This window comes from Fusarium verticillioides, chromosome 8 (assembly GCF_000149555.1).
Source record: "Fusarium verticillioides 7600 chromosome 8, whole genome shotgun sequence".
Lineage (NCBI taxonomy): Eukaryota > Fungi > Ascomycota > Sordariomycetes > Hypocreales > Nectriaceae > Fusarium > Fusarium verticillioides.
In genome coordinates, this window is record NC_031682.1 from 1149062 (window position 1) to 1273387 (window position 124326).

General features: G+C 49.5%; 42 protein-coding genes across 72 annotated transcripts in view; 20 read left to right on the forward strand and 22 right to left on the reverse strand.

Moving 5' to 3' along the window:
- The window catches only part of FVEG_16082 (hypothetical protein), a gene marked incomplete at both ends in the record, with an annotated part of 3850 nt that extends 514 nt beyond the window's left edge, over positions 1-3336 (reverse strand). The window contains 5 exons of the mRNA XM_018905323.1: positions 1-2011; positions 2092-2317; positions 2380-2508; positions 2570-3137; positions 3215-3336. The exon at positions 1-2011 is cut by the window's left edge and continues 514 nt beyond it. Coding sequence (XP_018753389.1) covers positions 1-2011; positions 2092-2317; positions 2380-2508; positions 2570-3137; positions 3215-3336 — 3056 coding nt within the window. The remainder of the gene's footprint in view (positions 2012-2091; positions 2318-2379; positions 2509-2569; positions 3138-3214) is intronic.
- A 776-nt stretch (positions 3337-4112) lies between these two features.
- FVEG_07377 (hypothetical protein) lies at positions 4113-5809 on the reverse strand (the record flags this gene model as incomplete). Its single annotated transcript, XM_018896014.1, has 5 exons — positions 4113-4535; positions 4618-5018; positions 5089-5280; positions 5359-5620; positions 5675-5809. 5 exons carry the CDS (start codon positions 5807-5809, stop codon positions 4113-4115), a joined length of 1413 nt encoding a protein of 470 aa, XP_018753388.1.
- A 739-nt stretch (positions 5810-6548) lies between these two features.
- On the reverse strand, positions 6549-11484 carry FVEG_07376 (hypothetical protein). Its single transcript, XM_018896013.1, has 3 exons — positions 10084-11484; positions 9316-9962; positions 6549-8648 (listed from the first exon to the last, which is right to left on the reverse strand). Exons 2-3 carry the CDS (start codon positions 9830-9832, stop codon positions 7249-7251), a joined length of 1917 nt encoding a protein of 638 aa, XP_018753387.1. The 5' UTR covers positions 9833-9962; positions 10084-11484; the 3' UTR covers positions 6549-7248.
- Positions 11485-16380: 4896 nt separating this feature from the next.
- FVEG_07375 (hypothetical protein) lies at positions 16381-21564 on the forward strand. 11 transcript variants are annotated; one of them, XM_018896007.1, is made up of 3 exons: positions 16381-17396; positions 17467-18586; positions 18664-21564. In XM_018896007.1, exon 1 carries the CDS (start codon positions 16595-16597, stop codon positions 16949-16951), a length of 357 nt encoding a protein of 118 aa, XP_018753380.1. In that variant the 5' UTR covers positions 16381-16594; the 3' UTR covers positions 16952-17396; positions 17467-18586; positions 18664-21564. The 11 variants fall into 11 exon arrangements, with proteins under 11 accessions (XP_018753380.1, XP_018753384.1, XP_018753385.1 ...); XM_018896011.1 differs by having other exon boundaries at positions 17467-17773; positions 18241-21564; XM_018896012.1 differs by having other exon boundaries at positions 16381-17057; positions 17175-17773; positions 18241-21564.
- A 117-nt stretch (positions 21565-21681) lies between these two features.
- Positions 21682-22762, forward strand: FVEG_16081 (hypothetical protein). Its single transcript, XM_018905322.1, has 2 exons — positions 21682-22233; positions 22298-22762. The coding sequence occupies exon 1, from the start codon at positions 21796-21798 to the stop codon at positions 22114-22116; it is 321 nt and encodes a 106-aa protein (XP_018753375.1). The 5' UTR covers positions 21682-21795; the 3' UTR covers positions 22117-22233; positions 22298-22762.
- Positions 22763-23429: 667 nt separating this feature from the next.
- On the reverse strand, positions 23430-24609 carry FVEG_07374 (hypothetical protein). The gene is made up of 3 exons (XM_018896001.1): positions 24233-24609; positions 23864-24178; positions 23430-23792 (listed from the first exon to the last, which is right to left on the reverse strand). The coding sequence occupies exons 1-3, from the start codon at positions 24503-24505 to the stop codon at positions 23616-23618; spliced, it is 765 nt and encodes a 254-aa protein (XP_018753374.1). The 5' UTR covers positions 24506-24609; the 3' UTR covers positions 23430-23615.
- Positions 23644-28055, forward strand: FVEG_07373 (E3 ubiquitin-protein ligase synoviolin). The gene is made up of 4 exons (XM_018896000.1): positions 23644-24994; positions 25081-25185; positions 25255-25948; positions 25998-28055. The coding sequence occupies exons 1-4, from the start codon at positions 24962-24964 to the stop codon at positions 27683-27685; spliced, it is 2520 nt and encodes an 839-aa protein (XP_018753373.1). The 5' UTR covers positions 23644-24961; the 3' UTR covers positions 27686-28055.
- On the reverse strand, positions 27764-31875 carry FVEG_16080 (hypothetical protein). 2 transcript variants are annotated; one of them, XM_018905321.1, is made up of 7 exons: positions 31199-31875; positions 31116-31143; positions 30957-31063; positions 30311-30895; positions 29815-30257; positions 28985-29753; positions 27764-28909 (listed from the first exon to the last, which is right to left on the reverse strand). In XM_018905321.1, exons 1-7 carry the CDS (start codon positions 31235-31237, stop codon positions 28508-28510), a joined length of 2373 nt encoding a protein of 790 aa, XP_018753372.1. In that variant the 5' UTR covers positions 31238-31875; the 3' UTR covers positions 27764-28507. The 2 variants fall into 2 exon arrangements, with proteins under 2 accessions (XP_018753372.1, XP_018753371.1); XM_018905320.1 differs by having other exon boundaries at positions 27764-29753.
- Positions 31876-33018: 1143 nt separating this feature from the next.
- On the reverse strand, positions 33019-35864 carry FVEG_07370 (hypothetical protein). Of its 5 annotated transcripts, none has more exons than XM_018895999.1 (3): positions 35361-35864; positions 35020-35120; positions 33019-34956 (listed from the first exon to the last, which is right to left on the reverse strand). In XM_018895999.1, exon 3 carries the CDS (start codon positions 34897-34899, stop codon positions 34012-34014), a length of 888 nt encoding a protein of 295 aa, XP_018753370.1. In that variant the 5' UTR covers positions 34900-34956; positions 35020-35120; positions 35361-35864; the 3' UTR covers positions 33019-34011. The 5 variants fall into 5 exon arrangements, with proteins under 5 accessions (XP_018753370.1, XP_018753369.1, XP_018753366.1 ...); XM_018895997.1 differs by having other exon boundaries at positions 33057-34956; positions 35020-35360; positions 35421-35814; XM_018895998.1 differs by having other exon boundaries at positions 33019-35120.
- Positions 35865-35902: 38 nt separating this feature from the next.
- On the reverse strand, positions 35903-37310 carry FVEG_07369 (hypothetical protein). Its single transcript, XM_018895994.1, has 2 exons — positions 37092-37310; positions 35903-37035 (listed from the first exon to the last, which is right to left on the reverse strand). The coding sequence occupies exons 1-2, from the start codon at positions 37155-37157 to the stop codon at positions 36202-36204; spliced, it is 900 nt and encodes a 299-aa protein (XP_018753365.1). The 5' UTR covers positions 37158-37310; the 3' UTR covers positions 35903-36201.
- Positions 37311-37497: 187 nt separating this feature from the next.
- On the reverse strand, positions 37498-40717 carry FVEG_07368 (ABC transporter ATP-binding protein). Its single transcript, XM_018895993.1, has one exon. The coding sequence runs from the start codon at positions 40399-40401 to the stop codon at positions 38005-38007; it is 2397 nt and encodes a 798-aa protein (XP_018753364.1). The 5' UTR covers positions 40402-40717; the 3' UTR covers positions 37498-38004.
- A 143-nt stretch (positions 40718-40860) lies between these two features.
- Positions 40861-42909, reverse strand: FVEG_07367 (hypothetical protein). The gene is made up of 4 exons (XM_018895992.1): positions 42470-42909; positions 42329-42420; positions 42080-42280; positions 40861-42030 (listed from the first exon to the last, which is right to left on the reverse strand). The coding sequence occupies exons 1-4, from the start codon at positions 42565-42567 to the stop codon at positions 41195-41197; spliced, it is 1227 nt and encodes a 408-aa protein (XP_018753363.1). The 5' UTR covers positions 42568-42909; the 3' UTR covers positions 40861-41194.
- Positions 42910-43057: 148 nt separating this feature from the next.
- FVEG_07366 (hypothetical protein) lies at positions 43058-44429 on the forward strand. The gene is made up of 3 exons (XM_018895991.1): positions 43058-43291; positions 43344-43558; positions 43612-44429. Exons 1-3 carry the CDS (start codon positions 43249-43251, stop codon positions 44068-44070), a joined length of 717 nt encoding a protein of 238 aa, XP_018753362.1. The 5' UTR covers positions 43058-43248; the 3' UTR covers positions 44071-44429.
- Positions 44393-44856, reverse strand: FVEG_07365 (hypothetical protein; the record flags this gene model as incomplete). Its single annotated transcript, XM_018895990.1, has 4 exons — positions 44393-44451; positions 44516-44576; positions 44634-44718; positions 44852-44856. The coding sequence occupies 4 exons, from the start codon at positions 44854-44856 to the stop codon at positions 44393-44395; spliced, it is 210 nt and encodes a 69-aa protein (XP_018753361.1).
- Positions 44857-44984: 128 nt separating this feature from the next.
- Positions 44985-47810, forward strand: FVEG_07364 (hypothetical protein). The gene has a single exon (XM_018895989.1). The coding sequence runs from the start codon at positions 45237-45239 to the stop codon at positions 47781-47783; it is 2547 nt and encodes an 848-aa protein (XP_018753360.1). The 5' UTR covers positions 44985-45236; the 3' UTR covers positions 47784-47810.
- On the reverse strand, positions 45137-49349 carry FVEG_07363 (syntaxin 16). The gene is made up of 3 exons (XM_018895988.1): positions 49118-49349; positions 48478-49025; positions 45137-48425 (listed from the first exon to the last, which is right to left on the reverse strand). The coding sequence occupies exons 1-3, from the start codon at positions 49138-49140 to the stop codon at positions 47962-47964; spliced, it is 1035 nt and encodes a 344-aa protein (XP_018753359.1). The 5' UTR covers positions 49141-49349; the 3' UTR covers positions 45137-47961.
- Positions 49350-49670: 321 nt separating this feature from the next.
- FVEG_07362 (calmodulin) lies at positions 49671-51962 on the forward strand. The gene is made up of 6 exons (XM_018895987.1): positions 49671-50077; positions 50261-50317; positions 50393-50408; positions 50565-50690; positions 50747-50959; positions 51018-51962. Exons 1-6 carry the CDS (start codon positions 49862-49864, stop codon positions 51050-51052), a joined length of 663 nt encoding a protein of 220 aa, XP_018753358.1. The 5' UTR covers positions 49671-49861; the 3' UTR covers positions 51053-51962.
- A 991-nt stretch (positions 51963-52953) lies between these two features.
- Positions 52954-54871, forward strand: FVEG_07361 (mannosyl-oligosaccharide alpha-1,2-mannosidase; the record flags this gene model as incomplete). The annotated part of the gene is made up of 2 exons (XM_018895986.1): positions 52954-53648; positions 53702-54871. The coding sequence occupies 2 exons, from the start codon at positions 52954-52956 to the stop codon at positions 54840-54842; spliced, it is 1836 nt and encodes a 611-aa protein (XP_018753357.1). The 3' UTR covers positions 54843-54871.
- A 30-nt stretch (positions 54872-54901) lies between these two features.
- On the forward strand, positions 54902-56745 carry FVEG_16079 (hypothetical protein; the record flags this gene model as incomplete). Its single annotated transcript, XM_018905319.1, has 4 exons — positions 54902-54914; positions 55555-55678; positions 55729-55917; positions 55977-56745. 4 exons carry the CDS (start codon positions 54902-54904, stop codon positions 56743-56745), a joined length of 1095 nt encoding a protein of 364 aa, XP_018753356.1.
- Positions 56746-56870: 125 nt separating this feature from the next.
- FVEG_16078 (hypothetical protein) lies at positions 56871-58190 on the forward strand (the record flags this gene model as incomplete). The annotated part of the gene is made up of 2 exons (XM_018905318.1): positions 56871-58046; positions 58104-58190. The coding sequence occupies 2 exons, from the start codon at positions 56871-56873 to the stop codon at positions 58188-58190; spliced, it is 1263 nt and encodes a 420-aa protein (XP_018753355.1).
- A 296-nt stretch (positions 58191-58486) lies between these two features.
- Positions 58487-59776, forward strand: FVEG_16077 (hypothetical protein). The gene is made up of 3 exons (XM_018905317.1): positions 58487-58745; positions 58803-58892; positions 58958-59776. The coding sequence occupies exons 1-3, from the start codon at positions 58584-58586 to the stop codon at positions 59633-59635; spliced, it is 930 nt and encodes a 309-aa protein (XP_018753354.1). The 5' UTR covers positions 58487-58583; the 3' UTR covers positions 59636-59776.
- On the reverse strand, positions 59663-61437 carry FVEG_07359 (hypothetical protein). Its single transcript, XM_018895985.1, has 2 exons — positions 61111-61437; positions 59663-61056 (listed from the first exon to the last, which is right to left on the reverse strand). Exons 1-2 carry the CDS (start codon positions 61192-61194, stop codon positions 59923-59925), a joined length of 1218 nt encoding a protein of 405 aa, XP_018753353.1. The 5' UTR covers positions 61195-61437; the 3' UTR covers positions 59663-59922.
- A 1041-nt stretch (positions 61438-62478) lies between these two features.
- Positions 62479-64344, forward strand: FVEG_07358 (DNA polymerase IV; the record flags this gene model as incomplete). The annotated part of the gene is made up of 3 exons (XM_018895984.1): positions 62479-63307; positions 63359-63538; positions 63590-64344. 3 exons carry the CDS (start codon positions 62479-62481, stop codon positions 64333-64335), a joined length of 1755 nt encoding a protein of 584 aa, XP_018753352.1. The 3' UTR covers positions 64336-64344.
- An 801-nt stretch (positions 64345-65145) lies between these two features.
- Positions 65146-65781, forward strand: FVEG_07356 (glutathione S-transferase; the record flags this gene model as incomplete). The annotated part of the gene is made up of 4 exons (XM_018895982.1): positions 65146-65180; positions 65244-65401; positions 65461-65632; positions 65697-65781. The coding sequence occupies 4 exons, from the start codon at positions 65146-65148 to the stop codon at positions 65779-65781; spliced, it is 450 nt and encodes a 149-aa protein (XP_018753351.1).
- Positions 65782-65799: 18 nt separating this feature from the next.
- On the reverse strand, positions 65800-67899 carry FVEG_07357 (hypothetical protein). The gene has a single exon (XM_018895983.1). The coding sequence runs from the start codon at positions 67119-67121 to the stop codon at positions 66051-66053; it is 1071 nt and encodes a 356-aa protein (XP_018753350.1). The 5' UTR covers positions 67122-67899; the 3' UTR covers positions 65800-66050.
- A 1495-nt stretch (positions 67900-69394) lies between these two features.
- Positions 69395-74455, forward strand: FVEG_07355 (hypothetical protein). Its single transcript, XM_018895981.1, has 2 exons — positions 69395-70104; positions 70171-74455. The coding sequence occupies exons 1-2, from the start codon at positions 69705-69707 to the stop codon at positions 73989-73991; spliced, it is 4221 nt and encodes a 1406-aa protein (XP_018753349.1). The 5' UTR covers positions 69395-69704; the 3' UTR covers positions 73992-74455.
- A 55-nt stretch (positions 74456-74510) lies between these two features.
- Positions 74511-76495, reverse strand: FVEG_07354 (signal recognition particle subunit SRP72; the record flags this gene model as incomplete). The annotated part of the gene is made up of 2 exons (XM_018895980.1): positions 74511-75705; positions 75756-76495. The coding sequence occupies 2 exons, from the start codon at positions 76493-76495 to the stop codon at positions 74511-74513; spliced, it is 1935 nt and encodes a 644-aa protein (XP_018753348.1).
- Positions 76496-77367: 872 nt separating this feature from the next.
- FVEG_07353 (hypothetical protein) lies at positions 77368-78077 on the reverse strand (the record flags this gene model as incomplete). The annotated part of the gene is made up of 3 exons (XM_018895979.1): positions 77368-77502; positions 77576-77790; positions 77864-78077. 3 exons carry the CDS (start codon positions 78075-78077, stop codon positions 77368-77370), a joined length of 564 nt encoding a protein of 187 aa, XP_018753347.1.
- A 952-nt stretch (positions 78078-79029) lies between these two features.
- On the forward strand, positions 79030-83328 carry FVEG_07352 (hypothetical protein). Its single transcript, XM_018895978.1, has one exon. The coding sequence runs from the start codon at positions 80661-80663 to the stop codon at positions 82083-82085; it is 1425 nt and encodes a 474-aa protein (XP_018753346.1). The 5' UTR covers positions 79030-80660; the 3' UTR covers positions 82086-83328.
- FVEG_07351 (transcription initiation factor TFIIE subunit alpha) lies at positions 82260-83669 on the reverse strand. Of its 2 annotated transcripts, XM_018895977.1 has the most exons (4): positions 83543-83644; positions 83381-83476; positions 83199-83326; positions 82260-83144 (listed from the first exon to the last, which is right to left on the reverse strand). In XM_018895977.1, exons 1-4 carry the CDS (start codon positions 83635-83637, stop codon positions 82384-82386), a joined length of 1080 nt encoding a protein of 359 aa, XP_018753345.1. In that variant the 5' UTR covers positions 83638-83644; the 3' UTR covers positions 82260-82383. The 2 variants fall into 2 exon arrangements, with proteins under 2 accessions (XP_018753345.1, XP_018753344.1); XM_018895976.1 differs by having other exon boundaries at positions 82260-83326; positions 83543-83669.
- A 73-nt stretch (positions 83670-83742) lies between these two features.
- Positions 83743-88737, reverse strand: FVEG_07350 (structural maintenance-chromosome 1). The gene is made up of 5 exons (XM_018895975.1): positions 88306-88737; positions 88147-88240; positions 85154-88097; positions 84420-85097; positions 83743-84367 (listed from the first exon to the last, which is right to left on the reverse strand). The coding sequence occupies exons 1-5, from the start codon at positions 88334-88336 to the stop codon at positions 84350-84352; spliced, it is 3765 nt and encodes a 1254-aa protein (XP_018753343.1). The 5' UTR covers positions 88337-88737; the 3' UTR covers positions 83743-84349.
- A 1129-nt stretch (positions 88738-89866) lies between these two features.
- Positions 89867-92629, forward strand: FVEG_07349 (hypothetical protein). Of its 4 annotated transcripts, none has more exons than XM_018895972.1 (3): positions 89867-89892; positions 89951-90445; positions 90501-92629. In XM_018895972.1, exon 3 carries the CDS (start codon positions 90561-90563, stop codon positions 92259-92261), a length of 1701 nt encoding a protein of 566 aa, XP_018753340.1. In that variant the 5' UTR covers positions 89867-89892; positions 89951-90445; positions 90501-90560; the 3' UTR covers positions 92262-92629. The 4 variants fall into 4 exon arrangements, with proteins under 4 accessions (XP_018753340.1, XP_018753341.1, XP_018753342.1 ...); XM_018895973.1 differs by having other exon boundaries at positions 89951-90423; XM_018895974.1 differs by having other exon boundaries at positions 89951-90423; positions 90508-92629.
- FVEG_07348 (cell division cycle 20-like protein 1, cofactor-APC complex) lies at positions 92507-95562 on the reverse strand. 4 transcript variants are annotated; one of them, XM_018895968.1, is made up of 4 exons: positions 95371-95533; positions 94715-95319; positions 94538-94665; positions 92564-94484 (listed from the first exon to the last, which is right to left on the reverse strand). In XM_018895968.1, the coding sequence occupies exons 2-4, from the start codon at positions 95044-95046 to the stop codon at positions 93115-93117; spliced, it is 1830 nt and encodes a 609-aa protein (XP_018753336.1). In that variant the 5' UTR covers positions 95047-95319; positions 95371-95533; the 3' UTR covers positions 92564-93114. The 4 variants fall into 4 exon arrangements, with proteins under 4 accessions (XP_018753335.1, XP_018753338.1, XP_018753337.1 ...); XM_018895967.1 differs by having other exon boundaries at positions 92507-94484; positions 94715-95562; XM_018895970.1 differs by having other exon boundaries at positions 92535-94484; positions 94743-95547.
- A 1804-nt stretch (positions 95563-97366) lies between these two features.
- On the reverse strand, positions 97367-99566 carry FVEG_07347 (hypothetical protein). Its single transcript, XM_018895966.1, has 2 exons — positions 98430-99566; positions 97367-98375 (listed from the first exon to the last, which is right to left on the reverse strand). Exons 1-2 carry the CDS (start codon positions 99053-99055, stop codon positions 97871-97873), a joined length of 1131 nt encoding a protein of 376 aa, XP_018753334.1. The 5' UTR covers positions 99056-99566; the 3' UTR covers positions 97367-97870.
- A 239-nt stretch (positions 99567-99805) lies between these two features.
- FVEG_07346 (acetyltransferase) lies at positions 99806-102045 on the forward strand. Of its 5 annotated transcripts, none has more exons than XM_018895964.1 (3): positions 99806-100188; positions 100253-100723; positions 100779-102045. In XM_018895964.1, exons 1-2 carry the CDS (start codon positions 100131-100133, stop codon positions 100654-100656), a joined length of 462 nt encoding a protein of 153 aa, XP_018753331.1. In that variant the 5' UTR covers positions 99806-100130; the 3' UTR covers positions 100657-100723; positions 100779-102045. The 5 variants fall into 5 exon arrangements, with proteins under 5 accessions (XP_018753331.1, XP_018753330.1, XP_018753329.1 ...); XM_018895962.1 differs by having other exon boundaries at positions 99841-100193; XM_018895965.1 differs by having other exon boundaries at positions 99858-100188; positions 100253-100667.
- On the reverse strand, positions 100597-101795 carry FVEG_07345 (oxidoreductase). Its single transcript, XM_018895960.1, has 2 exons — positions 101133-101795; positions 100597-101079 (listed from the first exon to the last, which is right to left on the reverse strand). Exons 1-2 carry the CDS (start codon positions 101575-101577, stop codon positions 100769-100771), a joined length of 756 nt encoding a protein of 251 aa, XP_018753333.1. The 5' UTR covers positions 101578-101795; the 3' UTR covers positions 100597-100768.
- A 114-nt stretch (positions 102046-102159) lies between the features above and the next one.
- FVEG_07344 (hypothetical protein) lies at positions 102160-105620 on the forward strand. Of its 3 annotated transcripts, none has more exons than XM_018895958.1 (6): positions 102160-102867; positions 103052-103160; positions 103218-103564; positions 103614-104132; positions 104185-104732; positions 104804-105618. In XM_018895958.1, the coding sequence occupies exons 1-5, from the start codon at positions 102816-102818 to the stop codon at positions 104208-104210; spliced, it is 1053 nt and encodes a 350-aa protein (XP_018753326.1). In that variant the 5' UTR covers positions 102160-102815; the 3' UTR covers positions 104211-104732; positions 104804-105618. The 3 variants fall into 3 exon arrangements, with proteins under 3 accessions (XP_018753326.1, XP_018753325.1, XP_018753327.1); XM_018895959.1 differs by having other exon boundaries at positions 102461-102867; positions 104792-105617; XM_018895957.1 differs by having other exon boundaries at positions 104185-105620.
- FVEG_07343 (hypothetical protein) lies at positions 105099-108793 on the reverse strand. The gene is made up of 3 exons (XM_018895956.1): positions 107146-108793; positions 106934-107093; positions 105099-106882 (listed from the first exon to the last, which is right to left on the reverse strand). Exons 1-3 carry the CDS (start codon positions 108662-108664, stop codon positions 105796-105798), a joined length of 2766 nt encoding a protein of 921 aa, XP_018753324.1. The 5' UTR covers positions 108665-108793; the 3' UTR covers positions 105099-105795.
- Positions 108794-109001: 208 nt separating this feature from the next.
- On the forward strand, positions 109002-109874 carry FVEG_07342 (NADH dehydrogenase (ubiquinone) Fe-S protein 5). The gene is made up of 3 exons (XM_018895955.1): positions 109002-109169; positions 109246-109385; positions 109457-109874. The coding sequence occupies exons 1-3, from the start codon at positions 109142-109144 to the stop codon at positions 109601-109603; spliced, it is 315 nt and encodes a 104-aa protein (XP_018753323.1). The 5' UTR covers positions 109002-109141; the 3' UTR covers positions 109604-109874.
- A 364-nt stretch (positions 109875-110238) lies between these two features.
- Positions 110239-111765, forward strand: FVEG_16076 (hypothetical protein; the record flags this gene model as incomplete). The annotated part of the gene is made up of 3 exons (XM_018905316.1): positions 110239-110458; positions 110513-110876; positions 110928-111765. 3 exons carry the CDS (start codon positions 110239-110241, stop codon positions 111763-111765), a joined length of 1422 nt encoding a protein of 473 aa, XP_018753322.1.
- A 501-nt stretch (positions 111766-112266) lies between these two features.
- FVEG_07341 (hypothetical protein) lies at positions 112267-113712 on the forward strand (the record flags this gene model as incomplete). Its single annotated transcript, XM_018895954.1, has 3 exons — positions 112267-112960; positions 113016-113078; positions 113144-113712. The coding sequence occupies 3 exons, from the start codon at positions 112267-112269 to the stop codon at positions 113710-113712; spliced, it is 1326 nt and encodes a 441-aa protein (XP_018753321.1).
- A 4641-nt stretch (positions 113713-118353) lies between these two features.
- Positions 118354-120286, reverse strand: FVEG_07340 (hypothetical protein). Of its 3 annotated transcripts, XM_018895952.1 has the most exons (3): positions 120071-120286; positions 119887-119990; positions 118354-119838 (listed from the first exon to the last, which is right to left on the reverse strand). In XM_018895952.1, the coding sequence occupies exons 1-3, from the start codon at positions 120136-120138 to the stop codon at positions 119765-119767; spliced, it is 246 nt and encodes an 81-aa protein (XP_018753319.1). In that variant the 5' UTR covers positions 120139-120286; the 3' UTR covers positions 118354-119764. The 3 variants fall into 3 exon arrangements, with proteins under 3 accessions (XP_018753319.1, XP_018753318.1, XP_018753320.1); XM_018895951.1 differs by having other exon boundaries at positions 118354-119990; XM_018895953.1 differs by having other exon boundaries at positions 119887-120286.
- Between the last annotated feature and the right edge of the window lie 4040 nt (positions 120287-124326).

Sequence of the window (124326 nt, forward strand, 5' to 3'; positions counted from 1 at the left end):
CGTTTAATGATGGGCATACAGCCGTGACTGGCGGCCAGGCATAGGAGCTCGTTACCCCATCTTTCCCGGATTAAGATGTCAGAGATATCGTTGATAACGTCAAATGCAGCATCCCAGTCCTGGCTGTTATTTATGCTTGGAGAGCGCCACCATTCGATGATACGACGAAAGAAGCCAATATTCTGAAGATGGCAACCAGTTCCGCGTCCATGAAACAGCATTCCAAGTCTGCGTAAGTCGGCCCATTGTAGGACCTGCTCAACAGCGATCATAGCTGTGTTGGGTAAGAATTTGGGAGACTCCAAGTCAGATGTTTCAAGCATCTTGAGCAGCACCACTTCCGATCCGTAGAGCGACGTGATGCTCAAGGGGTCGTACAAGCTGCCGTCAAACTCAAATCTTGCCTGGACTACGCAGTCCGGCCGACTATTTTGGCTGGTCCAATTCAGTAATCGAGTCGAGTTGGGCTGGCACAGCCTTTCAATGCTACTAAGATCAGGGAGAGGCTCTTTGGTAACAAAGGTGAAATGATGTATCCAGTTGCAAGAGGCATAGACGAAGAACTCGCCGAATCCTCGGTCAGCTGGGTCGTAGCGAATCATGCCATCCTCCCAGTTCTCCCACGAGCAATCCATAGTGAAGCTGGGGGATGCAGTGACATCACTAAAGATATCCGCGTCTTGTGGTAGTTCCTCCATAGCCGTCTGCTCATCGGAAAGAATGGAAGCCTCGTCGATCTCGTCGAGAAGCAGGTATCGAATACATATGTTCAAGATGACATTCTCCAACCTTGTAGGGTTTTCCGAATTGTTATGTCCAGGCCGGGTTGCACCGAGGTCGCTCAATATAAATTCTTTGACCGATTGGTGAGCAACAATAACCTGCCGTCTCTTGACATCATCGAAATCGACGCCAGCAACAAATGGTTGGATGAGGGCCATAACGCCTTGATAGTCGACCAGTTCAGCAACCCCTGCGACAGTGGTAATATCTCCATCAACTGTCCCCGTTGCGACAGCCCAAGCAAGTTCTAGGATGCTCAACCGTCTTCTGGCCGCACCCAGAACTTCCAAGGCTGTAGCTGCCATAATTTGGGCCTCTGGCTCCTTGCCCGCGCATCGGATGAACAGATCGGTGTATAGTTTTGACAGGTCCCGTGGTTGTGGCATCTCTTCCAGAAACTTGTTCATGCGGCCACGTGCCATGATCTTCTTCGCAGCAATGGCTTCGACAGTCATCTTGGTCCATATGGCACTTCCTCTTGCAAGACTAGACAGCCTCTCGATAATGAGCTCTTGGAGACGTGCGTCAAGGTATCCTAATCTTGTTTTGACGGTCTTTTCAGCGATGACTTTATCTCTGCCTGGATCAGCACAAATATCGACCCTCAGAGATCCCTCTAGTTGATCCAGTATTCCCCCCCAGGGTCGAGAAGACAGCACAACTTTTAGCCCCGAGATCTTCTGAGACAAGCTGCGTAGTGACTGAAGAAGCATGTGGAGGGAGCCTGCGTCGCACTCGTCTAGACCGTCAACTATCAGGAAAAGAGGTCGATTGAGCCTTAGGACAGTTTGTTCGAAAATTTCAATCAACATGTGGGCATTTGTCGCGGGTTCGAAATTTCCACTGAGCAGATCTTGCTTATACCAGTCGAAGAAGGCTCTCTTCAGCCCAACACGCTGTTGAAGAAGTGACAGAATCAAGGAAGAGAAGATACACAACACATGCCCGGTTTCATCATTCTGGCAATAGTGGTATAGAACCATGGGCTTTTCGAGCTGGTGCTCGGCTCTCCGACGTAGCTCCTGAATAAGAAAGCTCATTATCACACTCTTGCCACTTCCCATATCTCCAATAATAACCAGCTGTTGATAGTCGGGTGCTCGGTACCAAGTTTTGAACTCGGGCTGTTCTAGCACGAAGTTGCAAGCTGCGTCATCTCGAAGGTGATTGAAATCGCCATGATGGCGGCTCTGCTGACTCTGCTTGTCACGGCCCAGCCATTGTGAGACTATTTGGGTCAGTATTGTGAGGGCACTTGAAGTTGCGAGAGGGCGACTGGCAGTCAACAAAGGCGTAGCGTAGGCATACCTTTCTCATCACACATCATAGTCTTGATGTCCTGGGCGATATCGAGAGTGGCTTTCTCAACAACCTTGCGGAGGTTTTCGACTTCTTTCGAAATGTCCTGGACCAGAGTCGGTAGAGTACCAGTGTCTGATACAACGGCCAATACCAACTTAGCCCTTCTCTTGGACAGAAACTGATAAGCAGCTGCATAGAACTCGATGAGTTTCCGATAGACCGACACGAGTGCCTGCATGTGGTCAGAATACATTCTTGGCTGAGTTTTTGTACTGGAAATAAAGGAAGCCGTACTTTGTGAATATCAACTCTGTCTTCCCTCTGGCCGATGATATCGCAATCGCTAATATACGAAATCTGCCTCAGCATTTCCACGATCTTTTTGGCAAACTCGAAATCTGCAGTAGCAACACTTATGGCGAGCTGCGTATAATACTATCAGCCTTGACGCGCGTCCTGGTTGAATCTCTGCAGCAATACTAACCGCTGTAACACCTCTCATAACCCCAAATACGGCAGAGGTTGTGGGCTCAAGCGCTGTGAGAGGCGCCGATATGTCCAAAACCATCTTGATTCGGTCCAGCGGGGCCTGTATTGAGTTGAGGTATCGGACTCCTCGCAGGAAAGTGGACTCGTCTGTCGCGTCCTTATCAACTGTCTCGAGCTCTTTGAATAGCTGGGCGATGCTCTCCCCCTTGAGGATAGTAACATCCACTTCTTCGCCCATGCTCTCTACTGCTTCTCGGTAGGCCTTACTCCAATGATCCGCAGGCGCAACCGCGGCCACGTCAGTGTCTGTGTCTGTGTCAGTTTCAGGAGCTGGTGCCGCCTCATGAGTAGAAGTTGGAGGAGAGGTAGTCAAGCGTCCGTTGGCTGCTGTGCCAGAGACAGCGGCGGGGGGAGAGGCATCATCGGATGGCAAACGGTCTATAATGACCGTAGCGGTTTCAAGAGACCTGCTGGGTTGGTCAAGGGGGATGACTGTCTCGCTCCTCAGAGTGACTCCCGCCGTATTTTCTGTTGGGAGGGCTTGGGTGGTAGGTTCGCCTGGACTAGGTGTATCAAATATGGAGGTCAGTCGACTAGGTAGCCACTAGAGGTTCATAGCAGTAGCTGAAGAAAACCTTACCTCTCTACGACAGCAACACGGCCAGTTGGAGAATTATGACCTCGCCTCTGAATGAGTCCATTCAGCCGCTGGCGTAGTCTGAACCGTGAGCCTTCTTCTCGTGGTTGATTAGCAGCTGACATGCTGTATGAAAGGAGAGAGACATGGTACGAAATTCCAAGTCAATGAACTTGAGCAGCTCTCTACACATTTGTTTAGGAGATGCATTGTTCATGACCTCAGAAGAAGAGAGCCCACGCAATGAGCCGACACGCTCACCAATGGTTATGTAGCATTAGCCGCGGCATGGCATGGAGTGGCCCAATCCTTGCTACTCTCTGCCTGCGACTTCATGGGTTGCTACTGAAAGCACGGGGTAGCTATCCATATTAACAGATACCATATCTATGTATGTATGACAGCTAAGCCAAGGTATCGGCCATAGATCTCCAGCCAGTGAGTGTTATCGTCAAACAGATGAGGTCGGCTGCCATTGAGCGGGGATTGCTGTTGTACAAGCAAGTGGTAGGCCGGGATGCTGCACTAGCTGATCATTAATTGTAAGGAATTAAATGGATTACGAGTCTCAGGTAATCAGTCAATTTCTAGAATCGGCAGCTCGCCATTTTTGTTTGTTTGTTGGTTGGTTGGTTGTTTCTCTTTAGTCAATCAACCGACTAATGAATGCAACGGGGGAGGCAGGCAACTCTGGCAAATCACCTTAGACTTGGGAATACCATCCCACAATCGCTATTAACTATACCCCCACCACTTGTCTCCATCGTCAGCCATACTCGCGGTCGTGTATCCCTGACACCCCCAGATATGTACCCGGGGCACGGCGCTTTAGCCGAACCCCCCAACTGTCGCATCCAAGCTTCACTTCAGTTGTCGATCGCGGTCGTTATAGATGCTGCTTTCAGACAGAGTTGGAATTGTCAGCACACGAAAAGGCTGCCGATCCTCCTGACGCCTTGTAAGAGTCAACAACGCCGACAACAGATCCATATGTTCCAGCAATCATCAGAAATGTTCCAGAGAGAATCACAAAACTACTCCATACAACCATAAGAACCCACTTTAGGGGTCTCTCCTGCTTTCCTGCGCTCCAGTTATCGTACAACCAGAAGCAACCATATGGCTGAAACGTTTGCAGAGTACCTAGGAGAGCTCCTACAAGAGACACGAGACTTCCAAAGACAGGAATTGCACTCGCTATGATGTAGGCTAACAAAGCTGCAGAAAAGGTCAGGCCTAGCCATGTAGCCCAGTGAGTGAGGGTGTTGGCTGTGAGATGCCTTGAGCCTCGAAGGACTCGAACGAAGACGTATTTTCCGGTGACCTAGGTATAGAGATTTTGTATCAGTACTCATCTTGTTTCAAGGCTGCTGAATTCTAATCATATCCAGCAGGTAAGTACTTACATGAGCATTGATGGTTGCACCAACAATCAGACCCGGCAAAGCGAGGCCGTAAGCAACTTGCTTAATAGTCTTGCCAGCCGAACCCAGAGCGGGCGAGGCAACATAGGAGCCACAGTAGTAGTAGATGATAACTCCCACAATGATATATGTCGCTGTCGCAACGGACTGGCAGAGCAGCATCGCTTTGGTATAATGGCGAGGGTCGCGCATCTCTGCAGCAATAGGGAAAAACAGGGGTGTGCCAGCATAGGCAAAGACCATTGTCGAGAGAGCCGACATTGCTTCCTTGAAGCTCGGCTTTCCATACAGCTGATAGTCGGACTTCCATTCGTGTTGGAGATTTATCTTTGGAGCTGCTGAGGGCCGGTCTTGGATGCTGACGGCTATGGTAACGACATAGACTGATTCTTCCGTCAGTATGAATGACAACGACAATGACAACCAACTGTGAGTGGTAGATATTCAACGTACCGCCTGCCAGGAGAGAGATTACTCCCACCCATGCAAGCCAACTTATGCGACTCAGGGTGCGGATGCTAGCACATAGAAAGACGATTATTGCGGCCACTGCGACAAAAGTAGCTGTGCATGTCCCATGCGTCGACAAAGCATTGAAACTGATGGAGATGCCCAATATTCCCGATGCAGAAGTAAAAATGGTAACTAGGTTGTACAGACAGTCATGGTCAGCAGTGAGCTCAACTCGGAGCGTCCGTCATCACTTCACTTCACTTCACTTACACAAAGAAAAGCTGATCCCAAGCAACTCTCGTCCGAAGCGTCCAAACAAGATACCGCCTGCATCGTCAATACCGTATACCTCGCGGTGGTTAAGCTTGAATATCCCAATAATATAGTCAGACCAAGTGGTGATGCCTCCAATGACGAGCAGACATATGAGGCCGGGGACGAGTCCCAGAGTGTGGAACGCCGATGGGATCGAGAGGATGCCGAGTCCGATTTGGGTCTTCATCATGAGTGCAGAAGTGCCTAGCCAACCAACCTGTTGGCGTCAGTAACTATTTGGTACTGCAGAGGACCTGTGGGAAGCACGTACATCGCGGTAGTTGGGTCCATCTTCTGTGATATCGCCAAAGACCTCGTCGTGAGCTACGGTTGGGCGAGCGTCGTCTTGATTCGGACCTGGGTCCAATGCCCCAGACTCTCGATTTTTGGCGTGTATGATACCCATGTTGCTCTTTATTCAGGAGAAAAATGACAAGAATGAAAGCTGCCAAGATCAAAAAGCTAGCTGACCGTATGTATATATCCTTTCAACATTCATCTCTCCTCACGTATTCGGCCCGCCAGAATTTTACTCGAAGGACACTGGACGCTCATTGCTCCCCCATAAACTTTCTTAATGCTCACATGACATTTCGTGTTTCGATGATGAAGTGGTTCTACCGTATCAGAGCATCTCTCTCATCTTGAATATTCCCCTCGGGCATTCATATCACCTCTAAGCCTACCGGGACGGAATGCAGAAGTACTGTTTCTCAATGAATTCATTCTCACGCGCCCCTATGGTCCTCAAGGTTGGCCAGTTTCCATCATCTAATTGCTTTGCCGTTGGGGGGGGACGACTGCATAAAGTTCGTGGCTGTATCGTAATGATGTACTCGTATTATCTCAACTGGCCCTTTGGCCTTTAGCATCTTGGTAGAGTGTTTGGGTTTTCGTTTCTACCTATCAAGACATGCAATAGAAGGTCATGCGTCTTGATTATAGTCTGCAATAGAAATCTTATTAGATTAAGTTTAGATAACTTTAGATTATTTTAGGGCTTGCTGATCCTAGGTTGTTGATCACCTTATCAACCTTTTTTCCACGTTCTTACTAGGCAACCAACTGTAACCAGAGGCACCAAGCTATTCTACACTCTAAGATAAGCTACCATGCCGAGTAAGATGCGATCTATTAAGCAAGGCCTGGACGTGGACATGTTCGTGCTTGATGCGGTGCAGCAAGAAACGCAAATGATGTCCAAGGTAGTTAGTTATGGATCATCACAAGTCTAGTAACATGTCAGATCGGGGTATTATCATCTTAGTGCTCATATTATATGTACATCCTTTTTTCAGCTACTAACGCCGTCAAAAACTCCCATATCCTGAAACATATGCGCAAGCCGATTCCAGTCCAAATATATTGTACACTAACTTCAGCAGACACTCAAGGAAAAACACCAATCACCACAAGCAAACAGTGCTTGAACAATATGCAGATTAGGACAGAGTCCTCAAATAAGTATTGCTGTCAAGATAGTCCATTATTGTCATTAAGCCATCAATGGGTGAGGTACCAGTCCAAATCCCAGATAAAACAACAGTAAAAACATGGGTATCGATATGTCAACTCCATGGCGCAAATCAGTTCCCTTTCCGTTCCTTTCCTTTGCTTCGAAACTCTCGACCTATGCCTCTTCATAAGCGGATGTGTCCTGTTTCCCAAATCCAAGCCTAAACCCAGCCATAAAATAGTATCCGAAATACCCGGGTGTTCCCTTTTTCTAATACAGTCCCGCTTACGCCGCGCCTATTATGCTTTTTTTCGGTGTGTTTCTGTTCGTATACTTTGAGGGGTTGTAGTTGGTGATCGTTGGTGTGTGTGGTCGATGACATCGAGTCGTTATAAAGTGGTGGTGGTGGTGAGCATTTGCTGCATCTCCTTGAGCTGCTCAGCGGTAGGGTCATCGGAGATCCAAGGACCCTTCTCTTCATCAGTGGCGCCGTGGAAGCCAGCGGCTCGCTTAAGAGTTTGAACGTCGAGGTCGGTGACATAAGACTTGCCATCAGATAGCTTGATACGGACCTCATGATCGGTGGAGAGCATCATGTCATCCTTGGCAAGACGACGAGGACCATCAAAGACGGCCATAACACGCTTCTTCATGGTCATCTGGCCCTTATCAAAGCCCCACGACGATGGGTAGTCGCGGCGGTTCTTGCGGCTGCGAGTCTTGGTTCCCAAGGGAACACCACCGCGGGAGTGAGTGACACCGCGAGACTTCTGGACACCATTGACTGGATTGCCCTTCTTTCTTGTGGCGGGGGAGGAGTTGCTTCGAGGAGAGCTATCATCATCATCGTCACCACTGTCGGCATCTTCATCGCCGTGGTTTGCCATGGCCGTGTCTGTGGTAGTGGGTAGGTTGTTCTTCTCTAGAGTCTGGTGCACATCCTTATCGTTCTCAACCTCAGCAAGGCGCTTGGCGTTGATGGCCTCGGCAGGGTCTTCTTGCTGAACAATGCGCAACACACAGTCGTCAAGATGCTCGTAGAAGTCCTGTGCATTGGAGAAGGTCTGTGAGCAAGTGCTACACTTGCCAGTAGCATCAGAAGCATAGCCAGTCAGCTTCTTGTTCGAGTTGGCACCTGCAGAAGACTTCTTTCTGCTGTTTGGTGGAGTCTGCTCAACACCATGAACTGCAGTCAAGTGGCGCTTGAAGACGTCGGCACGATTGAAGGACTTCTCCGCAGCCGAGCCGGAGCCTGGGCAGAAGCCGCAGACCATTGTGCCTTTGTAATGTGTGAGGGTGTGACGGTTCTTGTCATACTTGCGAGCAAAGCCCTTTGTGTGGTACTCGCAGGTCTGAATGGGGCACTTCTCAGGCCGCTCAGTCTGGTGAGTGAGCATGTGAGCCTTGAGGTCCTTGAAGGTCTTGCCGCAGTCGGGATAGGTGCATCTTTGCTTCTCCTTGGACTCGTCGCTGCTATACTCGCCTGGTGTAGGTGGAACGAACTGGGTGACGCTTGGGGCACGGATATGGTTATGGTTCTGAGTTTGACTGTGATTATCCATTGGTGCACCGTAAGGGCTGCTGGGAAAAGTGGATTGAAAGTTTGTGGTTTGGAGAAAAGGTGAAGAGCTATTGGTCCTCATCATGTGAGGTTGAGGCGAAGAGGAAGAGGCAGAAGGAGAAGTGGGATATGTGTGATTGGGATTGGCATTGGTTTGCTGGAAGTGACTGTCATAGGGAGGGATCCCCATGGGAGGGCGAGTAAGTTCTGGATGAATCAGAGATGGGTCTGTCATGATAGAGAAACCTGGTTAGCGATCTACTACGGTTAACAGTACAGAGACAGAACAGGCAGTTCAGTGCTGGCTGCTCAGGAACGGAACGGAGAGTGGTGGAGTTGGGGATGGACGCGGATGATAGAGATTGCAACGTCAAGTCAGCTGAGCTAGGCCCAAGATGGGTTTCCAGCTGGCCACTGCCGATAAAAAGCAAGCAAGATCCCCAATCGTTTGACAGCGGAGAGGTGACATTGAGCGCCGATTGGGTTAACGTCGTGTGTAATGTCTCAGTTGACAACGAAAGAGCCCACGGGTTAAATCGTTGTTTAAAAGAGAAAGGCAGACATGAACGTGTGATGGGAAGTGGGACGTGGTTGCGAGGGATAAACTCTAAGAGGAAGCAGAGAGAAGGACAAGATGATGATCGGCCATCTTCAACTCGGCTCAAGCTGAACTCAATGAGCCAAGAGAGCCGACGACCTGGTAGAAACAGGCGCAATCCGACACATCGTTTTGTCATATTCAAAGCAACGAACCGAGCAGGGGTTCAGAGGCACTAAGCATCTGGTGGTGGGGAAGAGGCCTCAGACTGGGTCTATCTTTCTACCAATACCCTTGCGAGGCAGGGGGAAAGGGATCGCCGAACTCGAAGCGAGTAAGAAATAGCTCTGAACTTACCAACAAAAGCCTTTGCTGCCGGGAAATCAAAGCTGAGCTCTTCCATTCCGGAGCTAGGAAACGACGCAAAATCGGATCCGATGTAGTCACTGCCCACAATTGCAGGCTGGAGCCCGAGGCCTTGGGTAGCCCACTCGGGCATTGCACCCATTTGGCCATGGTTTGATTGGGGAGATCCAATTGCCGAAGACGTTGTTGACGCTGCCGAGGCTGTGGAAAGGCTTGATGAAGGGAGTCTCATGTCAGAAGATTCATCTGTGTACATGCTGGGTGATGCGCGGCTGTTGAGCACGTAGTTGGGAGCCTCGGCGTATAATGAGGGCTCGACAAATCCCATGGACGAAGCAAATACATCTTGACTGCCGCTCTGCTGTTGGAAGCCAAAGGCATCGGCAGGGATGCTCACGTCCATGGGCCCCGAAGTGAAGATGACGTTTGAGTCCGTATATCGGGCAAATTCCTCGGCGTCGGAGTGGTGAGGGAACATTGCGAATGATGGTTCTGTCAAGGCTGTCATGATGTCTGTGGAAGAAGGGCGGAAGACAGGGTTTTGAATGTCGGTAAGGTGAAGATGGGAGTTGTGTTGGTCAAGGTGAGGACGGGCTTGAAGTAGTTGTAACTCAAGCTCGGTTTGCAATCACCTTTATCTATAATCGCAACCCACAATGTCAGGTTCAGAGCTCCAAGTCAAGGGCAAGAGTGGCAGAAGCGGGGACTTTTCTCAATGTCGAGACAAAGAATGAGTGGATGTAACCCGGAGAAACTTACCTGCACTTCGCATTCCAGAAAACGGAGTGAGGCTTGAGGTGAGTCGAAGTCTCGAGGGTCTGAGATGTTTCTGGTGGATGTGGGTTTAGACGCGGCAAACAATCTTCTTCAGGTTGATTTCCCGGAACTCGTGTGCTGTTGATGAACTTCTCTGTGTTTCGAGAAGAAGGAGTGTTGCCAGGGTCTAATCAAGAATGCCCAGTTCACCAAGATGTGTTTGAGAAGAGTTGTCTCAAAGTGTTCGTGGTGAAGATGAAGCTGGAGATGAGGGTAATGTTAGTGCTCGGTGGATGGTGAGAGGGGCACTATAGGTCGAAGGATTCAAAGACCAGTTGATATACTGTCTTGTCGTCTTGGAAAGGACAGACAATGGTCTTTAAAAGAAACACTGTCGTGGTAGATTGACCCTTTAAGGTTGTCGTTGTCGAGTAGCAAGCTCTTGCAAGACCCAGCGAGAGGGTTGGGGGCTACCAACGTAGATATAGTCAAGGAACCACTGCACCTGCATTCGGGCCCCGTCCGCGATGGATCGGCTCTCTCCAGTTGACAGACAAGTTGAGAGGAAGCTGCTGGGGTAGAGAGTGTCCCAGAGGTGGAAGCCATGTACGATACATCGGCCGGTACATTGGTAGGGCCTAGCTCTCTCTAACCTCAAGCCTCTAGGGCCCAGCAACTGAAGCCAGTCCAGGGGAGGGAACCAGGGGGGGAGGGTGAGCCCACCACCCCATCACCAGCCAGCCAGCTCAAGCCCAAGCCCAGTCGACCAGGCCCAAAAAAGACGAGGAGGGTGTGTGTGTACATGACGGACAGCACAGCACAGCACAGCACATCAAGCAAGCAAGCAAGCACAGCCGCGGGGAGGTCTAAAACAAAAGGTGAGAAGGAAAAAACAAGTCCAACTCCATAAAATGGCAGAGACAGAAACAGAGACAGAGGCACGCCAGCGGCCCAGCGCCATGCAGCGCCAAATAGCGCCAGCCTGCCTCAGAGTGTAAGGATCAGGGAGACAAGAGAGACGGCACATTGATGCATTCGTTCATTGAGTTACTCAACTGAAATGTACCTGCCGTAGAGTATGGTCGATGTGTGTATGGATGTACTGTACAATACAGTCCTGGACTGTGTAGACAATTCCAGGCTTTGATATTCAAAGACATGTTGCATCCATGTCTTGGGGGGCCTGGATTTCGGGAGGATCATTATCATTGAGGGGAGCAGAGACAATGATTGAGGCGAGCGATACGCCTCCCGCCTTTTCTCACTGCGAGATACGGGGAAGAATATCTCCTCGAAGAAAATGGTCCGCCATGTATCACCGCCCTCGATAATAACCTAGAGTTGCAGCTTTGTCTGCTCTTGATATCCAAAAGGCGGAGGTTACAGAGCAGAGTACCGTTTTGGTACGGAAACATGGGGTGAACCAAAGACCCGAACGAGGCGTGTGCGTGAGAAACAAATTGATCTACGAAGACGTCAATAAAAGGAACTTGCGTCGCATGTAGCAGTACAAAGAAGAAGGCCTCCTAGGTGGACAGGGTTGCTATTTGGCAGTGTGACGGGGCGATTCCAAGGGTTGACAGAGGAATCTCTCAGGCAGGGGGGGCTCTGCTTCAAGTTCCGGTACGCGGAGGATGTAGCTTCCGGTACGTACTGCCAACCCTGGCACACCTCACATCTCCAGTCTCAAGGACACTCCGGCGACCGCAGTTGATGGGTCCATCGTCGCCTTTCCCATCTTCAGGGGTCTCCCAAGGCTGTCCCACGTCACGACCCTCTGTACTTACCTACCTAGCCAGTGCCGTACCGTACCGCTTCCCCTCGGAATATCAAGTAATCCATAGCATGTTGATACATACGGGCTGGGTGTCACCAGGTTGCTATTCGTGGTCAGCCAATTGTGACGGCAGTTTGATAGGTAGCTAAATGAAGCTATTGAACGAGAGTTGCGGAAGTCCAAACTCAATGCTAGATGCACATGCAGATGCAGCATAGCAGGCAAGGTAAGGCAAGGCAAGGCAGAGTTTACCTATGAACTTAGACCCCGTGCGGCGACCATCGTCAATCTTCCCGTCCATGGTTCGCGCGGTGATCTGCCTCAAGCCTACCAAACCTACAGTCAGTATGTAGTTAGTTAGGTGCCTAACCAACACCGTTTGCCGCAACTTTACTGTACATACTGCGTAGAGCCCCCTCCTCGTCTTCATCATATCCTAATCATCATCCCCTCCATCCCTCCCTTCATCACATCGCGCCCAATGATGTCCTCCTGATCCTCGATGAGTCTGATCTGACATGGACCAGCCCTTAGGTGAGGGTAAGGTTCCAGGATGTTAGGTAAAATTATTTGCTGTCTTCTCACTTGCAATTATGTTTGTCTCTGTCGCAGAGTATCCCAAAGTTGGTGGGTGATATTGCTTCGAGGGAGTTAGTGCTTGCTTTTTACTTAATTGCTACTGTATCAATAACACAGCATATCGACAATTGACCAAACAAGAAGGCGATTGGTTATATTGTCGGTAAAGTAATGAAGTAGAGTAACCTCTAAGCTCCAAGCTCTTTGAAACTAGGCATTAGTAGGCTTCACAGCACATCACATCACATGCGCAGCATTCCTCCGTTGCCTCAATGAACTTACACACGCAGCATTCTAAGCATCTTCAGGGTAATTCCAGCAACACTACCCGCCCGCGTCTGCAAATATCTGGGGCCGCGAGACATTGAAACAGTCTGCTAGAACGTGGCGGTTCAAAAAAGAGGCTTTACCCGAACGGCACTGGTGCAAAGAAATGGCAGATATTTTTATCGATAAACCAATGCACAACCAAACCAGATGTAACCCAACGATGCATCAAATAGTGCTGCCCTGCCCTATGAACAGAGGGCTGTGCCTCTCACAGAATTGTGCTGTGAATCAAGCAATCAATCAGTTTCTGGGACCAATCATTCTCCTCGGTTGCTTGATGTCTCAATCGGCCCCGAGGCCTGGGGGCGCAGTCCGGCCTCGCCCGTCTTCCCAAATCTGAGACCCTTGAACGTACGTACTGTTAACTGTACTGTAGGTATCCCCCTGTCTCCTGTCTCTCCCTCACCCTCAAAACGTTTCTCGACGTGATCGCTGCGCCCTTGTCACTGGCCCCATCGACTCGCACGTTGCGTTGCATCTTCCGGGGAAGGCGTACCAGCTTCATTCATTCATTCAGTCAGTCAGTCAGTCAGTCAGTCAGTCAGTCAGTCAGGGACAGGGTGGTCAAAGCATTGGATTCAAGCATATCTTGCTTGGCTATTCCCAAACTGGTCACTCGTGTCTTCAAGTCCTTGCCGACCCGGAAGATCACTGCTGTCAAGAGTTACTCATTCGAGCATGCCTGTCAATATCCCTGCGCTTACAGATCTCCATTAGTTATGACAGAATGTTACAACCTAGCCAGTCCGAGGCAATATCGTCTCCATTTAACCATCGTACATACATACGTAGCATAGGCCATAGACTAAGATGAACTTCAGAAGCCTCGCGGAACAAAACAAACGCCTAGCACCACGTTGACAATGGATGTCATCTCCACATGGCGTCGGCTCAACATGGCGCGCAATGAGACAGGCATCGGAATGTTTACATGCAACTCAACTGGACACGATCAAAAGCATAGGAAATTATGGCGGGATCTAACTCACTAGCAGACAAACTTCTAATTTGATCAATTGTTCTAGGTGGAGTCGAGGAGAGTGAGGTATCCACGAGGGAAATGATCACAGAAAATACCCAAGATCAAGTTAATTAGACCTGCATCTCCCGGAACGCCATGTAATGCCTGGTCCGGCTTACAATACATACTACATACCTCCAATACATTCAATGATCTTATCAATGCAAAGCGGTTGCTAGTCAGACAACCTGGCGTTCCACTACTCGTACATGTCTTTATTGATCAGGATAGGTACGAAAAAGGTGTTGCGATTATGGCTATGTCTTAGGGTGCCAGATGCATCCAATATGATTCAGCAAGCATACAGGTCTTGAGGCGGGCATCCATCATTCATTCGTAGGGCTTAGCAAACCTTGTCTCAAATAACCTTAGCGATAACTAGCAGGAATCGTGTGTTCGAAGTATAGACTTCTCAGTCTCCCAGGCGGACATTGTTGCAAGCTAAACTCTGATCCAGACGAGAATGTACAAGTAGTCCCTCGTGGCGCCGGGGCTTGAACCGTTCGAGGTCTGAGTCCTCCCTTTCATCCGAACGCCATGTCCGGGCGACGTAAAACGGTAGAGGACGCCTCTAGAAGGGATATCATTTCAAGCTTTGTTTCCTCAGAGGTCCTGTACAGTGCCGCATGTTGTGCAGAGTTCCTGCGTTTGTTGGCGGCGGCAGTGATGGGTTCAAGTTGGTTCTCGGAGACGCAACTGGCTTAGCGTTGCGGAGTTGTGTTGAGGGCTGCTAAGCCATCATCGACGGATATGCACTTGTTATTGGATGCTGTGTATCAGCAACCCCTTGACAAGCTCTTGTCAAGTTGTTTGGGGATGGTGGGGGTTCAAAAAAAGAAGCGGGATGGCTGTGCAACGCATCCGCTACTGGATATTTTGACGCGATTAAATAAAACATTTCAACAACGATTCTGAGGTGTGCTGCGTAATACGTATGTAGAAAGTCAAAGAACTATCGTAATGAATTCTAGTAACTGCATATGCTGCCATGGAGTCTGAAAGCGAACTTGCATCTGTGAAACCTTTTCGAGTCTAGGCTAGGCATTCTTCTCAAGGCAGCAAAACCATTGCAGCTACGCCGCCATGTATCAACCCATGAGGGCTTTCATTACTGGGTAAACTGCTTACCAGGGATGCAGTTGCATGGCACATCGATTGATCGAGTTCCGATGAAGATCCTTATGACTGGTCCAATGCTCGTCAACGTCATACCCTAGCATTGGATCCTGGTGAAAACGAGATACACGAGACACCGGGTACAGCATATGGATGAGCACTTGACCTTCTCAAGTAGGCAAACTATTTCTCCGCGATCCATCTTTGGTCTGCAAGGCAGCTCTGATCTCCATATTTAGGAGGTCTCTTTCGCGGTGCTGCCTAAATACAGACCCTCGCAATGCATTGACTACATAAGTAAGGTATGCCCTATCATCTCAGGCCTGCTACATAGCATCAATGAAAGATAATACACAGTCGACATGAAATTTGATTGATTACTCTCCGGAGCAACACGCACACCTTGTCATCCATCCTTTCCGTACAACTCTGACACTAGCTCAACATCAAACCCTTGCTTCGGGCTGTTCCAGCATACCGGAACGCTTACATATGTATGGACCAGTGTAGATGCATAACAGAGGTGATATTGACGCGAAAAATAAGCAAGAATACTCAGTACGTTCACCGCTAGATCTCTGAGGTAACAAAAGCAAAGAAAGACATAATTGGGCATCACTCACAGGACTGATCATCAACGATACTACTACACAGTAGCATTTTCCTGAACATCAGTTGGTAGGTACGTACCGGAGAAGGGGAAGATGTCGATTAACATGAGCAGGGGTTTAGAAGTGGACCACGAAAAAGAAACATACCTTAGGTACATACAACATGGGATCCGATGCAGCGGGTCCTCTCTCTTATCGCATCTAATTCCACCATAAACTTTACCAATGTCATCGTGCATCTTTCATCAGTGCTCTCCATGCCTTTACTGTATCAAGGTAGCGCGCCCTAGGTATCATTTTTTGCTTTGTCTGTCTTGAACAGTCTCGATGAGATTGACTGCTTGAAATCTCCTAACCATCAATCAATTCCCACTGTCCGGTTCAGTGGCTGACTGGGTATTCATCCCAGGGTCAGCGTCAGCCTGCATCGGTCATGGCCGAATTAACTCGATGGTTTTATGTATGCACCTATTCCAGCAATCTGGCACTCCAAGCATCTTCATCCTCACCCTCAACAGCATGCAGATGCAGGCGAGGGGTTCCCGAATGAGACCCTACTGGGGGAGCCTTCACCACCACGTACAGCGAGCCAATAGGGCCAGCTACCCACTGGACGTTTACGGTATCGGTTATGCACAGCGCGGTTTATGTATGTACATATGTGCACAAACCTTGTACAGCCCGGCACCGTACATTTAAATGGGTGTAATTGAATCCATATGTATGCACACAGCCATCTCGACGTGGCACTGGGGTATTGAGTACTCAGCCCTATCGAGTCTCTGCCCTTACATGGTGTTGCTGGTTGTAGCTTCTTTTGTCTTGATGACCGAAGCCAAGTCGTCATTCTCGACTTGCCATCAATAGACCGCCTTCAACACGCATCGCGTTGCTGACAGTGGTGATATACGAAAGTAACCATCCATCGCATTGCATCGCAGGCTGCACGAGTTGCGCAGGAGTACATAAGACGACGACAGTATCAAAGGCTACTACAACGACAACCTCCCTGTGGCTACTTGACAGTTGGTCCCAGCCAGCCACAAATTAACCGTTTCGCTCTGATGTGTCTGCTTGCGGATGAGGACCCTGAATCTCATCTTCTCCCCCATCTTACGACCGTGCATCGGGCGGCCGCTCCATTGCTGTCTGTCTGGCATCAGAAAGATATCTCAGATTCTGACTAGGGACCTTGCCGCATGGCTTCGTCTGTCTGAGTCGTGCCGCTCAAGACATGTGTTTCAAGGGTTGAACAGAACAGTCCGCGACCACTCCCGTCGATGGATAGGCGCGAATTCCGCAGTGAACGGCTTTTCCGCAGTCTCCATTTGCTTACGTAGCCGACATTCGCTATTCCCACAGCCAATCCCAAGCTTACCATGCAGCGGCTATTCCCGTTCAGTCAGAGCAACCTCCCACCTCCTGACCCCTGCTTGAGGGTTGAGGGCTTGAGGGCTGGATGGAGGGCTTGTGTTGCAGGTGGAGAAGACCCTGGGCATCAAACAGCAGAGATCCGCCTTGGCGTTGACCACACATTTTGGAGGTAAGCCACATCTCACTGTCTTGATGCTCTCCCCTGGGCCCTCGCACTATCAATTCCGTTTCGTGGCATTCAGGGTTGTCATTCAATTAATACAACATACATAAACTGAGGTTCTAGGCCGCCTGAGACCACAGCTTCCGTTCTCAACGGTACGAGTGGCGCCATCTCGAATGCCGGCAGTCATGTAAGAAAGGAGAATATTAACCTTTGATGAGAGAGAGCACGGGGCCAAACCCGAGATTCTGGGCTTGGTTCGTCACAACGTCTATGCACCGACCGAATAGCGAGGAGACCAACCACTACCCCGAGCTCGCCTTGTTGTGCTGCATACCTAGGTAGGTATGTACTAATTGATGCATTGACAAACCATTTCCAATCAGAAAGGTTTCTAATCTTGAAGCAATGGCAGCATTTGGTTCTCAATGGCTTCTACCAAGCAATGTATGCTTTGCAAGACACAGCCTTGACCACGGTTCATCATCATATGGACATCCACCTCCACTGGATGGTAGCCCAGGATCAACCTGCTATGCCTAGGTAGCGACGGGAAGCCCCGCTTAACGCTACAGGAGGGTGTGGCTGATGAGATGGTTGATAACGCTAATAATAATAAAAGGTCGCAGCACTAAAAGCCGAGCTCCTCCAATCTCTGGGATCAGGCTGGCGCGTAGGGCTGAGCACAGGCAACCCAACAAGATCAAAGTCAAGTGTCCACGGTACGTACCTCGTGTGATCTGCGTCAGAGATGGAACGGAATTCTCCTTGCAGTTGATGTCAAACCTTCACTGAGTGATTCACCCCCTGTAACCTCAAGGCTCAGACCGACGGCCAGACCAAGCGTCTCATGGCCTGTCATTGGATTCGATGCTCTCTAACCCACCCTTTGACCATCCAATGGATGCCCAGATTGGTAACGAGCGCGAATGCATCTGCAAGTTATCTCTGAATGGTTCTGTCTGTCTGTGCTGTGTCTCTCAAAACCATGGATATTGGACATACACTGTAGCATCACCGTCATCACCGCTACAATGGCTGGGATCCAATGGCGATGCCGCATGTTACCACCCACCTTAATATTGGCGAAGGTTTGAGAGTTGGCTTTTCATCAATCATGTGTCATCGTTGGCGAGGCTCTACTACTGATCATTGGATACACGATGGTTTTCTGACCCATGTCGGACAGTCTACTCGACACAGTCGATGTGCATTCCTCAGCTGAAGCAGAAACGGGTATTCTTCCTAAAACACAGATGCCGTGTCAGATGAAGCGAGTGGAAGCAATGCATGCGTCTTCTCAGGGTGCTGCTGCTCGAATGAAATGCGAAGCAGTGCTTGGAAAGTCAAGAAGAAAAAGCAAAACATGATGATAAACCATCATGAATGGCGAGACCTACAATACGTTTGTACATGCTCCACGGATCAAAGACTTCGGCACCCGCGCTGTCGCTGTTTGGTTCAAATTGCACTGCAGTGGTGTCCACATGGGCACCCGGCTCACATTCCAGCGGTCGGCCGCCCCAAGCAAGCAGGCAAGCTGTCTCTGTGAGACTCTGAGTTTCTGACCGTTGACCCTGTCTCTTGAAGAGTCTCTGATTGGTTGTCACAGCCCCTGTCAAATCGATAGAGTTGCCAAGCTCTCTCGGCTTCACCGATGCGCGATGCGAATAAACCGCCCAATCTGACTCTCCCGCCGCCTCCATTTCCGTGCGCCGCCCCCGGGGGGGAAAAATAAACGACCACTAATGCACCAAAATTCGCTGGCGTTCCACCCATAGAGGGGTCGTTTTTTATTTTCCCCCCTAGGCCGCCTACTGTATGTATGTATAAACGCTCCGCTGTGTCCTCTTTTGGGGACTGGGTTCGTCACGGGGTCCTCCATTCGGAATTGAGGGCCAAGTCTCTGCACCTGATTGCTTGCATCATGGCCAAACATGACCCTGGCCTGGCTCAGTCAGAGAACGGCCCCCACTGGACAAGCGAGACAGACACCACCAAGGCTCTCAAGTTCACCATCCTTCGGAGCATTGATCTTTGTCTGTTACTTTCTTTGGTAACTCGGAGTTTTTGCTTGGAAGCCCACCTATCCCGCTACAGAATGTGTGATTGATCTTTGGGTGAATCAACATGTGCTTACACGAGTGACCGAGTTCGAATTCAGATCACCATTCTCCCGCGCAGCACCCTTCCCTCGCCAATTCTGGCAATTTTATAGCATCATCGATATGTCGTATTGCTCGCGTTCTTGAACCGAGCCTTGGCGTCGCTTCAATCCTGGCTCCTGTCTTCTAATTCATACCTCTAAGTAGCCTTGCTCAGCTACCTTGTCCCTCAGTATGCCCATATTTACGAAGTACTGTATTAGGACTCGCACCAACCATCCGCAAGGAACAGCAATGTCGTCAAAGAAATGTCTGAGCAATTGGGTCCTATCGAGGCATTGACACTAATCAAGGCTTGTCGTCGGGAACATCCAGCAGTCCGTCCGAGAGCTGTCAAACTGGACAAGATAGCCATAGCTTTTGGGCCAACAAGGCTGCCGTTATGCCGTGTATTGTCTCACATACTGGACGCCAGAAATCAAGGATAGGCTTTGTCGATCACCCACAATCACCGTATTATTATACTGGATCGTCCTGGCGTCTAATGGGCCTCGCTCCACGGTATCACATACATATCCACTTCACTGTCGGACCGTATCATATCATGAAAGAGATCATAGACCTTCAGTATTCGATGGACGATCTTCAGGGTCACCAGTAGGTACCACCGTAATGCTTGCGCGTTTAGTTGCTGTCGAAACCGGTTGGCTATCATTGTCTCCTGGCGCTCCAATCTCATCCTGCATCTCATCTCCCAACACAATCCCCTCCTTGGGGTTGTATAGGCAATGGGATAACCCCACCGAGCTCCATTGCCCGTCACTCGGCGAGGGAATCGTTTTCCAGCGCAGAAAGGCGTCCTCAAGACACTGACAACGCAAACAAACTCCACCGTCCTGCATGGCCCGTGTGGATGCCTACCAGCAGTGTCCGTTGCGTGAAACACTCAGAGATACCGGTAGAGGTTGAAGCGCTTGAACTTGTTCTCCTTCGCCGGTAAACTAGCAGTGGTCTAGGCATTGATCTCTCCAAGGAACAGCCTTGTAAAAGCGAGGACGCGGAGGCGGTTTGGTTCCAAACTTCCAACTGTGGTAGTGGTAGCCTTACGCGAGCGCCACCAGTCTAACACACAGACTAACGACCGGTAAATAACGCGATCACGGCGGCCTAGAACAAGGAGAAAAATGAAAGAAACAACGGCAGTTTTTTTTTTTTTTTTTTTTTTATTACATGCATCAAGGTACACAGGCATGTACCTACTGACGTTGAAACGCCGCTGTCGCTCGATATTGAGGGCATATCGCGACCCAGATTCGTTAAAGACACTGCTTCTCTGGGATGGTGGTCATAATATCAGAATATTGAAATTGAGTTAATTGATGCAGGTGAGAATCGATGTCACTCTACCTTTGCCATTGTTCGCAGTCTAGACTTTAGTTAGGGACGGCACTTGGTGCCAGCAGCCTGGACGCCATTCAGCCACATCCAGACTATCGGACTGAGTTGTTGAAGCTAAAAGTGCTCATGATGGGGCCACTTGTGAATCAATGACCCGGCTATTTGGTTACTGGAAGATGTACGAAGCTACAGTACGAGGCCATGAACTCTCCATCATTTTGTTGTTGCACAACGTATCATGTTGAAATCGGTGGTGTTAGGTTCATGTTGTTGATTCAAGTTCAGTTGTCGTCAAAGCACAATTAATAAGACGCACATCTTATAGGCGCCACGAGACATACAGCTTGATCCTGGGATATAGCAGAGACCTGTTAAGGTGCTGGATCCCAGTGCGCGGGGCATTGGCTGAGATGTTGAGAACCCAATCTCAATGTGACGTGCAGACTATTTTGGCGAGAACAGATCCCGTCTGAGATGGCGAGTGTAGCGCGGGAAGACGACAATCCAGATGCTGGGAAGTTCCCTGCGGTCTCTGAGCATTGACTACAGTAGTAGCTAGGTTCGCACATCATATAGTCAACGAGGCGTGTGGATCGATCAAAGTCAATATTCCCGTGGTTTCACATCGTCACATCGATAAAATGCAGAAGTGAGTGACCCGACACAATGGATTGATGCGCGCCTTGCCGCTTGTGAGCCGCCCCCCTGTCAATATTGGACAGGACCAGGCTTGATATGCCCTCGTCCTCGCCCTCGCCCCTCGAGGATCTTGGGTCACGTATGGGAGTCATGATTGAAACTGGCAGGGGGGAGGGAAGCAAGAACGAGAGAGAGAGAGAGAGAGGCTCGTTAATAAACCCTGCTCGTCTTGCCCTTGAACCTGGCCCTGTCGTCGAGAGTCCCGACGCCGACGCTTTTCGGGAGTGCTCAGAAGGCAATACAATACATCTGCAATGTATTCCTGCATACGTAGTCCGATATAATTCATCATGATGTTACTCTGATCCTGGAGCTTGTCATGGTTGGACGGGCCAGAAACCAAGACAACAGGACAAACCAATATGTATGGATGCGTGTGACTACTTCGGACTGTCATGCATCCGAGATTATTGCTGCAGGTCGACATTCTAATTCTGTATCTGAACTGCACTGTCTTTCTGTCTGTCTGTATGTACCGCACTGTACTGTACTACGCTCAAGTCTATCCTAGCCTTTCCTGCAACCCTAAGGTAACTAGGTGAATGGTGCCACCCATACTCTCCCCGGTCGAATCGCACGTCTTGTTCCCAGACTCGTGGGTGTCCCGGTTGCCTTTTTTGTTTGCCCAGATCACCAAATTCGCCTTGTGCTATCCCAATGTCGGTCGAGGTCTTTCTCAAGGGAGGGAGGGCGTGGATGCTGCACCCAGAGCGATCCCATGTCAAGAGCAGCTGCAGTTACACGGCACTGATGAGCGGTTGGTAGTTGTCATTGCCGTTGTCAACTATCTACCGAGTCCCGATACCGATACGGCCATTGTGAACCCCACGGCTAGGCTTTCTCACCCAGACATTAGTAACTGACTGTGTCTGCCTACCATTGCTACCACAACTCGGCATGACGCAAGGAGAGCCTTGTTCTGATCTGATAGACATGGGTGAGGCTCCTTCGGGATGTTGTATCGCGAAGATGGGGAACGGGTCAGTTCCGTCTATTTTGCCCTGCCAGAAAGCAAAATACCACTCTGATCACTAAACCCGTCAGGAGATTTCCGCACCACCAGATCGACATTGGTTATGGAGCCTCGTGCTCTTTTCCTTAATAGTCCATAAAATGCGCGGTTGACGGAGAGTTTGGCTAACAGGCTCTCGCTTGTATCAATGAGACGAGTATCCATCGTGAGTGCTACCAGGTCAAGTCAACATATGACCTCGAGAATGGGTTCGGAGAGCGAGCGTCTAACTAGGGTCATACGCGGGGTTGATTGAAGTCTGATTTAACTTAAATCACCTTATCTGAGCCATTCGAATCACTGTGACGTGGCGAGCAACAACTACCTACTGTACCTACTGTACCTACCTGGGTATTCACTAGACGCCGTTGATAAGTGCAAGTCCAGACTCGATGGCGAACTACCGTATCCGTAGGCAAGTTTATTCAGTACCTCGCAGTATCTCGACTGTATTCATTACCTTTGCTGTACGGAGTACACACAAGCTCTTTCTGGGCACTGATGATTTACCTTTTAGCCACGGGAAGCTCCTTTGGACCTTTGGTTTTAGTGTGTTTGTCAAGCTTCGACGAACCAGAGTCGAGCAGTAGCAGATCAGTAAACCGTGGCGTACCCGAATTAGGTCTTGGGTGGCCTCGATTAAACACAGTTGAGAGCAGCATGAATTGATTGACTTTGGACTGTCCACTGCCCGACCCCTCCGGCCTACAGATACAGACGCCCTGGCATTGTTCTTAGGGGGCTCTGTTGAACCCTAGGGCCTAGACCTTGGCTCCCAACCTACGTTAGGTGCCTTGAGCCAATCTTTAGGGGCGGGTTGCGACCCTTGCTTTGGCGCGTGACAGCGGACTTGGGACTTGGGACTTGGCTACCTAGGTACCTACCTATGCTGGCTCCGGGCGCGGCCTCGCCTAAACGCGGAATGGCTTCCGTCTTCCATATTGAGCTTGCCAAGGAGAAACGGGGGCCGGCCGCTGGGGAGACTAGGTGCCGTTTGGACTTGAAACAATAGGTCTCGGAGTTTTTCGAGTCGTGTAAACAGCCTCTTTCGGACAGTAGAGAATGAGGCTCTGTCTGTCACTCACAATGGCATCTCCAATCTATTCGTAGTGTTGGCGATCATCACAATCTTCACAACTCGGTGACGCGTGTTTTGAAGGACATGTTGACAACTCTCAAGCAACACTATCCCTTGCAATAGTACATGACTACAATTCTAACATAACTTGGAAATTACCAGTAAGAGTGGTACCCAAGGTAGTTGTAATCTCCTATCACGCAGGCAGGCCGCCTATATAGATAGTTTAGGGTAGGCTCGAAGCCCCGAGATCAAAGTACCTATCCTCTAGTCTACACATTCGCAACTTCACTTCTCCAACCCCATCCCCCAATGGCATCCTCCTCTAGTTTCTTCATTCCTGAAGCTTCGCAAATCTTGATAACTACATCTCTCACGGCTCTCACTTCATCTACACTGGCACCTCCATTGAGTGCACCCCGCAAATGTCCCTTTAGTTGAGGGTTCACCTTTAAAGCTTGGCATCAGCATTACATATGGCTTTAGTGCAGCGCCGTGGCTGCTCCAGAAACACACTTACATCTTGGGGGATGAGACTAGCAATGAGTACGAATGAAGTTTCGGCTGGTGTAAGCACATCAGTGTTGCTGAGGACATACCCATATGTCAACCTCGCCAGCAAGCCCAAGTCTGGTGCTCCTGACCGGTCTAGTTGGCCCATTATACGTCTGGAAATCTTGCCATATATGGCTTCGAAGAAGGCTTGTCCTCGCTCGAGCACTTGTGCTGGTGCAGTATCGTGTATGTCCCTATGCCTGGGAGATGTGCCCATTCCTGGTTCGTCCAGTAGGTCTTCAGGGGTTGCAGACTTGAGGGACATTAGAGCATTAATCGACTATCCGAAAGTGTTAGCGCCGAAGTGAGTTCATGATACTCGTGGCCTGCCAACCTTGGGCATGCCTCCGACGGCCGAAGCTTTCAAGAGGGCTTCTCTGAGACGTCTAGAGATGCGTAACTGATCGTCCCGGCTCGGAACACCGTTCCCAGAAGTGCCTGAACCCTCCCCTACGGCATTCTTGAAAACCTCTGGCAGTTCGTCCGGCCTATTGAGAGCTGATAGAGTGGTAGCAGTGATGAAGTACCATGTATTACGTGGTAGACCTGGTTGCTTTCGAATCGCTGCGAGCAATGCTGGCGTAAGAATGGGCTTCATCGTTGTCATTATGGTATGCAATATCTAGGGATGGGCCTACAATAACGAAAAGCGCATTCACATCTCTTCATTGACTCTATCGCAACATTTAACCCACATCAGTCTCACTAAGCTGAGAACTCGTCTAGATTTAGGGTAGCCACTTCTGATCAGCCATTAGTGCCTCTGATATTATCAATAACGGCAACCAATGGCTACCTACACGGGGAAATATCGGCTTTACCTCAAGCAGAATCACGTGCACAGGTCGGCCCCTGCGTCATCGGTTGTGTGTCGCTCTGCTTAACGTGGCATCAAGTCGTCGGCTGTTCTTTGATACAGCGAAGTAATTACAGCACATTCACCAAAAGTAACGTATCCGAATCCAACTCAACCATGGGGATAGAGGAGTGATCGGTTACTTTTTTTTTAATTTTTTTTCTTTTTTCTAACAAGTACCCAATTATTACCCATCGTTCAACTCCCATGCCCAAGATGCGACTTGGCTGGTATGCTGGGGTAAGTATTGCTGTGGGAGAGCTTGGGGAAGCTATATGGAGCTGTAGCCGATCACTCTGGACCAATGCTGACCTTTTGCCTCACAGGCCTCGACGGCCCTCGCGGGTGGTGTTGTCCTCTCGGCTTTCTATCAGAGGGCTAACTTTTACTCGGCAATGGTATATCTCGCTCAGAGCAACTTTTGTTTGTTGGTACGTTATCCCGCGCGATCCACGTGCTGGAGTTTATTGCATGCAAAATGCTGAACTCGTCATATCCAGGTCTTGGTCAACTTTTCCTTCCTTGTCTATAGCAGCTTCGTTTACGGTCTTACACGGATGTTCTTTGGCCCTCTCCGCGCCGTCGAAGTCGAGCAACTAACCGAGCGTGCCTGGTTTGCGATCACAGAGACATGTCTAGCAATGACCATATTCCGCGAAGAAATAGGAGCCTGGTTTCTGGTTATGTTTGCAGCTCTGGTGACAGGCAAGGTGTGGGGATGGATTGGTGATGGGAGAGTTGAGGTCCTTGAGCAGCAGCCGCCTGCGAACCCTCGCTTGTTCCATATGCGACTCAGCGTGTCGCTCACGCTAAGCTTCATCTACGATATCTACATCCTCCGATACACGATCAATACTGTTATTCAACAAGCACGACCCAACATGATGGTCATGTTTCTCTTCGAGTTTGCAGTCTTGGCCACCAGTTCATGGCGGACGGCAGCCCGGTATGCGCTGTCGTTGACGGAACAAAATATCCAGGAAGCGCAGAAACGTAAGCGACTGGCCGAAAGGAGACAAGAGGTCAGACAAGAACGTGAGGCTATCATTCGACGGCGTGAAATGGCGGCCGCCGCTGGCGAGGAAGTTTCGGACGAGCCACTGCCCAGCGAGGACGATATCGATGAAATGGATATTGAAGTACCAGGTTGGTCTGCAAAGGGAGAGTTTGTACTCTGGCTGGACCTGATCACAGGTATGTTGAAAGCAGAAAAAGCCTGGAGGGGCATTACTGACATTGATAGACTTGGTTAAACTTGGTATCTACATCGTGTTCTTCTTCATGCTTCTGGCTTTCTACGGACTGCCCATTCATATTATGAGGGATCTTTTTATGACAGCCCGGGATTTCATTAAGCGTCTGGGTGCTTTATTGCGATATCGAAAAGCCATTCAAGAGATGAATCGTTATCCCGATGCAACTCAGGAAGAGCTCGAACGCGAGGACACCTGCATTATCTGCCGTGAGGAGATGCGACCCTGGGATCCAGAGAACAACCCAGGCGCAATGGATAGAATTCGACCCAAGAAGTTACCTTGCGGACACATTTTGCATCTCGGCTGCCTCAAGAGCTGGCTTGAGCGTCAGCAGGTTTGTCCTACTTGTCGAAGCCCTGTTACCCTTGGCGAGACAGCTCCTCGTGCTGGCCAGAACCGGGCTGCTGGTCTTCGAATTGAGCTTGGAGGCAGGCGTCCAGCGAACCAACCAGCAGCAAACCCAGGAGATGCTCCCGCTCAGGGGCAACTGAACGGAGGAGCACAACCTGAACAGAGGCCAGCTGGTCCTCGTATCTTCAACATTGGCCCTCTTCGAGTGGGGTTTGGCGCCAACGGACAACAAGTCAGAGAACTTGCGCAGCAATTTGGCGTGCCACCAGCTGCTCCCAACCCTCAAGGGCTGGTTCCTCCAACACCGGGCGCTGGCACCCCTATTGTTGCTGGGCAGGCTGCTCCTGCGACTCCCCTTCCTACTGGAGATAACTTGCAGAATGTTGGAAACTTGATCAGTCAAGCAGACCAGCTGATCCAACGTGAGATGCAGTCGTTACAGCTTGCGCATCAAGAATTACAAACCATCCATCTTCTCCAGGCAGAGCTATACCGTCTCAGACAGAGACAGCAACATCCAGAACAACAACCAAATATACAGACACAGGCCATACCTCCTACTGTGGTACCTCTTCCTCAACCCATAATTCCTCAGCAATTCCCTATGACGCCCCAGATGTCTATGCCTCCAGGTTTCCCCCAATTCCCAGGCATACCTCCGCGACAGCCTAGCCCCCTTATGGCTCGCCATGGTGCCCCTCTTAACGCCGTACCTATCCCTGCTGGCAGTGCTGAGCTCCCAGAAGGCGTTGTCATCCCTCCTGGCTGGTCTCTGCTTCCTCTACAGCGTCTCGATGGCGGCCAAGCCTCGACGCAACCTTCGCCCCAGGTTGGCCCTCAGGCGACTGTCGCAGATAACATTAATGTACCTCAGACAACGTCTACTGTGAGACAACCCTCGCCAATTGGTAGCCGCACCCAGGAAGCTCAACCGGCTGAGAACCCCTCTTCGACTCCGACTGAACCGCGCCCCCCTCAACTTACACCACAGTTCACACGGGCGGTTGAACCACCCCATGTTGTTGCGCCTAGCCCTCGCATGCCCAATTGGGGCGGTTCGGCTCAACTGTTTGGCAACGGATCTCGTCTGGATCATGCTGACCCTGTCACGCAGAATGAGCCTCAGGCTGAAGGAAGCTCAAACCAAACTGGCCCTGTTGAGGCTACGTCTCAGCCAAGTCCAACAGCTGAACATACACCACAAGGCACCCCGCCATCCCATAGTGATGAAGACGAGGCGTCTGAAATCGACTTAAAGGAGAAGGGCAAGGCGAGAGCCGTAACTGTCGAGGAGGTCGAGGACGAGGAAAATGTTAAGGACTAGTTGTGCCTTGCGTACCAATAGGCATTCTATGCATGTATCACTTTTTACACCCATCTCTGTTGGTCTAGTGAAGACCAATTCTGCATTTAAACTTCCCGATTGCTAGCGGCATGGAGTTCACAGGAGTTATGTACTATTTGTTCGCCTCAATGGCATGGATGACAGAGAAGCTTCACCCCGAAATATAAGTTTGTTGAAGCCAGTATTGTACATCTGAAGCTTGGTATGCAAGCTACCCAAAGTAATCTGCAACTATACAAGTATGAGTAGACCAGAAAACACCTTTCCATGATTAATGAGACCAGTCAAGGCACGCTGATGAATTGGCACAGAGCATTGGTGAATCAAAAGCAAGCAAACATCAACGTAGCAACAAAACACGAACGCAATGAGAAGTGCAAGAATGTAACAGACCAAAGAGCATATGAATGAATCCAAAGACGATTCAGAGGTAATTCCTACTCTTTAACGACACCGTAAAGGCGCTGCCACAGTGTCCATATTTCAACAAAAATACATCCTCCTCCTCTCTCTCTGCCGCCGTTGACAAGGAATCCTCGAAGCTTATTTACGAGATGGCACAAGGGAACCAAAATAACAATGGCAAACAAAGAAAAGCTGACCCGTGTCCATGCCGCACATACCCAAGTGCCCCTCGTCGTACCTGTATCTATTACCATGTCCGCTCATAGCCATGAAACGGTAACGCATTAATCATTCCTTCTTGATTCTTCCCCATCCTCATTTGCCGTAGTGGGAGACCACAAAACCTTCGGGAACTTTCCCTTGTTCAATGGACTTAGCTGGTGCCCAGATGACCTGCTATGCGTTAAGAGCATCTAGCTCCTCCTCCTTAGGTGGCAGGATTGTCTCATATTGCGGTATATCTTCATCCTTCTCCCAGGCAGCGCCAGGCCCGGTATAGCTCGGCTCGGGAATCGTAGTCGATTGCGAAAGTGATTCAGGTTCGAGGCGGCCACTGCTCATGTCACGCAAGATGCCTGCCGACCTTTCGCCTTTCACCGGCTGTGGGCTGAGCACACCTGCAGCAGACTGCGCGACATAGGTAGGTGACTTGGCATCACCCGAACCAAAGGGCAATGAACGTGTTGGAATCTCTCGACCCACTCCTCCTTCTCGACTCTCGTCTCCTTCGCCACCGAGCTTCTTTAACAACGCATCCGATTGCTGCTTAGCAAGCTTCTGGAGCTGTGCCAGCGGATCCTGGTGATGTAGCACCAAGTCAGTCACCTCGCACAGGCAGTCTGTCGGTCTCCAACGTCTCCCATGCACACATACCCAGTCAGACTGCGTAGGCACGCCTTCAGCCTCAGGAAGCTTCTTTGCTGCCTCGTCCTCGTGTTCCCCGTCGTCTCCCGCCCAGAACGAGTGCCGATGAATCGGGGCTGGTGTGACCGGCAAGCTGGGGCGTTCTGTAGCGCTCGGGAAATCGGTGAGTCTCAGCCCGCGGTTCTTAAAGTTGCTCCGATCGTCTCTCCATGCACCATTTGATGGGCTCTTCACACGCCCTATCGTAGAGGTCGAACTCTTACCACGTCGATGACCACCATGAAGCCGATCAACGTACCGCTCGATCTCAGGCACCTCATCCCAGGCGTTTGTGCGTGTGTATGACGTCCAAGGGTCTGATGGGGTAATCTGCACTATTGGAGTAGATGTACTCGACTCGTTCTTCGCCCCAGATCCCGATGCTGTCACCTCAGAAGACTCTGTAAGACCTTCAGTTGTCACTGAAAGCTGTGTTGTAGACCCTGTGCTAGGGTCTGAGCTGGACTCCCCAGGTGTAGGCTCTGGTTCAGGCGCCGGTGGTTCTGGTTCCCCAATGAATGATCTGGTTGGGCGAGGTCGGTTGCGTTCCCACGGAAAGATCTCCGGAGCTGGCTTTGATCTTGGGGCCGGCCTCTCCTTTGGCACTTCATACCACATGTTCTTTGGAGGACTTGGGTATCGTTCAGGCGGAATGAAAGGGGCTGTATCGCGTGACATTTCGTAATGAGTGGAAGGAAAGTTCATAGCCTCGGGTTTCGAGTCAGCGGGAGGGGGATGTCTGGCAAAGTCAGTGTCTCATGTTCAATCAAGCACAGCAATTCCAACGATGATAGGCCTACCTCTGAGCATCCCAATCATGCATTGTAATCGGGGGTGGCTCGTTCTTTGGTTCTTCGTGGTGATGGTGCTGATGTTCAGAAGCGTGCTGTCCGTTATGCTGTTCATGGTGATGCCCAGGAGCTGAGACTGGCTGACCACTAGGAGGAACAGGATGGTGATCATTATGGGCCGAACCAGAATCTGACGCATCACGATATCCGCCACCATGCTGCGATCCTTCATGGTGCCCAGATCCTTCTGAGTGATGATGTCCTGGGCCTTGATCCTCCTGAGATGCATGGTGTGCGTGGCCTGAAGCTAAATGATGCGTTCCCTCAGCTGAAACGGAGCTGTGGTGTTCACTGGTAGATGACTGCGCGTGGACTGGCTGAGGGTGCCATTCTCCTTTTGTGAAATATTGGACATACTGAGGAGTTGAAGAGGCATTGTCGGAAGAGGATTCCTATGATAATGAGTCAGACACACAACATCTGTCTGCAGAAATATTGAGCTTACTTGATGTCGGTAATGCCTATCGTAGACTGCCCACCATCGTCCTGTCATCTCACTGAAGGGGTTGTTGCCAGAAGGGGCGTCTCGGCCAGTGAACCATGGCTTGTTGGATCCGATGAAATGCACCATATTAATACTTGATTGGAAGTGTCGATACGCCGGAACGTATTGGTAGTGCGCAGATGGTGTGACGTTGTAAGTGAAACTCAATCGATGATACCGTTGACCAAAATGCATGTTGATGAGGCCTTGGTCGGCGCCATCAAAAGAAATTCCTCTCTCAGCCATGGCAATCATAGCGTAGTAGTCGCCCATATTGGGTTCCAAAACCATGACACCAGTGTTGAACAGATCTGGCCAGCCAATGTCGGGGGCAGCTGCGAAGGGATGGGAAGTGTCGAAAAGCTCGTCAGGAGCTCGATATGCTACCACGTCGGCGTCAATGTAGACAATCTTGGAAAACTGTGTGAGTTTCCATAGATTGATCTTGGTAAACGCTGAATGCAGGTCGCCACGGTTCATTAGGTACAGATTGGCCGGGTGGTCATTGCGAATGCGCGGTACAGGAAAGATATAGTCGTATACCCTCTGGAGCAATTGCATCAGCATTGGCTGGCTCGAGGACGGGCAGACACTCAGGAGGGCTTACCTTGAGCTGCGTAATGGAGTCAGCGGACACGGTATCGAGTGTGACCAATACTGCTAGCTTGCGACTGGCTCCTGCATCGCGAAGAGAGTGAGCGAGAACGAGTGCGCCTAAGGAAGAGTTAGTCGAGGTCACAGAGAGCGACGGAGCCAAGTGACGAACCAGGAAGATAGGAATCGCTTAGAAGAAGCTATTCGCAAGTTAGAAAGGTAATGCCGGTAAGACCAGACACGGAGAGGACGAACCGTAGCATAAACATGCTCTGCAGCACCTTGAGCAGCCATGGCGACGTAGGACAGAAGTTGACCAGCTGCTAGACGAGCCTCAGCGCAGATCGTCCAAGTCAGCTACAACAAGTTGAGAATGTCGGTCAGCAACCCATGAATGAAGGTTCCAGAGAAGTCGTAATATTGCGATCGATCTGAAGAGGCGCGGTCGTCGAGTCTCGCGAGTCGAGGCGAGGGGTCCAAGTCCCAAGTCAACAAGAAGGAAGAGAAAGCTCGCTTGGGTCTAGCAAGGATGCTGTGCGTTAGTGCAGACAGAATACGCAAGGTAAGGAACTGCAGTGTATCCTTAGTGTAGGTATGGAGTACACTGGGTTCTGAAACAATACAAAAGTCTGTAGTGACCTGTATCCCTCTTTTGTCTGAAGCCAAAAGATTACCTAGGATAGAGTTGGAGGAGGAGGAGAGAGGAGAAGAGGCAGAAGAGGACAAGAGAGGCAAGCGAAGTAAAAGTCAGGCGTGACGTGAGAATGGCAGCAACAGCACTATTTGGGGAGGTAGGTACAGTACTCGGGGTAGATCCAATGGATCCAGTTGATGTGATTGATGATCCGATGATGGCCCCCAGACGATTTTGGAGGGGAAACATGCCCTGCTAACCCATGGAACGTATCCGTACCTTAGCTCGTCTGGGGCCAGACTCTAGCTCATGTGGGCCGGTCAGGTCGCCTAACTCTTGAACTGGTACCTACCTACCTAAACATCACCTGTGAGGCACTATCACTATCGATGGGCAGCCCAGGGCACGGATGAACCAACGTCAAACAGCTCCCTGTAAAGTTAGTGAGATTCTTGACCTAGCCCTGTAGCTTGCTTGGCCCGAGATGGCCGGTCATTTACCACGATGTACCTCAGATCATCGACAACAAGTAACCGGAAAACAAAAACCTCAGTGAGTCCTCGGGGTCTGATCCTTCAGGTACTAAACCCTACTTCAAGCCACACTGACCCTGAGGAACTTTGCAGTTCTAGAAGCGCCGAGGCCAGACACTCACTCTGTTTTCTGCCATTCAAGGGCAACACTAGATAAAACCAACCCAATTGCTGTTAGAATGGTGCCCCCACGTTCGTACAGAAGAAATTGAGGTCTCACAGCCTCCGATTACACAGAACCTGGGACCGTTTTGGTGTTCCCTTCCACCTCAGGGCATTGCATCTCCGTATTTCGGGGCGGGTTTCCGCTGGTGGCGGCTCTAGTGAATCGCCACTAATTTCAACGGCTGCACGATGATGGAATTGGATGGATTGCTGTGAGCTAGGTTCCATATACCTTAGCTAGCTCTCAGGTAAGGTACCTTAGCTTAGGCTCGACCTCATCATTTCTAGGCCAGGCCCTTTTTAGCTGATGATATCCACAAAGCATAACACCTCAAGGTTTTCTTACAGCTTTTCAACGTCTTCAATTCTCGTATCATCAAAATTTCAGGGATGAACTCGAAACGGGCTTCTGCATACAGCCCGAACTGGATATGTTGCCCCTTGTAAGTTGCTGCGAGCATGCGACGCACCGTTGAGATACGTGCATCCAGGCAATCTCAACCATTCCAGGCTGTTCCCCTTGAGATATTAAAAGGCTCAACATAAGAATCCGCTTTTCCCGTGCCGCAGGACCCCTTTCCCGTCCCTTGAGCTCTTATAAAGACATTCAAATCTCCCCAACCCGTGGCAGATGCCAGTCTCTAAACTAGAAAGTTGTATAAGTGACGTAGATTCTTGTGGCTTGTCTTGCAGATCAGTCTGTTTGCCACTCGGACATGGCGCACCGAGACAATCTGTAAGATCGGGACAAAGACACGCGAGACGAGTAGAAACCGTTCATGCCAGTTTGTCTCACTTCACTTCATACCTATCTAGCTATCTCAATTTGACATAAATTTATTACTAGAGAAAAAAATTGCCCCTTGTGTATGTATTCCCCGGATCTTAGCGCTTCTGAAATGCCGGCATCTGCATTAGCTCGCCTCGACCTAGTTTAATCGTGCTACCAGCTTGATTTATATGCATCACACGCTCTCGCCTGCATAGTCCACGTGAGCCATTGTTGCATTATGATGCTTTTACTTCTACCGCAAAAACCAACTAAGATAGGATTTGCACCATCGCTCCCTGTGTCCGTTGAGTCTCGTCATCGCGCCTTCAGCCTCCCAAGAACAAATGTCCCTGGTTCCTTGATCGTATACCCGAGTACGGCATCTAACTCAGTTGTCTCGCCAAATAAACTCCAAACGCCTTCCCAGCCGCTCAGGATGCCTTTCTTGGCCCAGAACCCCCCTGGAAACACATTCCGTAGCTATACCTACATATTCTTCTTAAATGCATGTTCTGGTTTGTGTGTCGTCTCGTAATCAATGTGGACATATGCTCGCTCAATGTCTGGCAGATCCTCCAGCTTGATCTGCAGCGCCTCTGCTATATCATGGCTTTCTTGAAGTGTTTGTGTCGGGTCCATGACAATGTCCACTTCGGCGATCAGGCGAGGACCCGAGTGATACACGCGCACGGTATCGATGCCAACAACTGCGTCGTCATGTGTAACACACACATACGTGATGAGCTGCTGCGTTTCGACAGATGCAGTAACTCCGACGATGAGTAGAAATTCTCCAAAGGCAGTGTGCAACCAGATGGATGAGATGAGGACAGACAGAATGATAGCGCCCATGGGATCGATCCACCATTTCAGTTTCGCGCCACCACATGAAGTCAAGATACCAAAGCCATTGATAAAAAGATCGTTGCGGTGGTCTTGCCAAAGAATGTTGATCTGGCTATACTTATCCTTGAGTGCCCAGCAGTAGAGAAAGAGCCCCGAACTTGGTGGCGAAAGCACAGCAGACAGATATAACGGCAGCAATTTTGAATTCCTTCTCTTGGACCTCCCTAGATAGTTCTTGGCAAGCAAAAGCAATGATAATGAGTGAGACAGCAATCATGAGAAAGCAGAAGACAATGTTGCCGACAGTCTCGAGGCGAGCTTTACCGGCAGGAAAACGCCGAGAATCGACATGGCGAATGGCTCGAGCCGACAAAATGAGGGTGAGGTTACTAAGAGGGTCGAATATGGAGTCAGCCATGGTGGTGAAGAGAGAAAGAGATCCTGAAGAGATGGCAGCGTAGAGCTGAACTCCTGACAAGACAACATTGGCCGCAAAAGAGCCCCAGACAGCAATGCGAAACTTGAGTTGGTCTTCGCCATGCTGGTTACGGGCTTCGTCACGATGATCCTCAACGGACTTGAGCATGCGATCAATGGCGGCATTTTGGTTTTTGTAGAAGCCCTGCAGCTTGCGAGCCTTTGCCTTGGGGCCCATGTTGCTGGGAACAGATTTACGGCCAGGCAGGCTATCGCGCTTCCGTGAAGTGTTGGCCTTGATCTGTTCCAGATCAGACTCGGTCTTGTACCCGCGGGAGAGGCCATATGGATCGCGATCGAGGCAGCTGGTTTGCCGGCGACCAGTGGCGGTGAGTTGACTCTCGACATCGGTCATATGAGATGCGCTCCTAGCGATAGTCTCATTCTCGTCAGCCATCGCAGGCTCGAAAGCTGTACTCGAGCCATTGCGGGTGGTTGATTGTCGTGAACTGCTGCGGGCACGTTCAAGAGGTTGTAGGTGAATTGCTTGTGGATGATGGACGGCGTGGTTGCTGCTATCAAGTGTCATGATGCACGACTGATATAAAGAACAGGGATAGAAAGCGACAGCTCGGGCGGCCAGTCTCTTGATAGAGTTGTGTCAGAGAATTGAATAAGCAATAGCGATGCTGGTGATAATGCAAGGTACCTAGCTGTTCTGATGGGTAAGCAATCAATGCAGACGGGAGAGCAAGAAAAAAACCTCAGGCGGCGGTGATTTCCAGAGTCAGCTCAATAGTAAAGAGTCAGCTAAGTTACGGAGTTAGTGCTGGTTACACATGAGATGGAGTGATCGCCGGGAAGATCAAGCCTGGTCAAGTCAATCGTCCAGTCTTGCATCAATAAATAATTCGAGTTAATGATATCAGTATCGATATGTAATAGAAGCACAGCGAAAGGATACCTAGATAAGTTGCCACGGAATGGAAGTCAACTGTTGAACCAGTCATCTTCCCATGTGGACTCACTCCAATGGAAAAGAGTAGGTACCTAAGGTAGGAACATTGAGGAAACGTCTTTCATTGTACATCTCGTCTGTTGGTGGATTACCATTTCAAGGATGCTGATAGGTACCTCAAGGGACGGGAGGTGCATCCGTTCTACCGGGCTCTCTACCTACAGCACATGAGTCTGTTGGCTGCAGCAATAGAGCACAATGGTCAACGGGCGCCCTGGACCAGTTGAAGTTAGGTTAGGTAGTGTGAGTGAGTCGAGTTCCCCGCGCGAGCCGTAATGGCCCAACGGAGCATCGTTTCCGGGTCATTCATTCATTGTGCGAGGTTCCGAGCCCTGGCGATAGTTTCACACATGGCGCTCGAAAGGCAGACGTTGAAATCGAGTGCGGGAGACGTTGAATTATAGCTCAGACACGGCCCCGAAACGTTCTAGGAAACGGCCGGAGCTGGTTTCGGGGTCCCGTGGCTTTTAACCTCTAAGAGCGTCTGTTTCTCGGGCGTCTACGGAGCTGGGATGGATGCGGAACATGGGTCCGTCCGCCTCGAACCCCCGACACATGCGTCTTCATGCCATGGAGGACTTGGTGCCAAGACTGCAGAAGCTGAAATTATTGACCCATCAAGTCAATCTATTGGCTTTGGGTTGCGAGCTACAGCCGCATTTACCCTGTCAAGAGATAAGTGGTCGGGGGATGATATACATACATACAGTCAGCCACAAAGCAAAGCATATAATAGGACTAACATAGTCTCGCTATCTGTAAAAAGCCGAAAACAGTTACGCAGTATCGAGCGATACTGGCCATCTCGAAAACAACAGAGCTTGAAACCAGTGATACCCGTGCATCCACAGATCCTCCTCTATAGCAGCTACTCTATAGCTTGGCCTCGATCGGTTTCTGGTCTTGGCTGCTCCTTTCCAAGATCCAGTCAGTGATATCTTTGGCATATTCCTCCTGGCACAGGTCGACATGTAGCGCATGATAACCCCCCACGTACGTCTTGACGGTCTTGTCCTCGATATCTTGTTTCTGGGCGAAATCTATGGCCGCCTGGTAGCTGCACGCTTTATCGTGGTCGCCATGGCCAAGCCAAAGCGACCTGACCTCTTTACCCAGCTTCACGGAACCTGACTGAAGAGCTCCTGTGCGATCCAGGAGCGAGGCCAACCCTTCCAGTGTGCCTGTATCGTGGCACAGAGGATCTTCTTTGAAACCCTTGGCCACCTCTGGCCTTCGCGTCAGGTTGGCAACATCGAGTACGTGTTTGAGCTGAAACTTGGGAAGGATTTTACCAGCTAGTCGCCCTGCAAAGACCTTGAACGAACTTGGGACTTCCTCAGGGGCGAATCCGATGAATGGTGCCTCGAGCAACCAGCCGCGAACTTGGCTCACGAGTTTGGCATATTGAGGGTCAGCAGCAAGTGTGATGACCTCGCCGCCGCCCATAGAGTGGCCCAGAACAAAGACCGGGACATCCGAAGGCAGTTTGCTCTCAATAAAAGCGGCGATATCTGCAATGACGCGTGATGTTGGGCCAGTATTTCCCTTGTCGGAGGGCTGCTTCACACTTCGGCCCCAACCTCTTTGATCGAAGCCAAACACTTGTATGCCATGCGAAGCTACGATTCGATATACGTCATTGTACCAATTGACATGATCGCTGAAGCCATGGACATGCACCAAATATGCTTTGATGGGACCTTCGGGCTGTTGACGCATCAGCCTCTGCTTACTTATTAAAGCTGATCACCAATGATACTCACAGTCCAGGTCTTGGTATGGAGGCTGGCATCTGCCACCTCGAAAGTACCCTCGGTCTCGGTCGACATTGCGCTTAAGGAAGATGGATGCTTCAGGATTCCCAAGGGCAGAATATTAATGAGCAACAAAGAACTTGGTCGTTGTAGGTTTCGGTTCAGATTTCAAGGTATTATTTTTTGTATTAACAAAATTTATCTAAGAGATCAGTCAGGACCTTATTGAGATGGTCATGCTTTGAGCCAGTCTGGGTCACATGTGACAAGCCGGTTACCGAGAGCTTAACCTGGAGTTGGTCTCATTGGTCTCTATTCCCTAACCTCAACGAGGCTTGGTTGGCGCGACAAGGACATTCTGGCTTCGTTTTAGTTCTTTAGTTGCTCGATTGTGGAAATCGCCTGTATTTCGTTATCTGTCTTTTTATAACGCTGCTTCAGTTTGGTCCTTTGATCCACAACAGTACTATGAAGCCTCTACCAGTCTAAACGACTCCAGATAGGTTTTTGTTTTGATTAAGGACTATAGTATATATGAACTTTGGCCAGAAAGAAGCGAGCGTGATGATTGGTACCTGGGTACTTAACAGGGTAGAGACGAGACCTCTTATTCTCGTGTGTCACAAGATTGATAAAAACGAAATTCTTTTCTATACACGGCTGTACATACCTACTACCACCCGTATTTTCCATTTTGGGGATTAAATAACCAGACCGGACCGACGCCAATGAAAATAAGATGCATGTCGAGTGGAGTTCTCTCTGTAGCTGCTGATAGGACAATTGCCTGTCATAGAGACTCAGACATAGATATCGGGATATATAATGTACATGATTCGTCTAATCTTTCGCCTTAACTGTGCCCCCGGACCGTATTACATCTTCTGGGGAAGCTTGCCTGCTCTATGCCCTCTGGCTGGATTCAAGGACGCTTCTCCTCATCCTTTGAGTCCCTGTTCTCTTCCTCGTGCTCAAGACTATCTTCTTCATCGTCCCTTTCTAGATCATCCTCGAGCTCCTCGGCCTCTGTTATATGTGCCCGGGAGGCAGTCGAGCCACCATCCTTGGAAACCTCACCGCCACTCATCTGCCACTCCATGAGCTTGCTAAATGCGCTGTCCTTGTCAGAGGCCAGCTGCTTGTAGCTACCGATCTCGGCCACTTTACCCTCACTGTTGAGAACAATGATTTGGTCAGATCTTTTGATAGTAGAGAGACGGTGGGCGATAGAGATAGTGGTGTTACGGCCACGTAGGAGGCCAGCCAAAGCCTCATTGACAAGAGTCTCAGACTCCGCATCTAGCGCTGATGTAGCCTCGTCGAGAATCAGGATATCAGGATCTTTAAGAAGAGCTCGTGCGATGGCGATTCGCTGCTTTTGACCTCCAGAGAGCTGGGAGCCTCGAGCACCAACCTGGGTTTCTAACCCGTCAGGCAGATCGCTGATGAAGTTGCAGTTAGCTCTTCGAGCAGCAGAAATGATATCGAAACGGCTGGCCTGAGGCTTTCCATAGGCAATGTTCTCGGCGATAGTTCCAGAGAAGAGAACAGGTTCTTGAGAAACCATACCGATCCTCCTTCGCAGAGACTTGACGTTCATTCCAGATATATCCTGGCCATTGATGGTGATAGTTCCTGACGTCGGATTGTAGAATCGTAATAGTAAAGATGCTACTGTTGATTTGCCACCTCCTGATGGGCCAACAACACAGACATTGCTGCCTGAAGGAATTTCGAAGTCCAGTCCGTTAAAGATTCTGACAGCAGGTCGAGTAGGATAAGCGAAGCTGACATCAGTGAACTTGATGGGGCCCTGTGCTGATTTGACTCGAACACCGACTGTTTGTGGAATTCCTGGTTTGCGGTCCTGGAGCTCGAAGAGTCGGCTTGCGGCACCAACTCCTTTCATGAGCTCTGAGTAGAAACCCGACAAACCAAACAAGCTTGAACCTGCGAAAGCTGTGTACATCATGAATGAGGTGAGATCTCCGAGCGACATGGCCCCGCTGCGTACGAAGCCACCTCCAACGATGAGCATCGCAAGAATGGTCATGTTACCAGCCCAACCGGTCGAAGCAAAGAAGGTGGCAGCAATAAGTGACTCCTTCTTGCCAAGAGCAAAGATCTTCCGGATTTGATTATTGTAACGACCGATTTCCTGCACTTCACCGACAAACGCTTGGCTGGTCTTGACGTTACCAAGTCGTTCCTCAGCGATCTTGGTAAGAGTACCCAAGTTCTTTTGAATCGACCTGCTGACATTTCGAATAGCGCGACCGTAGATGAAGGCTCCAACTGCGATGGGAGGGAACATAAGCAGCAAAAGACCAGTCAGTTTGGGGCTTGTCCAGACCATAATAGCAAAACCTGCACCTCCACTGAAGAGGGCGCGAAGACCATCACTGAGATTCTGTGTCACAGACTTTCCAACAATAACTGTATCGGAACTGAGCCGTGAAATAAGATCTCCCACTCGGTTTGCATCGAAAAATTCAGCATCCTGGACATAAGTACGCCGATAAAGTTGAGATCGAAGTCTTGCGACCACGCGCTCGCCGACAATTCGGAGAAGGACAACTCGACCAAAGTTGGCCATAGCTCCAATAGTCAAGACAGTACCCAAACCAAAGAAGAACTGGTTCATGGTCAAGCCAAAAAGACGGACATCCTCAGATTCACCCTTGGTAGCAAGATCCAAAATTCGGCCAACAGAAAAGGGAATCAACATGGTGACACTAGAAGATATTACCAGAAAGACAAAGGCGATACCGAGCCAGCGGATTTCAGGGCGAGCAATCTTGATCAGTCGCACGATTTCATCCGTACCAGCTTTACCAGCTTGCTTTCCCTCCTTGGAGAGCTTAGCAGCCAGGTTGACCTGCGCCGCCCGAGCAGCCTTTTCACTCTTGGTAAACTCTTGTTTGTGCTCATCTTGGGCGATAGCTCGATTAGCTTCAAGTTCGACAGGTTTCTTGGCGCCTTCTTCGACCTTGGTCTGTATTTCCTGCGATAGACGAGGTGCCGTCGAGAACTGTCGCAAGGCGTGCGAAATGGGACCAAACTGGGAGGGCCGACTGTGCGCGAGGGAAAGCTGATTACGAGGTAGGGAATTATTTGCCGATAACCGAAATGCAGCGATTGAGAACGGAGGTAGAACGGCTTGACGGGTGCTGGAAGCGTGGAAAAGCCTCGACTGAAGAGGTAGAGCTCCGGACTTGTAGAAAGAAGCTGCTAATTGATATCGCGACGTAGCCAGAGACACTTGCGAAGGCTCGGCGAGGCGTGGGAGCAGCACACGGCGTGCTACTCCCGAGACCATTATGACGGTAGGGTAGTAGGAATTGATCAGACGGGCGCCCACTCAGCGTAGCATATTCAGGAGCGGCCCTATTATCGCTGGAGGAAAAGCAGAGGGCTCGAACCGTGAAGGAGCAGTAGTGGAGAAGCTGACAGAGACGTTGACATTCACGAAAAGAATCAAAGTTGTCGAGGTTGTGATGCCGTCATTGTCGTAGCGGCATTTCTCAGCTTCCGAGTTGCGACAACCCAGCACAGTCCAGTCCAGTCCGGTCCAGTCCAGCCCAGGCGAGTCAATGGATCCGTTGCTCACAAAAAATTTGGGTGGGACCCTTGCGTTAAGACGGATGGTGTGTGTGTGCGTGTGTGTGCAGCATCCCTCGGTAGGATCTACGCGACCACGGCTTCAATTGATCCGAACTGGACCGAATGCTCTCGGATCCAACATGAGCGCCATGACGAATTCAACCTGATAATCACCCGGGCCGAAAGAGAAGCACTTCAGTTATCTAGGTTCAGTTATAGCAATTCTTATATGGCCAACAAACATTTGTTACATAGTGGTTAGCAGATTGGACGCTTCTGTTACCACGAGACTGCGACCAGTATTGGTACCTCTTCCCACACCATCCCCCTACTCAACAAGACGAAATAATTCACTATACTTAATAATACACTAGACTAGTATTAATGTGCCGATTGTTCCCAGCAACCTATTAGTCCAACCTGAACTGTTCGCACGAACATAGCATATTAGCAAACCCCAAACTGGCAAGCTAAATGACCCCCCAACTTGTTGATAACATATGATCCGGTTATGATTGAGGCTGTCCCTTCAGCATTTCAGCAACGTCAGCATCGATGCCATCATCACCACCTAGGTCAGGAAATTCTTCAGTGTCGACACGGCGGCGCTTATTCGACCCATTGGCTGAGATTGGTAATGACTGATACGAGGGTGCTTCTTCTTCTTCTTTGTCTTCAGAAGTAGTAGTAGCAGCAGCAGCAGCAGGAGGGGCAGGGACCGGAGACATAGAAGGAGCTGCAACAGGCTCTCCCTCTGGTGTCAATGCCTCAGGGGTAGGTGCTTCGAATGGTTCAAATGCCGGCGGAGTCAATGCCTCAATCTCTGGTCTGTCTGGCTCTGGGGGCGTCACTGAAGAGTCCCCTTGTCCTGGAGAACCATTGCTGTCCGCCGGGCCCAGTGCTCTCATGATGCCAACCTCGACTTGGTGCTTCTTGTCTTCAATTTCAGCCTTTCGGGATGTCAGTTGAGCCGCAGCAGACCTCTCGTTCTCCAATGCAGCACGATTAGCGTTGAGAAGTGATTCCAGACCAGAAACAAGGCCTTCTCTTGCTTTGACACACTCGGCAACTGCACTCTCGGCGTTGGCCAACGTTTTGAGGAGGCCATTCAACCGAGCTGCATAAACTGGAGCAGAGGGAACAGGTGTAGATGGGTCAGTTTGCTTCTCATACTCTTGGTCTGCTGATGTGATCGTGGTCTTGAGAGGAGTGCTCAATTTGTTGACTTTCTGGTGAGCAGTGACCAGAGGTGCAAATTCCGACGGAATAGAAGTAGCAGTGCTAGTACTACCGAATGGAGAACCGCCAAATCCGGGCTTGGACATACCCCGAGCCTTGTCGAGATCTGAGTGAATGGTCAGTCACCAGCCTTTTGGACCAGTTCAGGTACTCACCTCCAATGCGGGCATCGATTGCGGATTGGATTGGTGCTTCAAAGATCGAGCGATCTCTCCAAACGTCTATAACACGTTTCAATTTCGCCTGCAGCTCTGCTGGTGCTCCCTTGTAAGCGACGGAAACAGCCTCAGCAATCACCGGTGCGAAGGCGATAATAAAGTCATCCTTGTGTCGGATTTTAGACTGTTGGGCCACCTCTGAATCTCTGATCAGTAAAGCTCATCGCAGCTGACAAACAAACATACCGTTGGCGAGATAAACCAAACTTAATCGTTTTGTGCTGGAAGAGTCTTTGAGGCGCTGCATCCATAGCTGTACAGTCCTCTCAGCATGGCGCCTGAAATCGTCAGCCATATCTCTTGAGATGTATGGAGGAGAGACCGTACCTATGGAACATGATCCATTGTGCAGCTGTGGCGATACTATCATGACTTTCATTGAGCGACGATAGTCGCGCCAACACAGAGTCATCGTTGTAAGCCATCTTGGTAGTAACGGTGCTTTCGTTGAGAGGAACAAACAAGAAAGAGCAAATTTCAAGAGCCAATGCAAGCGCAGGATTATGGACCAGATGTCGCGACGATTATTTAGAAGCTGGTTTGTAGCTGTTACCGTAGTATCACTGTGGAAACGACGTCTACTACAGCTACTTGCAGGAATAATGTTCGTAGTCTCTGCTAACTTGTATCCGCACAAATAACACAAAATCGAATCCTGTTATGATCCAGTTCGCCTGTAGATAAAGCTGCGAAAACAAGAATGATACGTAACTCGAATGTGCGATGGGCTGAAATGTTTTCTTTGGTAAAACAAGGAGAGTTTATAGACCAAGAGCTAGGTCGACCAAAGGAGACATCCGATAAAGTGGAAATAGCTTCTAAGTGCATATCTGCATGGCTTTAGTGCATGAACTGGACCCACCCCATCAAGCTTATGCTGCTGTATGTTTCTCCGCCCGGCAGAATCCACCTCATCAGCTACCTAGGATAGCCTACTACTTGGCAGTAACTGAATAGGAGGACCATACATAGCAACAGCGTATACTGATAATCCTCGTATCCGAACGAAAGCGTTTCATATTTCCACCAACTTCATCCCATAGAATTTACGCAACTTTCGATATTCACCCACTCAATATTGATCTTTAGTTATCCGCGCTTCCAAAATGGCCGACCGTTTCCCTTCACTCGAGGACTTCGATTCCGGGGGTAAGTGCATCAACACAAGAAATGCGCGGATCCAACACTGATGCATTTCTAGCGCAAACCGATATCAAGGACTCTACTGCTGAGCCCTCAACCGACGATTTCCTCGCCCGCGAAAAGGCCCTTCTGGGAGATGATGCAGACCAGTTCGCGACCAACGATGACGCTGCTGCCTTTGCTAGTAACGATGATGACCTTCTCGGCGGCGCTGGTAATAATGAGCAGTCCACTTTCGAATCTCAGTTCCCTGACTTGACTAAACCTGAGGCTGTGAGTTTGTTTATCTAGACACTTTGAACTGAGGAGCTGACATCAACAAATAGGGTACTGGTGTCTCCGGTGGGACCGCCATCACAGGAGGGCCTTCTGTGAGCTACAACTCCGGGTATCAGGCTTTCGCCGAGGAAGAGCAAGAGCCCGAGGTCGTCAAGGAGTGGCGAGAGCGCCGTGACAACCAGATTGCCAAGCGCGCCGAACAATTCGCTGCGCAGCGAGAAGAGACAATCAAGGAGGCACAGCAGAACATCGATGACTTCTACGAGAACTACAACAACAAGAAGGAGAAGGGCATCACGCAGACACGAAAGGAAGCCGAAGAGTTCTTGGCAAGCCGAGAGGACACCGTTTCTGGTGGCACCAGTTGGGATCGAATTGCCAAGTTGGTGGATGTCAGCGGCAAGGGTGCCAAGGGAGGTGCCTCTGGATCTGGCAAGGAGCGATTCCGAGAGTTGCTAGTCAGCCTACGAAAGGACGAAAAGGCGCCTGGCGCTACAGGCTATTAGAGCAAGCCTGATTGGATTTTTACTCAACCGTCCGTGGATGGAGAGTCGCAGGTCTGCTGCAGTGCGCGCTAGACGCTGTTTTTTGAGGCATGCAACTTTCTTGAGTTCATCATGTATTCTAAAATTTTGGGAGTCCCGGTTTAATGGCAATGACGTGTGAATAGAGGACGCGATTTGACAACAGGTATCGGTCTCCAAAATGCACATTAACGACTGTAGCGATCTCACATTGGGCTCATCTCCGTCTATTGACTCAATCTACTAATCGCGTTGACCTTCCATCATAAGCAAGTTGTATCACCCACCATGCGATTCCCACTGCTTAGTTTCCGAAGTAAGAGTTGTAGCCAAGGACCTTGCGACCGGCACCGTAGAAGGAGGCTGTACCTGTCAGCATGCAAGTTCAAATTGACCTCCATCCGACCGAAACCTTCGATTTACTTACCGCCGAGGGTACCCCAGAGAAGAATGAGGTAGGGAGTCATGAGGATACGGCTGCGAGGGCCCTGTCATATCGGTCAGCTGGATAGTAAAGACAGGCTAAGCAATCAATTTGGTCGTACAATCTTCCAAAGACGGGTGTGGTTCTTGTAAGCGTTCTGGTAGAATCGCTGGTACTGGGGAACAGGGTTCTTGGCGTTGACAAGACTGGATGGGCGTCAGTGACGGGTTCTCGTATGATGTTATATCTTGCAGTGTCCGGAGCTCGGGATGAGCCATTGATGTCGGGGAAAATGGCCAAAGCTATCGCGAGAATCGTTCGAGACTCAATTATACGTACGGCATTTTGAAGTCGATTAATGAAAGTTCTGGGAAGCTTCGAAGGTTGGTTTCGTGTGGGGTGGTTGAGTTGGTGAACGGAGGATGTCGAAGTTCGGGTAAAGAAATGAGGCCATAACTTGATTGGGAGCCGGGCCAGAGTATGACTCAGCAGAGCTCTTGACGTTTCCGTTGGTGGGAGGGCACGTGTCATGGAGTGCGCCCCTGTAAAGTGCTCTGAGGTTATGATGCGCAAACCCCAAAAGATTCGGAGCTATGATGAAGGACTTTTTGGAAGATCTCAAAGTTTCGGTCTTAAGACAGATTCGATGATTTTACTAATATCTTCTCGACCACTACCGATGCGATGTTACGAGACCAGCTAATGCTGGTGAATTTACCCAGTCATGCATCGAATCCCTATACAGTTTCGACTTCGCCAATCCGCATATACTCGATACATCAGGACACTCACACGACACAGATCTCTAAATAATGCAGAATTGGCACCAGCACCTGCGAGAATACAAGAAAAGGATGCTAGGCTGATTTCTGGCCAAGAAGCTGGGGGTGGGACGAGACAGCATAATCTTCAACAAGAGACAGCACAGTGGCCGCCAAAATCCGAATTACCCTTCCCACTAGGCATTCGCCTGCGTGGAAGCAAAACAGATACCCCCTCGGGCCAGAAGTCTGATTTGGATGCCATATACTTTTGGGAGTGTCACATTTTATCGAGCCGTCAGGATCGCGGAGACCAAGGAACATGGGAGACGCTTCTGGAGCTCCGGGACAGAGACCAATCTCATCTCTTAACCAAAACTGGAGCTTCTTTTCTGCGTGATAACATCTTGGAGGCAGCGTTGGCAAATTCTGATCGGATGGAAGAGCTTTTCAAGGTCGCGGGACAACTGCTAGAAACTCACGACTTCAATTGGCCTGAACTATACCTGAAAGTGGTTCATTTCTATTTAGTTCACGCTGATTATGAAAATGCATTGGCCTGGCATTTCAAACTCATGCCCTTGTTCCGTCCTGAGTTGGGTAGCTTCGGTGCTCTGCTGGCAAGTTGTGCCATCGACTTCACTCCCCAGCTCCAGAGTACTTTGACCAAGATATACGTTTTCAGTCCATACCGTGAGTTGTACGACTATGTTGTGCCGGCTCTCTTTGAAAGTGGCCAGTCACATGCCGCGCGTGTCTGGAGAAAAAGGTTCAATCTTTTCAATGACCATCCCAAGTCGCCCAAGTCCATGCCTTTCTTGGATTTCTTTTCTCGCTATTTTTCCGCAATCCAGCTCACGAAGGAAGAGTTGGCGGTACTCAATGGAGACACCAGCATTGGTGATGGCGTTCGTACCAATGTACGAAAGGTTACCCAGTTGGAAGCAAACAGTAGTTTTTTCAGCGACAGGTTTACAGCACGATGGTTCGCCAGCTCTTGGACTTCTCCAGAGTTTGCGATCAACCTGATGCATAAGATTGGCCTCCGCACAATTAGCTATCATTCGTTGCAATCCATTGCGTTGAGAGAAGATGACGCCCGCGGAGTTGCTGATCGCCTGACACAGCTCCGAAAGTTAGGCATCGGAATAAGATCTGGAGCCTATTGCGATGCAATCATCTCCTTCGCGGAACGAGGCGAGGACGAATTGCTCAGAACCCTTCTACACTGCGATATACACCCAGAAGAGTTTGGGAATCCGGAGACGCGGTCAATGCTACTTGCATCTTCCGCTCAACAACAAGATTGGGGATTAGAGCGATTACTCCAAGGGGTTGAAGGCGTGGCAGCTACTCCGGGACCAAGTAAGGACAGCATCATATACAAGGATCTCAATAAGCACCTGAGTATGGCTCTGTCCATGAAACGTTTTGCGAAAGTCAGGAATGTTGTCGATAAGATGGAAAGCTTGGATGTAAGCATGGAGCGGGAGAACTCGAAAGCACTCCTAAACCATATCTTTGAAGATATAGGCTACCATCCAAAGCTCAACAAACCACAGCTGCTTGACCGAGCTATTCATCTCTCGTTGAGAGTGGCACGACATGGTGTTGCCGTTCCTGTTCGATACTGGCAGATATTGCTTTATAACCTCGGACGTCTGGGACGCTTCAATGATCTAGAAGGCCTAAGTTACGGGATATGTGAACTCTATAGGCCTGAGCCAGGGGGGTTGATACCCGTGCATCGGCAGGACCAGCCCCCCAACCCTAATATAAAAGCCGAAGAGTTGGACAGTGAGTCAGAGACCTGGTCTGAATACTATTCCTTCGCCGATGGGAAGAAGAAAAGGAGCCATTTTAAGGAGGAGTTCTGGAGAGCCGAAATAGGCCCATGCCAGAACGAGACAAATCCAAAACAGAAACATCTCAAACGTTCGAAGAATCGAAACGATCCCAACCATGAACTCCGCATACCAGCAGATCTTCCATTCACGAACAGACAACACCCCATACAGAAGATTTTCGATGCCAGTCTGCAGCGCTCCATCATTCGATGGGGCTTTGATCAGACCTTGGCGCAACGGCCGATCCCGCCTTCTCTCATAAATGTTAAGCCAGTAGGCATCGCAGACTTTGACTTGGCTTGTGGTGTTCGCTTGCTGGCTGTGCTGAGAGACAAGGGTGTCTACGTTGATCCCCAAATAGTGCGAAGTACAGTGATATATCGTCTCGCGGTGGCTCAATTGCCCATGAGACCCAGGGCTAGGGAGAGAGATGATAGAGAGCTCTCTCCAGCGAACATGAAGCAACTAGTGGAAGGCGCCTGGGGCTCTCAGATTCTCCCCAGTGAGGCGCAATTGGCGTCGGAGATCGAGAAGCAAAAACCTAAGTTGTGGAAGAGCTATCCTAGGCTTTTCGAAAAAAGTTACGATAACGATGATCGCATTTCTTCTGAACCACACGCCTCGAGGACCAAAGAGAAAGGCTGGTTCCAAATAGAACAATAAATATAAATATAAAAAAATGAACAGAGAACCGTGACTCCAAACACATCGGTGACATGTCCCATTGCTTGCTTTACATTGTATTGGTACATGTGTTTAATAATTGCTGCCTCTCTATGCCCGCGCCGGGATATGTGAAGGGAGACAACGGGTATCCCTGAGACTGCCATGAAAAACGCCTCTACCCATGCTTCTTGGGTTTGATCACTAATAGAATGATCATGCCAAAGATTATTAGAATTAGGAGGAGAATGATCTTGCGCTTGGTCGTCCTCCGCTGGTAGCCAGAAGCTACAACTAGCTCCTTATCAGCCGCTTTGACATCAGTGTTCATGCGCTCAACATTGTAGTCGATACGATCCAGCATTGTGCCCTGGTCGATGACCATGTTCTGGAGATCTCGAAAGAGGTCAGACAGTTCGATAATACCTTGGGCAATATCTTCAATCTCTCGTTCGCGTTGAGCAATCGCAGCATCATTGGAATGGAGCACTCTTTGCTGCTGGGTTGCTTGGAGTGTCGATTGTGAAAAAGATCGATCTGCATCAGATTCTTGAAGAGATGGGTCGAGATAGGAACCTGGCTGTGGTGTACTAGATCTCTCGCCAGGACTCAACCCGCCAAAGCCACCCATGCCACGAAGCTCTGTGAGTCCAAGTCAGAAGATACCGGCAAGAAGCGGAGGGGAGTCACCAACTTTTTAGATAAGCACTCTGTTTCTTTCTGAAACTAGCGCTTGCATCTTGAACTCGAGCAGCCAGGGAAATTTGTATGTTCTTGGCCATGGTCTCCTCTGCCCTTGTGATGGTACCTGCGTGCTGTGATTCCCGCACCATTTGTTCGATTCTTTGAATGCAGCGATGGCAGTCATGAAAACCCTTGGTGATGTCTTGTGTAAGCTTCTCTATTTGCGCTTCCTCGGCCCTTTTAGCATCTTCATCATTGAAACCAGGTAGCACATGCTTTTGGTGTAGCTTCTCCAAGCTCTGGCTCTTTGTCGCGATATTGGCAAGCAAGTCTGTGATCTCATCCGAAACATCAGCCCATCGAGGGGGCAGTAAATCCATCTCAATCACGGCATCGCCATCGTCTTCAAACGCGCCGGCCGATAGAAGGCCGCGACGATCGTCGTTCGCATAACTGCTAGTATAGGCGTCGGCAAGGGGACCAGAAGCAAGGGCGCCCGGTCCATAAGGTCTTCGCTGTGTAGGGTGATGCGCGTAAGACTGCCGGTAGGAGATGTATCTTTATTTGCAAACTGCATCAGCATGTAGGCTCGTTATGTGGAGGCGAAGCCGACAGTCATGGACAATGACAGGTAACAATGGGCGTCTTACAGGTTCGTGCGGTCTCGCCACATGGCGGACGCAAATTAGGGACTGAAGCTATCGTCAGGCGCGGTCCTAGAATGAGGGTTTCGACTAAATGGAATCGCGATTGTGAACGTCATAGGACGAGAGGTGAGGAAGGTATTGTCGTCATGAGTGAGAAGATCGCGAATGGAGTTGAGGCTGATAGCTGGCTCCGGCTGAAGGCATTACGACACTGGACCACTTCCGTTGGCTAAAATGACAGGGGAGTGTGTCCCCTTCTAACTGGTACCTAAGGTATCTAGCTAGGTACCTCTAGCTCTGTTTAGTACCTTTTAGGTTCACCTCACTCACGCACCGCATGTACCTCTACATCGGAAGTGAGGTGTTCGGGCACATAAGTTGCCTCCACTAAAGAATAGAGCTCTTGTCTTATCGCAGTATCGCACTATTACCTACCTTCGGTACTCAGAATCAAGCTGTTTCACGGGATCTAGGATGCCAAGATTGACTTTTTACTCGAAATGCTTGTGATAATCACTTAATAAACTGCAGAAAGTATGCAAATTATCAGCTGCGTTCTCCCCCATCCTAACAAGTCTTCAACAAAGACCGCTCGCTCCCTGCAGTCGAAGCATCACTCCAGGACAAACCGCACAGTGTGCTTGAGCTGCCATGACGAGTTCCTTCCCCTAATTTCAGGATCATCAGCCCCCTGAACATCCAAAACACAGTGCATTAGGCTGTCTCTCCTTTGTTACTCCGTAGTGCATGTCCCGTTTTCCTGCCTTAGGTACCGACTTTCCCCTGACCTTTGGGTCTCCCCACGAAAGCTCCAACCAAACCCGTGAAACGAAAAGGTCCGACACTCTTGGCTCAAGACCCCGCGACCTCAGAACTTGCCCAAGTCATCTTTCTTCCTTCTCGTGCGATCGACATCCACCTTTTTTACTATCACAACCGTTGCTACCACATACATCCATCATGGTGAGCATGACCTGTCCGTTGCTTGGTTGCGCGACCTACCCATCAATCAGCATTTGCTTGACCGCCTTATCTTCTGGCGGTATCGCCCATGGGCATTGACCCCGCGGCTCTGTTGAGAGGGGCTGCAGCTGATACTCTGGTGATGCCGTTCGAGAGTTTGGACTGACAACTTTATTTCCATAGGCCGACTCACTTACTGAAGAGCAAGTCTCCGAGTTCAAGGAGGCCTTCTCTCTCTTTGTAAGCTATCCCCTTTGTTTCGCCGCCTTGCCTAGCCGGGTCTTGTGAGAAGCTGTCGCTAACCTCTTTATGTAGGACAAGGATGGCGATGGTGAGTGATGCTCCCCTTCCTGCGATGTTTCTCCGTTGGCCCCGTGCGAAACCCAAATCGATCCAACAAAGCATGCATCAGACCACTATAATCCTTTACATCTCTGTCTATGCGATATTCTTAAATCGAAAACATGAGCTAAACGCCTCGCTCTAGGCCAGATTACCACCAAGGAGCTCGGTACCGTTATGCGCTCTCTCGGCCAGAACCCCTCCGAGTCTGAGCTTCAGGACATGATCAACGAGGTTGACGCTGACAACAACGGCACCATCGACTTTCCTGGTTCGTAGTATCCCAAGACGATTATAGGACGGTCGAGTACTAACCATTAGGTAAAGAGTTCCTTACCATGATGGCGCGCAAGATGAAGGATACCGACTCTGAGGAGGAGATCCGGGAGGCTTTCAAGGTGTTCGATCGTGACAACAACGGTTTCATTTCTGCTGCTGAGCTTCGACATGTCATGACCTCCATTGGCGAGAAGCTCACTGATGATGAGGTTGATGAGATGATCCGAGAGGCTGACCAGGACGGCGATGGCCGAATCGACTGTGAGTTGCTTGAGATTAGATATATAATACCAATGGCCAATTACTGACAAGACTACAGACAACGAGTTCGTCCAGCTCATGATGCAAAAATAAGAGACAATATTCTGATACCTCATCGACCAAACCTTCGGTCCTGCTATCTCTCGCTAGTCGATGAGTAACGAACACGCATGGCATGAGGAGGGAACTGGTTGAATCTTCTTTACTTAGTGGCAAAACTGCAAGCGGAACGAAGGGCATCTGGGACTGGTTGGACTGAAGTTGTGGAGGGTAATCGGCTTGCTTCCCGTGTTACTTGCTATCCCTGTGGCTTTTGTGTCACAGAATCTGCCTACATGGCTTCTAACAACTGAGCAATTTTCCATCTGGTCCGCAAACTGCATATTCGTGCCCGCTTATATGTTGTTATCAAATTTGTGATTGTTATCATAGCCCGTCTGCATCAACTGATGGCCTGCCATCCAATGGCTTTGGTGAGGGGCAACGAACCGGCGACGGGCGGTCTGGAAAACGTGTCCGCCGTTGGAGCCAATTTTCACGCTGGGCCATGACATGGAAGCACAATCAGCCCTACCGCCCACGGGGCGGGAGCCTGGAAGCGTGGCTTATCGAGTATAATGCCTGTAAGGGTAGGTATCTGCTTCCAGGGCCTCGAAGGCTCAAAGTATGTATGTCCAGCCTCTTTGGACTACATAAACATGACTGCCGAAACTATAAAACACGATTGACATGCATGCTCCCTCGCCATGAATGGTCAAACTCGAGCTACCCTCTCGATCTTGCTGTTCAGGGGGAGGATGCGTTCATGGGAACTCCTTTGTTGAGGGAGCCAACCCTTGAAAGCTTGCTGGATATAAGTGGCTCACGGCTGGTATAAGGCTCCAAAGAACCGAAGCCCAAATATTTAGTTAGCTATCCGTAGACCAGTCGGAGAAGGCAGCCGGGTCAGCTTAGCTTACATGTGCATGGCTATGCCACATCGTCTAATTATTGCAAGGGAGCTGCTAGGTTTGACCCCACAGGAGTACGAGCTGATTTTCCCCAAAGCCTCGAGAAGTCTTCTGCCATTAAGTTATTCAGGAAGGGTTCGAAAGGGCTTGACAGAGAGGAAAATGTGGCATCGGCCAGTCAGGGCAAAAGAACCAAAAAGAGTTCACAACCCAATGTTTGTGCTACGTGAAACCGCATTGACAACGATTCTGTCCAATTTAAGGTGTTGAAGGATGAATGCCAAGCAAGGGAAGCATTTACAAGCACAGTAGGTACCTAGTAATTACAAGTACCTAACTACCTAGTAGGAAAAGGACCCTGCTGCTACCATCCATACCAGCAACCCAACCTACCTTACCTACCTAACTGACTGTAATGTATTATGTACCTAGACTACCTTACGTACAGGATGTCAGATGCCGCACTCGCAGGATTCATCACTACCTAGTTACTATTCGTACGGCGCATTCCTCCACGTGTTAGTAGCCCGGCTAGTGATTGTGGACGTAGACCGCCCGCCGCAATTTCATGTCGTATTTTCAACTGGACAGAAGAGACGAGACAGTTCTCAGCCACACAAATACACTAACACTGACGCTGACACTGATTTCAGACATTCATGCGCTGAAGATTGAGGTTTTATTTCTCGACTAATAAGAATCAGAGCCATTTGCCCTTTTTCTGCTACCCCCCGGTTCCGTCCTGTCCCTTCGATTCTTATCCGTAGGTGCCTACCTAGGTACTCATACCTACCTCTCGCTCTAATACGACGGGACGTGTCTAGGCTCGGCCTCGGGCTTGGATGAGACTTGGTGTCGGTCCCCCCTCGAGTCGAGACACATTGCCAATCTTTTTGACAGCTCCAACATCAACACCTTTGGACTTGCCTCAGCCTTTTTCCCGTCCCGGGCCTGCGATGTGAGGTCCCAGATCAAGCCTCACAATCTTCTCTCACCTAGACCCTGTACTGCCTATTAGCAGTCCACTAACTACCCATCTACACAATGGCAGGTCCCCTACGGCGAGGCCGTCTCTGGATTGGTGTCGCCGTCATCTGGATCTTGTGCTTTTGGTACTGGTCAAATTCAGACTCTGGCTTCAGGCTGTTTGGTAATGGAGACCCTCTTGCTGGAAAGGGCGCCACAGCTTGGACGCGAAGATTACCTAAATATCCTATTCCCAAGGAGAAACTAGCTGCCTTGCCAAAGATCACCGGAGATGTCAAGGTCCCCAGGATTCAGGCTGCTGCTCCGGTCGAGAGCGCCGCGGCCAAGGAGCTACGACTGTCGCGATTGGCCGCCGTCAAGAAGAGCTTCGAGCATAGCTGGAGCGGATATTCCAATTATGCCTGGATGCACGACGAGGTTACCCCGTTGACCGGCAAGTCCAAGGACCCCTTTGGCGGTTGGGCTGCCACTCTGGTCGATGCCCTCGATACCCTTTGGATCATGGACATGAAGGACGAATTCACAAAGGCTGTTGCCGCTGCAGACGGTATTGATTTCACCAGAAGTCCCATGGCAACTATCAACATTTTTGAGACCAACATTCGCTATCTTGGTGGATTTCTGTCGGCTTATGAATTGAGCGGAAGAGCTCATCCTATCCTCTTGAAGAAGGCTATTGAGCTGGGAGACCTGCTCATGTGCGCCTTTGATACACCGAACCATATGCCAGTTACTCGATGGGAATGGAAGAAGTGAGTTTTCCTCGACATTAATCACGTATTGACATTGTGGCTAACATTCTTAGATCTGCTTACGGCCAAGCTCAGTCTCCCTCACGGGAGGCTCTTGTTTCTGAACTGGGTTCCTTGAGTCTCGAGCTCACTAAACTATCTCAGTTAACCGGCAACCCGAGATTTTATGACGCTGTTAAGAGAATTGGAGACCAGTTTGAATCTACACAACTCAACACTCGTCTTCCTGGCATGTGGCCGGTAGTCGTTGATGCTTATACACCAGCCTTCCATGCTGGTTCAGACTTCACTCTTGGTGGCATGTCTGACTCGCTGTATGAGTATCTTCCCAAGTGGTATCTTCTGCTCGGTGGCCAACTCGAGCAACCACGCCGGCTGTACGAAAACTTCATTCCTGTTGCCATCAAGCACCTTTTCAAGCGAGCACTGACACCTTCGGACAAGCCGGTCCTCATCTCTGGTGACTATCAGGTAACCGATTTGCCAGGCGAACAACCCAAGTACACCTATGTTGCACGAGGCCAGCATCTGACCTGCTTCGCTGGCGGTATGGTAGCAATGGGCAGCAAGATTTTCAATCGCCCCGCGGATCTCGAAATCGCTTCCCAGCTCACAGATGGATGCATCTGGGCTTATCAGGCTACGCAGACGGGACTCGGACCTGAGATCTTCAACTTCATCTCGTGTGGCGGCGTCGATACTAAGGACTCGAGCGATTGCACCTGGAACGAGGACCGGTGGCTCAAGGCCATTGAAGAACAACACGCTCCTGACTTCAGGGCGCCGCCGTTGAGAGGATCAGACTGGAAGAAGCCCACAGTTCAAGACGTGGTCAAGAAGCACAACCTTCCTAAAGGTATGATTGACGTGAGCGATGGACGATATATTCTCCGGCCCGAGGCTATTGAGTCCATCTTCATCATGTATCGTGTCACAGGAGATGCGCAATGGATGGAAAAAGCGTGGACCATGTTCGAGACGATCGAGAAGGTGACACGAACTGAGATTGCGGCTTCAGCGATAGACGATGTCACCAAAGCAGAGCCTACAAAGATGGACAGTATGGAGAGTTTCTGGTTGGCAGAGACCCTCAAGTACTTTTACCTCATCTTCAGCGAATTCGATGTTATCAGCCTGGATCAGTGGGTGCTGAACACGGAAGCACACCCTCTAAGTCGTCCAGATGTAAAGTAAGATTGTTTGTGGTGGCAGACGGATGTGTACCTATGGGAAGGAAAAGAGTCAAACACTGTATGAGCGGTTTCTGTGTGTATTCCTAGAGTTATAATATCATGCGTGTACGAAAAAATAAGTATGCTTATCATCATTCTTTTTCTTCCTCTTTTTCTTTTCTTCTGCTTTCCTTGATGTTTGTGTTCGTGCCTTAACATACGGAATCAATGAATGAAGCTTCTTTCATATTTAGGTAGGTAGTGATGACTAACGCAGTACGTACTGCCAAGCAAATCTAATTCGCGGTAGGCCTTGCTCTGTGCCCCACGTCCCGTCTGAAAGGTGTCGGGTCCGCCACAACGCAAGCAGAAGTACAGCACAGCACACACCGTCACTGACACTGACACTGACACTGACACTGACCTGTAACTTGACGGCGCAACTCGGTTTCTCCTTTACTCAGCTGCCTTGAGTAGGTAGGCTCCGACGAAACCTCCCTATTCTGTCCTCCGCTTCGACACCCATATAAGGAAGCAGCAGCTCATTGCTCTATCCCAGAGCTGATTGAGCTTCGACGAGCCCCATCGCTTCCCTCACAACCCCTGGATAAGCATCGACCAGACGGCCCAACCGCTGGGTCTGTCCTCCTAAGATGAGTTCCCGTACGGCACCGACGAGCTATTCTCCGCGATCTGATCAGTCAGAGGCTTACCTTTACTTTTGCTCCGGATAGTCAAGCAGTTTATTCGAAATGTGCGTGCGGCCAAGACGATCGCCGATGAGCGAGCTGTCATTCAGAAGGAGAGCGCTGCCATTCGCGCCAGCTTTCGAGAAGAGAGCCACGATCCCAACATTCGGTGGGTTCAACAGTACTATTGGAGGGATGGAGATACTGATGCACGGGCAGTCGCAATAATGTCGCAAAGTTACTCTACCTGTTCACCCTTGGAGAGCGAACCCATTTTGGACAGATCGAATGCTTGAAGCTTCTCGCCTCCCCTCGATTCGCCGATAAACGTCTGGGACACCTGGCTACAAGTTTGTTGTTGGATGAAAATCAAGAAGTCTTGACATTGGTTACCAACTCGCTCAAGAAGTACAGTTCTCCCAACGCCCTTCGAATCGACGAACATTTGGTTGCTGACTTTGGTTTAGCGATCTCGGACATTCCAATCAATATGTTGTTGGACTTGCTCTCTGTACACTAGGAAACATCGCCTCGATTGAGATGTCACGAGATCTCTTCCCCGAAATCGAGACCCTCATAGCCACAGCCAACCCATATATTCGAAGAAAGGCGGCTCTGTGTGCAATGCGCATATGTCGAAAGGTTCCAGACTTACAAGAGCACTTCATTGACAAGGCTACACAGCTTCTGTCCGACAGAAATCACGGCGTCTTGCTCTGCGGTCTTACTCTGGTGACAAGCCTCTGCGAGGCAGACGAGGAGGAGGGCGGAGAAGAAGGAATTGTTGAAAAGTTCAGGTCTTTTGTCCCGGGACTTGTTAGAACTCTGAAGGGGCTCGCTACTTCAGGTTACGCACCCGAACACGACGTTACTGGTATTACCGACCCATTCCTGCAGGTCAAGATCCTCCACCTGCTGCGAGTCCTGGCTGTGGGTGATGCAGAGACCAGCGAGCAGATCAATGATATCCTTGCTCAGGTTGCTACCAACACCGAATCATCCAAGAATGTCGGGGAATTCCATCTTGTACGAAGCTGTGCGCACGATTCTCGATATCGAGGGCCGATTCGGGGATTGAGGGTGCTCGGTGTCAATATTCTAGGCAAGTTCCTCACCAACCGCGATAACAACATCCGATACGTGGCTCTTAACACCCTGATCAAGGTTGTGGGCCATCGAGCCCAATGCTGTGCAGAGACATCGAAACACCATCCTGGAATGTTTGAGAGACCCTGATATCAGTATTCGCCGCCGAGCTCTGGGACCTGAGCTTTACCTTGATTAACGAGAGCAATGTTCGAGTGTTGATTCGGGAGCTTCTTGCTTTCTTGGAGGTTGCCGATAATGAGTTTAAGCCAACAATGACCAGCCAGATAGGTATCGCCGCTGACAAGTTTGCCCCTAACAAACGATGGCATTTCGATACAATGCTCCGAGTTCTGTCTCTTGCCGGTAACTACGTCAAGGAGCAGATCCTATCGTCATTTGTTCGCCTCGTCGCTACTACCCCTGAGCTTCAAACTTATGCGGTTCAAAAACTCTATATCAACCTCAAGAAAGACATTACTCAGGAGAGTCTGACGCAAGCTGGTGCTTGGTGTATCGGCGAATATGCAGACGCTTTGCTCAAGGGAGGACAATATGAGGAAGAAGAGCTTGTCCAGGAGGTTAAGGAGCATGAGGTTGTTGACTTGTTCTCCCTGATACTTAACAGTGCATACGCCACACAAGTATCCACAGAGTACATTGTGACAGCCTTGATGAAGTTAACAACCCGCTTCTCCGACCCAGCTCAGATTGAGAAGATCCGAAGGATTCTGCAATATCACCAGACCAGCCTCGATATCGAGATTCAACAGCGAGTCGTTGAATATGGCAACCTCTTCAGTTTCGATCAGGTCCGACGTGGAGTGCTCGAGAAGATGCCTATTCCTCAAATCAAGGAGGAGTCTCGTGTTCTTGGACAAGCTCCTACAAAGAAGAAGACCGCCAACAGGAAGTCAAGAGTCATCAAGCCAACAGAACAAGATCTCCTGGATATTATGGACGCGCCTGCTGCGTCACCAGCTGCTCCCTCAACAACCAACACTGATCTCCTCGCCGATATCCTGGGTGGCACCTCTTCTCCTCCTCCATCTGCCTCCTCGCCACCTCCTCAGCAATCCAATGTCTCGAATATCATGGACCTATTTGGCTCCGCCCCTGTGCCATCTACAGCTTCTCCTGCCCCACCTTCATCGAACCTGGATCTCATGTCTCCCGTGTCGTCAGCACCTCAGCCTCAGGCACCTGCTGGTATTCCCTGCTATAACGCAAATGACCTTAATGTGACATTCCAGATCCAGCGCAACGCGGAGGGTATGATTCAAGCCACCGCAAAGTTCGTCAACACTTCTGGTTCAGTGAATCTGTCCAACGTATCCCTACAAGCTGCCGTTCCCAAGTCCCAGAAGCTGCAGCTGCTGAGCATCTCTTCATCGGACCTCGGTCCTGGAGCTGAAGCCAGCCAGATGATGCGAGTGTCCGGATGCAAGGGTGTAAGTGTCATTCCCAATTCCTGGCAAAAGAATTTGATATACTAACAAATGTTTTAGCCTCTGCGTCTGCGATTGAGGATTGGATACACGCACCCAACTGCTGGACAGGTCATGGATCAAGTCAACTGGACAGAGTCGTCCTAGATATGTTCGGTATGACGATTTACGGAATAAATAGGCATATCGTGCCTTTGGGGGGTAATGTAACTCGAGGTTATGGGCTACAGGAGCTGGACTTGAAGAGGATAGAATTCTAAAACGGATGGTAAAGCATTGTTCTTTGCAACAAAATTTTATGCAATAATCAGATTCACCGAAGCGTGCAATCATCTTCGTTGCCTCCGGGAAGATGTAGGTAGGTGTGAACTCCGCAAGTTGTCGCCTGACTCGGCGTTTATGAGTTGATGTCAATGATAGACTAGTAGTCCATCCACCCCACCCACTCACTCACTACCTAACTAGTACTTATGTATAACATGCACATGCTAACATGAGGCCATTGTCTATAATCACCCCTGGACAGTTTTATGTGAATTCATGCCTCTCAAACTTACAACCTCTAGTCCTTGTGTCTTTTTATCGGGTCGAAGATTGGGTCTTGCTGCCATAAACCCTATAGCCTTCTGCGCGAGATCAAAGGCCATGTCGACTCAACGCAGTGGTCATCTAGAAAGGACAGCTCAGGAGCCACGAGATGAGGTTGGCCCATATCAATCAAGTTCATTGTATAGCATTTTCTAATACTCGGTGAATCAGAGTCTTCTGGATGTAAGGCTCGAGCGTATAGATCAGGTGAATGAGCGAATTAAGTTATATCGTCTCAAACTCGAATCAGGGCCAATCAAGGTACACACAGCATATACCATATTCATTGCGGCCTTTTCGCCAGGATGAATGCTGACAATTTTTAGTTCTTGGCCGGTCAATGGCTGGATACATATATCCCAGGGAACCCCAAACCAGGCGGCTTCACACTCACATCTACACCTCGCGCGGCTGCCGATCCCAAGTCTCCCTACCTGGAGTTAGCAGTACAAGAATCTCCAGAGAACCCTCCAGCGGCATGGCTCTGGCAGTCGCCGTCTAACATTACTGGTTCCAAGTTACAGGTGCGTGTTGGAGGAAGCTTTGTCTTCCCACCACCTCAGATACCCGTCAACGACATAAGCCATGTAGTGTTTGTGGCGGGCGGCGTGGGGATCAACCCACTCGTCAGTATGATGGGACATATAGCTGAAGAGGGATACAACCTTGAGGTCAAGGTTCTCTACGCTAGCAAGTTACCTGTGCAGGGTCTCGGGGGTGTTCTTTTTCTGGATAGAATCAGAAAATGGTTTAAGGCAAATCAGCTTATTGGTGATTTGAAAATGTTTACTACGGGAATATATGAAGGGCAAGTCGAGAGCCGTGAACTTGATGTTCATGAAAGGAGATTCACATTTGAAGATGTGAAGGAGGCTGTGGGTGAGAAGAACAAGAGTGTGGTATATGTCTGTGGCCCCGCGACGATGACGGATGAAATAGTTGATGGCTTAACAGGAGACCGGGGGATGGACAAGAACAGAGTCATGCTTGAGAAGTGGTGGTAGGGATTGGCAGCGCAGCATAGCATCTGTAGACGAATAAGCTCCAGCTTACGACTACCACGAAACTTCACATATATCAGTCTAGCATCGTTATATAACATCTGTTTGGAATTCACGTCTAGAAACTGTAGATGAAAGATCCCATAATGTATGTGTTTGATTGCGCCTTGGTATCATTACAAAACCATATATATAGTCACCAGCACCCATCATTTATGCGTCCGTATTGTTTAACCCAGTTCGGCCGTTGCTGTTGTATAATGTGTACCATGTTTCGTTGGTGTCCCCGTTTAGGAGAAAAGGTCCTCGGCCTTCTGTCGTTGCTTCGATCTCCCTCCTCCAAACAGCTCCTTGCCAGTATTGCTGCTGCCAAGCTTAGCAGGGAATAATTCGCGCGCGTTAGCTGAAGCAGCACCCTTGATCGCAAAACCCTCTCCACTCCCTTGCTGGCTCGCCGTGCCGCGGATGTTGAATGAGTTGCCATCGCCTCGTGCATTGGGCACGGAAACAATCTTGGGGCGATCCTCATCCTTGAGGCGGGCTGATCCTATCGCTCGCTCGAGGGTATCCAAGTTTCCTCCACCAAACTGCTTGATCGACTTCTTGGTCGGGAACAACTCCTTGGAATTGTTACTACTTGATATGTGATCCTTGAGATCCCGCGCTCGCGCTCTGTTCCCAGATGAGCTAGCCCTCTCACCCATTAGATCATCGCCATCGTTATCGCGCCTGGGAGATGCAGATCGGTCGCGTTGTGTTTTCCGGCCTGAAAATAATTCCTTGCCTTGATTCTCGCGGGCATATGAGCGTGGTCGTTCCTCTATGTCTGAGTCGCGTCTTCTCCGTGTCGGGCGCGGCGCATCGTCGTACATGCTGGCCTCGAACGTCTCAACATCGTCGTCAGAGGCGCGTCGTCGACGCCCCTGGCCACCCCTATGATGGCCATCGTCACGATCCCTGTACCTTGACCGGTTTTCCTGATTCCTGCGTCGTCGCTCTTCGGGGTCATGCTCAGGATGAAGGAGATAATAGCGGCTGCGCAGGGCAGCACCAACCTCTTTTTTGTCGCTTTGTACTGCGAATCTCACCTGGAGAGAAATCTCTGGCTTCCCTTCAAAAGGCTTCGCAGGCAGAGTTTCTCCAATTGCCAATGCTGTGGCATCTGCGACAGGAACAGAACTCAGGGCAACAATTGCATCGCGCGCCGTGGGTTCAGAAGGAAAGAGGAGATTGGCGGAAGAATCGTCAATCCACTCGATCCTGTCGACATCGCCGAAGTGAGCCTTGACGTAGGTTTTGATGTCGGTTGTATGTAGAGAGTCAACACCCTTGATGTGGATTTTTGTCGGGATGAGGGTTTTTGAGTCGTCGGTGGGAGGTTCATCTTCAGCCACCTCGCCAGGCTCTTCAGGCTCGTCAGGTTGCTGAAAGGGAAGTCAATTTCGGATGGCAGCAGTCTGACTGTCAGTCAAGCTTACGAGAATATCGTCGCGGCCGATGTCGAGAATAGGTGCGTCGTGAACCGTGTCGACGGCATCGTCCATCTCAATATCGAGATCCATGGCCTGTCAAGATCTGAGGTGCGTAAAGTATTGGAGAAAGTCTGTATATGGCTATGGATGGTGGGTGGGAAGTAAGTTTATGTTCTGAGCAGGAGATCAAGTAAGACAAAGAACGTGCGGATGAAAGAGAAGCGGTTGAAAGAAGAAGGAGAAGCTGGATAATAGAAGAAAAGGTGCAAAGTAGGCAATTGCGGTTTGCGGTTCTGAGGTTGATGTCCTCTAACTAGGTAGGTAGATTACAAGAGAACCCCAGTCACTATTGCATGGGCCGATCGGGGCTTAAATGGCCGGCTCCGCCGCCGCTAGATCTATAAGCAGATATCCCTTGAAGTCAATTATGATGAAAACGCTCGTAGCCGTTATAAGAGATTGCGAAATAAATACACATCCTCAGCAATCTTGAGCTTAGCACCTTATTTATGAATCTCATACAACAATTACGGCAGAAGCCCAATGTCCTTGTCGTAATGTAGCATCTTCTCCATAAGTCAGCAAACAACGAATCTCAATGCGCTAACTCCTCACACTTGCCCAAATGAGATGGGATTCCCAGAGTTCAAGCCCATGAGCCATGGATCCAGTGACAATCTAGACTACCCTACACAGTCAGACAGTACAAAGACACGAATGTCACCTTACACTTGACTCGGGCATCGAGGTTTAATGATATAGCTACATTGGGAATATATCATATTATGCTAATATGAAACAGTCATAAGCAATATCAAAATCCATAGTATTGCCTCCAAAGGCTCTATCTGATCCTGAACCAGAAAGTGCACAATCTCAAAAAGCTTGCATTCATCGTCTACACCCTACACGATGCCTTCCAGCCTCGACAGCATAAAATGGAAGTTGCATATTAAACCTGCAGAAGGAATTATGGGCACAAGGTATGCGACTAGCCGTGGCTGACATGAATAAAATTGAGACGGAGTCCTTTCCCGCATCAATGAAGCCATTTCCTCTCAACCTACCTTACATAGTACTTTAAGCTAGGTATATAACGCCCTCACGATTTGTCCATCTCGACGTCATTCATACTAAACGAATTGCTTCTTTGGCCGCCACTACTGTATCAAGAAAAGTAAGATAACTCATACCCGAAGAACAGAACCTACAATTCATGTCCTATTTCCTGTATTATTTACTTCAGCCAGCCAGGCGCGTGCAATCAATTATGAGACTCACGTCAGCCACCACAGCCTTAATATTCCACGAATAGCCAGAATCCTCTCCATCCCGCACCAGAGGCTGGGGCACCTTTGCCGGAGCATTGCTGTGATGAGGCTCGATAACCTTCCGCGGATTTTTCTCCTCCCAACACATCTAAAACCTGAAGAACTGCACGAGCTCGAAGATCGAATTCCAACATTGACGTATGACATCAATGAGGCCGAGATCGTGCTCGGAAAGATATCGCAGCAAAGACGCGCCGAGTTTGAGCTGAGAAGGGCAAAATTTGAGTTTGCCTCTGTAAAGGAACCTCAAACGGAGAGCCACCACGTTGATTCTCCAGCTGTGGCGGATGACTCGCGTGGTAGCCCAGATCCCCAGCGGAGGAGAGTCAAAGAACAAACCGAAGTTGGGACAGACATAGTCAAAGTTGTTAAACTTTCATGGCTCCTAGACTCGTGGGAGAAGGAAGAACTCTTACCCGTGGACCACTACTTGATCTTCCAGTGTAATCGAGTCTTGCCTCGTGAGACAACACCTGCAACTGTATTACCGAAAGGCTCTACTTCACCGGCAAGTAGTATTCTGGAGCGTGCCCTTCTTGAGCAGAAAGCGCAGTCCACAAGCACCTCGCCATCTAATCGGCACAAAAGGCGTCATGATGCCTCGGCAACATTATCGCAAAATGCACCTAGTCTCCTTCATCAAACGACATCGGAACACGATACCACGCTGCCCGTGATACCCGAGTTTCTGAGAACCACGTATTCATGCCAGCGACCGACATATATGAACCCACCGAATGAAGCGTTTGTGAATATCCTCGCTGAGATACGGACCATTCGTCGACTCCGAGAGGATGAGGTTGGTGTAAGAGCTTACTCCACATCAATTGCTTCGATCGCTGCGTACCCTTACGTACTTGGGAATGCCCAAGGTGAGTATAGCTGCCTTGTTTGGTACTGCTAGCAGCTAACAATTCATGTAGAAGTTGCGCGGTTGCCAGGTTGCGGTGATAGAATAGCCGAATTATGGCATCACTGGAAGGAGACAGGCGAATCAGTAGAAGTACGCGAGGCCAACGCCGACCCTAAAATCACAGTCCTCCAACTCTTTTACAACATATGGGGGGTTGGGGCTGTCACCGCCCGCGAATTCTATCAAAAGGGTGAGCACGAGAACGAAGCCCCCAGGCACAGAAGAAACTAATGGTCTTTAGGATGGAGAGATCTAGATGATCTGGTCGAATTTGGATGGAACATGCTCAGTCGTTCGCAGCAACTTGGAGTCAAATTTTACAACGAGTTCTCGCAGGGGATCCCCCGAGATGAAGTCGCGGCCATTGCTGCTGCAATACTGGAACACGCCCGCCTAATTGACCCAGGATTTGAGATGGTCATTGTGGGTGGTTATCGGCGAGGCAAGCAACTATCTGGTGATGCTGATGTTGTTTTGAGCCACCGAAATGAGAACAAAACACTGAATGTGATAACCAAGATTGTCGTGGCTCTCGAAAAGGCCCAACTTATCACACATACACTGACACTATCGACTCACAACTCTGATCGAGGGCAGCGCCCGGTATCTTGGAAAGGGGAAAAGTCCAACGGCTCAGGCTTTGACACACTCGACAAGGCTTTGGTAGTCTGGCAGGACTCCAGCAAAAATGGTGCGCCGCATCGACGGGTCGACATCATTATCAGTCCGTGGAAGACAGTGGGCTGCGCAGTATTAGGTTGGAGTGGCGGCACGACATTCCAGAGAGATGTTCGACGCTATTGCAAGAAAGCCAAGGGTTACAAGTTCGACAGCAGTGGAATACGGCGCCGAGCAGATGGCAGATGGGTCGACCTTGAAGGAACCTCTGGAGGCGATGAAGCCCCTGATATGGAAACAGCAGAACGGAGAGTCTTTGCAGGGTTGGGTCTCCAATGGCGGTCACCTGAAGAGAGATGCACTGGATGAGTATGAGCCAGTGTCACTGTCGATCCACTGGCGTTCCTGGAAAAAGTCAGACAATAGATATTGCAATATTGATATGGAGGTAGGTAGTCATCATTCATGCATAGGTGCCCAGCATAAGGTAGGTAGGTACCTAGGTACCTATATGGAGTACAGTTACACCTCAGTACCCTGCGGAGTTTTGGCTTGTGTACCTGCATTGATAGCTGCGGAGTTTGGGTTTTAGGCCCATTATCAATTACGCCAGCTTTCAACTTTCAAACTCACAGGCACACACCCAATGAATCGGATGATCCAATTAAGCCGACGGCATTGAACTCCGAAATCTGATCACGGTACGAAAATCAAGACTCGGGGGTTAGGTACTCTCGTCATCAAATACGTCCTTCGTATTCCTGTTCGGTTCGTCGCGTCTCGTCGTTCGGAGCGGATCTCGCACGCATAGACTAAGCGATGCTCCGAGGCTGAACAGACAGCACCTACCTTATTTTTACTTGTACTGTACAGAATTGATATGGTTTCCCGCAACTGCCTAGGATCAGAAGCCTCCGATTGTGCTTTGTTGGCCATGGCATGGACCTACGAGACAACCAGAAGAGTCGGTGGATTGTTCCCCCAGGTGGAGCTAACCTGACTCTCCCGGACATGTTAGGTCCGTTCCGTGGGTAGTTTCATCATCCCGTTACTGGGAACCCATTTAATCACTATTTAAGAACCGCACCGTGACAGGACCGTACCAGCTCAGCTCTCCCACTGCACCACTATCTAGACTCAGTTTCATACTCATCGTAGTCAAACCATCTTCTCTCCATCATGTCTCTCGTCCTGGAGCTCCCCGCTGGATACGGGTAAGGGACAATCCCAGTGTCTATACCTCAACCTCAACCCCAGACAACTGACACTCTTTCTAGCTTCGTCCTCGTGGCCGCCACATCCACCTTCTTCATCAACACTCTCCATGCTCTCCTCACTAGCAAGGCTCGCAAGCGAAGTGGTATCAAGTATCCCGTCGCCTACGCTTCCAACGAGCTCGCCGAGAAGGACGCCGAGGCCTTCAAGTTCAACTGCGGTTCGTACCACCCACGAAACCTCAAGTCTCGAGTACTAGTCTAACTCTCTCTTCTACAGCCCAGCGCTCGCACGCCAACTTCACCGAGAACCAGATTTCTTTCCTTGGTGCTCTTCTGATCTCTGGTCTCCGTTTCCCCGTTGCCTCTGCCGTTCTTGGAGCTGGCTGGGCCTTCTCTCGTGTATTCTACGCCATTGGCTACTCTGCTGGTGGCCCCAAGGGACGCATGGGGTATGTATACCCACTGAGGCAGTCTCCATCTTGTGATATTTGCTAACTTGACCGACCTAACTAGTGGCTCAATCGGCTCTTTCCTCTGCGATACGTCGCTCAAGTGTATGGCCGCCTATACCTCCATCATGCTTGCCCTAGGCAACTAAGCCGGACTGACGGACGAGTTTGGAAAAGATGTAATATATGCATGATATTATTTTCTGTGTTATTTAACAGGACCTGTCACGAACTCCCCATCGTTGCTATTTCCTGCTTTTTGCTGTGACCATTAGACGCCTGCGTATCCAACCATTACATGCATCTTATGCGATTCCAAAAAGATATGAAGAAAAATAAATCATGATGCTCAATCGTAAATTTCATACCAAATTCCTATCCAACACCCTCCTGCACCCCGTACAGGCTCACATCACCCTCACCTTCGAAGCCTCCTTCTCTTTAACTCCTGTCCAACGGTTGGGTTTTGCTCAGAATCTTGGACTGGCTGATTTTCATGCATCTCCACCTTGTCATCCTCTTCAGCCTCAGTAACGGACTCGATGCCATTGTTACCCAAGAGATAGTCTCCGTAATACTTCATCGCATTGAATATCTCTTCTCCTGTTGGAACAATGTGTTCTTTGGGAAGCAGAAAGCCGTAGCTGCCGGTATCTCGAAGCTTGAGCTGGTAGCTGTAGTGAGCTCGCATTTCGTGATAGAACCAGTCGACGGCCGATCCACCGCCAGATTCGATGCGAGACCAGTAACGACCACCGCTGAATTCGCGAGCTGAGACTGCACCCTCACATGCTGATGCAACAGTGTACGACTCGCCATTTGATAGACGGATAGACTTCGCAATACCTGCGGCAAGCTCTTCCAAATTCTCCAAATTTGGAGGGTCGACGGAGCAAGTGTAAGAGTAAGGATACAGAATTTGCTGAGAGTACGAATGCAAATCAATCAAGCCGACAAATCGAACATTGTTGTTCCAGGTTTGGTTCCGCGCCCAATCGGCAATGTGCACCGCTTCAACGGCCTGAAAAGGCTTCTCTCCCCCATAACTCTCAGAGCATGGGTCCCGTTGAACCTGTGAGCCATCCCACTCGTACCCGTAAGCTCGGTCCAGGTCTAGTCCACGGCAAAACTGAAGGTTAGTCTGTTGTCGTGTTTTGCGCCAGAGCCGATCGATATGCCAGGTATACTCGAAACCATCAGGGTTCGCAATTGGCAGGAAGACCAAGTCGAACTCGTCTAATAGCTTTGTGATCATCCGTTCTTTGCCGTAGCTAGTGATGAAGGACCACGCCAGATAGTTGACAGTGCTCGTTGAGATCCATTCGCGAGCATGAGAGCCGCCCATGATCATGATTGTTTTGCGCCTCGGCGCATCCGGTGCTGTGTTCGGAATCCCCACTCGCAGGGCAGGAATATCGCGGCCTTCGTACGACTTGCCGATGTTAATGTACTTGACGTAGGATGGAAACATAGCCTCAAGGAGACGCATCCATCTCACCACGACCGGCAGAGACTGGTAATCCTGGAAAAAGAGGTTATCTCCTGGCGAAGAAGCGACTTTCAGGACCGGAGGCGCGGGCTTAGGATCGTAATAAGCTGGGTTTCCTCCAATAGGCAGTGATTTATAGACCGCGGCGGCCAAATCTGGAATCAAAATCGAGTGCGATGCGTGTAGTGTCTTGGGAAGCAAGCTTAGCAGAGGTCGAACCTCGTCAGCGTGTAGGCGGATGTCGACATAATCATCGGTAAAAGCCCAGACATCAAGAAATAGTCGAGCGGCGGCATCGGCAAGTGCTCCCTCTTCGTGCGAGGTAGTGACGTTGAAGCGGAGGACCAACTGATTGAGGTATTGCGCGCGTAGTTGATTGATGATGGGCCGCGGGGTGTTTTTACTCGGATGACGTCCGAAGACGGTCTCGATAGCTTTGTCGCGAAGTTTGGAAAGAAAAGGGAAGAGCCGTTTGCTTGCGTCATTATCATTACTGTCGGTATTCTGTAAATCTGGAACGGCACGATGTGTATCGATGCCAGCGGCGTGGGCGCTGGAGGCCTGCAGAAAGCAACAGACTCGCTGCCAGTAAGGGCAACGTCATCTTGAGTCTTGTAAGAGAACGCGCAGTCGACTCGATCAATTGATCCTGTTTGCTTGAAGTGGCTGGGATTGAATGCGGAGGACTATCAGCCCTCAGCTGTGTATTTGATGATTTTGTATGATGGAAACAGCGACAATTATTAAAGATATAAGTGACGATGTTTGAAGATTACACTACACTGCCTCTAGTTACGGAGTAGCCTGGATGATAACGCCCGCAGCCTGACGCTTGTCGCTGGTTTCTGTGGGGCTGATGTGGAAGTCATTATTGGTCCATCCATTCGGACAGGGAGGGAGGTCTTCTTTTTTTCACAACCTAGGTAGGCGTTGGAAGCATCAGAATTGAAGCAAATAGAACATTACCATATTTTAAGGTGGTAGTTGGATTTAACAAGCTTGCTATGATAGCATGTAACAGCATTACTAAATGCTTAATTCGTAGTGCGAAGTGACACAGAAATGGACACTGGGATCTAAGTTATCACCAATAACTGGTAGTTACACAGTTATAAACACTATCAAGGGCGATCTGAAAAAGGACCAAGAATAATGGAAGTAATTTTGCAGCCCGCTGACAGTTGGTTATTAGACCAAAGGTCGCCGCCTATTTATAGGTTGTCTATCATGTTGATAGAAAGAGATGGCTTATATTTAGAACACTGAGCTATCTAACAGGTAGTAGTTAGATATCAAACTTTTCTTGATAGATGCCAACAACATTCAATATGCTCGGAACTGGTTCGAAGTAATAGAGCTACACATTTCATTTTAGATTCAGGAGACAGACATAAGTTTACCCTATCCATACCTAACTTTAATATACTTAGCTACAGTGCCCAGACTGCCAGGTTGGTGTAAATGGACGGACTTTACATAGTACACGCGAGGGGTCTATCTGCACTTATCTGTCGCTTGAGCTTGTAACGATTCCGAAAAAATCAAGCCTCCCATGCTGTCATTTTCCATGTGGCATGGCCTTAGATATATTATGGACAGGGAGATGTTGAAACATGAATACTTGTTCTTAGGACTCGCTGGTATATATAGATAAAAAAGATATATATGAAGTTCTCTATGGTTCATTCTTCAGAAACTGTTAAATCAATTTGTCTGCTCACTTACTCTGAGGCTGTCAGAGCAAGTTCGGAATCTCAGTCCCAAATTCAAATAATTACAATAAATAAAATCAGTATTTGTTACCGTACTCTCGTATATTGATGCCAGAGCCTCTATCCAAGTGACCACAAGTGCTGATGACGCTGTATAATACTGTTACCTACTTAGGCTTACGTTGCGCGTGTCGCCACGTTACAGATATACTGTATACAGTAGCCACCTGAGATGGGATCAAAGATATCGAAGAAGAAATTATTGTAAGCTGTAATTTCAGCCCATTCTTTGGACAATGTTTCTCTATCATCACCTCACCTCCTTACACCAGCCACACTAATAACCCAGTGGGCTAGCTTAGGTCCTTTGTACCTGAAGGGCCTTTTACAGCGGGTCGTCCAGGAACCTAGAGCCCCTTACTCCCAGCCACATGCCTTCAGGTTAGGTACCTACTGTAGCGGTGGGGCCGGACACTGTGCATTGGTAGCGTGACATGCGCTGGGGATGGGCTGGGTTAATTGAGGCTGCCACGACCAGCAGCCCCTGGCTTGGTGGGAAAGCTCCTGCGGAAAGCGAATGCTCAATGGAAGTGATCGAAAACGGATCAACCTCCAACTAACTACTAACCTAAGTAACTACGCTGCATCGACAGCGCTCACAACCTGACCCTTTCACGCGACATCCACTCTTGCTGAATTCTTATCATCGATCTAGGCACCTCGAGTTGTCTCAATGAACACCACCGCGACTGCGTACCAGCATTTCGCTTGGTAGGTCGTGAGACGCCTGCCGCCCTCAACTGGCTCTCTATCGACGTCGTCTGGTCTTGACAACGCCTGGGCTGGCTGCGTATCATGATCAGTCGCCGTTATGGCTTTTCGTCGCCGCCGAGGCAACTTGTCTGATGACACTGAAAAACGCCGACATACCCTCTTCGAACCCAGCGCATCCGGCGATCTTCCTCCTCCAGTTCCTTCTCAGCCCGACCACAACGATGACGAGGGACAAGGACCCGGAGAGTCTTCCCACCCACAGCAACCTCGCGAGTTAGCTCGCGAGTCAACAACTAGCCGTCCTGAAGGTCTCCCCGAGAGTCAAACTGAAAGTCGCCCCGGAAGTCGCCCTGGAAGTCGCCCAGACACCCCTCCTATACAAGAAGAAAACAGCAAACATCATCGCTTCTCCGTCTTGCGTTTCCGAAACGCGAGTGATTCTCAACTGTCTCTACGAGCCAAGCAACAATCCGAGAAGCCGCCGCCTGTTCCGCGACGTAACACACCCCTATCTACCGTACTGCGCAGCTGGGACATGCTTAGCTAACCTATGTTCAACTTAGCACCCGAAATCATTACCACCGCTCCAACAAACGACTTCAATGGACCGAAAAAGAAACCTTCACGCATAGGCCTGACTGCCAGGTTCCGTCGCTCGACGGATTTGCCCCGTGAGGACGTCAACACCAACAATGGAACGGGACGCCAGAAGACACTTCGGAAATCCTTCACTGATGACAGACGACGCCCCACGCTCGCTACACTGGAGGAACCTGAATCTCCGCGACCATCGACAACAGCTACAACAAGTAGTCCTAATGGTACAATCTTAACACCTCCAAACCGCCCTTCCGAGTCATCCAGGTCTGATGCTAGCTCCAACGATCGCTTGTCTCACCAGAGTTCGTCCTATCAGAGTCCGGAGACGACACCCAAGAAATCAGGCCCGTTCTTTCGATTGCGACGGCATAAGAAAGCACCAGAGCCTCTCTTTCCATTTGCGCATCTTCAGCAGCAAGGAAAAGCACCCCCAGGCATCTCCTCGGCTTCGTCCCTTGGGATTTCCACCACGCCACGTCCAGCTTCCGCTCAGAGCGGCCGAACAGCTGGCGGAAATACTAACAGAGGCGATTCCGATCTAAGGTCAGGCCAATCACCTGCGACCACTCTGGTGGCACCTGGGGGGGTTCAGTCGGGGCATTCTTCGCCCACGAGGGGAGATCTGTTGCGAGGAAGGTCCTCTACTATGAGTTCGATGGGCCGTGACTCCAATGACGATCATCTTCTACCGCCGACGACACGAACGTCGTCCTCTACTGGTCGTAAAAGCTTTGGTGATTTGTTTGGCCTCAGTCGTTTGCGGCAGAATTCGGAACTCAGTCGTCAGGGCACGATGACTCCTACAACCCCCGGGTCCATTGGATCTAAAAACAACTCGCTCCAGCTTGCCAGGGACTCCTTTGTTCTCCCAGAACGCAACGAAGACGAGTCACCAGCCAAATATCTTGCGCGGGTCGAAGAAGTTGCCAGCCGAGGCATCATTGCTGCGACTCTTTCAAAAAGCGCTGACCCATTCATGGCTTCGGTCCTTCGGAGTTACATGCGTAGTTTTAGCTTCTTTGGTGATCCTATGGATATGGCTATTCGAAAACTGCTCATGGAAGCTGAGCTACCTAAGGAAACACAGCAGATCGACCGTTGCTTACAAGCGTTTGCCAACCGCTACCATGAGTGTAACCCAGGCATTTACTCATCGCCTGATCAGGCGTACTTCATTGCTTTCTCCCTACTCATTCTACATACCGACGTCTTCAACAAGAATAACAAGCACAAAATGCAAAAAGCTGATTACCTGAAGAACACAAACGGAGAGGGCATATTTGACGACATTCTGGAATGTTTTTATGACAACATAACTTATACCCCTTTCATTCACGTTGAGGATGATTTAGACCCTACAAGCGACCGCTATGCTTCACATAAATCTCGACGAAAACCTCTGATCTCTTCTACAGTAAACGACCCCGCAAAAAGAGCTGTCAAGGAGCCTATCGATCCCTATACCCTGATCTTGGACGGAAGCCTTGATGCTCTGAGACCAAACTTGAAGGATGCCATGGAGCTGGAGGATCACTACAATTACCTCGGCTCTGCGACTAGTCTGAACTTGAAGGACTTACAGAAAACGTTTTTTAGAACAGGTGTACTGCAGATCGTGTCTGCCCGGTCTCGACCTGACGCTTTCATGACGGAACAGACAGCTAGCAACCCGGCCGAAGCACATCCCGGTATCGTCGACATCAAGGTCACCAAGGTTGGATTACTTTGGCGGAAAGATGCGAAGAAACGCAAGGCAAGGTCTCCGTGGCAGGAATGGGGCGCCATTCTTACTGGGGCGCAGCTCTACTTCTTCCGCAATACAGGCTGGGTGAAGTCTTTAATGCATCAGTATGAGAACCACATCAAGGCGGGACATGACGGAACACCGTTGATCTTCACACCCCCGCTTCAAGAGTTCAAACCAGATGGTCTCATGTCAACTTATGCTGCCGTGGCCCTCCATGATACGGCGTATAAGAAGCACAAGAACGCTTTCGTCTATGTGCGGCAGGGTGGTCTAGAAGAAGTGCTATTGGCAGATAATGAAGAAGAAATGAACGACTGGCTCGCCAAACTCAATTATGCTGCCGCCTTCCGGACTACGGGCGTTAAGATGCGTGGTGTCATCGGAGGCAACTATGACGGACAGAGTCGTCGTGGTTTACGTCGACTGGATAGCGCTGATGCTGCCACCCTCATCCAGACACCAACCGGACCAGTGTCTATCGCGAGGAGTCGAATAGACCATAAAATGGCCGAAGATATCTCGGCTGCTCGAAGAGACGTGATGAAGCAGAAGATTGCTGAAGCTGATGAGCATGTGCAGGAGATTCAGAAACAGCTGGAACACCAGCTCAGGAACGCACGCCACCTGCTAATCCTTGCGCCCATCCAGCCAAGAACGAGGGAACAGCTTTTATCTGCTGCTGCGCGGATATCTGCTCAGCTCAAGTGGACGCGCCAAGATATATGGAAACACAAATGCCACCGTGATATCTTGATACAGGATCTCGAAGAAGAACACCCATCCTCGACCTTTACTCCTACCAAGCAACAGTCAAACCGACTTTCACAGAGAACAGGGTCGCCTACGCCACGGGGCAACGTGGGTCGTAGAGGATCGCGGTCAACGCATCATTCTGGAACCGAGGCCGGCCCAAGAACACCCACCGAGCCGCAGATCGCCCACGTCCCTAACACAGCCCAAGTCACAGAGGATGTCGATTCACCTCTGGATCAGGTTTTCACAACACCTCCTCAGAGTGCGACTAAACGCCGGCATAGTTCACGCGATCTCTCCTTTGTTCGACCAGAAGCTGCTAGCACGAGACACGGGTCAGTATCTAGTATCGCCCAGTCTCCCATAGCATCCCTCCCTTCCACACCGCTAGCTAAACCCCCTTCGGCCCAAGATGAAAGCAACAAGCCACCGTTGCGCAAGGAGGACGACGGAAACCATGATCCTGACGCCGATGAACGAGACTTCCTGGAGCAGGCCGGCCTACTTGAGCAACGACCCAGCCGTGACCCTACAGACAAAGCCACTGTTTCCACAGGTGCTGATGTACCTGGGGAGTCTGGGACACCTACAGACAAGGGTGACAGGAGTAAAATTCGCCGCAGTCTCCAACGCACTCTTCGAGAGGGCGCTGGACATCTCTCGCACCACCGCGGCAGCCGCAAGGGCAAGGAGGTCGCTGGGCCAGGGGAAGAATCGACCCAAGAGCACCAACTTTCCAGAGGCACAGGGAGCTTCGTGGTGCATGGCAAGAAGGCATCAGTCATTAACTTTGGTGATGGCCTGCAGAACATGACCCATGATGAGAAAATCCGTGCTCGAAAGTCCTCCCAGCAGCAAGATCCTCCACTGTCGCCAATGCCTAGTGGACCAGAGGATGAAGACTTCTACTCTGCCGTTGGTGTGCCGGTGGAGTCGAGTGAGCGTAGAGAATCCATTGCAAGCGCAAGCACTGCAACCGCACGAAGCTTCCGCGAACTGCATAGGAAGTATTCGACCGCCCAAGCAGCTAGAAGCACATCAGCTGGCGGTAGGTTAACAATACCGTCGGACACGGAGAGCGAAGTTGCAGTCAGCTTCTCAGATGGGCGCCGCAGTCCCCTGCCTCCAATGGAGACAGAGACGGACGAGGAGTCAGACGGTACTGGTGTAAGGAGAGGCCGAAGCACCAAGAAGGACGATCTTGAAAGTCAAGACTCGGATTCTGAGTCGCTTCAGGATATAGAGCAGCTTCCGAGCCGGCCCGTGCAGCCCGTTAACGCCTGACACTGGGAAGTTATGGAGGGCTCTCGTGTGGAGTATAGTCCGCGCGTATAACGTTTATTTATATAGAATTGGGGCTTGCTGGGACGGGCGTTGTGACTACCTTCATTTTATACTTGTGTTATTGAGTGGCCACAGAAAAAGCAGACTTGAGATGTCGAGCTTGGTGGACTCATGTCAAGGGGTCGATGACGAGAACACATGTTTCTAGATATTCTATAGTGGCCGAGGCCTTTTGTTCATTTGTACTCGCTTGCACCAGGGCTTGGGCAGAGCATTAAAAGTCAGCGTTAGAAATCGATTTTTGATTTTTCAGTCGAATCGAAATTGGGCGAATGTGCATATAACTATGATGGATATCATTCATTCTTGTGATTTTGATGAGAGTCAGGAGGAACTGCACCCATAGAACCAGGACGTATACGTGGATGGAAAAATTAAATCAAGGGTCAAGAATATCATACCGAAACGGAGTATTGTTGGACTAAGATATGTGATATGCAGTATCTGTAAACTGCTGCACTATTTCCTACCCTTCTTCTTCTTCTTGGAAGGCGGAGGCGCCTTCTCAACCTTGACACCTCCTCCGCCTACGAGCTCCAGAGTCTCCTCTTCCTTCACGATTCCTCCCTGTGTTGAATCGACAGCCTTCTTCTTGCCCTTCTTGCCCTTGGGACGGTACGAGCTTCTGTCACGCAAAGGCAGCCAGCGCTCAGGGTCGGGTCTGGTGCCTTCGACGTAGTTCTTGGGAAGGCGTATCTTTCTGCGTCGCTTGCTTGTCTTTTCAGATGGTCCCGAAGGAGCCGAGCGCTTCAAAGTTGAGGAGCCTGTCTTACTGGCTGCGGTCGCAACGCCAGCGCTGAGGAGAGCTGTTACGTCGATGCCCTCGATAAGAGAATCCACGGGAGGGAGGTTCTGGAGGTGCTTTTCTACACGAGAGGGGCTTGAGGGAGCGAAGGATGCGACAAGGCCAGCCGCAGCAATGTCCGAGCCCTTCCGCTCATCGATTAGTTTCTGGAACGAAGTACCCGCGAGTTGCAAATCCTGGGCGTTGGATGACTTCATCAGTTCGATGCCAGCCTCTTCGAGGAGTGAGATTGCTGAGCTAGCCGGGCGGGACTGCCAGTATGTAGCAGCCTTAACAAGTTCAGCCTTTGCCGAGGATTCCCGTCCCTGTGCCCTCAAAAGGGTCACAGTAAGTGCAATAAGACCAGGGCTGAACCGAGCATTTTGAGAATCATCAGTCTCGTTTCTTTCGAGACGCTGTAGGAAAGACTCAAGAATAGACAGAGCTGAGCCAACTTTTCCTTCATGGAGCTGTATTTGCACAATGGTTAACACAAGACCGACATCATGTGGTCTCTTCTGGGACAGTCCTTGGAGATTCTTCAGAAGATGCTTCCCAGATGTCCCTTGTGCGCTCGCAGCAGCGTTGAGAACAGAGAGGATGCTAGTTTCGGCAGCTGTCGTGGGATGTTTTGCTTCGGTGAGAAGGGCATCGGTGCGGCGCTTGACTCCGGCACCCTTGAGGATTTGCAAATCCACGGTTAGTCGGTTGCGTCGCAAGATATCAGACTGGTGCTGGAAGAGCTTGGCATTTCTTGCCTTGGCCGTCAGGGCCGAGAATCTTCGCTCGAGAAGATAGGGGTTCTCGTCCTTTGGCTCTAAAGTGACCAGGTTGTTGCCAATTATTAGTGCCAGGTCGGAATCTTCTTCTCTGTCCATCATAGTCAGTTCAACCCTCGGCATAATTGCAGTAAAACCTACCTTGCGTTTGATAGAGAGTTATAGAGATCGAGAGCCTCCCTGAGCTTGCCCAACTTAGCAAAGACGTAGGCCTGCTGTGCAAGAATCGGCCGCATTTCCGCCTGCTTGTCCTCATCTGTCAAGTCATCGGAGGCATCACACAATCGACTTGCACGCTGCAATAGATCGGCTGCAGTCTCAAGGGAGCCGTTGGCAATATGCGCACATGCAGCGTTATAACACAGTTCAAATCCATCAGAGTCTTGGACAGAAATCTTGTCAGTGACCGAGTATCCCAGCCAACTAGACTGGGCAAAAGCGGCCCGAAGATTGATGCTGATATCGTTCTCCTCATCTGCGGGATCGGTGTCGAGTAGACGGCTGTATATGTTGCAAGCCTCATCGAAGCGCTCGGCACGGTAAGCAACTTGTGCGGCAACATGCTGTAGACTCCTCTTCTTCTCTAGACCGAAAGCCTGGAGGACAGAAGTGGCCTCGTTAAGCTTTCCCGTCTTGTAGAGAGCATAGGCATGTTCAAGGGCAATTCGTGCGTGGAGGGCGGGAGAGCCATCAGCAATGGCGCGCAAAGCATCGTCGAATCGATCGAGCTTCAGCAACGCGATGATACGGGTGTGCTGGCTATCGACATCGTTCTTGTTAGCCTTGAGGGCGGCGTTGGCAATCTTGAGGGCCTCGTCGTGGTCTTCGACGGAGGATTGGCGCAATAAGGCGCTGAGGGCGGCAGCAGGGTCTTGAGGCATGATGGCGACGCTATCAAGACGAAGGCATATCCGTGGGGGGTCACGTCGATAGCAACACCGTTAGATGGAGTGGGAATGGGACGAGCCCAGAGAGTGACTTGGCTGTGTCTTGTTCGCTTTCGAAGCTCTTTTGCTCGTTGTCGTCAAGTTGAATGAGATGACCTGTCGTTCGTCCGTCCGTCCAACCCAGTCCAGTCCAGTCCACTCGTGATGCTGGCGGGGCAGTTTTGGGCAGCGGGGCACAGTAGAATAATTCCAAGTTCTTTCTGTGGCTTTGCAGCCTCAACAGTGTCCTGCACAGTGTAGAAAGCTTACCCATACTCTACCTGGGTATTTGACCACTCTCACCTCCTGTCATCAATACAAAGAAAGACCTTTATTACCTTAGGTATGTAAGGTAAACGAGACAATATCATGCAACATTCTTGAATGCATTCATTACTGCTTTTGATTCTTCCTCCATCTGATCCTATTACCTAGGAGGGCTTTACGGTTCCCTCAAGAGGGACCCAGTCGAGGGTATTCTTTCATTGGTGTGCGCAATGGGATCAAGATCTCAAGCTGTGGGGGGGTAACAGCCACTACACCGTAAGAGTAGATCACCAAGAGACAGCAATATTCATATATAGCATCGGGTATCATATACATCAAGTCCACACCAGAAGTAGCTTTCGCCAGTCATCGGCGCCTGAAAGGATTCCACCATTTCTTACGCACTGGTGCCTCTTGGGCATGATAGGCATACAATGGATAAGCGACCCTGTTCTCATATTCCTCCAAAGGCATCTGCTTCGACAAGCGTCGCCTGATCTCTCCCAACTTGGTTGAATCCGTAGCAACGGTCACAACGGAGACTCTGTTATGAGGTCCCTTTATTTCCGGCGAGTGCCGGTCTCTGGGGCCATGTCGATGATGCCGCTGACCGGAGGACGTCTGTCTCCGTCCCCGGCTATGGCTATGGCTCGTGGGCTTCTTGCTTCTGGTCTTGTCACGCTTAGACCGCTCTTCTGTTGACCGTCTCTTAGACTTGGTTCCGGCTTTCTGGCTATGACGGCGGGATCTCTGTCGTCCTCTGCTTACGATGCTACCCAGTGAACTGGAACTTGATGTTGATCCTACTCTGGTTGACAAGTCATTCATAGCGCGAACGGCGTCTAGACTTGAGCCTGTGGATAGAGCTAGAAGAGACTCGCTGTTGATCGGCTGTCCTTTCGGGTCATGAAATGAGCGGACCACGTCGGCCAGGGTGATTGTGAGTTTCCTCACAATGCGTCTAAGAGCTGATCGTGCAGGAGCTGGGACAGGCTTCAGAACAACAACTCATGCATTTTTATACAAACGAAACCAATGCAGATAGAAGTGACTTACCATCGCCTTTTTCAAACCGAGAACCATCTTGCGAAAGTCGCGAAGCATATTCTCGACGCACCCGAGCTCTGTCGGATCGAAGTGAGATGCTCAGTGTTGAGCGCGTGTGACTCAATGGCCCCGGATCCTCATCTTTAGGGAAGCCGTTCAGAAGAGACAGGCACTTGGTGTAAGTGCTCAACAGGGAGTTGACAGCAGTTCCGAAATTACCCATAGTTGTTGAGTAGCAGCTCGAGGTGCGTCGTGTCGCTGGTCAAAGCCACGGCTTGCAACATACAGGCCCGAGATCACTCAATCAGTAGTTACCGTATATGTACATTGGTAGTAGTTCGCAGGTGGCAAGGAGTTGCCTGTCCCAAGCAAGAGACTGCACGTGGGCAAAGAAATCCTCCAGAGCCCACTGCTCACTCCTTGAGGTACAGTGCAGTACAGAGTAGAGCCAGGCAGCCAGGGGCCAAGGCTTCTTACTTCTGCCGTGCTTAAGGTTGTGCTGCTGCACACAACCCACCCTGATGGCTGTTACGTACATGATATGTACCTACAGTTCAGGCTGTTTTCAATTGCTACGTCTCAGGGCTGAAGATGAATTTGGCATGACCCATACTTAGCTACCTAGGTACATACATAGTAGCAAAGATGAGGCCTTGGCCAACCTCACCTGGTCTACCGGTTCCAACCGGCCCTGGTGTTGAATTTGGAGTTCCATGCCCCGTACAGAGAGTACTGCGCACACACAGGCAGTGAGTGACACACGCGCATGTACAGAATAATGCGAATCTCTATGATTTACAAGGTAATTATGTACCATCAACCTCTGATCAGGACCTGGGGAGGAATCACATGCGTGCGGGCAACTTGGTCGATAACCTTGCATCAACGGTAGGTAGGCGCCGATAAGGCGTACATACATACATACCTTACCGTACAGTACTGTACCACGCACGACCTCTAACTTACATGCATCCGATATCTGGACCACCTGTGGGACCAGGTGCATGGAGGAAGAGGCGATCTCATGCAACGAGTCGACGAGTCAAGAGCACATCACTTTTCTCGACCGCAATTTGGGGGCTCCCTCTTCTAAAGTACCAGACGGATACCTTACACGAGATACATTACACCATCAAGGTTGTCCAATCCGATGACGGGTTTGCCCTCGCGCCCATTGGCATCAAGTCCCTCCCGCTATTATTTTATGTAGTATGTAGCTACAGTATCCGTAGAGTAGCAGCTACGGAACGGGGCCCGCCAGACCGGAGAGGTGACTGAGTACGGATAGCGAGTGGCCATTCATAAGGTACAGCAAGGTAACTTAGTAGGTACTGTAGTACCTAGTTAATGGACGGGTGCGGGTGCGGGAACTACCTACCTCCCAAGAGTCAAATTTTGTCCCTCCCGTCCAAAGAAAGTGGCAGGCTTGGCAACAAAGAGGGTGTGGGGGTGGACCAGCCAGAGGAGGTCTGCTAATCTGTGAGACCCCATGCACATGCTTCCATCAATCACCATTGCGATTCCGGCCACGATCACAATCATTGCGCAAGGGCCCTAGTATTTACATACATACATATCAACTCTTCAGTCTTTTGATTTCTTGCGCCCGCCCGTTACAGATCGCGTGGCCGCCCTCCAACTCGACTTTCTGCCTCTTGATAGTCTCCGTCTCCATCTCCATCTCCGTCTCGACAAGCTTCAGGGACCAACCGTCAAGGGCCAATGGGAACTAGTAAAAGGGTGCGGCACGATCAGCCAAGCTTTCCATGTCAAGAGTTGAGACATTTTGTTTATCAATCGGACTCTGACTGATGTGGGATAACTTCTCACGGGTTCCATGCCAGGGTCCCCCAAGGCAAGACAAGACAAGACAAGAAAACAGCGCGCCTTGCCCCAGGTAACCAAGATTTGGTTTGAGGGTACTCCGTACGGACGGCACTCGCGAAGAATTGTATGTATGCAACTTGACAACAGACCAACAAGATAACGACGCTATCTTCTCTTAGCTGGGACTCTACTGCATCCCCTGAGTTTCCCGTGGTCTAGCGTGGACCTAGATTTCTTCTGGCAATGGCCTGGAGTTGTGATTGTTCTCACCGCGTTCCATGGCTCTACCCTCAATACATGGAGGAGATTGTTGATCGTGGCCATGGGCAATCTCTGCTTTTATCCTCTCGGTGTTACTGGGCATGTACCTCAAGCAGTCGCTGGCAGCCACGGCTAACCCCCACTGTCTATAATCGTCGGCTTGTGGTGCCATGACCACCTGCGGGTCTTCTACGTGGGAGTTTGTGATGCCATCAGCCGGCCTGCGGGCGCAGCCGGTCTAGGATTCGTGGGTTGTCCGGATGGCGAGACCAGTGCGGATGATAACGTCTCAAAAGCGGACCCTGGATATACCTAGAAACCGTTAACGGTCTACAGCCTCTCGCGTGCTATCATGCCACTGTTTCCAGGTACACCTGCCTGGTATTAGGTACTGTCCTAACGCGGCCAGACGGAATCACACAACCCCAACATCCCTGGGGGTTCAAATCTCGACATCGCCCTGCTTTATGATTAGAGCCGCCCGCCTACCTTGCCCTGCCTTGCCTTGCTGCACCTACCTACCTACCTACCTACAAGTTGCTGTTGTTTTTTTCTTCTTCCGTGCTCCATCTCTCATCTAAAAAGACTACCCCGTCCCCATTCATACCCATCTGTACCCATTCTGTCCATATCAGGCTCATACTGCCACCGACATTTCCATGGACGACCTATCTCGCCCTCGATTCCTCTCTTCGATACCTTGGTTTGACGCAACTTAATGTCACCCTCACCCTCTCGCTCTCCCCCACCGGCCTCGACGCCGCAGCCCGACGAGTCTCAGCTACCAAAGGGTCAATGTCGGTATATCCTCATGATACCTGAGCTCAAGGGTCAGCGGTGCGGCTGCATGGGGTTCGATCACAACAAATCTTTGCCAGGCGCCACTTGCAACTGTGGTCATCTATCCTGCTTTCATGTTGCCAATGCCGATACCCCAACACCAAGCACTAACAAGTCCGAGATCGATGCGATTCAACAGCGAGTACGAGCCTTGGAAGAACTCGCAACCCCACGAGACCGTGATCGACTTTCCCATGTTGTTCGTCGCATCAGCGAGCTGGAAGAGACGGTCGAGAAGAATAAGGACGAAACCGACACTGAACTCAAAGGCTCATACCGCAACGCATCTGCTGCGTGGGCGCTTGTTACACAATTGCAGCAACAGATTAAATGCTTGGAACAAGCCCTTCGATCACAAGGCGAACAGCTGGCAAGGACAGGGAGCGAAGTGGACGATTTGCGCAATCGTCAACTTGAGCTGCTAGATAGTGACGAGTGCTTGGAAGAGAGGATCGAAAAGTTGGAGAGTGCCGAGCCTTTGTTGTCGCCTCCCCAAGACCCAGATCCAAGCGGTGCCACCGTCAATACCTTTCATCTATCGCCCATAACCACTGTCCCCTCACAGCTGCCGTTAAACTCAACACACAAATTGTCGATAAAGCCTACCGCATCAACCCAACCCCCAAGGTCATGGACAGTGCATGTATCCTTGATGCCATCCAAGGACACGCCCTTCCCATTTGAAAAGGATACAACCTCATACAAGAGATGCTTGTCCCGTGGACTTCATCGTATGCTCGCAGTGGAAGGAGATGATGCCAAGTCTGTCACAGAGGCTGTATCACGAGCATTTGAACCTCTACTCAAAGGACGGCCGTGGGTTCCATTGCAAGCAAAGCTTTGCGATGCTGAGCGTCTACAAGGCTTGCCAATGTTAAGGCCCCTGGAGGCCAGGCTCGTCCACGGTCCGTACGACCGTGCGTTCCTCAAACAACACTGCGCCGTGCTGGATGCTAGTGGCAAGATGGACTCATTATACATTGCAATGGAGCATGACTCCTTATCCTGGAACTTCTTGAAGAGGTCCCCGGTCTACCTGGACGGGCTAGAGTCCGCATGGGAGCGCGATAGCGTGCTCGACAAAAAGGACGAGCAAGACCCGTTGTCCAGGGATCACGGCGATGAGGGTGACGAGTCACCGCCCGCCGGCAACATCGTTGGAGCTTTGACAGGTCTGAAGCGTAGCATGTCTGAAATTTCATGCTCGTCTCTCGATGACACCGAATTACCGTTGGCCAAGTTGCCACGAACATGCAAGACATCTCAACTCGAGATGCGGCGCGGCGTAGAAACTGCAAGGTGACGTGCAGTATTGGAAAACTGGAAATGAACGACTTGGGTTTCTTTAAGGACAGGTGTAAACATCATGAAAGCGACTTTTTTACCGGCATACAATGGGGCGTTCAAACATGTGCTTGGGCAAGTACTGATACCTCGGGCATAGCATTGGCCTTTTTTCTTCTTCTTTGTTTCAAAAGCGTGGCCGGGCTTAGTTAGGTTAAACAGGAATTGGAATTAGAATAAGAATATTAGATGATAGAAGAGTGGCTATTTATGTACAAGAACAAAGAGTCTGACCATTACTGATAATTCCATGGGTTTTAAACGTCTTCGAACTCTATCTCCTCGCTGTCTTCGTCTTCTTTTTGCTCTTCAGTATCTGGTCCAGCCAGTTTCACTTTTTTGGCGGCAGGGACATCTTCGAATAAGTCTTCTTCTTCTTCGTCGTCGTCGTCCTCTTCCTCATCTGATCTTTCTTGTGCTATCTCCGCCTTGAGCTTCTCAAATATGTCGTCTATTTGAGCATTGGCCACGGCCGGTGCTGCTGGGCCAGCATCTTTGCTGGACTCCTTCTTGACGATTGATGCAGTGCCAGGAGCAGCGCTTGCTGAGAAGGACTCCCCAGTGACTGTACTATTGGACATCCACGATGGAAGAGCATTTTGCTTCGCTATCTGCTCCTTGCGCGCCTGCTCTGCCGCCTTCTCGGCTTCTGTAGGGCCATCTGATGTTGAGATGTTAACTGCAATCGATTGCGGCCCTGTGTTGGTCAAGCCCTTAACCGCCATAGGTCGGTTCGCGCCAGAGTCTACTGCAGTAGTCTGAGCGCGCTGGTGTGTTTCGTCGCGCTTCACCGGGCGTGCTTTGGCAAATGCGCGATCAAAATCGCATTCAGGAATGTGGACGGCGTCGATCTTGGGAAGCAGTTCACTAATGAATTTGAACTGGTCATTGAGTCGCGTTGACTGCTCGTGCCCAGTCGATGTCCGGTCGGCCTCAAAGGTCAGAACATGAGAGCAGCGGTGGCATAAGAATCCTTCCGGGCCAACGTTGTCCAGAACCTCCATCGCCGTCCATTCTGCTTTGCAAAATGAGCAAAAGTACTCTTTTTTCTCGCTCGCGACTTGCGTAGTACCCTGTACTTCTTTATCGATAGTGTAAACGCGCCATTTGATGGCGTCTATTGTGGCTCGGTAGTCGATGTAATACCATGTTTTGTTGCTTGGTCTTGGGTTGCCTTCTCGGAGTTCTGATCGTGTGTGTCTGCACCGGGTCCAGTCAGTCAAGAGCTATTCGGCCGATATTCCCTTCACATACACCACCAAGAATCGATCCTCGCGTAGTTTTCCGCATATCTTGTGGAGTTCCTTTGTGTTGGTAGACATCAAGTAGGCCAAGTCATCGTCTCGAAGCCTAGCAAGACTCTGTGGTTAGCAGCCAAGCACTTTTCCAGCACAGGAGTGTAATAGTCATACTCACGCCTCATGTAGAATAAGCGCATCGATCACTAGTATGTCGCGGGTTTCGTAAAACGCCCGCGCAACGGACTTGATAAGTGTGATTGCGAGATCCATGATGATGTAGGTTTCATGCGAGAATGTGATCGCGAATATCATGTGCAGGGGTATAACTTAGAGGTTTGATGACGTAATCAGAATATCATATATATATATAAAAACTGCAGGCAACCAAGGGAAGAGTCACAGCTGTCTGCCTGCCTACTACCTAACCTGCCTGCGGTATTATTCATAAGCTTAGTAGATACGAGGTAAAGAAAGAGTTTCAGACGACAATAGTCCCTTAGGTAGCAATCAAGACTTGGAGCTAGATAGTCACGACGCAGGTTGAAATAGGCAGTGTCAGTTGATTAGTTGACAATGGGAACCATCATTCTGCCATAAGCTCCCCTTTGAGACGCCTCTATATCTACATTCATCTGACACTACAAAGCAATGCACCAACGCCAAGCAAGCCAGTCGGGCATGAGCATAAAGGAGAGTCTTTGTTTGGGTCGGTTCAGCAGAAGCCTCTTTACCTAGTGGCAGCCACAAAAGTCGGAGATAGGTTGAGGAATAAACAACTTGAAAGTGTAGATTCATCACTTAATATCATTAGGCCTGCATTATTTATGCTTAACTCAGAGTTGCGGTGCTGAATGGCATAATGGCTTCCTTGGCCCATACGAAATTCCATGTCTCTTCCACGACGTTGTGCGCCAGACACCCAACTTTCCCCCTCAAGGTCCGAGAGGAATAATCACAAAGATTCTAACTGCTCTAGCCTCACCTACACATATTGCCGCAGCTGTTTCATGTTGGTCAGAAATTGTCAAGGCCAGTAGAATAGGGAAACTCACATCTAGAGTAAGGGTTCTTGAACTATTGACCTCCTGGTCTCGGTAAACACCCACCAGGCTATCGCTGTCTTGGAATAGACCTGCCTTGAGACTGATCACAATGAATTGCATACCTGGACCACGGTGGTCCTTGATGTACTTCTTGATCTTGTCCACGTTGGCGTTGTCTAGAGCGGCGTCCACTTCGTCAAGAACAAAGAAGGGGCTAGGCTGGTAGCTGTGAATAGCAAACAAGAGTGCCAGTGCTGCCATTGTCTTTTCGCCTCCAGACAAGTGCTCCATATCTCTGAAACGCTTCAGAGGCGGCATGGCATGATATTTAATACCGGACAGATAGGGCATGTCCGTGTCTTCCTCGATGTCCAAATAGGCTTGACCACCAAGAGGGTATGCTTCTGACCGGGTGAGATCCTTGTATACATGTGATATTTGCTCCTGGATATGACTGAAGGCCTTGTTAAAGAGGTCATATCTTTTTTGCTTGACCCGGTTGAAGACCTCTTTGGCTTCGTGTGCCGCTGTTTTTGAATCTTCATACTCCTGATCTGTGACTCTCAGCCGGGACTCAACGCTTTCCAACCTTTCCATTGCTCGCATGTTGGGGTTCAACTTCTCGAGCTCCGACGTCAGATTCGTAATCTTCTCTGATAGACTTTCTTCAACGTTCGGGTCATCCGACTGCATAGTGTTAGCGTTATCACTCACTGACTTTAAAAACAAACATTAGTCCTTACAGCTTTAAGTTCGTCGTCAAGTCCACTAAAGTCAATGGTAATGCCGTGATCATCAAGTGCCATGCCCATCATCTCCTCATCATCGTCCTCATCGTCTATGTCCATGGCATCTGGGTCCTGGTTAAGCAGACGGTCGTCATTGGGTAGATTCTCCAATGTGCCCTCCGCAAGCGGGATGCGGATCTGCTCTAGTCGGCATCGTCGAAGTAATGCCGCTTTGCTAGCGCTGTTCTTCTGAACCACGGTTTCAAGGGAATTGATGTCTTTCAGATAAGCTTCGATGTCCTTTGACCGCTTTTGAACTTCGAGCTTAGCCTCTGACACCTTCTGGCTCTTTTCGGTGAGCTCTGACTTATTCTCGTCTAGTGCCTCGCGAAGAGCTTCCAACTCTTCCTGCTCCTCACGCATCGCATTCTCAATGGCTTCCTTCTCTCTTGCATAAGACTTGATATCGTTTCTGAGCTTTCGGACATGGGCTTGATTGCGATCAATTCGCGCAGTAGCAGCTGCGTGACGTTGCTGCTCCCACTGGAGTCGACTCGACAGTTTTTGCTTTTGGACTTCGAATTCATTGCGCTTTTCAGAGACCTCCTGCTCCAGCTTGCCTTGCGAGTCACGGTAGCTTCGAATATCGCTATAACCGAGTCGTCTACAAAAATCTGCAAACACTTCATCTTCAACTCGTGCGATGGCAGTCCGAAATTCTTCGCACGTGGCAGTGGTGCTTTCAAGCTGGGATGCCTGTTCTTGGTATTTGGGCTCGAGCTCTCGAAGTTGCCTCTTTTGATTGTCCAGTTCGCGCTTCTTGCTAGCATGGTTCTTGTTGAAGGCTGCCAGTTCGTCTTTGATGGCTGCCAACCGCCTTTCGAGCCCGGACAAGTCAATTTGAAGGGTTTCTTCTTGGGAGCCCCGGCGGTCAGCCTTGGGTAGTCGGTCAATCTCATCCTTAAGCTTGGTGGCCATTCGCTGGAGATTCTGAACATCTGCCTCTTCGAAACGTCTCTTACTCTTCGACTCGGGTCCACGACCACCTGTCATCAGGCCTGCTTTATGGATGATGTAACCTTCCAATGTCACAGCTTTGACGGGAATCTTTTTTTCGTAACAAATGTGCTTGGCAATATCAAGAGTGTCACACACAACAGAGCTTCCACATGCATACGACATGGCACGCTCAACGGAAGAATCAAAGTCGATGGTATCAATCGTCAGCCGAGCGCCAGAAAACCCCTTGACGGCTGTGTTGACTGCGTTGACCTTGATATTGTCCAGAGGGATGAATGTCATGGGCTGAAATCTTTGTTCCTTGAGGTATTGAACACATTCCACGCCGATTTTCTCGGAGTCGACGACGACAGCATCGAAGTCTCTCCCAAGTGCCACAATGACAGCTTCATCATACTTTTTCTGCTTGGGTTTGCATAGGTCACCGACTCGACCACGGACACCTGGAAACATGCGCTTCAAAGAGGTTACCATCTCTTTCATCCTAGCTTCCCTGTCGTTCTGGCGCCGACCATCATCAGCTTCTCTAAGCTTTCTAGCGACATCCTCGAGCTTCTCCTCAAGCTCAGTTCGCTTCTGATTGGTCCTGACGCGTTCTGATTGGAGTTTATTGAACTCCTTCTTTTTAGCTTCAATCTCCTGCGAAAGGTCTTTAGAGGTCGCCTGCGCTGCAGATTTGCGTTCCTCGATGCTCAATAGCTCTGCCTCAATCTTTTCGATGCTTGCCGCAATGCTATCGACTTTGCCTTTCAGATTATTGACGGTTACTTCATCTGCTTTGCGCTGCCGGTCAAGGTTCTCAAGCTTGGCCTGATTAGAACCGGTCCTGGACATGAGCTGAGTGCGCAGTCTGTTGTACTCTCGGCGATCCTCATCGCTGATCTCGCGGCCCTGTTTCTTCATTTGTTCTTTGTAATCGTTTTCGAAAACTTGACGGGCCTTCTCTACGCTGTCAATATCCTTCTGGACCTGGCGAACAACCTCGGCCTGCTCGTCACGTTCCCTGGTGGCCTTGGCGATTGCAGCCTGAAGTGTTTCAACTGCCTGCGTAGATTCATTGATCTTCTCCTCGATGGGAACAAGACTGTTCTCTTTATCCTCGATATTTCTTTCTTTGGCCTTGATCTCTTTGTCTAAACGGGCAACTTGCCTGTGAGCGGCAGCCTGTTCCTTCCTGGCCGCTTCAAGCCTCTTTTCAAACGATTCCACATTGCGGCGCAGTTCTTTGAGATTTTCCTGATGATCCTGGATAGCGGCAAACGAATCCTCCATGGCTTTCTGGAAATGGTATAGTTTCCACAAACTATGTGCAACTATTGCCGCATCGCGCTCATCAGTCTTGTTCTGGAAGTTGTCTGCTTCCTTTTTCTGTTCCCTGTATTGCTTAATTTCCGAGTTGATGCCACGTCGTCTATGAAGCTGGAAGTTCTGGTTCTCGGCAGCCTGTTCAGCCTCGAGCTGTGTCTTCTCATATTCTGCCTTATACTCAAGACTTCCCGAAATTTGTTCGATCAGGCGCGTGAGATCCTGAGGGGATTGCGAAGCAATGGCCTCAACATCTCCTTGGAAGACGAGAAAGTTTCGTGCCTTGATAAGAATGTTCTCACTCTCAAGAGACTCGTTGTATTGCTGGGCTGTGACAACGCGATCGTTGATTCGGTACTCGCTGGCTCCTTGGTTCGTGATGGAGCGCTTCCATTTCTGCTCCTCACCAGCATCGTCTTCGTACACAGCCATGACCCATGCCGTTTTGGGGTCGCCACGGGAGGCTTTATCGTTACCATCAGCGTCACCGTTTGCGTGGCCATTGGTCTGCGCAGAACCGTCATCATTGATCTTGGCCGTTTTCAGGACTCGTCCGCGGTAAACGAGGTCTTTGAGGTGGGCGGAGCGTAGATGTGAGGACTTGATGCCCAGGACGAAAGATATGGCGTCCATGCTAGAGCTATGTTAGAGAGGCTCACTGGAGAGCGGGAGAAGCGGCATACGAGTTAGACTTGCCAGATCCATTGGGTCCAATGATAGAGGTGAAGTATGAGTCTCCGAAGAGAAGAACATGATGCCCTTTGTACGATTTGAAGTCTGTGGCGCAGGTTAGTTTAGATGGCGATCGTCTCGTCTGAGATTACGCGTGAGGGAAGACACACTAAACAACTCCAGACGGATAAGTTTGCCCATGATGAGGTCGTGGGGCAGCACGGCCGGGTATCTAGGAAAGAGAGTGGAAGGCGTGTAGTTGTGTAGTCGTGACCGGAGAATATGATGCTACGGTAGGTTGATTAGAGGGGTCACTCCTGGTCTTGAGCTCAACCCGTAGTGTTGATTGAGGGCGCGTCAAAGTGATGGCCGGGGCTCGAATTGCGCAAACGAATAAAGCCGGAATCAGGAGCGCGTGGATGGTATGCGCAATAGAGGCCGAGTTACGTTGCGAGATATGACAAGGTGCAACTAATAGCATGCATTATAGACTACGAGAATAAGCGACGGATAGGTAGTCAAATCTCTGCGCGTGCCAGGAAAGTTGAAATGAAGGGTAACGCGTCGCGCGACTCGGCTTGAGTTTGGAGTAGGTTTCCGATTGTACAGTACTTGATGAGTCGGGGGCTACCTTACCTCCTACTGGTAGCAATTGCAGATGCGGGACCTTGGTTTCGAGCCAATCAAATGAGACCCTACCTTTTCCATACCTACCTTATCTAGAAAATGCGAGTCCTTGTTGCCTCAGGCTTTCAATCATGCTAGCGCTTCAAGATGAAGCCTTCAAGCACCGTCTGAGGGCAGGGTATTGATCCATAGTGTTCACCAGATCAAATGCTTCCATCGGACATAAGCGACACGCATCAGCTGTTGGATGCAGGATAGATAGGCGGGCAGGCTGAGACTAGGATGTAATCCGATATGTGGTCTAGAATTCATTCATAGCCAATTAGGTTCTGAAGAATCACCACGCAATGTCGAAACAAAGCTTGAAATCAATTCACATGATTACATTATCTTAGCACTTTGTGACTCGAGACTCAGCAAAGACCAAAGGGCAGTGCCATATGGGTGCAGGGTCGATTAGCCAGGTCTGGGAACGCCATCAGCCTACACGATACAGTGGAGGGCAAATGAGTACCAAACAACAAAGTTCTTTCATTATAGTGCCTCGATACATATTGTAAGTGAAGAGGATCTATGATACAATAACTTACCAAGTTACATGCCAGTGGGAGGGAGATCTTTCCTGGCCGCAAAAGGCTTGTTTAATGGATGCTATTTTAATATATCTGGGCGGATCGTCGTATACTAAGCTGAACTTTACTTATAAACTTTCTATAAGCTTTAGAAGAATATCTTGTAATACTCTTTAGCTAGTACATCTTTCTGACGTATGATTATTAGTCCTTTGTTAATTATAAGTACCTACCTTACCTACCTAAGGTACCTTCATGCTTTACCTAGGTTGAGAGCTGCCCGGATATGAACATGCACTCTTGTTCTTAGCGTAAGTGCATGTGTAAATGTCTCCACTTCCCCAACAAGCTTTCAGCCCAGTCATTTTAGTTACATTTCATCATCGGCCCCGGGGTCCATCAGCTTAGGTAGGTACATACCTAAGTTAGTAGGTAAGTAGGTAGGCAGAAAACTCAGGACCTTGACCCTAAATGACAAAAGTATTTAGGCAAGTCTAGTCTAAGCTTGGGGGACTCTTTGCTGAGTTCAATTTAGCAGCCTCTTCCAAAGTCTCACTTGTAAGTTTTCTTGCTCCTCTAGGCTAGCACTGACTGACTGACTACTGAATGAATTAAGTCACTGGACTCTACCTAGGTTTCTACCTAGGTTGGTTGAGCTGCTGGCGTTGGTGGGCTTTGCCTGCTTCATACCATGCGCATTCTAACTACCAGTGCCTATCCATCCCACGTGCATGCTTCGTCACCGCTGGTGTTCTCTCTTGGTTTCACCTCGACTCCATCAAGCCTTTCTTCCACTTCCTCTTATCACTACCCCGATTTAGTTCCAATCTTGTCTGTCTCATCTCGTCTCGCCTTGCCTTGCCTTATCTTCAACCTGGATAGGTCGCTTTTATTATCTGCTTCTCGAATCACCAGACCCCTTGGTCCAGCTCCAAGCCTCCAAGTGACACACTATTATAATCTGCTAGCTACCTACTCCCTGTCCACAAAACAGAGCTTGTCTCAGGATCCTATATAAGTATCCGTGTCGCACTCCCTTGCACTGGGTACCCTCTACTCCTGCTGCTTTTAACACGCTTCCTCTCTGTCGTGGGTATTCCCTCTTTGGCCAGTACTGCCTTTACTCTCCTACTGTATTGCCCAGCTGACACATATTTCTTACCAAGACAAAAGCAACCACTTATACTTCGCTCTCAGCACGTGGACTTGGAAGAAGCGCCCGAATCATGGATGACGATACAAAGGGAGTCTCGGGTATTGCCCCAGGCCTCAAATCCGACAATATCTCAACCGATAGCGAGATCATCCTCACGCCTGATCATGAAGCTCCTTCGTCTCCGAACAACCCGCCCGCCGACTCTACCCTTCTTGACACTCCAATGATGGGTGCCACGACGCCCAGAGGCTCGATGCACTCGAGAAACCCGTCCTTTTCTGGTAGCAGTTCCAACCATGAGGACTGGGATGGCCTTCCACCTCTTGATCGCCTATCTGTGCTTGACCTTCTCGACAACTTTGCTCTTCCCCAGCAGCTCGAGAAGCTACAGAAGGGCATCTCAGCGCAGACGGACAAGGTCAGGCGTTCCAGGGAAGCGATCAAGACCAAGACACAATCTGCTCGGGATCGCATGGTCGAGGAGTGGAGACGCCGGGTCCCCGAGGCTGATGAACAGCTCGATCGGTACCGCAAACAGATGCAACGCCGTGTCGATAAGCTCGGGAAACGATGGAACGATACAAAGGTTATCAGTGTCAGAGAAAAGGTGTCCTTTATCTTTGGTGTTATGAACATATTCGTCAGCGGATACCTCATTGGCGCATACCCAGAATACTTTCATTTGTGGTACACCGCACAACTCTTGTATTTCATGCCAATTCGATTCTTCACATATCATCGACGTGGCTACCACTACTTCCTCGCAGACCTCTGCTACTTCACCAACCTACTACTGGCTCTCTCGATATGGGTATTTCCCGGCTCGAAGCGTCTCTTTACCGCCTCATACTGCCTGGCTTTTGGTAACAACGCAGTCGCCATTATCATGTGGCGCAATTCACTGGTCTTCCACAGTTTCGACAAAGTTACGTCGCTGTTCATACACATCATGCCATGCGCGACCTTGCATTGTATCGTGCACTTGTTTTCGCCCGATGAGCAGAAAGAGCGGTTCCCTGCAATTTGGACCATCAAGAATTCCCCTCCAGGCTCCCCAACCGCATATGCTAATGTAGTCTCGATGCTTGCTTGGAGTTCCTTACCCTATATCTTCTGGCAGGTCTTGTACTACATCTTCATCACTGTGCGCCGAAGAGACAAGATTGCGGCTGGTCGGCCAACTTCATTCACTTGGCTCAAGAAATCATATGCCAAAACCTGGCTGGGAAAGTTTGTACTCCGACAACCAGAGCACATGCAAGAGGCAACCTTCATGATGATTCAGTATTCCTATGCTCTTCTGACTATGCTTCCTTGCCCCTTGTGGTTCCTGAGCCGCTGGGCTTCTGCAGGCTTCCTTATGGTGGTCTTTACTTGGAGTATCTATAATGGCGCCACATATTATATCGACGTATTTGGGGTACGCTTCCAGAAAGAGCTAGAGGCTATGAAGGCCGAGGTGGCTCAATGGCAAAATTCTCCCGAATACATGCCACTATCGCCTCTGCTACATCCCCGACCTGATGCATCCTCAGTCTCTCGCCAAGCTCAACAGGTATTGGCTCCCTTAGCATCTACTGGCCAGATTCCGTCCATGAATGAGGTTGATCGAGAGAAGGACTTGATGGAGGGAACGTCTCTATCTAAAGATGATGTAAATCGGTCTGTTAGTGTGGACAAAATCCCTCTTCTAGACGAAACACGAAGCTCTTCTGCTACCGGAGTTGTTGGGAATTTAGGTGACACAACACGTGGCAGACGAACGCGTTGAGCTTGGTTGATAACTTAAAATCATACGTTCGCGCATGCCTTTGTAGTGGCATGGATTGGTTATGTGATGAGATCCTTACTTACCTTTTTCTATTATAACGGTTTGTGATACTAAAGCAGTGCGATGTTACTAGCGTTTACTGAACGTTTGCCTGTCAATTGATTCTCACTGAAAGATATAATATTAGTTAAGGATACTCCAAACTACTGTGTTACTTCAACAGCTCTCCTTAGTTGCATATCACTGTCGGCCTGAGCGAACATATGCAAACTAGCATCACGTAAATAACATTTGATCACGACGAGGGGAGACCGTTCGCTGAACCTGAATGAGGAGGTTTGCCCCCGTCAGATTCATATTCATCAGGCATCTATCTACCTTCCCATAAGGCAATCCGCTGTGATGTGCGGGCCGAAGGGCCTAAAGAACAGAAAACAATCGCTAAAGCTCGCCCCCTTGCTCACTTGACCTGCCTGAAAGGTAAAGAGAGACACCTTTCCATCGTTAAACCCATCCTTTGATCCAAATGGGGTGTCATGATCCGTCACAAACCCCTGAGTCCCAAAAACCAGTAAAGCACTCCTGCCAACACCGCCTCCCTAACCCACTGAAGCACCGAGTGAGTTCTGATACAACGCCAATAAATGCATAATGCAACAGCCTTGGGGGTATGAATTGTAGCACACAGTATGCGACTTTCAAGAGTTCCAGGAACCCTTTGCACTGTGTCTGTAGTAAAAATGCGCATTCCATATGGTGTATGGTCATAGTCTAGAGCGAACATATCGAAATGCTTCTGAGCAACTCGTAAAAATGATGCAAGGTAACACCTGATCGTCATCAGCTGGAAGACTCAGCGAATAATGGCCAAGTCGGCAAGCCGACCTCCATTATCTCCGTCTTCTCGGGTCCCAGGTCTGCGGCCGAAGGTGGACCAGAATCTCAGGGTCTCATCTCCAGCGCCAGTCACGATTGTTCGGCCATCTGGGCTCATAGCCAAGTAAAGTACACGATAGGTGTGGCCTGTGAGGCTGGCCACCTGGGTCATGGAAGGATACTTCCAGACAACAATCTGATTTTGGCTGTATCCATGCGTGGATACGATTTCATTCGAGTTTTTCGACCAAGCAATATTGCAAACCTGGCTGCCTGTATCGATCTCGTTGATAACTGAGCCCTTGACCGTGTCGTGGAAAATTATGCGACGGTCGGCAGTGCCACCTCCAGAAGCCAGCAGGCCACGCTGATGGGGCGACCACGATATTGCTTTGACGGCTGCGGTGTGATCTGAAAACTTCCAAAGCGGTGTCTCCGAGAGCTTATCCCAGACCATGAGCTTGTTGTCATTGCCACCACTTGCTAGTTGGCCGTCTTCGCAATTCCATTTGAGTCCACAGACTTCTTGTTTATGGCCGACCAGTTTCCTCAGCCACTGATCCGGGGCCCGCACATCCCGATGATAGATCAACCGATCGCGGGATCCAGATGTGAGAATGTGCGTGTTCCAAGCGAGAGAACCTACTCTTGCTGTGTGTCCGGTCATTGTTCGTAGCCTACGAGCCTTTTCTGCGTCCCAGATTTGTACAAGGCCTTTGCCCGTTCCTATAGCAAGGTGTGTACCTTTTTGAATCCACGAAACGCTTGTGACAGTGTCATCATCAAGTGTGCAGAGCTTGTTGACTTTGCTAGTTTGCGCATTCCACATGTACACACTAGAGCCCAGGCCAACTCCGAGAATGTTGGCGCTTCCCCAGTCGACTAAGTTAAGGTAAAAGTCATCGGCTAGTTCGGGAGCATCGAGAACCTTGTAAGGAACCTTACTGACAGCTCTGGGTTGACGTCTGGGGCTCAGTAGCATTTGTTGACTTCCAAACCGCACTGGCGACAAGCTGTAAATCTCACTCCGAGTATCAAGGTTGGGACCATGCCGGCTTTGCGGTGTCTTTGAGGGAGTAGGGTGCCCCGCGACCTGATTGTGATGTCGAGGTGACATGTACGAGAAGAGATTTTTGTGAGGAGTAGAAGGTGTTAATGACGATGGCAGTGATGGAGCTGTCGCATTTGTGGGAGGAGTGTGAGCCCGCGTGCCATCATTCGTGGGAATATGAGAGCTTGCAGGAAGGGTTTGGGTTGGGGTGAGAGTTGGGGTAGCTGCTTGCGGTACAGAGGTCTCGAAGAGCTCAGCACGTAGCAGGTGGGAAAAGGTCCGGTTTGCTTCCTCCGCTGGCATTGCATGTCAATATATGAATTAGACAGGGTCTTTAGGAATCACATACTCTTCTGAAAATGGAGCTCGCCATGCGGTGTACGTTTCTTTTGTTTCGATGGTGTGGCAGGAGATCCATCCTCATGCAATAGACTAAAGCTTGCTTGCAGGTCCTGGCCAGAGCGGGTCGGAATGAATCTGCAGGATGATGAGCATATGCGGCAGTCAAGGCAAGGGGTCAACAAACCGATCGCCATTTATTCGCTGCCGCTTACGATGGGGGCTAGCACCTGGGGTGCTCTCACGTTGCGGACGTTGAAACTCTCGGAGCAGCGCACTATCGACGGCATCGATGTCGAAAGGACTCGCGCGGGCACCTTCGCTTTTCCTTGCATTGCTGCGTAGAGCACGGTTTGTTGCGTTATCGTGGCTATGTCGGGGTTCTAAACGGGCGCGATCTAAGCGGGGAGGTGTAGATGAGCGTGGAGTGGCGGTATGGCTCTTGGATTCGTCGATAGCTCGCTTTGCTGATTGATGATTCAAGCCAGTCATGCCCGCGGCTTCTGGAAGCGTCGCCATAGTTGCGATATTGGCGATACAGTTTGCAGTCGAGGTACTGAAGGACTGTTGTAGCAGGTGGTGTTCAGGGTGCGCGCGTATTGAGATGAAGATTGTAAAGCAGTCGTAGGAGCGTCGTTTGGTTATTATTGATCAAGCGATGAGTATAAAATGAGAGTCGAGGCGAGACGGTGAGGGTGCGGTCCCAAGCACCGTCCAGCTAATATCAATCTTTGTTCGTTGTAAGGCGTTTATCGCATCGTCCCGATATTCTCGCAGAAACCCAGACAGGAACTGGAAACGTTGATCACAATACTCGATGACGTTAATAAAGCGAGCTCGTACTTAATCGATAAAAGTAATATTATGCTGAAGAGGACCGATAGCCGTGGACTGAAGAAAGCGAAAAGGGACAGCCTGTGATGATGCACGACGCGATAGTCGACGTTATGAGACGTGAGGTGCAAGATCCAAGTCGAACAGAGCCAGCAGTAGTGGAGGACGGAGGTTGAAGCGGACGGGTGAGGTGCGGTAATGTCCAGCGCTGAGGTGGTGCTGGGCAGAAATGCGCTAGGGGTGGCGGGAAGAGGGTCGCAGCTCTCGTGAGGGATGGCTGTTGCTTGTTGCTGCTGGAGGGAGGTTGAACTGGGGCTCTCATCGCGCGCTAGAAGCCGCCTGGCCAATCAGATAGCTCAGACATCGGAACCAAACTCTCTGTGCCCCCCGGACGGGCTTGACAAGGAGGGACCGCGGGCGACCAGGAAACGCGCAGGTCAACAACAACAACCAAAATAATAGCAGAAGAACCGTGATTCTGTTATTGAACGCAATAGACCTGAGCATAATAACACGCGATTGAGTGGATGGCTATTGTTCGTCATGGGCAGGTGCTTTATTTCTCGATGGAACTTACAGGTGCTCAATTGTTCTTCCCCGTTCCTTTTCTTCTTGAGACCGTTGAAACTATATTGTTCCTGTTTCCCCTTTCTTATCAGGAGGGTCCGTCTTGATTCATGATACCTAGTAGTACTCCATACCTTACTTACCAACATACCTAGGCAATCCGGGTATTCGGTTGGTGCCGGCGAGCACATGGCACGGCATCTGTCTGCCTTTGCCATGGTGTCAGCTGCTGCGTCATTCTCAACGGCTGTGAGGAAAAGAGGTATCGACTCTGGAAGGAATCATCACCAACAATCGCATGTTGTGCATTCGATTTCGATCTCAACAAGAAATAGAACTTTGACGAGGTATATATGATTATTTCACAGCCCCCGTAGTGATGATTGAAATTGATACTACTAGCCATTCAAACAGGTAACCATAACAAACGTAAGGATATAAATATGTTGAATGTTATTAAGAAGTGCATACATTCGCCTCGTGCATGACTTGCACGTTTACAAAAACAACAACATGCACATGGGCAGTGCAACAAGAAGGGTGCGAGACCCAAGAAGTGAGAGAATTGAGGCTGATTCATTGCAATACCCACGAATATTTGTAAGGCCTGCTGCCCAGATGTTAGACGATCAATTGTTTTTATTTTGTTTGTATCTGATCTGGACAATCAATATCTTCGGAGCCGGTCTCGGAGCAGTCCGCAAGCTAAGGTAAGGTATGTATAACAAACAAGCGGGACGTTCCGCAGCTAGTTAGTCCAAACCTCATCGTTTGACGATCATGAGGGCAACATGCTTTACTCACCTTCAGCATCTACGGATATACATACGTATATCGACATATCCCAGGTGCCTACGCATCTAGACATCAGTGATCTTGAACCAATGTAGTTAAGTCAGTGACTGGATCGCAGCTGAACGTAACACGCGCGTATATAGCGCGATCTCTTTGCCCCAGCCTTCGAGGCTTAAGTCAATTGGTTGGCTCTGAACTGTCATCGATTGCATTGCTTGTTTGTGTCCTTTGTCTGTGGCCTCTCAGACAACCAGCGTGTCAGTGTCCAATAAGCGCCTGGCTCTGTCTACAGTGCTGTTACGAATGAGGGATACTGTTGACACGATTCGCGTTAATTCGCGACGACACGCCACTCAACGCGTCTAAACCGCGTCCCTCTTGTCCCCTCTTGTCCCCTTTTTTCTTTTTCCCCCACCTGAATTCCAAAGGAATGTTTTGGCCAGATGATGGGTCGCAGCAACTGTGGCCGCGTGAATGGCTTTTAAAACTCCACTCCACAAGCTGATGTCGATTCTGGGGAGCAAGAAAACATCGGGCCTGGCATAGAGCGTCAAAATTCAGCAAAGTTGTCCTAAATTTATGCCAAGTTACTTAAGAGTTTTTTTTTTTTTTTTAGTTGTTTCTTTTGCAGTCACTTAGGTTTGAGGTCTCGAGTTTTCTTTTCTCCATTAGATAAGCTGTGGTAAATAACAGCAATCGTCCACGCTGTACGATATATTGGGTGTTATTGTGCGCCCGACTGAAAACTTAACTCTCCAGCACTTCGAGGTTCGATATCCTGCAGCTTGCGGTCATGGGAACCTTGGATCATCACTTCATTCTATTGTTCGTTCTTTGACGATGCCTCTAAAAATTGTTCTATCATGTCGAGGGCAGTCTCCCAACAGAGAACTCCCTCCATACCTTGCTGCGCCTTTTTCCTTCCAAGCACGGTCAAGCCACCCTGAAAATTGTGAAAACGAACAAAGAAAATATGGAATGGCGTTTTCAAGGGGTAAAAGAAAAGGAAAAAGAACGGTGTCAGTCAGGGATATATATGTATGCGCAACAAAATAAAGGCCCCAAAGTCCGAATGTTGGAAAGGGCCGGCATGTTAGTGAGTGTGTCCCGCACCACTAGCACACGAGCACTCGATTCATTCCATTGTTCATGCTTGGGCCTCTGCTTGCGCGAGCAGTCTCTCTCGCCATCCATTGCAGACCTCCTCGAATCCGCCAATTACATCTCCACACACTCCTGCACATTCTCGCTTCTCCAGACGTTCTCCCCAATTGCCCCTTGTCAGCCATCGCTCGCCCTCCTCTCTAAGCTCCTCTTCCCTCCTCATCTCAGCCACAATCTCCTTTGCGCTCTTCAGTCTTCTTGTCGCCATTGTCGTTGTCTGGCGAGACATGTGTAGTGTGTCGGAGAGGTAATTGAGGTTTTGGACAAGTTCAGTAGTAAGGGTGTGGAGGCTAGTTAAGGAGTTGAAGGCCGATGTTGAAGGCCGCGGCATGGCATCAGAGAGGTTTAAGAGCAACGGTATCAAGTCGTCAATAGTCTCTGGGTCTGGCGGTGCAACGAGAGGGGACAGCAGAGAGAAGGACAGGTTATAGATCTGGCGAGATTGGTGGTTCAGGTGCGTGGTCAACGCTGAGTGTGCTGTTATCAACCTATGATCTATGTTAGCCTCAACTTACATCAAAAGCGCCATCACATCTACAGACCTTGAGGCGCTCGCTTCAACACTTGACTGGGAGCCGAGGTCCCGCAGGGCGTTGGTCACTCTCCTGAAAACATCGTCTGCTGGGCCACCGTAGTTCTCTGTTCCTCTCCGAGCCAGCGACTCTACAGCATCCATTTTGGACACCAAGCCCGGTGGCATACCAGGGGAATCCAGGTCGGATTCCGAGCCATATTCACTGCCATCGTAATTACTAGTTTGACGCTGGTGTTTCCGTCGAGGTGAGAGAAGTGTTAGGTTCATAACCTTTGCCCTATCGTTTCCTTGCTTTTTTGGACTGCTGGTGTCTTCGGTATCTTCAATCTCGTCCATCTGATCATTGCTCTGTCCTTCCCCTTCACCTCCGAACATGTCACTGTTGACATCACCATCTGTGTATTCTCCTTCGTCTCCTGAGTCAGAAAAGGCATCGGCAAGCTCATCAGCTAGGTTGCCCATGCCGTTTCCACCCAAGTCGGATGCATCCTGCTGATTGAAGCTGTTCTGGAACGGGGTTGAAGGTTCTTGCACCGATGACTTGGAGAGTCTTCGGGCTTGGGGCGAGCCGGAGAAGCTATCGAAGGCGGACGAGTTCCGAGAGTGTCTGGGAGTATGCGGCGATGATGGCATTTTTGATGTGTCGAACTGCAGATGCAGGAGTCCTCCCACAACCTGGCTAGGTAGATTCACAGGCCTGTGACTACCACGGTTCCACCGCCAAATGCAGCGGACTGGACACCGCCTTATTTCTCGAGTCGCGGTATGAATCAGGAAGCTTCGGGTACTTTTATCGATTCTCTCTCGCCTACAAAATATTGTATCGCAGAGCTAGGTAGTGGTTGCTTGATCTCCTTTCAAAATGGGGGATGTCGAGGGAGGGTCGGCGACGCTTGAAATGATATCGGCTTAGGTGACCAGGGACCCTTATTAGGTACTTGCTAACCACTAAATTATTGATCACACCAAATTGGCCGCCAACAAAAGGACAGGACAACGAACGAACCGAGCTCCCAGGGTGTCCCATATGCTTAAGGTTTGTTTCTTTATGCGATATGCCATATCTCCTTTCGGTGGTACACAATCTTGCCCGTACATACATCTCAGGGTGTTTCGACTCGACCCAACTATCACAGCGTTTATTACGGAGTACTTGTAGTATTTCTTGATATACCTAGTCGTGGCGGCTCGATGTTGGTACCTTGAGAAACACAGGGGGGGCCGTGCCAGGACTGGCGCTAATGCGGGCAAAGGGTACGGATACAAGTATTGGATTGGTGTTAGTGCCAGTCCAGTGGACGAGATAATGTTATGCAGAATTGTCTACTTTGTAGGGGACAAAACGGTTCCATCCAACATTTGTGGCTTACTAGGTTGTCTCCAAATAAATTGCACAGCCACGCTACACCAAGCTCTCGCGGGGCACTCTGAAGTTCGGATTTCTCATGTACATCTCTCGTTTGCATCAGGCACGCCCCCAAACTGTGTCGCTTTCGCTTCATTAGCTCAAGACATACAAACTCTAGCTTCGTACAGCTATTCCTTTACACAAAGTGTGGCTCCTATAGTTCTTCATCAGAAGACGCAAAAGCAGCTCTGAATATGGCGACGTTTCGGCGGTTTCAACCTGACGATGTGAATAAGTTTTCCAAGTGCAATCTAGACCCTTTCACGGAAACTTACGAGCTCAATTTCTACCTCCAATACCATGCAAAGTGGCCAGCTCTCTTTCAAGTTTGTGAGGATATGGATGGAAACATTGTTGGGTATAGTGAGATTTATCCTTTACATTCAGTACCAGCTTGTCGAGGCTAACGTATTGACTGACAGTCATGGGCAAGGTCGAGTCTTCTCCAGACGCCTACAAATTCTCCGAGCATTACCTACCATGGCACGCCCACATAACGGCGCTCACTGTTGCCCCAGAAGCAAGAAGGTCTGGCATTGCAAAGATCCTAACCGATCAGCTGGAAGTCGCAGCTGATGCTGAGAACGCCTGGTTCGTGGACTTGTTCGTTCGAAGCAGCAACCACAGAGCCATCGCCCTTTACAAGAATCTGGGCTACAGCGTGTTCCGCGTGGTGAAGGACTATTACGGTGACCACGCTACGGACCCTTCCAGGGCGAGCGAGGATGCACTCGACATGCGCAAGCCCATGAAGCGAGACAAGGATCGTCAGCACATTCGAGATGATGGAGAAACCCATATGGTTGATCCCGAGGATGTTTGGTAACCGGTATCAATGTGTGCTTGTCCTTTCCATCACTCCATCAAGCTTGAAACTCAACTCAAAATCCAGTGTATAGGCTTACCGCCCCTATTATGACATGGTGAATACTAACCATTCATATCCAGGCTCCATCCACTTCATAAACGCTTCCACTCACAAAGGTACTCTCAGGGCCGAGGAGGAAAGCTATCACATTGGCACACTCTTCTGACGTACCTTGGCGCTGGAAGGCAGTTGGTTCGTCGAAAGCGGCGTCTTCTGGTCGGTTGTGCATATCCCATGCCTTCTTCATCAACGGGGTATATATGGCTCCGGGGGCAACAGCGTTGACTCGCACTTCTCGGTGGCCGTTCTCCTTTGCTGCCGCTCTTGTCAGCCCAACTATTCCGTGCTTGCTGGCGTCATAGGCGCCGTGCCTGGCGAATCCTGATTCTACTGGTCAGCTTTAGAGATCCCATTTATGTGCAGTTCAAACCTGCCCTTGATGCCATGAATAGAAGCAACGTTGACGATGGAGCCTCCGTCTACTATCCTGTTGAGCTGCGCCCGTAGACAATACATTGTTCCTGTCAAGTTCACAGCGATGATCTTATGCCACTCTTCGTCCTCAAGTTCCGCTACGGCACGAAGACCGTGGTGCTTCCCAATGATACCAGCCACGTTAGCTGCCCCATCGAGTCTCCCATATTTCTGAACAGTAGCGTCTAGCCAGTCCTCAACTTGGGGCCGTTGTGAGACGTCGACACGGGAAACTAGCGCCTCGATGCCCTGCTCGTCAAAGTATGCTGTGGCAGTTGTAATGGCATTGAGGTCGATATCGGCGATGCTCACAGTAGCCCCGCGTTTTGCAAGAACTTTGGCGGTTGCGAAGCCGATTCCGCTTGCACCGCCTGTCAGCGCATAAACTTTTCCTTTGAGTGACATTGTCTGTGGCTTCCAGGTCGTGAGTTGGCTACTCGGTAGCAAATGAGGAATGAGTCAGATGCTAGGGCACAAAATGATATTTACATATATAGACATACGGTTGGGCTTTATGGCTGACTGGATCGATATTCCCCGCTTGAAACAGCCGGTGGTTAATTTGGGGAATAATTGACATTGTACTGGATGTGTAGGATATACATGAAGCTCTAGGGTAAGCACTTGAAACTAGCCTGTGACGGTTCTGCTTGACTTCCTCTAGTCTTATGACCACCTACCCATTAATATCCTACCTATAGGAATGAGGTCGTATAGAGAGTATGCTGCGCAGCTTGTACGAAAGCTCGACCTTTCAAATGAAGTTTAGACTGCTGAATGCAACGAGGTACTTTACCTACAACATCTCTTGTACATTTATGTGCAGGACAATATTATATCCATCGGTTGGCGGATGGGGTAGCACTGTATGCAATAAGGGAATTAGGTACCAGTTGTCAAACTGTCGGTTGCTGCGGGCTATAACCTTCGCTTGAATGGACAGTGTCCTCTCTAGACAACGACACTGGCTTGCAGCTGAGGCGATACCTTAAACTCGACTTGCTTTTCACCTACGTACCAGCACCTACTTTTGTTCAGGTAGGTACCTCAGCCTCAGCAATCATCGCTTCCAGGCAACAGTCCAGGCTGTCCCCTGCTAGTGGAGGTTAGGTAGTTAGTTGCCTCGCTGACGGGCAGCGCCAACGTTGCCCTTGTCCCTATCAATTTCCAACCAAACACGGGCAAGAACGCACGCCTCGATTCATCATCCGTCCCCATCACCAGACCCATCCACTTCCAAGCCGTCTCGTCTGGTGCTGTTTGCCCATCACCATCACGTACGTTTGACCTTTGGCCCAACCGAAGTCTTTCTACTTGGCCAACGAATCTAGAGATTTCTTTGTTCTTTCTCGTTGTTGCACAGCATTCTCAATAGAACCGCTGCCAACATAGTTGCCGTATTCCCAGGCCCTCCTTTTTATCCTCGTTTTATCACACTTATTAATTCTCGGCTTTGCTGCCTTGCGGCGCCTTTGGCTTTCCCTTTCCCCTTACGCCGACTTTTTTTTTTCTCCCTTCTTCAACATCGCCTCTTCACCAAACCAGCCTGCGCGTGAGCTATTCATCGTCAGCCACCGCACCTAAACCATTTCTGGCCTCCTTGTCTATTTTCTATCTTTCCAGACAAAACCAAAGCAATAGAGATGGCTACCACCGCGATGGATTACGAGGCTGCCAATGGCGACCGGTACGAAGGTTCGTAGTCAGCTCCAAGCGCGTTGATGCACGCGCTTCCATGCTCTTCATCACTGTTGATGTGAACAACACTCCATCAAATTCGCCTGCCGCACTCTCGACTCATCACCCTCCCGTCACCCGATCAGCCCATCCTCCTATCCTATATTTTCAGCTCCGCAAGTAGCTAACCAGCCTGTTCTAGATGAGGCTCCTCGATATGAGCGCGACAACCGCAGTGCTTCGCCTCGCCCTCGTGACGACAACGAAGGTAGCCGCCGTCGCTCCGCCTCACCCGGCGGCCATGGTGACAGGTTTGTTACAATGAGTCCCACCTCATCGACAAATACTGACATATATATCCACAATAGCAACATGAAGGACGTGTCTGCCTCCCGGGACGACGATGATGGTGCTATCAACCCTGGGTCCAACCTCTTTGTCACAGGTATCCACCCCAAGCTTTCCGAAGCTGAGGTTTCCAAGATGTTTGAGAAATATGGCGATGTTGAGAAGTGCCAAATTATGCGTGACCCGCACACCAAAGAGTCTCGCGGATTTGGCTTTGTCAAGATGGTCACATCTGAACAAGCCGAAGCTGCTAAAGAGGGTCTTCAGGGCGAACAGATCGAGGGTCGCACTTTGAGCATTGAGAAGGCCCGCCGAGCCCGCCCTCGTACCCCGACTCCTGGCAAATACTTTGGCCCACCCAAGCGAGGTAAGGAATCCCAGTAGCGACATGATGAGTATGTACTGATCAGTCATAGAGCCTCGTCCTGGACGTTACGATGATCGCCGACGTGGTGGTTACGGTGGTGGCGGCGGCGGTGGCGGTTACGGCCGTGATGACCCTTACCGCTACCGTGGCTACGATCGCAACTACGAGCGACGCTATGAGGACCGTGGAGGTGGTTATGGTGGCAGCAGCGGCGGAGGAGGTGGTGGTGGCCGCGACTATGACCGCAGCTATCGTGATGAGCGTCGTTACGAGGATCGAGGCGGCTATGGTGGCCGCGACTATGATCGAGGCTATGAACGCCGTGACCGTGACGAGGGCTACGGCCGTGATCGCTACGGAGGAGGAGGCGGCGGAGGCGGTCGTGAAGAGCGAGACCGCTATGGCCCTCGGGGAGGCCCTGGGGGTTCTGGCTATGAACGTGGTGGTGATCGATACGAACGCGGAGGCGACCGAGATGCTGCTCGAACTCGCGACCCAGCTGCCAGCGCCGGAGGAGCTGGTTATGGCGAATCCGCCTCTCGATCTGAGGCACGCGATACCTATGGAGGTTTGACCTACTACTGACTGTCTCCCAATTATTTATCCGCTAACCCTACCAGGTGCTCCCGATCGTAACATTCAGTAAACGCCTGATGTTTGCCACGACTCGACTGAAAGAACAGTCTTTGGGATCACACGTCCATTCTCCTTTCCTCTACTAAACCCGTAACTTTGCTTGTTCAATTTTCTTCTGTCAACTGTTATTTACTCGTTGTTTTCTTATCTTTCATGGACCACAGCAGACTGAATCGGGCTCTGCTCACACAGGAGTTTAGTGTGATTGCGACAGTTAAGGGATTGGAATCAAAAATGGGTACTCGGCCTGCGTCACTTGAGTTTTCTTGTTGCTGGTCATCGGTTTCGCAACAAGGTCACAGAAGGACCACATTTGGCAGCTTCCGGATCTTTGCAAATCAAACACTTCATCAGTCATCCATCGCGTCTTCGACGACTTTATGATAGCTATTGCCAGCACAACATCAACCAGATGTCGACTCCGGCCTAATCGGTGAATCACATGGACTATCAAACTCAACTTCGAATGCGGCCTCGCGACTCAACTGCCTGCCCGTGCTGTCCTCGTATCACATACATATACTATTATGGGGTATGCGAGACGGCCACTTGTGGCTGTTGCTCTGCTCTGCTCGTCCTGACTGACTTTAGTTATTGACTCAGAGACGCCTGTAAATGTTTCACCCACCGCCAATCAAATCACACATCGCTGTAAAACAACTTGACACCCCCTACAACTCTGACAAGCAATCAATGAAACCGCTATCGCTAGGCTCACGCGTGGGGTTTAGAATGTTTCTCGGCTTTCAGCGATTCGGTACACGAAGTCCTCTCAATCACCGTCTGCTCACCAAGCTCCCCCAACATACCCCTGGGATTATGATTCTCAGCAAACTTGTCGCCAACACCCAGTCTAATTCTTGCAAAACCACAGGACTGGACCCGTGTACTGGTAAGGACTGCAAGTTGTGATCCTGCTGACTGAATGGTAGGGTGATCCCCCAAACTGGATATATTCATATACGAGAGTAACCGCCGATGTTTTCGCTGCCAAAAGTCCAAACAGTGAGTTGGGCCAACGCTCCTTTGAGGGCTGACTTGAACAAGAGTCGTAGCTATGCGGAAATGCTACTTCAATTTCCCATCACTCAATAGGGGTTACAAAGGAGCATACATGCGTCCGTGGAGCTTCCATCTAGCGATGCATGCATTTGACTGTGCGTTGTATTCATTTCAAAGAACATCGAGAAGTTGGCTGTAATGAACAGCTGCCACAGAAGCATTCTCCCAACTAGTTTCAGTTTATTATTTTGTAAATATTCGTGTTATTAACCCTCTTCCCTTGATGCGCCTGACGTCCCCACGCTTATTCAGCTCGGTATTTTGACCTGTTGGTCACTTTTGGGACAGTTATAGCTTCGTATTCTATGTGTAAGTGAGAAACGAAATAGGGATGATTCCCTCAACTGTTAGTGAGGACCCAGCCCACCTGCATCCTTCGCATGGCCATTGAAAACGTAAACAACTTTGATGTCTAGTCGATTGCGTTGAATGTCTGCATTTGGTGACCTGAGGTTTCCAAAGAACCCAACCTGCTATCTCAAGGCTGCTTCCTCACCCCCTGATAAATGGTCTCCAATGAGGCACACGTCTGATTACTGCTGGCCACTTGTAGGTCGCTTTGGATTTGCTCCAAGCAGCCACCCCACGCCAGATACCAGAGTACCAGTCGCAGCCTCTCTTAGCTGATCCCTCTTCCTTGTTCTATTCTGCTCGTGCAACTCGGACTCAGAGGACTCGGACTCTGCATTCGTCTTATCTGATGTAAAAGAACCCTGCAAGCTTGACAACACAGGTAGGTTCCTGGACGCGACCCTGGCTGTGGCTCTAGAAAGATCGAAGAGAGACATTGGCGCTTCCTCGGCTTGACGAGCTGTCGCGCTGGCAGATATGTTGCGGGGTGGATAAGCCTTATCTGGGCCTGGTGTATCGAACGAGCCAGGGAGACCCGAAAGGTCACCTGCGGTATCCCAGGCAGCTTCTCGAGCAGCCTCCTCCTTAATTGCAGCATCCAATTGCTCTTCGCAACGACGGAAGGTCTTTAATACTTCCTGCAGCTGAGGCGGGGGAGCTAACCGTAGAGAAGTTGCTAGGCACTCAATCCGCTGCTCGAGATGGCGTATCTCGGGATTTCCACTTGCCGTTCCGAGATGCGTTGGCTTCTGGGATCTCTCCGTGCGGACATATTTGCCAGCGTCAAGTGCTGCCTTCCATGACCATTCGTCAGATATGCCTGCAGGCTGCGACTTATGCACATTCTCATCGGCACCAAGACGGGTTACCACGTAAGAGTATGCAGTTTCGAAGTCGTCTTCGCGCAAAGCAGCTTCGATGCACATGGCAACGATTCGTTTTGTGACCAATGATTTGACCGCGTCTTGATCCTCTGTTATCGGCTGCTGCTTTCCTGGCCTCACGTAAATTGGCAAATTCGCATGGATCATGTTGTTTCCCAGTTCCTCAAACTCTTGCAAACGTGTGTATGCTTTGGGATTTTGTTCTAGAACCTTTTCGATGATCGAGATCGGATCAGAGTGCACTCGGAGTACAACCGGACTGAAAGGTTCGCCTTGTTTGAGTACCAGGCGATAGTCGCTCAAGGCATGAGTAGCCTTCAATAATGCTTCGATGCGTTTTCTGACGGAATGATTTGTACCCAACGTTCTCGGAAAAGCTTTAAGGCTGATTTGGTCGTCAACAATGTTTGCCCCGAGGACATAACAACTGACTTACATTTCATCGCATCTTTTTAATCCCCCTCTATTCCGGTTTGGATTCGAAGCATTATCGAATGCCCCGAGAGCTGCGTTTTGTACAGTGTTTAGCACGGCAGATACTGACAGAGGCGCATCTGGCCCTTCTTGATCGTAAAGGGTTCTTGCTAGGTTGTATCCTAAGACGTGTCAGGTGTAATTTGGCCACATAGACATGCTCATGATACATACGTGAGCGCGAAAGCATGGCTTTCAAAAGCTCTGTCTCGATGAACTCCAGGGTCACCTTGCCAAATATGCCCAGCAAAGTTTCGTCTCTGGTAGACTTCAGACTGTTTCCCCAACCATGCAGCCATAGTATCTCTTTTCGTGCCCGGATCCAGAAACCGTCGTCATCAGAGGCACGAGTCGGAAGATTTCGTATAAGACGGCCAATTTGCGATTTTTGTTCCTGCTGATCCTGAATAAACGCTAGATCTCCAGCTTTACGAATTGTGCAGGGAACGCCCGAGTGGGTAAGAAGATAAGCGCTTTGGATGAGAGCAGGGAGAAGATCAAGAGATTCCTCTTTGGGTGTTGTCAGAGGATTTGAGCCTTGTAGTAGGTCGTTACGTAGGTATGTCGCAGCTTTGGCTCCACCAAATGCATCTATATCAAAAGGCGGAACAGGGGCAAGATTTTCTACTGCGGTTTGAAGTGTTATATCGGAGTCTTCATCCAAAAGAGACCGGATCTTGTTGTAAATTCTGAAGGCTGCCTCCAAAGCCCCCAAGTCGGGATCAGAGACAAGATATGCAGAAGCTAGGACGGCCCTGGCGTAAGAGCGGTCGAGATACTGCTGTTGGTTTTCCTGAAGCCACGAGCCGGCATCGTTTCCCAGGTCTATATCCGATGGCCCATCCCAGGATTCAATGGCTTTGAGAGCGACTGGCCAGGATGTTGCCGCTTTAGAGGCGAGCCATTCGAGAGCCTGCTCCCAACCAGGACACGATAATTCAGGCGCTGTATCCGTGTCGTGTGATACATCTTGGTCAAAGGCCTCTCGTTTCCACCTCGATTCGTTATGTAGCCAAGGCCCGACAAGCCCACGCAGATCACGGCCAGCTAGGCCAAACTCGTCATCGACAGCACCTGTCTCAGCCAGGAGATAATCGATGGCTATTCTGTCAGGTAGATTCTGGAACTCAAGCAGCGGGTACCGTATGGGTCTTTGTGGATAATACTCATAGTTTCGTCTGACCAGAGGGAGAACCGTTGAGATCATCCACGTGTGAAGCTCACGCGAATGCTGCAGGAATGGGGACACCAGGTTGGGGACTTGTGGTAGCATGCCTGCTTCTTCGTCCATTCTGTAAGCCCTCAAAAGTAAGAAAGAGGTGAGTGGATCAGCCTCGTGAGCGAGAGTGAGAGGCACATCAGTATTTTTTAGAGAGAGAAGATGAAGTTTCTTGACTTTTCTTGAAGCCTGATCTTCTGTTATACTTTGAACAGAAGAAGTGTCGAGCTGATAGTCTGGATTTGTCTGTGACGGCGATTCGTCACTGGCAATAGCTTGTATGAGAGGTACATACACTGCCGGACTGAGGGTTTCGGGAAGATATGTGAGAATGATTCGGAGTACCAGCTCTGACCGTAGTATTACGGCATGCTGGCCAATGAGATAGGTCAAGCTATCGATGTCGGCGATGGTTGCGAAGTGTACAGCCAAGAGCACCAGCTTCGCAGGACCCAGCGTGACATGAGCCGCCATGATGATGATAGTATTCCCAGTCGGATAATAGATTCAAAGAGAGCATAAATGTTGGTGAAACTTTTAGAAATAGTTTCAATTTGGTATTGGAAAAGGAGAGCTTCAACTAACAAAGTGGCAGGTTGGTTGGTTACCTTCAAGTTATTAGCACCTCCACTCTGTTCTGGTACTGAACAGAGTGGACCAAGTTAAGGTGTGCCTTGGTTTGGGTAGCTACAGCCACACACATTACGCCACACTACAGGACACACGCATGATCATCTGTGGCGGTTCAAGCGTCAAGGTACCTATTTTCAGTGAGCCGATAGGATCCACTTCACCATCCAATCCACGGGCACCCATTTGCTACTCGGCCAAGGTACGGGTGAATTCAAGAGCCGGAGGCACTTCACGATTACAACGTCAAACGAACCGCGATTCAACGATCAGATACTGCCCGACCCGCGCAAAGCCCGACACATACTCAATTGGCTCAAGATGGCGTCGGGATACGGCATGAACGGCGGTAAGTCTATCAATGGAGCTTCCACGCTCAACCAGTCAAACATTCCTTGGACTGACGACATCTACCTGGACTCTAGGCGTTGGCCGCTGCTTTCCCTTCTGGCAAGAGGTTATGGGATGCTATGTGGTCAACACCACTGCCGCTGATGACTCTGGCAAGAAGAAGTGTGGTCTGGTTCTCGAAGATTACTATGAGTGCCTCCACCACAAGAAGGAGGTAGGTTGAAGCATGCAGATTCGGCGTTGCTTTCGGCATGGTAGGACAGTTGAATTAACAGCAATCGACAGCATGCTCGAGCTCTCGCCATGCAAGCCGCCTACGCCCGAAGCGAATCCGCCACAGCGCGCGATGATGCGCCCAGCGTTAAACAAATAAGGAGTCTAGGACTCATCGACAAGGACGAAGACACGAAGAAGGTGCTGGGACAAAGCTAGACGACGGATGGATCTGGAGATACTCAATGAATGATACTCGAATGCTATTTATGCTAGCCGAATTACCTGTATCGCTCAGCTACATGTGAAGGAATAAACTTTGGTTTCGCTCAAGCTGCCCATTGTGACAACGCCCAAACCAGCTGGAACTTATGACAAGCCATCAACGCTCGGACTGCCAGTTCCTTCGATATGAAACAACTATTTAGTAATACATTTTTGGGAAAATTCTACAGCAATACCGCCAAGCAGGTTAGCATTGTGCTCAGAATCTTGTTGACATATGCAGCCATGTGATATAACTCGGGCCAAGGGCGCGCCTGATTGAAATTGGTTCATTGTAACATGTCCAAGTCTAAGAGCAGCAGGAACCAAGCAAGGCACAAGCCCCAGAGAGGGAAAGGTGCCTACCTACCTACCTACCTAGGTAACTGGTCATATTTGCCAGCCGACAACAGCTGGCCGCCAGTTCCCCCTCCCATCCATAATCACCAAGCAGCCCGGATCTCCTTACTCTCAGTGAACGTATATGTTACTTAGGTTGTGGCAGGCCAACCCTCAAAGACGCCTTTCCTTCATCTTCGCCAGTAAATGGCCTTCTCAGATTGCTGGGTATCTGCTAGAGCTTGTGCAACATGCCTTCTCTTGAGGGAATTGAAGTTGCGATCGTTACTAAGTCCGAACTGGCCAAGCTCCCCGAGTTTCCTCTCTCGAATTCCTCCTCTCAGGGTGTTCTGCCGTCTGCTGATCAACTGTCTTGCTTAAGTCTTGCGGCCTCGAGCCGACTTGGTTCATTACCACGCCAACTTCGGAAGATCAGTCCTCGGATTTCTGTCTACATCCCCTCAGACCCAGGTTTGTCTTTGTTCGAGCCAAAGCCTCCAAGGAGCCCTGTCTGACTGGGTTTAGGATCGCGATTCGGAATCCACTATGCACTCAGCGAAACGTCACAACTGCCACGCTACTTGTATTTCAAAATTTTCATGAATGGCAGAAATGTCACAAACTGTGGCGTGAGGGTTCTCGACGGAGCTTCAGGTTCCATCACACGCTCCCTCTGTGAGCCAAGCGAGCGCTGGAAATACAAGGAAGATGGGGTGTTGCGCATCAGGGACGGGATCGAGGCACGTTGCTTCTCCTTTCTGCCACACGCGCATCAATCAGTTGCAGAAGATGGCGGCTTGCTAGAGGTTCAAGTCTTTCGGGCCAAGGGCCGAATTCGAAGGTTTCCCATACTAGAAAGCCACCGCGGTCAGGAGTCATACGGTATTGGGTTGGTGTGCCTTGCGTAGATGTTCAGTGATGGTTGGCTAATAAGTTGCAGGTCGCCCTCTGGTGGTCTTCTCGATTCACCAGATGAAGCCGGTTTCTACGATTGGATTCTAATGGACTCAAAAAAGTCACCTTTCGTCTCTTTCCGGTTTCTCTATAGATCGTTACTAAACCTGCGTCAACTGAGCCTCGCACCGGATCCCGAGTCGGACGACAGTTCAGTCGACATGGAAGAGGACATGGCTGAGCACGCGAGTGAAGGGTTTCGTTCGATAAAACCCCGTTGTATTGGTGATATTTGCACAGAGAGTCCAAGTAGTTCAGCGTTGGATGATGCTCTGTCGGTCCAGGGGGAGCCCCATTCGTCAACACGTCCCAGGCGGTTGACCGAAGCAGCCCCTATGATTGTACCATCAAAAGTCTCAGCTCGTCCTCTGCCCGAGGTTCCAACCAGGAAGCCTGTAGACCACAGAGACATTGAAAAACAGGTGGAGGCGCATGAATACACTTCTCTATCTGATATCCCAGAGGAAATAGAGCACACTGATACCAGCATAGCCAGTACTACCAGCTTTCCAGGTAGATCCGATTCTTCTCGCAGTGTCAAAGCGAGAGTTCTCGAATTGAACGATTGCGGTATAATGCCGCTTCAGCCAGCCCTCAAGAGAGACACCAGCTCGACCATCCTCGAATCACTTGTGAACTACTCAGAACAACCTGGTCCGGGACAACTCCGTGCGTTATTAACACCGACAGGGAAGATGGGCCACCTAGAAACAGATGAGCCTGAGAAAACATCGGAAATGAAATCGATTGTAGCGGAAGCAGAACACTCATTCAGGACTTGTTGGAGGCTGAGCGAGAGCGAGTGGATCAAGGGGGAGGTTTGACTGCACAAATGGCAACGGGGCAGAGTTTGTAACCCAGAGTTGTTTGATTCCAGCCTCACAGAGGATTGCTCAATGAATGTGTGATAATGATGGACTTGCGAAGGAAGTGTATGGAGACCCAATCATTTTAGTTATTTTACTTCAGGTATGCCAACACGACTGAGCACCCAGATACGATACAAGGTATAAATTTTGCGCTCACCGCACCCAACAACATAGGTACCTACCTTGGGTACCAAGGAATGGTGAGGGACAGTGAATAACAGCGGTGACGTACGTTCCTGCATGCCCGCGTACCGAGCTCGTTGATCTCGAGGTAAAATGACTGCCACCGGCAGTGGCAGTGGCAGTGACCGTCAGTAGTAGCCTTAGGTCCTGCTTGCCAGCCTTGTGATCAGTATCAGGCAGCCGGGCAGAGTAAATATTCCGGTATCCTCATCGACACTTCATACCTAGCAGACAAACACCAAAAAAAGAAAAAAGAAAAAAATGCAACGCATCATGGCGGACCAAAGCTGGCTACGATTTCTTGGGGGTAACAGAGCTCGACAGCACGATCTGAAGTACCGTCGCTCCGAAGCAGCCCTACAAGACTTGTACAAAGATCCTCCCGAAAGCAAAGAAATCCATGGCCATCGCGTGAAGAAGAGCATGGCGCGGCTCCCTAGCTGGCAAGAAGTATCTCAGCCAAACCAGGCGGCTGCCGCGGCGGCTGAGGCGGAATACAGTTTGGACGAAATAGACAAGTTGTTCATCAATGCAGGCCAGCAGATCTGGCACAGCCCTTCCATTGACCAAGTGGCAGAAACATTACAAGTTGCAGTAATGTCCAACCAGGCAAGCGAAGCACTTTCCGCAGAGTATCGCTCACACATCCTGCTCCTTTGCGAAGCGTATGGTGCTCGACACAGAAAGATTGCCAAGCTCGAAAGAGAGCTTGCAGAAGCAAAAATGGCACTCAAGGGCGAGGCAAGTCGACACAGCTCCATAGAAGAACACTGGATGGTCCAGGATGCACGGTACAAAGCTGAGGTTAAACGCCTGGAGATGTTTATTCATCGAACGTCTGAGCAAGGCATGGAAGCTGTGGCACTCGCCAGGGCCGGTAGTCTCCTCAGGGGAAGAGCTGGAGTTACCACAGGAGGGCAAAGTGCCATCGGCAGTGACGTGTACGACGAGGACACCTCGAATGGAGGTAAGTATGTCCAACCGTGCAGCACTCGACTACACTGACATTTGACGTAAAACAGCCCTTGAAGTCACTGCCAAGAACGAACGTAATCCCACATTACTAACACGACAAGATACAGTGTGTGAGTGTTCATGCTCATTTTCAGACTTGTTAAATATCCACCATATCCTAACATCTTATGAACAGTATCTCGAACACGAACCATGGACGCCAGCAACGAGATCAGGTTGAGCAGAGGGTTCCGGGTCCAGGATCGCCTCAACAAGAAGAAAGGAACAACCGGCGCTCGCCGACTTGAAACACGTGCAGACAGTGATGGAAAGACACGGCCTGAGCAAGGCCGAGAAGAACTGCATCCACGAAATACTTCTATGCTCTCGATTGGTCCAGATGGACGAGGCACATCAGACATGTCGCCACACAAAGGTAGTGCCAGGAGGGAGCGCGATTCTACCGAAGAGTCAACATTAATGAAGGAGGTTGGCATTGTTAGCCGGACAACCTGTACATCCACATCTCCCACACAAAACCAGTCAAGCCAGGATACGGTTACTGAGCTCCGATGCGATCTAAGAAGCCACCAAAATAACTCTCGGCATCATCGTCAATTCTCGTTTGTTCCTGGAGATGATATAACAGATGTACGATTGGGAGGGCCCATAGGGTCTGGAATTGCTCTGGGTCAACATATCCAGAAGAGTCAGGCACAAACAACTAGTAGAGAGACTGGTCGTTTCTGTGAAGATAAACCGTAGGTCGAGATCGGCCGAGTGGATACGGATGATAGAGCAGCGACGATCGGACATTGACGACAACCCCGGAGCGTCAGACCTACGACTCTAGCCGCTTCAGAAGATAAGCGAGCCGTCAGACCTCAGTGCCGTTTCTCACATCGCGCATGGAGGTGATTGACTGACTCCTGAAAAGGTTCTTTTGTCAGTAGCATGTCTAGCATGTGGACATAGGGCAATTAGAGTTTTCCATCATATCAACGGCGAAAGTTTATACGAGGGGAGGGTCGGATGGAGTTTGTTGCAAGACGAACAGCACGGGGGTGTTGGAAATATCACACGATGAGAGGTCCCACAGGGCGAAGGTAAATAACTCTGCTCAACTCGGCGTGACGAATGATGCCAAGCGATAGGCCCGGAGGGGAAGGATGTTCGGATGACCGAGAGGCGTCGCATCGACGAGGCTCAAGACTCGACGGAAGAAGCATAGTATGTGACGACAGATGTGAGGCGGGCTTGGCGGGCTTGACGGGCACGACGGGCGACACGGGATCTAGCCCTAGAAGACAAAGGCAACGAGCAAACAAACGAGAAGTTGTGGTAAAACCTGGAGAAGACTAGGCAAGCCCGGAACAGCCTGTCAAGTCAAGGCAAAGACGCCGGTGCCGAACCTTATATCGAGTTCAAGACTCAGTGAATTTGACGAATTAAGGTTAGAGGAGTGGCGCTCGCGACAGGAATGCCAATACAGCGCCTGCTGAGTCGAGCCATGCTTCATCGACAGCGTAAGGAATGTGACTGTCGCTAAATCAAGGAACCATCAACGGGACGGGTAAGGCAGACGAAGCAGTCTGTCGTCTGTCTCCTCAGCGACAGCATGGCATGCGACTAGACCAGGGCATGCCGTTATTCAAACGATGGTCTAGCAAAGTCTAGAGCTGTGCCTGAGGTCAAGAGCGGAGAGATGAGTCGTGCCTGAATCGTGCAACGTCTTTGTTGGTGTTTTTTCATTGGTTTCGCTTGATTGAAGGAGCCTCGGCCGATTGAAGCACACGCTCGCTATACATACTATGTGTTAGAGGGAGTGTTCTGTCGCTGGTTGGTACCAGGGCAGTGTCCTGAAATGTTGTGAGTACCAATTGGAGCAAATGCATGTCTGTACTGTAAATCGACAAATGTGTTTTTATTGCAGTGAGGGTACGGAACAGATACGTCAGAGACGATGGTGATGGCTTCACCATACATAGCTCGATCGTCGGCCAAGCCATTGGACATTGGGCGATGAAGGAGAAATAAGGTTTTCCCAAGCTGTTAGTCGTGAGTGAGGCGATCCGTATGCGGCCAACTCAAACAGCCCAGAGCAGACGAGAGAGAGCTGTAGGGGTGCCTGAGGTGAAGATAGCGGATGACTAACTAGCGCCAGTTAGATCGCGTTGGCGCTGTTGGTGGCGGATCGAGCACCCTACCTAAGGTACATTTAGCTTACCTTCCTTACCTTAGTATAGTGAGTGCCTGCTCGATCTCCCCCGAACGGCGGCGCGGCGATAAGCGAGACTGCTGAATCCAGATCCCTGGGTCTTGCTTGTACGTATGTACAGTAGCTAGACCTGTTGTTGGTTAAGGTACCTTAAGTTAGACGGAGGCCATAAACATCCGCGTTCGTTGAGCTTCCCTCCCTCCCGTCCGTCCCTTCCCTTCCCTCCCCTCTCGATTCCTTTTTTTTTCTCTGTCTCCATATTGTCTCCGTTCTCATGCCATCCAATTCACGCACCCCCGTCTGTTCTTGGTTAGGGGGATCGGAGACGAGAAGTCATTTCTTCAACTGTCGAGCAGGATGTGTAGGTTTGTGGGTTTGTTTGATGCTTGCGCATTTCCTAGTCTACCTAGTAGTTGGTGTTTTAGTTGTCTCTTCTCCTTTCCTGCTTCCAATGCGCGTGAATCCGCAGGACTGGGCCTCTTGGCCCGTGATACCTTAGGACTGTTTGCTCACTTGTAGGTAAGGTACTAAGCTAGAGCTCCCGTCTCTACAGAATACCCGGTACAGAGGGCCGGTTCTGCAGTACAAGTAATACGGCGACCAACAATGCCACCAAAAATACGACTAGGCAGGGGGAATTGTCTCCCGGTGGAATGCCTCTGTCGCGAGGCCTCGTGGACGCATTTGGTCCGTTCGTAGGCCTTGCAAAGATTTGACATTGTGCTAGCCGGTATTTGCCTCGTTGGTTGCACGATGCATCCAGTTCAATGCGGTGCCCTGGGGGGACAAAGTTTTACGTAGCGACAGGCTGCATATCCATACCGAGGGAGCTGTTGCTAGGATTCCATCCTCTGCAGCTGGCGAAATCTCCGACCAAAGTATGGATGAAGATATGCGGCTGGTGGAGTGGATGGATTACATCACATCCTCCAGGAGAGTTTTCTGCGTTGTTTTCAGAAGAAACGCAGAACACAGGAATGAAACCACAATTCGGTAATGATTTTCTCATTCATGCTTACAGCACGGTCGTCGGAGAGTCAGCGTAATGCTCAAGCTGATGTGCATTACCTGACACGTACACACTCGATGTGTTATTTTTACCAAGACGCCGAGATCTATCTGACCGAGTGGCAGAAGTCGATGGCATCATCAATCAGTAAACACTTCATCTCACCATTTGAAGCCAGCAAAGACATCAAGGACAACCTCCACGTTGTCGTGACGCACTAAGAGGACCAGGAACTTTCACGACGGCCAGCACAAATGCAGTGGACGCGACCTCGGACCAGAAGGCGGGCAGTCTCCCCAACTGATGCCCAGTATGTATACGCATGCATACATACATACACGATACATCCGCAGTGGTTTCTTTTTCGTGGGGCAATGGAGATAAGATGAGGTGCAATGAAACCTTCCCACGATCCGGGTTGAAACTATCCATCATAACGGCCCTTGGGACACAGAAGCACCAGCACCAACGACTGAACCCAATAGACTAGGGGGGTGTCAGCCAGACAAATGGACGACGACTCAAGAAGCGTTCAGGCCTGAGCAGTGCCAAGCTGCCAGGGCCAGGGGGACCAGCCTTTATGCGCTAAGGAAGAGAGACAGAGCAGAGAGAGGGTGGAGGGGGTGTGAATTTAGCCAACGGTGAACGGGAGCGGTCGGTAGTGGACCTCTAAGCTGGGTTAACGATCCATGCCCAAATCCGAGACATTGGCATGGATCATCCCCATCCGCACCAGCGTGGAAAAAACCCGTCCGTCTGTGGCTGACTCGATGTTGACAAGTAGCGGCACGATCTAAGCCGCAAACAGTCACCCAAGTATCGACAGACCGCAAATAGTTTCAACCGTCATGGTCAAGGCTCAAAGCAGAGACAGAAAGGCCAGTTTGATTGTAAGCGAATAGTCAATGACTGGATATGATTGTCTGAGTCGCGTGAATGGTGAGCCGAATTAAACAATAGTGCTATTGGGCTAGCCAGCCCCGTCAGTAAACAAGACAGTTATGTACGTAGTTGTTTTGGCATGGCATTCACAGCAGCTGGACAAACAATGGATCTGATCAACAACGGTCTCCATCCGTGTGTGTGTGTGTGTGTCAATGCGTGCATGTCTCCATGACAGGCGCCGCCAGAACGGTGGAAGCACCAGGGAAGCATCAGCTTGACAGGGTCAGAAGGGTCTGACTCTGAGGACAAGGGTTACAGAAACCAAGGAAGATCATTCTCAACGGGGAGCAGGGCATGATGTGATGGTCCATTTGGCACATCAGACGATCCAATCAAATCAGACAGCGACAAGCCCAAAGGCCGAAACGCAACGGGCGCCCGAAGATTTTCGGGACATGGCCCAAGCTCCCGACTGAACACAGAAACACAAAGACAGAAACACAGAGCCATCGTGACGTGACACTCAGTATCAGGAAGGCCCCTGGCGATCAGTAATCGTGAATTGGAAACAAACCGTTGAGTCTGCCATCTCCCCCCCTGCCCCTGTAAGCTCAGGTATGTATAAACCCCAGCTGCCGTTTGTACAAGATCCATCCAATTGCCTGTCTATGTCTCAGCCGTCATGAACATACAGCATACGGTAGCTCGGTTTCTTCAACTCGATCTCTGGAAGTTTTTGTACGAGCAGAGTGGAGGGCGAGAGGGTGAGAGGGCGAGAAGGGGGGTGTATGGTCGACTCAGTGTGATGCTGTCTGTATGTATAAGTAAAATTGGGGCCAAATTGGACACCTCTTAGCTGATGATCGCAATCGATCTGAATTGAACTGAGCTTCTAATAACGGAAAAGGAGATTTTGAAAAACTACATATTGCTAAGGCATGCAATTTCAAAACTGTCCAGGATTGACATTGACTTGACTTGACCGACTGACCGTCAAGGCTGAAGTCGGTGATGTAACAAGCAACCGTACAGGCGGTGCATATGTAACAGTATTGAGGAGTCAGACAAAATGTCCGCTCGCAGATCATCAATTGCTTCACGACAGGTGTGAAATAAAGACCGAACCTTGCTTGCCTTTCTGTCGCTGTACATGGAATCCGTGTCGGTCTGTCTGTCTGTATGCATGCATTTATGTATGTGTATCTCGAATTTCCCTGTGCAGCATAGATCTTATTCCCAACGGCCGAGTGAGTTAGACTTTTCGATCGCAGCCGATTCACTTTGAAATGGAGCCTGGAGTTTTACTTTCGCAGTGCATTCACTCCTCTTGCAGTTCGTATGTATGTATGTACAAGTAGTCGTCATTGATGGGTCGCTACGTCTAGGTTTCATGTGAGCCACCACGAATGTCATCGGCTGCCCACCAAGAACCCTACTCCAACTCTCAGCTAAACGGGCAGCCCGCCTCATCGGTGACACTACTACCCTGTACACCCACCACCCAGTCAATCGTCATGGTCCCCTGGAACATAAGTTTATCTGCTTGGGCTGAGCAGCTTGCCAACAATCTTTCGGTTTGATTGCTGTGGAATTGGTGCTCTTCGTCATGGTTGGCCGATGGAGCTCAGAGGTCAATAATTCCATCCAGCGCCTGGAACCCCTACTACCTTATTGTTCTTCCATGCATGTTATTTCCAAGACCTGGGAATCGTCAGCTGGCTTCTGACCCAATCAGTGGCTCTTCGTATCCTCTGGAACAAGAGTGCACTACAACGATGTACCCGTTGTGCACGCCTCCATCTTGACTAACTAAAATCTACTTTAGCCCCTCGCCCTTGTCTGTGACCGTTGAGCCTACGACGACGCCGGTTGACGTTCAACTGCGCCTGCGATAGTTACGTTGTGTTGCCAGCGTTGTGTTGCGCTGCGTTACATGCATGAGGGCGGAACGACCTTGAGATTTCGTACCATCCACACGGAATCAGCAGAAAATAGAAACATTGGTTCCACTGCCCGAGATGCTGCACAAGAAATGCGAGTTTGCATAAGTGCAACGCCGAGGTACGTGTTTGAGACAGATGACTGATTGGCCCGTCATTCTGCACTGGAAAGAAGAACCAAGTGAACCCTTCACGGTTGAGCTCAGAAACACTCCCCGAAGCTATTCGGACTGGCCATACCCGGCCCGGCACGTCATTATGGTTGGAGAAGAGAAGAAAAGAAATTGTGAGCGATCTCCCATCGACCCCCTAAACCCGCCATTAAAAGACATGGGTTATCGTATCGTCGGGAATTGTCCTTCCCGGGTGATTGGCTCAAGGATCCCTGTAGATTCGACCACTTGGGGTACAGTACGGTAATTTTCCCATGCAAACCTTGCTCGACCAGCGGGATCGGCGCCAAGTTGACGGCGATGGGTATAGTCCCTACAGCTTCAAGATTGGCTCCCGTGTTGCGCGCTGTGGACACACATACGCACACTCACACACTCACACACTCACTCAATACAGATAGTTAGAAAGAATGGCTGAGAGTGAGTGAGTGCCTCCGCTGGTGAGATCAAGCGCTACCGAATGTCAACTTCTAAAGAAGAGAGGAGAGGAAGTTATCCCCAGAGACCACATTTGCCAGTCGACCTCCCCCATTAGTACGCTCCGGCTCCCCAGGCCCCCCAAGACAGCCCTGACAGACCGACATGGGTGACATTAGATAGTGCACCTGCAGCTAACATCAGTGGCTGCCGATGCTGGGTTGGTGGATGGTTCCGCCTCGCCTTGCCCTGTACCACAGATTAAAATGAGATCCAAGAAGATGTCAGTCAACCAACCTCGGCACTGGTTGAGGTACGCGGACATGGTTATAGGTTCAAGAAGGAGGGACAAGGGGCAGGGCGATGTAAAGTACAATATGTACTCCGTACCGCAGACGTTTCTGTCGATCATTGTATGTTAATGGAGGATAAATATTCCCTATGGGACTTGCTTAAAGATACAGATCATTGCTTTACTTACTGGGTTTGAGTCAGGCACAGGAAGCTTGTGCGCGCAGCATGAGCAGGAAGAGCAACCCTCACTTGCATACCTTACCTAGTGGAGGTATCCTAGGTACTATAGGTAGTACCTAGGAAATGTCAGTCTGTAATGTACCCTGTTTGGCTCGAGGCAGATCCTTCCTCACTACCAGATTAACGTTGAACCAAGTGCCAGATCGAATGTCGCAAATGACCGATGGGGCTGGCTTGAAGGAAAAAGAAAAGGAATATATACTTACCTTAGGTACTAACCTATCATGGCCAGGGTGTATCCGCATGTACGTACATACAGTACTAGGTAAGCATACTAAGGTATAACGTCGGATACAGGGAAACCGGCCACCCGCTTTTTAACCTAACCACCTAATTTATAATATTTATAACTCTACTAATTTTAATTATATAGACTTATAAATAATATTAATTAATTTAAAATAATAAAATTTACTAAAAAAGATATATATACTGCTTTTTAGATAGTTTTAGAAGGAGTTTCTATAAATAAAGCTATAGTAGTTTATAATATAAACTATTTAATACTCTAAGCCTATATTAAAAGGGCTATAATACTAAAAGAAGCTTATAAGCTTAAATAAAAGCTCTTAGCTATTTAAAAAAGAAGTTTAAGAAATTAGATTATAGTTTAAGCTAACTTAAGATATCTTATATTATATTAATAGGTCTAATACTTTATAAGCTAGATTATAATATATAATAGCTTCTTAAAAGGCATTAGAAAATACTAATTAGAGGCTTTTTTAAATAGAAATAAAGAAATAAAAACTTTATTTAATAAGTATATAGATTTTAAGAAGTTTAATAGAGCTTTTATTAAACTTATTAAGGCCTTCTTTATATTATTATTAATATATATAGTTTAAATAGTTAAGTAAAAAAATAGATATAATATTAATAAAGTTAAAATAATAGAAAGAATAGGATTAAATAGTCTATTTTTTAAGTTAAAAAAATAAGAAATTAGTACTTATTTATTAGCTTAATTTAAGGTCTTAGATTATAATCCTTAAGTATATCTTAATAATAAGAAAGGTCTTAAGACTTTTAGTAATCTTTAAAGGGAAAATAGTTTAATAATAGCATTTTTTAAAGAATTTAAACTTCCTAAAAGCCTAGGAATTTACTAGCAGTAAAAAAAGCTAGATAAATAACTATATAGTACTTATTTAGCTTAAAATAGTATTTATTTTATTAATAAAGCCTAAGAACTTAAAAGAACCTTATCTTCTTATTTTTAATAGTTATAGAAGTTATATAACTAAAGACTTTTTATTTAAGTATTATAATAATAATATATTTAAACTTTTCTTTTTAATATACTTTTCTTATATCTTTTAGCTATTAGATATTATAACCTTTAAACTATTAAAAAAGGTATATAGGAAATTCCTTTTAGATCTTGCTTTTATTACTAATTTAAGCTATATTAGTAAAATTACCTTTTTATATATTTATAATGAAGCTTAAAAAGAAACTATTATAAAGCTAAATACCCTAACTAGCTAAAAAGTAACTAGACTGTAGCTAGTTAATTTAGTAAAGGTCTTAATAAACCTAATAGTTACTTAGACTCTTAAGATACTAGCTGTTATGGACTGGCTCCTTAGCTGCAACTAAAGGACGTCGATATAGATACATTATTAAACTTAAAGAAAGAAAGGAAGTTCTCTTAAGAAATTCCTTTAAATACTTTTAATTCCGGCCTGGATCCGGCCCGGATCCGGAAGTCACCTGATCTTATAGAGGCTTGGGCTTTAGCCCAAGCCCCTAACACTAGCTCCTATTATTATAGCTATTTCCTTAGTAAAAGGAAAAAAATTCCTATCTTTTAATAATACCTTAATTATCTATATAGCTTTATTAGGTCCTCTAAGCTATCTTAAGTATTATCTCTAATAACCTAGCTATTAAGCTACTTTTTTATAAAATTAGCAATTAATTAAATAGTTATAACTTTTTTATTAAATACTAAAAAAAAGAAATTATAATAATATAATTAAAATAAAAAGAATATTTACTAAAAAAGAAGAAGAAAGTTATATATAATAAAAACGCCAAGTTTATAAAAGTTCTAGTGATTTTAAAGGCTTATATATAAATATAAAAAGTATTATAATTAAAAAAAATATTAGAATATATTTAAAGAATAAAATTTAAAGATCTTTATACTTAGTTTTATTTAAATATTTACTAATATAAATTTTATTTAATTAAAAAATATAATAGTAGTTAATTAATTATATTTCTAATAATATCTCGTTCTTAGTGTTTTATAGAGGGTGGCTGGTTTCTAGGGGTGGCCGGTTTCCCCGTATCTGACGTTAGACTGGGTATCGAATACGCAAAAGCAATCAAGAGATGAAAGTAGCATCAATCGCGAACGCACCCATCAGCCAAGCCAGGTCAGGCCAGGTCAGGCCAGGTCAATAAGAGCAACTCTACTGTACTCACCAAGTACGGGCAATACCTAGTTCAAGGGAGCCAGAGCCTAGGTAGCCGTAGAGAGGACTGAACACACGGATCGTGTCAGATACCGGTAGCTGCTAGACATTCATCACACAGAGACCGGGGCGGTTGGCGACTCCCCGATCTCTCCACCAATACCCATCCAATCAAGAAGATCAAATCAATCATCGTTGTCGATGAATGCAATGCAGTCACAGTGCAGCGCAGCGCAGCGCTGCCCAGCTCAGTACTGTAGGTAGCGTAGCCCGTACATTAGTACCTCGACCCCCCGTTGGCAGTACTAAGTGACTGTATGTAGGTACCTTAGTCGATCACTACCTAATGAAAATCCACACCCATCATCTTCAGTCCGAAACCCGTGCCCTTGGCTCTTGGGCCACACGCACCCGAAAAAAGCGTTGCGTCGACGGAAGCAATCACAGCAACGGCACACGATACTACCCTGTCTTGCCCAATTTCCAGGTTGGGCCATGCCATATTCCGACTCAGGACTAGTCCAGCGCCTAGAGCAGTAACGATGGGTTCCCTTTCGTTCGGGACACCGTCCAGCCGGTAGCTTAGTAGTCAGATGCATCCTTCAATCATCAACCATTCGTCATGGAGCTAACGCCTTGAATCAAGTGCAGTGCAGTTCTATCAACCATCACTCACTCACTCACTCACTCATCCATTCAGTGACACTCACTCAATCAGGTCTTTTACCGTAGTTGGCAGGGAACAAACCCCAACAGAGACCCGCTCATCTCAGGTTAGCAGATCCCGTCCGCCTGTGGATGCACCGATCGAAGCCAACAGGGCACGACATTCCCCAAAACCAAGAGAGCTCAGTAATCAAGAATAAGAAACAAATCAAAGCGCCATCCCCGAGGGAAGGGGTCCCTATTGGACCTGCACCAACCACCACTAAGTTAGGGCGCCAGCCAACTGGTCCTTGTTAGTGTCATCGGATCATGAATGATGGATTTATTGGTGTCAGACGAACAAGAATGGACAGGAGAGCCATCAACCTCGAACAATCGATCAATCAATTAATCAGTCAACTTGGGCGGCAATGAAGATACCCACTAGTAATTGGAATCTGCCTTTCCTACGGATGAGTCTCGTACTTTGAATCACTGCCCAAGTCGTATCCCCTCAAACAATGACCCCCTCCCCCTGGCCTCCTTTGCATCGTCCATTGCCTGGGCGCCTACACCACGGTACTATCGACTTTCAGCCGTGGACTAGGGGTGCGGAATCGAGATTTTGCATCTGAATCTTGGTATGTAAGTTGATGTACTGTATGTATGTATATGCTGTATCTGTACGGATACCTTAAAGCAATGCAGGTCTCTGAGCCTTCATCGGTATAGTATAGATCAACGTCGATCCCGTGTCCCGCCGGTGCATGCATGTCTTGGCCTCTCCGTGTCCCTGTCTCTATCTGTCGACTTTGGCTACTTGGTCCTGCGGCTAGGCTAATAGCCGTATTTCCTTTTGTTTCTGAGGTAAAGAGAGGTGACCGGGAAATCCCTCCCATCCACCAGAATAGGCGTGCCTGGATCATGTCTGTTGTCGGTTACTCACTCACCTTACTTACTTGCTCTATGAAGAAACAGCTCTGTTCCACAACTCAAGTTACCTCTCTTGGCGCATACGTAGAGAGAAAAACCTACCCGCTGAGACTACCACTGCGACTCTGACTGTGATTCCGCTCTGCTCTTCTCTTCCCAGGGTCATCAGGTCGGGTTTGACTCCAAACCCATGTCTGAC

Excerpts from the sequence above, each read along its gene's own strand:
- FVEG_07376 (XM_018896013.1), bottom strand. The coding sequence starts at position 9,832 with ATGACAGCCTTGACAGAACCATCATTCGCAATGTTCCCTCACCACTCC. Across the intron at positions 8,649-9,315 it reads GGCAGCAAAGGCTTTTGTTG|ACCCATCTCTGATTCATCCA; the intron begins GTAAGTTCAGAG and ends CTATCATGACAG.
- FVEG_07375 (XM_018896002.1), top strand. The coding sequence starts at position 16,595 with ATGAGGACCCTGAATCTCATCTTCTCCCCCATCTTACGACCGTGCATC.
- FVEG_16081 (XM_018905322.1), top strand. The coding sequence starts at position 21,796 with ATGGTGCCACCCATACTCTCCCCGGTCGAATCGCACGTCTTGTTCCCA.
- FVEG_07374 (XM_018896001.1), bottom strand. The coding sequence starts at position 24,505 with ATGACAACGATGAAGCCCATTCTTACGCCAGCATTGCTCGCAGCGATT. Across the intron at positions 24,179-24,232 it reads CCGTCGGAGGCATGCCCAAG|TCGATTAATGCTCTAATGTC; the intron begins GTTGGCAGGCCA and ends ACTTTCGGATAG. Across the intron at positions 23,793-23,863 it reads CTAGTCTCATCCCCCAAGAT|GTGAACCCTCAACTAAAGGG; the intron begins GTAAGTGTGTTT and ends CAAGCTTTAAAG.
- FVEG_07373 (XM_018896000.1), top strand. The coding sequence starts at position 24,962 with ATGCCCAAGATGCGACTTGGCTGGTATGCTGGG. Across the intron at positions 24,995-25,080 it reads GACTTGGCTGGTATGCTGGG|GCCTCGACGGCCCTCGCGGG; the intron begins GTAAGTATTGCT and ends TTTGCCTCACAG. Across the intron at positions 25,186-25,254 it reads AGAGCAACTTTTGTTTGTTG|GTCTTGGTCAACTTTTCCTT; the intron begins GTACGTTATCCC and ends CGTCATATCCAG.
- FVEG_16080 (XM_018905320.1), bottom strand. The coding sequence starts at position 31,237 with ATGGCTGCTCAAGGTGCTGCAGAGCATGTTTATGCTACG. Across the intron at positions 30,258-30,310 it reads ATAGGCATTACCGACATCAA|GAATCCTCTTCCGACAATGC; the intron begins GTAAGCTCAATA and ends TCATTATCATAG. Across the intron at positions 29,754-29,814 it reads CATGATTGGGATGCTCAGAG|ACATCCCCCTCCCGCTGACT; the intron begins GTAGGCCTATCA and ends TGACTTTGCCAG.
- FVEG_07370 (XM_018895999.1), bottom strand. The coding sequence starts at position 34,899 with ATGACACTTGATAGCAGCAACCACGCCGTCCATCATCCACAAGCAATT.
- FVEG_07369 (XM_018895994.1), bottom strand. The coding sequence starts at position 37,157 with ATGTCGACCGAGACCGAGGGTACTTTCGAGGTGGCAGATGCCAGCCTC. Across the intron at positions 37,036-37,091 it reads TCCATACCAAGACCTGGACT|CCCGAAGGTCCCATCAAAGC; the intron begins GTGAGTATCATT and ends ATGCGTCAACAG.
- FVEG_07368 (XM_018895993.1), bottom strand. The coding sequence starts at position 40,401 with ATGGTCTCGGGAGTAGCACGCCGTGTGCTGCTCCCACGCCTCGCCGAG.
- FVEG_07367 (XM_018895992.1), bottom strand. The coding sequence starts at position 42,567 with ATGGCTTACAACGATGACTCTGTGTTGGCGCGACTATCGTCGCTCAAT. Across the intron at positions 42,281-42,328 it reads TTTGGTTTATCTCGCCAACG|AGGTGGCCCAACAGTCTAAA; the intron begins GTATGTTTGTTT and ends TCAGAGATTCAG. Across the intron at positions 42,031-42,079 it reads AATCGATGCCCGCATTGGAG|ATCTCGACAAGGCTCGGGGT; the intron begins GTGAGTACCTGA and ends CCATTCACTCAG.
- FVEG_07366 (XM_018895991.1), top strand. The coding sequence starts at position 43,249 with ATGGCCGACCGTTTCCCTTCACTCGAGGACTTCGATTCCGGGG. Across the intron at positions 43,292-43,343 it reads CGAGGACTTCGATTCCGGGG|CGCAAACCGATATCAAGGAC; the intron begins GTAAGTGCATCA and ends ATGCATTTCTAG. Across the intron at positions 43,559-43,611 it reads ACTTGACTAAACCTGAGGCT|GGTACTGGTGTCTCCGGTGG; the intron begins GTGAGTTTGTTT and ends ATCAACAAATAG.
- FVEG_07364 (XM_018895989.1), top strand. The coding sequence starts at position 45,237 with ATGCATCGAATCCCTATACAGTTTCGACTTCGCCAATCCGCATATACT.
- FVEG_07363 (XM_018895988.1), bottom strand. The coding sequence starts at position 49,140 with ATGTGGCGAGACCGCACGAACCT. Across the intron at positions 49,026-49,117 it reads TGGCGAGACCGCACGAACCT|ATACATCTCCTACCGGCAGT; the intron begins GTAAGACGCCCA and ends TTGCAAATAAAG. Across the intron at positions 48,426-48,477 it reads ACAGAGTGCTTATCTAAAAA|AGCTTCGTGGCATGGGTGGC; the intron begins GTTGGTGACTCC and ends TTGGACTCACAG.
- FVEG_07362 (XM_018895987.1), top strand. The coding sequence starts at position 49,862 with ATGTCCCGTTTTCCTGCCTTAGGTACCGACTTTCCCCTGACCTTTGGG. Across the intron at positions 50,078-50,260 it reads TACCACATACATCCATCATG|GCCGACTCACTTACTGAAGA; the intron begins GTGAGCATGACC and ends TTATTTCCATAG. Across the intron at positions 50,691-50,746 it reads CGGCACCATCGACTTTCCTG|AGTTCCTTACCATGATGGCG; the intron begins GTTCGTAGTATC and ends CATTAGGTAAAG.
- FVEG_16077 (XM_018905317.1), top strand. The coding sequence starts at position 58,584 with ATGCCTCTCAAACTTACAACCTCTAGTCCTTGTGTCTTTTTATCGGGT. Across the intron at positions 58,746-58,802 it reads CTCAGGAGCCACGAGATGAG|AGTCTTCTGGATGTAAGGCT; the intron begins GTTGGCCCATAT and ends TCGGTGAATCAG. Across the intron at positions 58,893-58,957 it reads TCGAATCAGGGCCAATCAAG|TTCTTGGCCGGTCAATGGCT; the intron begins GTACACACAGCA and ends GACAATTTTTAG.
- FVEG_07359 (XM_018895985.1), bottom strand. The coding sequence starts at position 61,194 with ATGGATCTCGATATTGAGATGGACGATGCCGTCGACACGGTTCACGAC. Across the intron at positions 61,057-61,110 it reads TCGGCCGCGACGATATTCTC|CAACCTGACGAGCCTGAAGA; the intron begins GTAAGCTTGACT and ends CTTCCCTTTCAG.
- FVEG_07357 (XM_018895983.1), bottom strand. The coding sequence starts at position 67,121 with ATGCGTCTCCTTGAGGCTATGTTTCCATCCTACGTCAAGTACATTAAC.
- FVEG_07355 (XM_018895981.1), top strand. The coding sequence starts at position 69,705 with ATGGCTTTTCGTCGCCGCCGAGGCAACTTGTCTGATGACACTGAAAAA. Across the intron at positions 70,105-70,170 it reads GCCGCCGCCTGTTCCGCGAC|CACCCGAAATCATTACCACC; the intron begins GTAACACACCCC and ends TGTTCAACTTAG.
- FVEG_07352 (XM_018895978.1), top strand. The coding sequence starts at position 80,661 with ATGTCACCCTCACCCTCTCGCTCTCCCCCACCGGCCTCGACGCCGCAG.
- FVEG_07351 (XM_018895976.1), bottom strand. The coding sequence starts at position 83,637 with ATGGATCTCGCAATCACACTTATCAAGTCCGTTGCGCGGGCGTTTTAC. Across the intron at positions 83,477-83,542 it reads GCGCTTATTCTACATGAGGC|GCTTCGAGACGATGACTTGG; the intron begins GTGAGTATGACT and ends GAGTCTTGCTAG. Across the intron at positions 83,327-83,380 it reads GAGGATCGATTCTTGGTGGT|ACACACACGATCAGAACTCC; the intron begins GTATGTGAAGGG and ends GACCCGGTGCAG.
- FVEG_07350 (XM_018895975.1), bottom strand. The coding sequence starts at position 88,336 with ATGGGCAAACTTATCCGTCTGGAGTTGTTTA. Across the intron at positions 88,241-88,305 it reads TATCCGTCTGGAGTTGTTTA|ACTTCAAATCGTACAAAGGG; the intron begins GTGTGTCTTCCC and ends CCTGCGCCACAG. Across the intron at positions 88,098-88,146 it reads GGATCTGGCAAGTCTAACTC|CATGGACGCCATATCTTTCG; the intron begins GTATGCCGCTTC and ends ACATAGCTCTAG.
- FVEG_07349 (XM_018895971.1), top strand. The coding sequence starts at position 90,561 with ATGGATGACGATACAAAGGGAGTCTCGGGTATTGCCCCAGGCCTCAAA.
- FVEG_07348 (XM_018895967.1), bottom strand. The coding sequence starts at position 95,046 with ATGGCGACGCTTCCAGAAGCCGCGGGCATGACTGGCTTGAATCATCAA. Across the intron at positions 94,666-94,714 it reads CAGCGAATAAATGGCGATCG|ATTCATTCCGACCCGCTCTG; the intron begins GTTTGTTGACCC and ends ATCATCCTGCAG. Across the intron at positions 94,485-94,537 it reads CGAGCTCCATTTTCAGAAGA|CGGAGGAAGCAAACCGGACC; the intron begins GTATGTGATTCC and ends ATGCAATGCCAG.
- FVEG_07347 (XM_018895966.1), bottom strand. The coding sequence starts at position 99,055 with ATGCCATCATCGCCGCATACTCCCAGACACTCTCGGAACTCGTCCGCC. Across the intron at positions 98,376-98,429 it reads GTTGAAGCGAGCGCCTCAAG|GTTGATAACAGCACACTCAG; the intron begins GTCTGTAGATGT and ends CATAGATCATAG.
- FVEG_07346 (XM_018895961.1), top strand. The coding sequence starts at position 100,025 with ATGGCGACGTTTCGGCGGTTTCAACCTGACGATGTGAATAAGTTTTCC. Across the intron at positions 100,194-100,252 it reads TGGAAACATTGTTGGGTATA|TCATGGGCAAGGTCGAGTCT; the intron begins GTGAGATTTATC and ends ATTGACTGACAG.
- FVEG_07345 (XM_018895960.1), bottom strand. The coding sequence starts at position 101,577 with ATGTCACTCAAAGGAAAAGTTTATGCGCTGACAGGCGGTGCAAGCGGA. Across the intron at positions 101,080-101,132 it reads TTCTATTCATGGCATCAAGG|GATTCGCCAGGCACGGCGCC; the intron begins GCAGGTTTGAAC and ends CAGTAGAATCAG.
- FVEG_07344 (XM_018895957.1), top strand. The coding sequence starts at position 102,816 with ATGGCTACCACCGCGATGGATTACGAGGCTGCCAATGGCGACCGGTAC. Across the intron at positions 102,868-103,051 it reads CAATGGCGACCGGTACGAAG|ATGAGGCTCCTCGATATGAG; the intron begins GTTCGTAGTCAG and ends AGCCTGTTCTAG. Across the intron at positions 103,161-103,217 it reads CCCGGCGGCCATGGTGACAG|CAACATGAAGGACGTGTCTG; the intron begins GTTTGTTACAAT and ends TATCCACAATAG.
- FVEG_07343 (XM_018895956.1), bottom strand. The coding sequence starts at position 108,664 with ATGGCGGCTCATGTCACGCTGGGTCCTGCGAAGCTGGTGCTCTTGGCT. Across the intron at positions 107,094-107,145 it reads AGCCATGCTTTCGCGCTCAC|GATACAACCTAGCAAGAACC; the intron begins GTATGTATCATG and ends GACACGTCTTAG. Across the intron at positions 106,883-106,933 it reads TTAAAAAGATGCGATGAAAT|CCTTAAAGCTTTTCCGAGAA; the intron begins GTAAGTCAGTTG and ends CGACCAAATCAG.
- FVEG_07342 (XM_018895955.1), top strand. The coding sequence starts at position 109,142 with ATGGCGTCGGGATACGGCATGAACGGCG. Across the intron at positions 109,170-109,245 it reads GGGATACGGCATGAACGGCG|GCGTTGGCCGCTGCTTTCCC; the intron begins GTAAGTCTATCA and ends CCTGGACTCTAG. Across the intron at positions 109,386-109,456 it reads GCCTCCACCACAAGAAGGAG|CATGCTCGAGCTCTCGCCAT; the intron begins GTAGGTTGAAGC and ends AGCAATCGACAG.
- FVEG_07340 (XM_018895951.1), bottom strand. The coding sequence starts at position 120,138 with ATGCAAGTGAGGGTTGCTCTTCCTGCTCATGCTGCGCGCACAAGCTTC. Across the intron at positions 119,991-120,070 it reads CTGTGCCTGACTCAAACCCA|AAACGTCTGCGGTACGGAGT; the intron begins GTAAGTAAAGCA and ends AATGATCGACAG.